This window comes from Bactrocera latifrons, unplaced genomic scaffold (genome assembly GCF_001853355.1).
Source record: "Bactrocera latifrons isolate USDA-ARS-PBARC rearing strain unplaced genomic scaffold, ASM185335v1 scaffold_257, whole genome shotgun sequence".
In the NCBI taxonomy this organism is placed as follows: Eukaryota; Metazoa; Arthropoda; class Insecta; order Diptera; family Tephritidae; genus Bactrocera; species Bactrocera latifrons.
This window is the reverse complement of record NW_017536152.1, coordinates 307,424-421,504: the sequence shown is the minus strand read 5'-3', so window position 1 is coordinate 421,504 and position 114,081 is coordinate 307,424. Positions and strand designations below refer to the sequence as shown.

The 114,081-nt window shown below is 37.3% G+C and overlaps 3 protein-coding genes and 2 long non-coding RNA genes across 12 annotated transcripts in view; 4 read left to right on the top strand and 1 right to left on the bottom strand.

Moving 5' to 3' along the window:
* Positions 1-3,079: 3,079 nt before the first annotated feature.
* Positions 3,080-8,109, top strand: LOC108969558. 3 transcript variants are annotated; one of them, XM_018934347.1, is made up of 17 exons: positions 3,080-3,130; positions 3,416-3,615; positions 3,680-3,729; positions 3,788-3,983; positions 4,037-4,216; positions 4,390-5,230; positions 5,287-5,421; positions 5,479-5,690; positions 5,761-5,832; positions 5,890-6,215; positions 6,275-6,455; positions 6,519-6,578; positions 6,640-6,819; positions 6,886-7,208; positions 7,287-7,434; positions 7,491-7,667; positions 7,730-8,109. In XM_018934347.1, the coding sequence occupies exons 2-17, from the start codon at positions 3,583-3,585 to the stop codon at positions 7,877-7,879; spliced, it is 3,264 nt and encodes a 1,087-aa protein (XP_018789892.1). In that variant the 5' UTR covers positions 3,080-3,130; positions 3,416-3,582; the 3' UTR covers positions 7,880-8,109. The 3 variants fall into 3 exon arrangements, with proteins under 3 accessions (XP_018789892.1, XP_018789893.1, XP_018789895.1); XM_018934348.1 differs by lacking the exon at positions 3,080-3,130 and having other exon boundaries at positions 3,214-3,461; positions 3,533-3,615; XM_018934350.1 differs by lacking the exons at positions 3,080-3,130; positions 3,416-3,615; positions 3,680-3,729; positions 3,788-3,983; positions 4,037-4,216 and adding an exon at positions 4,226-4,315.
* Positions 8,110-14,186: 6,077 nt separating this feature from the next.
* On the top strand, positions 14,187-60,851 carry LOC108969555. Of its 5 annotated transcripts, none has more exons than XM_018934342.1 (14): positions 14,187-14,387; positions 21,836-22,935; positions 45,080-45,654; positions 46,134-47,248; positions 51,242-51,338; positions 51,396-51,796; positions 51,857-52,371; positions 52,436-52,939; positions 53,396-53,500; positions 54,097-54,318; positions 54,379-54,528; positions 54,601-55,232; positions 55,287-56,046; positions 56,115-60,851. In XM_018934342.1, exons 4-14 carry the CDS (start codon positions 46,625-46,627, stop codon positions 56,173-56,175), a joined length of 4,071 nt encoding a protein of 1,356 aa, XP_018789887.1. In that variant the 5' UTR covers positions 14,187-14,387; positions 21,836-22,935; positions 45,080-45,654; positions 46,134-46,624; the 3' UTR covers positions 56,176-60,851. The 5 variants fall into 5 exon arrangements, with proteins under 5 accessions (XP_018789887.1, XP_018789888.1, XP_018789885.1 ...); XM_018934343.1 differs by having other exon boundaries at positions 45,769-47,248; positions 53,399-53,500; XM_018934340.1 differs by having other exon boundaries at positions 45,769-47,248.
* Positions 47,290-49,970, bottom strand: LOC108969557. 2 transcript variants are annotated; one of them, XM_018934345.1, is made up of 4 exons: positions 49,810-49,870; positions 49,510-49,761; positions 48,414-49,424; positions 47,290-47,866 (listed from the first exon to the last, which is right to left on the bottom strand). In XM_018934345.1, exons 1-4 carry the CDS (start codon positions 49,868-49,870, stop codon positions 47,406-47,408), a joined length of 1,785 nt encoding a protein of 594 aa, XP_018789890.1. In that variant the 3' UTR covers positions 47,290-47,405. The 2 variants fall into 2 exon arrangements, with proteins under 2 accessions (XP_018789890.1, XP_018789891.1); XM_018934346.1 differs by having other exon boundaries at positions 47,406-47,866; positions 49,510-49,743; positions 49,810-49,970.
* A 13,587-nt stretch (positions 60,852-74,438) lies between the features above and the next one.
* On the top strand, positions 74,439-75,226 carry LOC108969549. Its single transcript, XR_001993398.1, has 4 exons — positions 74,439-74,491; positions 74,611-74,668; positions 74,729-74,813; positions 75,043-75,226. It is a non-coding gene; the product is annotated as an uncharacterized LOC108969549 (long non-coding RNA).
* Positions 75,227-111,459: 36,233 nt separating this feature from the next.
* LOC108969551 overlaps positions 111,460-114,081 on the top strand; it is a 17,335-nt gene continuing 14,713 nt past the window's right edge. The window contains exon 1 of the long non-coding RNA XR_001993400.1: positions 111,460-111,502. This is a non-coding gene — a long non-coding RNA (uncharacterized LOC108969551). The remainder of the gene's footprint in view (positions 111,503-114,081) is intronic.

The window sequence follows — 114,081 nt, the reverse complement described above, 5'->3', positions numbered from 1 at the left end:
CGTGGTGGCTGCTGGTGTGTATTGTTGTGCTCTCAATAGCCTTTCGTACTTTAGTTTGAGGGCGTCAAATGCTGCTTTTGGTACGAATTCGGTGTATTGGTCCTCTGGTGCCATGTAGATGATTGAAGTAATTTGCAKTAGTGGGCTGATGAAATGTTGTTGCTGCAGGATTTGAAATTATGTCCTTCGTTGAATTGGACAGTTTGATGTGTGTTCCAGCAAATTTGGTTCATGACTGCAGTAATAAAATTTAATGAAAATAGGATCAGCAGACAGGATCAAAAGTATTTGGTCCGCTCCTGGCAGGATCGCCATGTGGAGGATTGGCCCTTTGCATTCATCAAGCGGCAGGTCTGCCGTGTCGTATGGAAACAGAGAAAGRGTTAATGCGAAACACCTAACACACGATCACATCGCTCAGCCTACTGATGTGAACGCGATAAATTATATTTTTAGACAGCCCCTTTGTGAGGGCTAATCGTTAAGCTTAGTCAGCCGGAACGATTTAGTAAAGATTCAAAACACAACAGGTTTGGTTCGTGTATGCTCTGAATCTAAGTCTTTATTGAAAATATAAGGGTATTTATACATTTTGGTTTAACTGACTCTTCCATGACTCCGCCCCGTGTATTTCCAGTCAAAACCCGGAAAAGTACAAAGGCAGCCAATCAAAGTGATTGCTGACCTTGCAGAATGCATTACAATGCGACTATAYTGTTTACTCATTAGGTTGCAACACTTGTTATTTTTAGAGTGCATTGACAGTGTTGTTTGCACATATTGATTGCAACATAGAAAATATTATTATTGAATGTATTGCTACATGTGTTCCGCARTTGTCAAATATTGGAACAGCGTGTGGCAATTCGTTTCGTTTGTAATGCGAAACTCTTTTGTGTATGTCGCTTTGCTTATGCATTCTTGTGTGGTCTTTACAAATGTGACTAATTCATGAATTTGCTTATTATAATTTATGAGTACTGGTAAGTGGCATTGAGGTAGGACCACTACAATAGTATTAAAACTGAACGTTACAAGTAGTATATTTAGAGCAAAAATGCACAACCGCACGCTGCCAAGTTCGAAAATCAACTGTCTCTTGTTAGCGTCTGTGGGTTGGCTATCTCGGTCGAGTCAGGGTTGTTAAATATCGTACTTGGTACGGTTGCTATATTTAGTACTAGACCTGGTTGATCGTACGGTCGAAGTTACTCGTCCCACATCTATGAACTCTGATAAAAACTCATCTGAGTTTTYTGGTTTAGAATAGCCTTCGTACACGCCTACTAAAAGCACTTCACGATATCCAGGGACATTACACAAAATAGGCCAAACTTGTTTATTTGAACTTTTGCACAATGGTAGTCCATCAATATTAAAATCTAGTTCAATAATCTCTGAAGGGTAATMATTTACTAATAAAAAGTCTGTGAGGGCGTCTTCTATGCCATAATGACTGTAGAAACCCTCTCCCATACTGCGAGGGGTAACCTCCTTTGGGGTTTTTTTTTTAACGTTCGGCAGTCTTTAGGGACACTCACATTATGTTCTCGTAATATTTGCAACAAGTCATTTAAAGCACTATTGCAAATATTTTTTTCAATCGCCCATTTTCGTAACTTTTCTGATATATTCATTTCCTCAGTTTTACTTATTTCTTCTCTAAAATCCTCAAACTCACTTGAGCTATCACTTGACAAAAAAACACTATCATTACATTTATTAACATTGCTCGAAACACTGGGTTCACAACTTTCTTTTGAACTTTCTTTACAATGACCTTCATCGACATTTATTTTTTTAACTTTATTACTGCCGCTATATGTGCTCTCATTAATATTGCTTATTAATTTAGATGCTTCTCTTTTATTTTTCAATTTAMTAGCCTTTGCTGACAATTCACTCATTTTAATTATATTTTCAATAATATTTCAAATTAAAACACCACGAAACAAATAATTTTACTAGTTCCAAAAACAATATCGCACTTTAGCACTGACCATAAACTGCAGAAGACACAAAACCAATGAACSAGATGTCAACAACTTCTTTTTCTATTCTGTTGTTTTCATCTAATTTCATTTTGCAGTCGCTGYGACTTCAACGTCGGTGATCGCGTTCATTGCATAACGGGACAACAATCTCTAATTTAACGTCTGGAAGTGACTTAAAAGTGACGCATTTGGCGTTTGACACGTGAACGCGACAACTATCTTTATTTTATCGTACGGAAGTGACTAAAGCGTGACGTATTTGGCGTTGGCGATAAAAGACACTTCCAAATGTTGGCAGGGACATTTCTTCAAAATACAATACATGCACATTTTATATTTTAACACAAAGTACGTACTCACCAATATTAAGGGTGGGCACAGCTACTGCCTTAAATTTTTTCACGCCTAATTTTTCACATTTAATTTTATGTTAGCGTAAGCTATCATTGTAAACATTTTGAGCTCGAATAAATAAAACAACTACACTAACAAATGAAAACCAAAAATAAAATAGATAATTTTCTAACAAACATCCTTGATTTACTTACTAAAATCTCGAGGTAACCTGAAGTAAAAATATGTCGAATGAAAGTTGAAAAAAATATATATATATTTAAAAAAAAAAATAAAATAAATGATAACAGGACAATATTCAAATTTATTTTAAGACTAGATTTCTTATCTTATTTATAACGGAGTTTTATTGTAAAAACAGACCAAACTAGTTCCTTTTAATTAATATTAAAAATTTTGTATAATAATACCTAAATAAGGCTGGCGTTTCTAGTATATGCACTTGAATTTGTAAATATGTAAAAAGAAGCAAAAAATTACAAAAAAAAAAATTATTAAATAAATAAAGCAGTTATAATATACACCTATATAAGGTATATACAATATAAATACTTGTTTTATTTCGATATATTATTGGATTATACGGCTTTTTAAGGGCCCGTCAAGACGTTCAGGCATTACCGTTCCCACGACAGTCGGGTCTACGAAAACCGGAACGTACCCGGATTTTTATCCGTCCAAGGACTGTCAACTCGGCCGAATTCTGCCGTTACAACAACAACAACAACGTTCAGGCATTAAATCGAACGGTGGTTTGCAAAATGAAATATCTGCGAAGAAAGGTACGCTCACAAATTAAAAGCCTTTGAACTATAGTTCTAACGATAATTGCGCTCCTATTTCAAGGCAGTTTATTTTCTGTAGTAAGAACTGGTAGAACCGTCAAATCACCCGTTGAGGATGATTACAGCAAACCTAACCATACAGAAAATAACTGTGAACGTGGCATAATGCGAATAACTCGTGGAAAGCAACCCTGGAGTTTCGCCTTAATAGAAAGCATCTCAGCATTTATTACGATTTAAAAAACATAAGGAATGTCAATTTTGTTATTTCTTTTTTGACAGTTGGCCTGAGGTCTAGCGAAACGTCAAAAATGCAAAGGAGTAATAGGTACACAAAAATTTTCGTTGAATCCGCAATAGTGAACAAATTGTAATAAGCCTTTTGTAAACCGTAAAAAGACGAATATAGATAAATACTTTAAGAGAATTAGCAGTGGTCAACCAGCGCCATGGCGGAGCATTCGTTCCTTGGCACTTGGGAGGTGAGTAAATCAGGAGAGAATTCTTAATTCCATGCGGAAATTTATATACAATATATTTTTTCAGATCGTTTCTTGCACATTTGAGCTTAAAAAGGAAATCTCTGGTTTGGAGGGGTAAACTGTGAATTTTAAATATTAAGTAATTATTAAACTACTTCTCCTTTGTTTTTAGGATTAAATTTCGCTTAGATGATACGAATGATATAACCTGGTATAATGATTTGGTTAATCCGCTTCCTGAATCAAAAGACTGTGCCACTTGCTGCGATTCGGCGAGTGTCTTATTTAGTTGTGAAACATTCGATGTGAACGAAACGAATCCACGTTTAGTATTCGGCGCGTTTGCGGGACATAGCATAGAATTTAGGGTAATATCGTGTTTCACATAACCAAGCTTCCTAGTAAGGTTTTTGTTATACAGACTAACACTTTAATACCGACTGATACGCTAATTTTGGATTGTGAGAACTGGTATGCATTAGAATGCAAGCGACTGAAAGAGTGTCATGCAGCTGGCCAAGAGCGAGAATACTCCTTTGCAGAGGCGTTGCAAGAGTCGTACTTCACGGATGTGATCATCAAAAGCTCGGATGGTTTTGATGTAGGCAAATTCCCTGCAGTCACATTTAAGCTGCGGGCCTTATTTCGTTTGGTTCTTATTTCGCTTGGTTGAATATTAAGTTTACATTTATGTTCAAAGGTCTCTTAATTTTTGTGAGATAGTTGACTTATGTTTAAACTAATAATGTTTATATCTAACCGATTTTTTTTTAGTTCCACGTACATTCATCTGTATTACGGCTAAGTGGTTTCGACTGCAGCATGTGTGTCCAGTACAACGGCCCTGCACTCTCTCAGCATGCAAATTCTTGCAAAGCCCATGATATATCGCACCAACAGCAATATCAAAAGGCGCAGAAATGCCAAACGAGTGATGGCGTCAGTGCTAGTTTGGGGACATCAAACCCAATTAAGATCTCAGTCACACTACCCATTTCTAATGTGCAAAACTATGATGATAACCAGATGTCTTTACCGCGACTAAATATCTCTCCAATTTACCTGCAGCCACCATCTGAAAATACGAATTCTATTTGTAATAGTGGTTTAATTGCCAACCGCGGCGCACATCTGTCAAATTCCTTTAATTGTCTTACGACCAGCAATATGGGAGTGGGTCATGACAAAAATGCAGTGGGCGGTATGCGCCGTTTTCCACCAACATCAAATTCAGATTCACATCTTGAAACGCAGACCCACTGCAAAAACATATTTAATTTTTGCCAAGACTTTCTACAGCAACCGGCAGAGACAACAACTGTGTGCAACACTCGTCGTCCGCCCTTATCACCATACCGTGTACGCAGTCCTTCGCCCTTTCCTAGTTCAATGGATACACCGCCTTCTTCACCACTAACACCAGTTGCAGTACTCTACAATTTGCCAAACTTTCTACTGATACCAGTGTTGCATTGGCTGTACGCGGAATCGTTGATGCCCGATATGGATGAAAATGTGTGTGAGAAATTAATAAATTTTGCGGAGACCCAGCCATCTCTTACGAAAATGGTAGAGCCCACGAGAAAGTATCTGAAGCTCATAAAGCTGAAGAAATGTAAGATTATGTTAAATAGTTGTACGTATACATAAGTAATTGCCACATATTTACAGTTGTGGTAAACACTCTGATGGATTCGCATGCCGTGCTCAACCATATAATACAAGCAATCAATCCTGTTACGATATTACACGAACCCGCCTCCCTCTATGCGACTTTTAAAGACTGCCTGAGAGAGTCTGCAATCGGTAGCCTATTGTTGTACCTTATTTTAACATATTTACATTTGGTTCCGCTTCCTGCAGGATGTGCCAAGGTGTTGCAGTTCTGTAATATTTTCATTCGAGACGCCTCGGATATATCGCGCTACCAGAAAAACGAAATCATCAAATACGTGCGCACACGTATTCCGATTTTTATGTCGCAAATTCATCAACTCCTGCGAAATATTTTGAATGTCTTCACGAGTCTAACGGCAGAAGAAAAGGCGGAATTAGTGAATTATTTAGTACCTGAAGTAAGTTTGCAAAACTGGTATGGAAATTATAAAGTGCACACATAATAAGTAAATTCCTGTATATTCTTAGATCGAATCTGCATTAGTAATATTAACCGATGTCGTTGAGGAAATTAAAAACTCTTTGGAAAAAATGTGTAAAGTGAGTAGGCGAAATTGTTTTTTAAATAAAAATTTAGTATGAAATTTTCACTCACAGGATATCAATTGTTCACACTTGGATTTAACGGCGCGACAGCACACAGATAGCGCACTTGCCATACAAACACAAAACAATACTTTCATCAGTGCCAATGTGGGCTTAGAAGACAACGGAGCACCGTTGTTTAGTCCGCCACCCATGTCACCAAGGCCACGACGTGGCCCACCCGTGGGACTGACACTTTACGATAATCCAACAGACAAGAAACGCCTAATGACGGCGGAGAATGATTTGAAATTTGTTTTGTATATGTATGAAGTACGAAAGATGCGTGATATTTATGGGCGGATCGCCACGGCACTCGAAATTATTAGGGACAAAAAGTTAGCTCTGGACCATAACAAACAAACACCATTTAATGAGAAATTTTCTATATTTCTAGGACCTCGTTCTGCGATATGGACTTTTTAAGTAAACGGAGCACGATAAATCAAAATTTGGAACAACTGATCATAGACATACCCGCATACATTTTGATTATGGAAAATCTTTCTGATCGAGTTGACGAAAAATTGGGTTGGAAAGAATTCAAATTCTGTTTCAAACTGGCGACAAGCCAAATCGTAAGCATGTTTAAACACAATGCGAAATTCTTAATAATGAAGAACTACTTTGGTATATTTCAGAACGGCGTGATTGTTAAGCTACTCGACCACAAGTCTGCGCTACGTGACTCCATTAGCAACGTAGGTGACATAGTAAAATTCTTGAATACCGTTTTACTTTACGCTTTTGCCCACATTGCAGGTATGCAAGCGAGTGCAAAAGCACGAATTCACGGAATCTTTAATTGAACTCGGACTTTTGGAAGCTTCCAACATACTTGAGCATGAATTAAAGCTACCAGAGTTGGACAGCAACATGGATGCTGCATCTGACGATTTCGCTTTGGAACGTCGACGCTCATATGACTACAAAAATGTTAAGGTAAACGTTTTCTGGAGTTATCTCTTTGAATATATTGCATTCGAAATGTTCTACTTACTCATGTAGCTGAATCTAACGAAACATCTGTGTGAGCCGCCCATTGCCGCCAATAGCAATTTATCGAAGAACGCTTTGCGTCTGCTGCACTCAGCCCAACTGGCGGACATGGAATTTGAGGTGCACACCTATGCCGAAAGTAGCGCTCAGTTGCCTGGCATATCGATTTTGAACAAGGACAGCTTTGAAGTGATCCAATCGCCACATCCGGTGCAACTACAGCGGCCACCAATTCAAGTGCACACGTTTCGCGCGCATAGAGTGATTGTTTCAGCGCGTTGCGAGTGGTTCAAAAAGGCGCTACTCTCCGGCATGCAGGAGAGCATCAAGAGGCAAGTATATCTAACGCATATAAATGCCCATGTTGTCTAGATGAGAGGGGCGCTAATGGATGGGGTTACTCATTGCAGAAAAATCATCATAACTGACACTTCGCCCGTGATCTTTCGCCGCTTGTTGCTCTACATCTATGGCGCACCTATTGATAAAACGGTAGGAGCCGAGCAAATTTGCGAATTAATGCTCCTTGCTGATCGTTATTCAATTTGCGACTTGAAGGTAATAAAAACCAATAGCAAAAACTCGTAAAACAAATAATATTTTTCAATTGCTAGGAGCTGTGCGAGAATACACTGAACTCGCTGGTTGACGAAGAATCGGTGCTTTGCTTGTTGGGCATTGCGGATCGCTACATGGCCACCGCTTTGAAGTCGAATTGCCTATCGTTCCTATCACAGCATGCGAATGTCACAAAGCAGGAAATGTTCAAGGAGTTACCACAGACTTTACAGGTAAAATCGGTGAATTTTGTTCGATTCGAAGTCTTTAATATTCATGCTATCCCCTTGCACAGTTGGAGGTCATGGATTTGGTGCATTGGTATGGACGTGTTTCTGAGCCCTGGAGTGATGGCTTCAAGTCGCGTAGCAGCTCGCGTCACAGCTTAAAGAGCCCTTCAAAGCCGCGTTCAAGATCTCGGAAATCCTCACCTTCTTATATATGACGCTGACCGCGCAGCTCTATGTCGTAAAAACAAAAACAATTTTTGCTGTTAAAGAGGTGTTTTAATTATGCATCCCAAGAGCAAACAAACAGAAATAATGATAAGTTGTGACTCGTTAAGTTAAAAAAATTATTTATCTGCATTTTATGGGCTACCTAGTAATGCTGCAAGTGCATGCAAAACAAACAATTTCTCAATGTAATCATACCTAAACATTGGATTGGACACAACTCCAATGCTACTTAATACGTGGTGTACTCTTCAAATTGCTGTTCGCATATTCTTGCTGATGTTAGCGGTACTTGTAGTTAGGTGTAATTCAAAAGGCTATTGTGTTGTGTTACAGATTTTCGAAATGTTAACGTATTTATAACTAGCATAGTCTACTTTTTAAACTATATAGTGAAGCTATGGTACTGATACATATCCTTGTTGCGTACTTGTACATTTGTTAAATATTATATTCTCTGAGTGAACTTTTATCTCTGTTGAAATTAAGTATTGTAAGCGGTTGGTTTAGACAAATTTACCATTTTGAAATGTTTAGATAACGTGTGGTAAGTGTAAAAGAAATTTATAGTGAATTTTGAGGGGAACAAACATATTTTTATTATGCATAAATAAACTCGTATTTACATGTATTTTCTAGTTGTAATCAAAATATGTATTAATTAAGTATGATTAGCGAATATTTTCGAAGAAAAGGCGGTAACTGGATCTCCAAGGAATTCCGAGAAAACTCTTAGCTGCAAATGATTTCCGGCAATTTCAATGTACAAGTAATTATCATGCAAGTGGATAATATTCACTTAATATGTTTATTGTTGTCTTTTAATCCTTTGAATAAACAAAATATACTGTTTATTTAAAATGTATCTTTGTTTTTTTTCTTGGATAACGACAAAAATCCCAATATTAAAAATATAACCTCACTCCTTTCACAGCTGATAAATTTGATGATCTAGGGTGGATAGTTCATGAAAAATGTTCTGCTTTCTCCAGAATGGAGAAGACAGCGAAGCAAATGGGTCTGGTGGTGAACGAGGGAAAGATGACATACCTCATGTGATCTAACAAACAATCGTCACACTCGCGACTAGGCTCCCACGTCACTGTTGACAGAGTCCGTTGTGATATACGTGACTGCGAAGGCCTAGCCTCACAGCGCTTTCTATTGCTAGAAGCACGTAGATCAATACAATGCGTTGATCAGTGCCCCAAAGCATAAATGCATGCAGCACTCATACCATGGAGAACCAAAGTATGAATGCATTCTGCCCCTATACCTTGTTTCCAATTGGTTTGTGTGAATAGGCACACCCTAGCCGCCTTGGTCGAGTTCGAGGCCGACCTAAAATCTCTGCCGTACTCTGGGTCCGGCACCCGGCCGCAATGCGACTCCACATTGGACAAATGCCCTGACTGCATTTAGATTTATACCACAGCCACCACGAATCTCCACAAACGGCCAAACCCAACGAGCAGATTGGAGTTACCTCCAAGGGCTAACTGCTCCCCGTGGTACCAGGTTATAGTCTTTGGTGTGACTTTGTCGCTTGAACGACAAATGCCTTATATTATGTGATATAATATGAAGCTTAGAATGTGACTTCAAGCTGAATATTATTGCACTATTCTGACTTAGACCATGCTGACATTTAAAAACAAGACCTGTAATGTTAGACACAGTATATGTGGATTTTAGTCGCCTCTTACGACAGGCACACCTTACCAAGGGTATATTCCTCCCCCGCCCCCTACCCGCAGGGGGGTCACTGTAGACAGTCATAACGTCGAAGTTGTGGATAATTTCGTCTAAGTTAGAACCAGCATCAACACCAACAACAATGTCAGCCTGGAAATCCAACGTATATCCACCAACTCTTGTCAACAGGTGCTACTTCGGACTGAGTAGGCAATTGAGCAGCAAAGTCCTCTCTCGACGAACAAAAACCAAACTCTATAAGTCACTCATAACTCCCGTCCTGCTATATGGTGCAGAGGCATGGACGATGTCAACAATTGATGAGTCGACGCTGAGAGTTTTCGTGAGAAAAGTCCTGCGAAAGATTTATATCCCTTTGCGCGATGGCCACGGCGAATATCGCATTCGATGGAACCATGTGCTGTATGAGATAAATGACGACATTGACATAGTTGAGCGAATTAAAAGACAGCGGTTACTGATGCGCACTGGTTTATTAAACCTGCGAGAATAAGTTTCGGTTTAACAAGCGTTAGTAGGATCTTCGGGTCGTACCGATCTTGGCCGGATTAAATCGGAATGTCGGATGATATCAATGACAGCTAACAACTTAACGCTTTTACACAAGCGGGATCTGAAAACTCTTTACAACAACAACAACTACAACATATTTGTGTCGTGTCAAACCCACCATTTTCAATAAACGAACGGATGTGCATATATACGAATACAGATGCATACACATGTCTTAGGTCCTGTCTCTTATACACATCTAACAACAACAACTACAACATATTTGTGTCGTGTCAAACCCACCATTTTCAATAAACGAACGGATGTGCATATATACGAATACAGATGCATACACATGTCTTAGGTCTGTCTACTTTGCTAAGTATACCACATTTTACCTAAATCTAAACCCAGTAGTAAAAGTTTGAAGTAACAGAAAATTAGCCATAATACCCTTCACATATACAAAAGATTTCTTACAAGAACTTTGATTGGCTAGTTTGTACTACAGCTATTTGCTATGGTGGTGCAATATTGGCCGTTCCGACAAATGACAAATGATATATATCTCAAAAACTGATAGACTAGTTCGTAATTTCACAGACGGACGTGCAGACATCAACTTAGCTCGGCGCGCTGATCTTTTATATTAAGGGGTTACATGTGTGTCGAAAAATAAATTTTTTTGTCTTATTAAATTCTAAAGCATCTCTAGAATATTGTTCTAAATTTTCAAGTTGTCCGAGTAATTGTTTCGGAGATACAGCCTTGAGAACTTGTGCGCTGAATGCGCCGTCTTTAAACGTGTTTTTTTCGAAACTGTGCTTTTGAAGTCGGTTGGCAAGATTTCTCGAAAAGTGCTCTCTTCATGAAAATTTACACAAGTCTTAGAGATACAATTCTTAAAGACTCGGACTTGGAAAAACTTAATATTGTATACCCTACTAAGCATACAAAAATATGGTGAGAATTTGTAACTCCTTTACTTAGGGAGCGGCAGTCAGTGCTCGCCTTCATAAAATACCCAATACATCCTTATGTAAATACCCTTTAAAATTTTCAAGTCATTTAAAAAAAACGCCAAAATCGGTCGAAAAGTGAATTGTGCGTCTTCAGCGCTGAAACATTTTTACTGCGGGGTTCGTCCTTGCCCATTGTACATACACATATGTTATAAGCCTGTGCCTATGCATGCAATCACCTGCTCGGGCTTTTGTGCTTAGCTCTTGGGACGGTGGTGGTCGGTTCCACTTCACTGTGTTGCCAGCATTTCCCGTGTGTTGCACCTTCAGTGTTCGTTTGTTCGTCCGTTTTGTTGTTGATTATCTCGCTTGATGATACTTATTGTTGTTTGAGGTGGCTGTTGTTGCATGAGTGTTTGTTGATGCTGTTATGTTGGCTTGTTGTTGAACGCAAACCTACATGCGACCCCAAAAGGGAGTTGACCGCGAAAGTGGATGATCGATTTCCAATATATTTTAAAGGATGGGAACCGACCATGGAAAGGAATTAAAAAATATAAATGCCTTAGTTTTTTGAATAAATGATTACTACTCGAAGAGCAAGGAGAAATAAGAAAATTTGTAACAATATTTAATTCCTACTGGGCATCTACATTCCCAGAGACATGCTCTTGTTTTCTCTGTTTTTTGTGAAAGTATTGTTTTCTTTCTGATGACTGATACTTATCCATTATTTCCACTTCATCGTGAATTGAGGGTAATACGTGCTTTCAGACAACTTTATTATTTCATACATATTTCGCTTTTCTGTTGTACTTGGCGCAGTATGCATTAAATTTTAGTCGCAGGGCTAGTGGTTGTTGCAGTTAAGTGTTAGCGCTTTCACAAAAGAATGGAGCGCATGCCATCAGAGTAAATTTAACACCTTGGGGAAAGCTTAACTGAGGGTTACCCCAAAAGTATCGGTCCCTCAAAGATTCTATAGAGGAAGTTCGACAAAGGCTACTTAAGTGGCTAATGACTTCCGTTAAAAGAAAAACTAATAGACGACGAAGGCTGTGTAATAATCCCTGGTAACCCAAAGGCATATTCTAATAAACTAAGTGTTTAAAATAAAGTGAGCCTCTTGCCTTGAAGCAATATATAAGTAGGCATTTTTTGTTATTCTTTTAACTCATAGGCATTTAAAATTATTGACATTTCCGTGATTTTTAATACAGTTTGTTTCTGCTCCGTAAAGGTCCGACCGATGGGAATGTAGACGCTACGTCAAACTGTGCCACTCCGAACCCTATCCAAAGGAATAACGCAATTGAATTCTTATCTTCTATCTATCCAACACCCTGTTCAATAAGTTTTACGAGTATTCACTTGTGTGCGTGCTAATTAAGGAACGTCAAATGTCGATATTCGTCACGAACTCTTGAGCTGAATATACCATTATAAAGTTAATATATATATTTTAACTCTGCAAGCCAATGCCATACGAGAGCGCTAAAGATTCAGTTGTAAGAGTTCATACAACAACGAATTGACAAAACTTGAAGAAACTTATTTATTGTGATCATCAACCCTTTCGGATCATATGATTAATGAGTGAAAATGCTTTCAATATATTAGCGTAGCGATGGATTGGTAATTCAAGATTTCGGATGAAACCATCTTCAACATCTCACTATGATAAAGCGTTATTATAGTCCCCTTCTGAGTTATAAACCTTTCGAACGTTACGTGACGAAACCAGGCATATACACATAATCCAGTATTGTAAAAAAATTATGAAACAAATTAAAGTCAAAAAGAAAAACGTTTTCCATACAAAAACTCAACTAGTTTGTATGATAGCTACACATTTATATTCTATAAAGGGCTGATCTGAAAATTTTGTTCGAAGTTTGTGCCGTTGCCTTGAATAATAATGCATACGAAGTTTCGTGAAGATATCACTCTAATAAAAAATTTTTCCTTACAAAAACTTGGTATTGGTCGCTCAGTTTGTATGACGGCTAAATGTTTTAATGAGCTGATATCCGAGGTTCCGACAAATGAGCAGCTTTCAAAAGCTAAGCGACAGCTCTTGTATATTCAGGCGGAGAGACGAACATGGCAATATCAATTCAATTCGTCATGCTGATCACTTAAATACATGCGTACATACTATATATTTTATGGGTTATCCGAAGGTTACTCCTGACAAACTTTCCTCAAACTACCCGTTCGAAATGCAAACATACTGCAATTTTTTTTTTTTTTAATTTTTAAGATATACGGTACGTATGTACTTACGATCGCATCTGTTGGTGAAATTTAATTGTTTATAAATTGTTTACGACACAGAGTTCATACCTTGCAAAGGTAAACAATATAAAAATAGCGGAAAACTCCGAATTGGGCAGGCCTGCATAATTTTGACATTCACCGCGACGGCGCGATGGAGGTGTAAACGGCAGAAGCAGAAGTAATAAAACACAAACGAGAAGATACTGAAAACGAGCGAAATTGCCGAATTGCGTTGATAAACAAACCGTGAAAGTGGGAACTCTCGTGATATGACACACACACACATAGGTGAAGAGACGCAGTACTCAAAAGTGCTTCTGCAGCCAACAACTTTGTAATGCAACTTTGTAGGGACGCTTGCGATTGTGGGTGCTCTACACACGCATATGCACACATCCACCCTGTTGGGCATGTGTAAGTGGACGCATAGTGTTTGTCGTCCGAAGGCCGCTGGCAGCGCTGGAAGCAAGAGCGGAGAGAAAGCTGAGCAACCGCCCTAAATGAAAGCGACGCCATAGCAATTCTCTAGCTGGATCTTACTCTCCAGTTTTCTTTTGCTAGCCTTCCAGTCACATTTAGCACTTTCGCGATAGATACAAAATACCTATGTGTGTATATGTATGTGCGGATAAATAAATAATATGTATGTGTGCAGCTGCATGTCATACAAATTTTCGCCACCAGAGCGGAAAAGCCCCAGAGAACACTGGAATGCGGTGTATACAAATTTACGAGAGAGCCACATCCGAACAGACCAGCGACGGTCGGGCGCTTTAGCGAAGTTGACGATAGCGCCAAAGAGGAAAATATAAATTTTCCAACTCAGCAGACAAGGCTCTGACTTTCGTTCGTGCGGCGGACGTCCTTGTCCTGCGTCGTGTGTGCCGTGAGTGGACGCCTTGATGTTGTACAAGGAAAAACTAGCCAAGCAGCAAATAAAAGTTGCAGTATTTTCTAAATAATAATTTCCAAAAATCGAATCGTAAAAAGAAGAATTCTAATATACAAAAAGTGCTAAAAGTACGATAAAATGAAAACTATGTGAAAGGTGAGAAAAGTGCTGGGCCAATGAAGTCGTGAAAAAACGTCGAATTTTGCAGCCCAGCGTTCAGCTTGTGGGTGAGGGCAACAGAGGCGGCGGCTGGCGYGGCAGCAGCGCGCTTACTGCAGAGAATCGACGAGTTTCTTTTGCCTCTGCTTCGCCGTTTCACTGTTTCGKGTTTGTTTGTATTATGGGATGTGTGAAAATACGTGCATTAATAAGAAATCGCGAAAATACACTGGGCAGGCAGACAAAGTGTGGCACAAAAAACAAAGTCTATAAATACGTAAACAAAACGTGAAATAAATGTTTTGAAGCATGAAGGTGAATTTTCTAACGCCTTTGAGGGATTTTCAGTGAGTTTTAGATTTTTGTGGAAATGTGCCTTAGACCTACATGGTGGACGGTGTCAAGGGCGAAGGCGAGGCGAAGTTAGCAAAGTAAATGGTCGACCGTTGTGACTGCAGACGCTACGTCGATCTGTGCCACTCCGAACTCTATCCAAATGTATAACGCAAATGAAATCGTATCTTGTTGAAATGATGTGGATATGCGAAATCTACCCAAAACTCTATTCAATACGTTTTATTCACTTGTGCGCGAGTGTATGCGTGCTAATTAAGTCACGGCTAATGCTTAAATGTTTTTGCTTCCCACATCAGCATAATTTCTCAAAAAATGTTAGTGCGAGCAAGCAAAACTCTCTACATCCATGATCTGCAAAGCTTTGTAGATGAAATGTGCATACATGCCGTGAAGTTATGTTGCTCACACTCTATTTGCTTACTTTGTGTAGTTGTCTGCGCCCGCTGCCGCGCGGACTGCCACAACCGAGGTTGAGGCATTCGGCAAGGTCGAATTCCTAATTTTTTCATTTGCTCAAAAGTTTGCGCATTTCATTCAGATGAAGTGCAAACACAGTCGTGGGAGCTTCCTTTACACTAAGGCCCGCGAGTGCTCTGGGACTTGTTGTTGTGTTTTAAAAGTCATCGAAAGTCTGTTAATATACTGGCCACTTCGGGTGTTTCTCAACACTGAAAACACATTGTTTTATCATCCCAGAGTCAAAGCCACCCAAGGCGCTTCTGGTTTCCAATACAACTTTTGCATTTGCTGTACTAACGCAGAATAGGATGCCGACATTTCCGTTTAATTTGGCCTAATCTTTAAGGGATTTATCTCCTTGCAAAGGGCCGCCATTATTGAACAAAAATCATCCGTATTCCGGTTATGAATTAAGTGGATTAATTTATCTTAATACTTTCCGACTTGGCTAATGACCAAAATTTGACAAGCTCATGTATTATCGGCTACCCTAATCAGCCACATTTCTCAATTTTTTTGCAATTACAGTTAACGCTCTCACGCACTTATTCACCAAAACGGTCTCTCTCACTTTTAACTTTCCAGGCAGCTTCGTAACTTTTGATGGTGAACGCTTTACGACAGCACAAAAATAAAAGTAGTTTCTCCTGCGGGGTCGCAGTCTTCCTCTACTCTACGTCAAGTATTTTCCTCTAATGTTTCAATATTTTTTTTTTTTTGCAATATCTGAAGTTACCAAGTGTATCTAGAAATGTTGAGATTTTATTTTGTAGTGAGTACGTAGGTATGCACATTAACGATACTTACTATGTGTGTGAGTGCGTTGGCGCTCTTCCAAGAAACCGGACACTTCGTTTGTCCCATATGCCGTCTGGAACCGTTTGTTGTTTGCTGCTCGTTGTGATTTCGAATTCGATTTCGGCTTCAGTGTCATTTTAATTCACTTCATTCATTCAATTGTTAGTCTGGCGATCGTTGTTGTTGTGCTCTCACCCCCGCTACAAGGCTGAGTGCTGGTCCGAGTGCCATTGCTTGGCAGCTGGTCGCCGGACGCAGTCGACAGTTCGCCAATGTACGTCCGTCCGTTCACAAATCGCGCAGAACTTGATTTCAGCAGCGGTGTAACGTGAACGCGTCCACGGTGCATTTAAATTGTGTTACCGTTATTTCTCAAGTGATTTTAAACAGTTCGTCCTGGTGGATCTTTTAAAAAAAAAAAGCTTTTTCTTCGTCGATATGTGTGTGTATCTTCTCATTAATCACCAGCATCCTTTCGTGGGTGACAATAAAAGCCCAAACCAAACTAGTGTGCCATGTGCATGTGTGTACGTATGTATAACGCGTTCGAAGAAGTTTCAATAAAAATAATAAGGTTTTGCTGAAATGGAGAGTTGCCTTTGTCGGCCGAATCCATCAATGAAAATCTCAGCGATTGTGTGACTAAAGGCAACAAAAATAAATAATTTTTGTGAAAAGTTTTCCGAAAGCATAGCAAAACAGATTCTTGAAAACAGATAAAAAAAGTGAGATAATCTGTAAATACAAGGCGTTCGGTACACAAGGCTTAGGGCTTATACCAAGAAAAAATACTCTAAAAATCTTAAAAGAAGTGTTAGAAAGCCAGCCTTCTTTTTGTGGTTTTTGATAATTCGTAATAAGATCTAGTAAAATGGAATAAAAAAAGTTGAAGTGTTTTATGTTATATTTATATATAGTACATATATTGCGCTTGATCGCTAAAGAAATCAAACGAAAATATTTAGTAGTATCGCTTTGAAGACAGGCAAAACAAAAGCAAATACCACTCTCATTACAGTTTGGGGGTTTGAAAAAATAGGGACCAAGTTTGAATTTTCATCAAAAAATGTTCACAGCATCAAGTCCCTTCAAGCACTTCAAATATTCACGTTTCATGTTTCTTACAATCTTTATATTTAACTTATATTATCAATCGGATATTTTCGGACAAGCTCTATAGGGGATACTCATACGACTTTTTTCCGAATATGTCTAAAACGAGATGTCTTTGCTTTTCTTTACTTTTGTTTACAACTTCGTTTATTCGTTAATTTTTTTCCTAACTTATATTAAAATTCTTTAATTGTAAAGACAAGTATTTTTAATTTCAAGGAAAAGTAGACTTCAACTACAATGTAATTTCATTTTCAATAATGCGAACATTTCAACCGCTCTGTTAATTTTGTTCTTGAATTAGAAATTATTAAGTGATTAACCATCGAAAGACTCTGGAAGAAGCTACTAACTTTTGAATACACTACGCTGACCAACGCATTCTACTAGAACTGAGAAGTAGTGGACTAGTGCAAAAATCAATTCGACGAAGAATAGTGTTGCGAATGAAGACTGCAGTCGTGTCGATTGGGAGAGCTACTTTTAGGTGAATTAATGTTGACTAGATACTCAAGCATAAACATAAACATTTTCGTCTAAATTACATTCTTGGAAGCCTAAGTTACATTCGACTAATAACGTTTGATTGATCGATGAAATAGTTTATTATCTACACACAGGGTTCGTCCGGAAAGTAATAGGGCTGAGTTAAAAACTTTCAAAATAGGCACCGCCAGCATTGATCAGCGCTGCCAGCGCGTTTTCTAAGCATTGAATTCGTCACAGAAGGCATTCTCCGGAATATTCTTGAGAGCGGAGGCGCATTGAGTTTAAAATTTTACGCAAACGAGTTACATTGTCGGTGTTCGTCGAAGTCGGAGATTTCCCAGCACGGTCGTCATCAGCGATCTCTCCCGGCCCTCCTCCCTGCTTAAGCAACATCTGGGTAAGCCTGCTTGATCATATCAAACGTCTCCGTTGCAGATTTGCCATGTTTCACACAGAATTTAATCGCGTACCTCTGGTCTAATGAACGCTGCATTTTCGGCTTGCACCACTCACAGAAACACGTCGCGCGAAAATGTTTGTCCTGACTTTTCAGTCGGTGCGCGCACACTTTGAAGTACAGTCGCGGCGAACGAAAATCAGTCCTATTACTTTCTGGATAAACCTTGTATATTCTGAAGCCAATCACTCTCGCTTAGCTCCAGTTTCCACACATTTTCGCGTTCATATAGTTCTTCCTGGTGCTAATCCCGAATTTTCGTTCAGCATTCGGTTACCACACTTGTCGATGTCAATGTCTGTATGTATGTTTGCATTGTTCGTAGTTTCGACTGAGCACCTGCAAAAGTTGCCCGTCGCGTCTTCTTTGTTGCTTTGGTTGGTACTAGCTGTACTTGTCTTGATTTATTCATGATTTGCCTTTCACTTTATTTTTGCCTTTGAATTATTTAAGATAATAAAGTTTTCAAGACAAATTATTTACATTAACGCCAACCGTCGGCCGTCCAATGGCTCTGCCGGATACATTTGTATCGCCAAGCCGCTCAGACCGATGGGACTCGCTGAACCCCGTAGGCAAAGCCAGCTGCCAGCATCAGACGTTTCCACGTTTCCTTCAGATGCGCACAGCTGAGTGTGTGTATGCCATGTGTGCTGCAAGAAGTAATAAGAAACAACAACGAATGTAGTCTATTTGAACAAATAGAAATGGAATATAAGTAGACACTGATCAAAGAAACTCGTGACTTCGTGTAAATGTTCGCAGCCGAAATCTCCACAAGACTTTTTCCATTTGTGGTTGCTCTGTGGTCCTTCGATGGAACATTGGTTTAATGCCAGGGTCTTTATCAATAACTGTATTATCTACCGAAATTATGCGCCTCAACGGTGTCAAAGCCAAATTGCCCTAACAATCATAACGCTTGGCAACCAATACACTCAAATGATGAATTAAAGTAAATAAACTTGGTGAAATTATGGCAAAAATTTCCTCAGTGACTGCTGTTAGCAACTTAGGAACGCAAAAGTTTCGTAATGTGTCCGTTGCACGCCTAGAACTGCTAAAATGGTCAAAGCGGTGGAATTGAAAATTCCCGCAGTTTCACATATAGATGGCGCCACTAGAGTTAAATCCCTAATAGTTTTAAAAAGCCGCGTGCATAAATCTGTCGCATTGTTTGTTTGTGAATTACTATATATTTTGAGTGAAGCAGTTTTTTTTTATTGTGAAAGTAATTTCAAAAGTTATTAAATTTTGCTTTTTGAAGGGAAAAAACACAGTTCAAGCAAACACTTGGCTTGACGAGAAGTTTTCGGACACTGCTCGAAGAAAATGGACTATCAAGGTTTGGTCCAGACGTCGAAGACAGTGAACGCAGTGAACGACTAAAAGAGGTTGTTTGCGATAAAAACATCCAAAAAGTCCACAAAATAATTTTGAATTACTGTAAAGTAAAGCTGATGATGGTAGCGGGTACTCTAAAAATATCTGTTGAAAGTCATCTTTGACGAATATTTGTGTAGAGTTGGTGAGAAAATTTTGTGAAAAGTGGGTGCCAAGCGAGCTCGCTTTTGACCAAAAACAACGGCTAGTTGATTATTCAGCGACAGTCATCGTTGCTCACTGCACACGATGAACCAGCTCCAATGCATGGAAAAAAGCAAAAGTCGGCTGGCAAGGCTATAGCGTCTGTATTTTGGTTGCGCATGGAATAATATTGATTACTACCTTGGAAAAAGAGGGCAATCAACAGCGACTAGTATATAGCATTATTGGACTGTTTAAAGGACGAAGGAAAAGAAGTTTCCAATTGCTTTCGCAGCTATAGTAATTTCCAACAAATATTTTCTTTTCTCAGATCTGAAAAAATGCTCGCTGCGAAGATGTTGTTTTTGAAAAGTTGACTGCCGAAACTGAGGTCTATTTTGAAGCGAAGAACAAATCGTACAACAAAAATGATATCAAAAAGTTAGCGGGTCATTATAATCGCTGTATCATCTTCGAAGTGAACTATGTTCAAGAATTGAAGAAATAGTTATGTACATCATTTGATTTTCTATAGTTGTTGGAAAATCGGCATACAGTTTTCATAAGTCAAAATGTAGCGCATCCAATGTCATTAAAGACACCGGCCTGCAAAGATATTTCTCTTCTTTTGAGAACTGACTTTCAGCATGGAATGCGTTGGCGACTGTGCTTTTTGGAAAGGTGTGCTCCCTTTTTATCAGAAAGCCCTAGTGTAATGACGACCTTTGATTTATCTATAATTATACACAAATTATGTTCCTAGAATCCGAAAAAAATTACATATAATTTCTGCACAACAAAATGAAATGAAATATGGAATATGGATTTCTTACAAGGCAAGTTGGCCCCGCAAAAACTTTGCACCTCCTCAAAGGTCTTTAGAATTCACTTCATTTTATACATGTACATTGCTGTAGTATACGGATATATAGATAGATAGATAAATAACTGAGGAATGCATTGCGACCTTAGGTCTATTGTGCCCTCTCCTAACTCACAGGGACTCGCTTAGCCCCAGCATATTGACGAAGTCCAGTATTCTGCTGGGTGCTAGCGAGGCGATGTGATCCCTATCCGGAAACTTTTAACACAATTATTTATAGTGAAAATTTTATTTACTAATAAAAGCGAAAACGTTTTTGTCGGTGTAAGAATCCAAGGGATTGTAATTCAGGTTTAATTTTCAACATGTTCATGCAAGTAAATTTCATAGGAAAAAATAATGAAAAGCTGCTTTCTAAATGTCTGGTTACCAGCCTTTCTGGTTAGTTAATAGAGTTGTCCGCTTAATAGATTGTACTTAATAAGCAGCAACAAATTGTGGGTCCGGCCAATGTGCATGGTTAATGGAGATGTCCGCTTAATAAAGCCTTCGCAGTACCCTTAATTTATGAATTGTTTTTATTATCCTATCTTCTAAGTTGTTTGAAACTGGACACAATATGCATAATTTTTCTAAAACCGGTTCAGTGGTTTAGGAGTCCATCGCGGACAAACAACATGACATGTAATTTTTATATACATATAATGATATGAGAAAGTTTGTGTGTTAGCTAGCAGCTTCAAAGCCCACTTCAGGGAATCAATTTAGTTGCTTTACATTTCATTGGTGAATATTTTGGTAGAAATATATTACCTACTTCCACTTACAAATTTATATATTTTGTACTTCCGAATTAAATTTGAGGCATCTTGATAAAACTTTGTACAAGTTCTTCTTGGCATGCAAAAAGTAAGTTATATGGGCGAAATAGGACCACAGGTACACCCAAGAACAACGTGTGGCATCATGGTTTTGAAACCTATTGGTCTCTTATAACTTATCCATGGACTAACTGGGCATTTTGTTTTGGAAAAAAGTATGTTTAATGTAAATATAAACTAAAATAAAACTATGTGGAAACTTTGCAGAAATGTTTAATTTAAATGAGTGGGATGCAGCGGTTATATACTCAGGCTTCTTCACCAGTTGAAATGATTTAGTGCGAATAATGAATAAAATCGCCTTGGGCTCTTTGGGTTTGTGTCATGTATCCAATGTAATGTAATATTTTTTTTCTTTCCGGTTAACTGTTTACTGCACACATACATAAATTTCGCGAGCAGAATTGAAGAAGCGACGAGGCGTATGAGTAACCTAATAAAAACAATCCAAATGAAAATAAACCATAAATTTTGTTTTAAGGTGATAAGTGAGTATTAACATTTTTTCATTTTAATAGTTTTTAAAATTTTTTTTGTAAAGGAGAAAGTACAAAGCATAAATAGCTCAGACATTAAAGGTGAATTGCTAATAAAGTGATAAAAAACGATGAAGTGATAAAAGGAGCAACACGCGGCCACAAATAAAAATCAAAATAAAACGGAAATATAAGTTCAAAAATAAGCGCTTGCGAGCGGTTCATTCGGGTATTTAGAGTTGAGCACGGCCCTTCGAGCAATTTGAAATCGCACAACTGTTAAGAGTTTGAGTTTGAGTTTGATACAACAATACACATAATCAACAACTAAAACAACAACCATAAAGTTTATATAAAAGAGCAGCAATAGTAGAGGTGTTGACTGTGTTAGTCCGAGGCACGGTACTGAAAGGCAACCGGGTAAGGCGCGGTAGAAGCATTAAAATTGTCGCACAATCAAACACAAGCAAATTAATTAAAAACGCAAAACGGGGCAGCAGTTGATGGTGTGAAAATTAAAGGCCTCGGAAATTCGTTTTGTTTCTTCGCACAAACTCGAACGAACTCGAACTTTGTAGACTAACAATTGGCGTGGACGCCAACCGGAGACGCTGTGTAGTTGACTGCATTGCGAAAAGTAAGGACACACGTGGAGCGTGTGGAGTAGGTTAGCGCTGGCCACTTGTGTGTGCTTGTGTATGTGTCTTAAGACGAGAATTCGGTGATAAATATTTCGGGAGCCATTGCGATACGCATACGAACCGTTGTCACGCAAGCGCTGCAGTCGGGTTTAGTCGGCAGCCGCGCTATTTTTAATTAAGCGAAGCAAATAGAGCTGCAGTGAAGCAGTAAACAAGCAACAATAACAACGTTACAGCCCTTTTAGCGCCGGCCACACGTCATCCTCACCTGAAACATAACTTTTGCCGCTCTTCAACATATTTGACTCTTGTGTGCGTGTGTGGGTTCGTGTTTATTGGCACTTACACTTGTGCCTTGCTGTGTACAATTCCTCACCAGTGTGCCAACGGTTGCGTTAAATATTCAGCACTTACTTGCTTGTTGAAAAAGTTCCAGCTCTAGGCAAACTAAGATCACCGAGAGAACCTGGCTTGGAAGTGGCCAGAAATACTGTGACTTCGTTGACACGTGCCGTGGGCCTAAGGTAAGTCCACTTACTGCCTTGTATATCATTTCTTTTGATTTTTAATTGAAGAAAGAGAAATTGTTCATTCTGGAAGCATTTGAAGACTTATTGATAATTCTTGAAAGCCTTTATATCATAACTGTGGTTGCGAACCAAAGGTGTAGCTTACTTATTTTTCTTCTTTTTCTTAAACACAGCGTCAATAACAATTTTCTGCCCATTAAATTGCTCTTATTCCCGAGAAAACATCTTTCCACGTGACCTTATTCAATAAGCAGCCATGGCCATAAATGTGAAATGCGAGAATGAAAATGGAAAATGTGAGATGTGAATGCCGCCCATCCAGATGAATAATCGCTGCATAGGTTGACAAAGAATTTCCTTCTGTAATTATTAAATACAAAGAATGTGAAATAACAGAATAACTGAAACGCAATAATAATACGAGCTTTCAGCGCACGCAGAAGACAAAGCAAAAACAAAAACAATGATGCAAAAAAGAGGAATAAAAAAGCATTCCAATCCAATACAATTCAATTGTTGCATACTGCGCGGCGCTGCTGCTCCTGATGTGATTGCTGCCTTCGTTCCCAATGACAAATGCATTTACTGCGCCATTTGGTATTCACAAGCGCCCTTAGCCGCCGCTCACTACCTGGTATTCGCATTTCATGCTATTGCATGCTCGCATGCACAATGGACTGGCCGCATACGTCTGGCTGTGCGCCCGTCCGTCCGTGTCAGACTGTCTTTCAGCGCTGGTCGATCGGTTAAGCCTGTGTGCGGCATGTTGCTGCCGGCCCATTGTGCCCGTTGTTGCAGCTGTTGTTGTTGTAGCACTGCGGGCAGGACCCGTCGCCGTGACCGCACCGCTGCGCACTTTTTTATTGCGGTCACATTGGCAACAGTTGTTGTTTGATTAGGCATTGCAATTGTTGCTGCAGTTATTGAATTACTCAAGCACTTAAGCGCATGCATGCATATATGCTCATGCCATGTGAAAGAGTGGAAAAAGTAGAGAGCAGGCAAGGATTTTCCATCTATTATTAGCTCAAAAGGAGGAAATCAATTCCACACAACAAAAGTCATATTAAGTATTAAGTTCAATTACAGAAAATTATGCTGATCTGTTGAGAAAATAGTCGAATTCAACATCTGTTTAAATTAATTTATAATTAATTGTCTGCAGAAGTTCTTCAAGAGAAACGTACAAAAAACAAAATAATTAAACATTCCAACAGCCCATGCATGCTTTAAATGCTCTATATGGAGCGAATCCCACAGTAGAGCGAGTTTTCATTCGAGCATTAGCGAGAAACGCTTGCAAGAGCACGAACATGCCGAATTGCTTGCACAGAAGACTCACTGAATGTCTACAACTTCTGCTTTTATACGTGAGAAAACTCTAAAATGTATTTCATGGGCCTTTAGTCGCGCCGTTGCTGCCAAATACCTTTCTTAAATTTTTTTTTTATTTACCATTCGCAAGCATTACTGAGTGTGAGTGTATGGGTGTATGGTCGATATACATATATACAATTGTGTGAGTATTTATTTCAATGCTTTTTCCGCTTGATAATAATTGCTCCGTGCTGAAGTACATATAATGGGTGATCCTTTTCGAGGAACTCTACTTTTCTAAAGAAAAACTAGAGAAACTTCAAATTTACTGCGGAATATTTATTATCATTCTAAAGATCGTTTTTTGGCATTTTTGCAGAAGATCTTTCAGCTGTTGGCTGCGGTTGCGTCTCAGAAGTTCCATTCGTTGAGTTTAATTTTCGATGACTCGCTCGAGCATTTCGACTGGTAACAGGCGAATGATATGCGTAATGTTTCGCTCTAAGGCCTGTATGGTAGCGAGATTGTCCGCATAGGCTTTAGACTTCACACATCCCCACAGGCTAACGGTTTGAGATCACACGATCAATAAATCCAAGATGCGAAGTGTGGGAAGTGGCGTCGTCTTGTTAACAGCAAACAGTTGCTGAGATCACAAGCTTCAATTTCAAGCATAAAATGGTTATGGTGACGCTATAACGGTCTTCATTGATGGTTACGTACTCAGCGGCATCATCTTTTGAAAAAATATGTATGATTCCGCACAAAAACCGTTGTTTTTCTGGATGAAATGACAGCTCTTGAATCTTTTCAGATTGCTTCTGGAACGAAGACAATTTTGCTTGTTTGTACACCCATTGAGCCAGAAATGCGCCTCATCGCTTAATAAAAGTTGGCTCGAAAATATCGTAACTTTTCAAGAGGCCATATAGCGAAGCGGCATTGCTTGGGAAGGTCGAGCAGCTTCAGTTCTTACATAAGCTGTATTTGGTATGCGCCAAGTCGTTCCATACGTCAGCCCGAGTTGCTGCGAACGGCGCCGAATCGACTTCCCACGGTCTCCATGTACACTCCGTCCGCTGTAGCTAAGGCTGTTATATTTTATTCACTGTGATCTATTATCCAATAATGAATGCTGGGTCTCAAGATGGGTCATGGTGTTGCGAATAGTACGCTCAGTAGGCGGAGTATGTTGAACATAAGTTGAGCGAAGCGCGCGAAACACATTCTTTACAGATCGTGAATTTTCGTAATAAAAGACAAACAATACTTGGATCACCCGTTATATTTACTTTGTTGTCTGGGCTTTTTCAATGGCGGCATCGGTTGAAGAAAATCTATAAAACGGTAGAATAAATATTGACAGCTAACGGAATTGACGAAACGGCGCTGTCGTTTCCTAAGATAAATGAAAAATATATTTTGATTCGCGCAGAAATCGTAGGGGCTGATTGTGCAGCAACTAAAACTTAAAATAAATCGCTGCTATTTTAAAGACATTATCAGGATGTTGGGAGAGGTTTACCACTCCACGATTTATGCAGAAAATGCGGAAAATTTCCATAAATCTGTCTGAAATTTTAATATGTTTCCTATCATACTATCACGGTCCATATTTTAAGCAGCGTTAGAGGGAGAAATATTATTCTAAAAGTTTATAACTCTGTACTCAATGAAATTCCTTCTCTATTCGATGATTAAAAAATTAATATTTTTGAGTGAAACTGAGATATTACTTCAATAGTAAGCAGAATTATTGCTCAGAATAGTGTAGAGGTTAGGACTAGAGAGTTTCAAAGTGTTTCTTTTCATTGAGAAGTAAACCTCGAGGAATGCAAGGTGTGTGAATGACTTAAGAAGCATAATTCAAACTTATAACTGTAAGTCTGTTTCCTAAATTTCGTAAAGGCTTTTAAGCTTTTAAGCAATACCACCTGTCACAAATGAAGACTTTATTTATTTCTTCTGTAGAAACCAAATTCTCTATAATGTCCTTGTCTTTGCCTTCAATAGTAATAGCTGATAGAGCAATTACACACAGAGCAATCAAATTGGGCAGAGAAAAGCTTTATTTATGCTGAACAGATTTCAATAAATTTCCACGAAATCACGCGCATGGTTGTGTGTAAATGTAGCCAATTGCCAAGGCAAAAGGAAGCCCACATGTTCTATCAAAAGCATAGATGAACATGTGCGAGTTTCACTTACGAGTTCGTAGGATTTTATGTGGGCATTTTTGCAAATTCACTTTACGATTTTGTTTATTTGCTTTAATTTAATTCACTACATAGCCAACTTGCTATTTGTTATTTTCTTAGACCATTTCGCACAGATGAACGTGTTCAGGCACTAATAGTGTGCTTGTGTGTTTGTAGGTATGTGCTCAGCCAACCACGAGTACATCACATATGCCCAAGCAAGTTGTTTATTTGTAGACGCCAGACGGTTCGGTGTCTCAACCGCTTGCCGTGCGTCACGCACTCGAACAACATTACAAGGAGCACATAAAACGAAATGAGGGAACGTGTATGCAATGAGTCATGTAGTCATCTAAATATCTACATTGGCATTAAAAGAGGCTTCCATTTGGTTATGCGCCAAGGAACGCAGACCTATCTTTCAAGCGCGAAAGAAGCGAAAAATTTTAAGCGAATATTAGTGCAGTAATCGGTAAAATTACGATAACTTCCAAAAGCGTTCCTTAACTGTAATGTAAGCATTTCAATGAAACTCTTTAAAAAATGGGAACATTATATGTAGCCGCTATTTTTGCTATGGATTCATTGCTTTGAGGCAGCACAATTTTTTAAAACGTAATTAAAACCAGCAAGGAAGTGCTAAGTTTGGGTGGAACTGAACATTTCATACTCTTGCAACTTGCAAGAATCAAAACCAGAGAAATACCTGAAGGCGCTAAACGTCAACCTGAGGATCAGACTCCGAGCAATTATACAAACTGTTGAACTTCCCTAACTATAATCACCATAAACCACAAAACAAACGTCGACGAAATTTGAATGAAATTTGACTTTTATTGCTAATTTAAGAGTTCGAGTTATGGAAGATCAACTATTACATATATATAAATATACAGTGGCGGAAATTGAAATCCGGACAGTTAAAAAGCCATAGGTTTTCTTATTTTCTTCAGCCAAGCATCTAAGATTTTGATGTTTAATATTGTGTGTGCTTATTATATTTCTAAATATAATAAATATATAAACTTTTTTCTTTTATTAAAACGAGATTTTCGTACTTTAGAAGGGAATAATAAATGTTTACATAAATTTAATGCTAATTCTTTTAAAAAATGTTGTTTTAATTGTCAGGTAGAGTGAATATTAGACACCCCAAAAATCTTAAAACTAATATTTTGTTGAGCCTCCTTTGCTTTTTATAACAGCTTTAACGGCATTGAATTTATCAAATTCCTCAATGTTTGTGCTGTGTTTTCATTTTACTAGACATCCGCATGAAAGAAAATTATATCTACTTTTTTAGCACGATGACATGGTGTAGAGTCATCCTGGAAGATGAGATTGTTTTTTTTAGCGAAAAGTGCTCTTTAGTTGAAGGTGTTATATATTCCTTCAGTATTTGCTGGTACTGAATTGCGTTTACTGTTCTATCTATTAGAATCAGTCTTCCTAGTCCATGGTAAGAAAAGTTTAACCAAATCATTCGCATGCTTTCCTGCTTAACCATTCTTCGGACGCTCTCTTCGCTATAGCATTCACCAGTTTTTCTCCTTACGTACGATATTACGCGCTACATAACATGTTGAACTTGGACTCGTCTGAAAAGTATATAATTTCATATATATATATTTATATTTAAATTATAATGAAATGAAAATCATTATACATATGTACTTTATAGGCGTTGGGGGTGGTATCGACCTAAGTTTATATATTTTTGCCAATACGTATACCGAGTATGGCATATAGTAATAAAATGTTGTCTGGGTTTCATTAAAGTACCTCACATAAAAGCACAAATCAAATGGCGTAAAGTAAGCCGGATGTTCGAAAATCCTGATATTAGTTATGTGCAAGGTTTCGTTCAAACTTACTTATTATAGGCGAAAAGATACACTGCTATCAGTAAAATACGCTCTTTCAATTTCATTGAAAGAACTCACATGTTGCCAGATATATACCGTATAAAGTCACCTGAAACATTGACCGATGTTTGTTATAAAAAGTCCACTACTGGGACTCAAATATTTGGTATCTTTTATCCATCCATCCAATTTCATTAATTTTTACACTGTCGGGAGTAGTTCTTATAAGAAGCGAATTTGGCTATGTTATTAGAGGGCGGGACCATGCCCAAAAATCATATTTTAGTGCTCCTTTAAGAGCGTTTTATGGGCGTGGCAGTAGTAGACTTGTAATTCTTTGTACACATACGAAGTTTCATCAAAATATTATGTAAATTTTTACTCAAGTTAAACGGATGGACGGAAGGACAGACAGACAATCAACCGGATGTTAACCTTTCTCGTCATCCTGATCATTTATATAACCCTATATCCATCTCGCTTAGTTTTAGGTGATGCATACAACCGTTAGGTGAAAGAGTATTATAAACTGGTTGCACAAGTATAATTAATTTGTGCTCTATTCATGCAATGTATGCAATCCATACATACTATACATTCATGCGCAAGATTATCGGTTTTATTCGTTCGGGTAATTCATGTGGTATGAGTTACATTTTTCACTCTAATATAATAGAGTTTTCAAATGCACAGTATCAAGCACCCTGTAACGAGTTGCATGTGTAATTAACAAATTTAAATTCATCGAACCATTATACTGACATAACTAAAATCAACCAATCCTTCGAAGTTAGTTTAAATCCAGGCGGATAATGTGCCGACACGTGCAACAAATTACCTTAAAACATAGACAAATAAAATATCTGGATATATCAATTTCATATATAGGTATATTGCAAAAACTGATGGACTAGTTTGCGAATATACTTACTGACGGAAAAGCTCGTCACGATTATGTGCGAGGTTTCTTCGATGTTTTGGGTTTTAAAAACTTCGATATATAATATATATATATTATAATTTGTAATAAATATAAAATTTTTGTTTCAGATGTTTGATTAATTATCAAGCTTCGACAAAATATTTCACCAATGTTCACTCCTCTAGAAGCGGTTTGACAAGTCTGAACACCGCGTTAGCGTTTCAGCTCAGCGTCAATTCTTAATAATTTTAGTGCATGTGCATAAAAAGTGTGATTTCTGTATTATTAAATTGAGCATTTCCATGTTTAAGCCCAGCAGAAGCATCTTAAAGCTTAATTCTGCCGCTAAGTAACAACAAAAATTAATTAAAATACGTGAAAAAGTTTTTACTTTCCCCTTCGCTATGCTTCATCATTCAACCAACCATCCAGCAAACCATTCAAGTGGTGCACTCTTTAACTGTTAGGCCTTGGTCGTGGGAGCTTGTATGTAATTGAAATAAAGCGTGGTGCTTGGTGCTTTTAACGTATTTAAAGGCAACAAACGCTAGTGGGCACATGTGTGTATGTTTATTTGCATAATGAATAACACTCTAATACATTATGCACTTTTAAAGCTTTTATGCGTGTCGTGAACATGTGAGCCCTGATGTAGGAAGCGGCGGCTGGTTGAGTTTTCAGGCATCTGGGTAAAAATATGTAATTATGTGCGTGCACTTAATGTAATTACAAGTTGTAAATGACATGAATAAACATAGAAATAACATTTGCATGCGTGAATAAGTGAGCGTGAGCGTAGAGCTGGGTAAACTAAGCGCACTCACTTACACCTACTCACACACACGCATACACAACGCCGAGCAGTGACAATGGCCAGGCATGGCATACGAGGCAAAGTGCTTTATAAGTGGCCTTTTCATTAACCGGCGCTTGGTGACATTCTTTGCTGCCCATGCGCCCCGCCTCCGCCTTCGCTTTCGCCCTCCAAAATGCCGACACACGCTCTTCCCGCAGCTGCTGGGTCCATTGCAATTACATGTGTCGCGTGAGCGTGTCATGGCTTCGGCACTGCAAGTGGCAGATGCTGCCACTGGGCTTGGCCGAGAGATGCTTTCGCTTGTGGGCCGTGCGATAACACAAAATGAAATGTAACTGCAAACGCCAAAGTCATACATTCATGCGAATACAAATGTCATTGCACACATTTGTATCTTTTCGTTGTTGCACACAGTCTCTGACTTGGGTGTACTTGGAGCCACACTAAATCTGGCTTCAATGAACACATTCACTCGTGCGCTGTGGTCGTTTGCAGTCATCGCTTTGGCACTTACAGACATACACTGCAACATTTTTATCGTTTTTTACATTTTAGCTTTCATGAGCATTTCGTCACCACTTTCATTCCCACACTGTGGCTCTGCTACATGCGACTGAGCCTCTGAGGTTGAGTGGCATTTTATATCTTGTCAACATTCTACAAATTTTAATAAAAATGTTTCAAGAGCGCACCTTTAGACTAACAAACTGAACACAGCATTCACAGCCCTACCACAATCTCCTTTCGCCCATCACTAATCCTACGTGCGGCAGAAGCGAGAAGCGGGTGCCTTGTTATCGTCACGCTGATGCTCTGCGTCCCAGCTTGTTGTGTGAATTTGTTTCTGTTTTTATGTAACCACGCGACACCATAGATATTTAGCATTGTGCCCTGTAAATGGGTATACCTGATAGTTTGCGGCAAAACCAACTAGTTATAGATTACTTTAAAACTAGTTAGTATAAACCAAAAGCTCAAGTAGTTAGCCGAATGGTTTCTAAAGCAAGCCGGTCAAAATTATATCAGTTCCACTCCAGTTCAAAACGGATATACAACCCAGGCTATTTTTAAATTAAGAAGCATATATAAAGCCCCCAGTAAGTCAAAGTCATTAATTTTTATGTATCCGATTCAATTTATATTCCCAGGAATAATTTTAATTTTGATTCTATTCAACCTTCGCTCCTTCTTCTCTGTATTGATCCTGGTTTAAATACCTGAAGGTCTGATAAGCTAGAATGTTCTCTTAATTATTGGCGTTAGATATTTCACTGTCCGCTAGGTTCTTACAATCTTATTATTCTCCGTCTTCACATGCTTCCAAAAATCTTAGCGTGGTATTTATCCAAGCCGAACTCGTTAGTTATGTGTAAGCCAAAGCCGATTGAAAAGTCTAGTCACGCCGCATCAGTCATAATTTCAAAGATAACTCGTGTGTTTGTATGTAGCTACTGTCTTCCGAGAACGAATGAAGTAATTATCTTCGCGCATATTCATGCAAATTCCGATTTATTTGTAATACCTGGAAATGGGTTATTTTTAGCTGCATCGCTCGGAGATCTGCGACCACATTCTCTCTTCATAAAAGTTGGTTGGCTTTGTTGTGGCTGGTTTGGTGGGCAGCGTTTGATGCTTAGAGCGGGACGGTGGCGGCAGCAGAAACAAAAATGTGCTCTGTTTGCAGAAAAGAAAAATTTAAAATTAGCTATGAAATTTCATTTCGATTTTATTATTGCTTAGTTCAACATGAGCTTTCCAAATTATCATTTGCTTTGTTGACAGAAAGTACAAGAGTTTAAAAGGCTAAAAAAACGTGATAACGGAAATAAATAATCAATGCCGTGATAGCATAACATTAATCTTTATGAAACATTTCTACTGATACTTTTGAATGGCAAAAGTGGTTATTTCCCACTTGTGAAATCGGTTAAGACTCGCTGAAGATAACGTTGGTTCAACATCATTAAACCATATATCAGCCGGAAGATGAAGATAGTTTATGACTTTTTATAATCAGATTTAGTTGGTATTTCAAGGGAAAATTGAAAAATTAGGTTATATCTTTCTTTAGATTCACCAGGAATATATTTTTTTAATAAAATGTGACCCATTATCTAAGTAAACTTAAAGCCAGTTAAGAGCTCATTCGGCTCACATTTTGCACAAATAGCTATTTATATTTTATATGAAAGAAGTTTTAATAAAGTTTTGCAAATATCTAAAAATGCTTCATTCATCGTGGGCGTCTTAGGTTTAGCAACACTCGAAGTCAGCATTTCCTCTCATCTTAAATATTGTCTTTGACATTTCCGTCAAAATTTTCATTTACGGACTGGCGAGTGACAATCAAGACGTCACAAAAGAATACTACGCACTGACAGACCTGGAGAACATGTAACTGGAATGACGTGGCGGGCCCAACAAAAAACAGCAGAACCGCAATCGCAGCCAAGATGACGCTGGTGATGCCGTTTTGGACAGAATCTGCCCACACACGCTGTATATACATATTTACATGCAAGCAAAAATAAATATATGTGCGCTTACAAATGTTAGTGCGCTCTGATGCACTCGCTCCAATCGGAAATTGCCAATTCACGAGTCAGCGACGTCTATATATTATATAAGTTCCCACTTGAAGCGCAAATTGCAAAGCACAGAGCACTTAAATTCCTTTCAGTTTTCAAGCACATCAAAATAAATATGTCGCTTGAATGTATATAGAAAGAGAGCCATCATGTATGCGTTTAGATAAATTTCACATGCCCAGCAGGAAGAGACCGTAGTTTCAACGGACTTGGTATCAGCGATTATCAGGTTTAGCCACGTAGCAAGATTTCAACTGACCGTAATTAAAATATATAATATCAATTTAGATGGATTGTAAATTATCATTGCATGCTTTAAAATCTATAACTCGATTTCGTCACTTTAAATCGTAAAAATTAGTAGACATTATACGAACTTCATAACTATAATGTCCTAATATTTAATTATAAATACTATAATCGATTATATAGACTAGTAGCTATACTAGGTACATTTCTACCCTTCAAGGGTCCAGATATTTATTTCTTAATTAAATAAATATTTTTTTAGCGATATTCTTCCATGTTATAAACAAAAAAACATTATCTTATATCATAAAACACAGTAATTAAAATGTTCTATCTAGTTATTTCTTTTTCCAAGCGGACGCTGACCTCTTAACAGGGCAAACATTTTTAGTTCAGCCCAGCCCATACATTTTTGCCCTTCTATCTCTACATTTTCGTCGTCTTACGAACGCACTTAAAGATTCTACTTAGAAAATTCCGATTTTGAAAGGTTATCGGACACTAGGTGCTCAGTCCGAGCTGATGCTACGAAGGCACTTTTATGTGGTTTTATCACTATTAAGCAATTATTGGAAGATATTTTCAAAAACGTGAATCAAAAAGCGGAGTGCCGTAATAAACCTTATGGACTACTTTGAAATATGAATAAGTTAGAAACGGGAATAATGACAATTACGTGGAAGGGACGATTAAGAACGCTTGCAAGGTGATCCACTTTTTCAGATACTGAGGCAAGAGCCAAAGATTTCAGCTACTGTGAGGAGTACCAGCAACAGATATCACGACGAATCAAGCGAAATACAAAGTACGACCATTTCAGCGCCTCAAGCGCCACTCGACGACTTTGTTGAAAGTCAATCATCTGGACAATGTTTCGAATTTTAGGTGTTTATTGTCATTATTCATAACGTACTGTATGCTTTAACTAAACGTATGAAATCATATCATAAAATGACTAGTGTTTTTAAAATATTTCGACAGCTAAAATCTCTTACATCAGAAGAGATTTTGGAAAAACCCTCTAGTATAGTCAGAAGCTCGAGCTACTTTCCATACAATCATCTAAGCAACATGAAAAATTTACTAGAGAATATATGTAAATAATTTCCATTTTATTCTTCCAAACACTTCTCTTCAACATTTACTAGTATTAGAGCCTATATTGCTAAATCACATTAATTTCTCTCATCGAAATTCGAAACTGCAGCCATGACAAATTAAATCGTAGTTTATTCCTCGAGATCGCACTCATTAAATGTAAACGTGTCGGTTTGTGTAGTTCCCTTCGTTATTTAAGATAGTGGCACTAAACGCTGAGGTCTTAAAATTCATTTTCCTGCAGGGTGTGTATGCAAGTTTTCATTGCTCGCCAAGTGATTCCAACTAACAGTCTCTTCGCAAAATGCAACACCCGCGTAATCCTTCGGCCAGCTGAACTGGCGAGTGCTGGTGGAATTTTGAGTGTCAAACATCAAAGTAAACTTTCGATGGTTGTTGCTGCTATTGTACTCTGAACGTTCCTTCTATTGGTTTGGGCTTGCCGGGGTGTAGCTGCGCAGCACCTCATTTGCAGCTGCTGTCGGGGCAATCCGACGGTCGTTAGCGAGAGTAGTTAGTTGGCAGCTGCACTTACATAAATACTCGTTAAACGCCTGAAATCCTCAGTGATCCTTATTGATTTTTCAGAACAAAATTTTCTTCTTGTTTTCACCAAATTATTTGGCTCACTGCATTACTTTTATGACGATATTTGGTTGTGTGTGGTAAGAATGGCTATGTATTTATATGAAGTGAAGCTTGGTGCATGCATAACATCAGTAAACTAGGAGATATATTTGTGTCAAGTACTACTGTTTGCTTTAAATGGCTCACCGAATTTAATACGGATAATATTCCACAAATTCCGAAGGCCCTGAAAAGATTGAGTTGTAGGATACCTAATACTAGCGTTACGGTGAGCAGGACTTCGAAATTTCATAAAAAATTGAATTCAATACTTTTAATCTATTTCCAGACTTATGTTCTAAAATCTTGAACACTATTTTTGTCACCTTTTATTCGGTGAGTTTTTTTTGTTTGGCGTCCTCCTTAAAAATCGTCGATCTATGAAAAGAGAGATAACTTGGAAAAGTACTAATCACGGTGATATTCGTCCTTTTGGTTAACTTTATAGTGTTATATAATACGTGAAGGAGTAAGAAGCTTCCTCTTACACTTAAAATAAATTTAGATCCTTCTCTACCCTAAATAATTATATTCACCCCGTGGCTGTCTTTTTCACGTGCTTCATTACTTTCCTTATATACTTTTTATATATCCGAGCACTCTTGCCAACGACTGCGTTCTTTATCATACTTGTCGCAATGTTATGGATTTAATGCTGTTTCAGTTCTGATGCTATGAAATACCCTGTTAGAAACATTCGATTTTTCAATTGGAAATTCTCGCTTCACTTGCAGCCGTCAGTGCATAATATATTAATGTACACCACTTACATCTATCGCCAGATATGTAGGCATGCTTATGCTCTCACAATTTGCTATTCGTATTGTCGACGTTCCGTTCGCATCAAGGCGATGTTCGCCGGCTGCAGTAAGCCATTCACGTTGAGGGCGGTACGCGCTAAGGGCTATCGATGTGGCAAGTGCTGGTGCATGCAACAAATCATACAAACGGACACGTCCTGGCACGGCAATCTCAAACAATCGACGAAGTTCATGCAATTTAGCTAATAGTGCCCACAGATGGTCATCGATGAATTTCAAAAATCCAGTAAGGAAGAGCTAAGTTCGGGTATAACCAAACTTTTCATACTTTTGCTACTTGCAAGGATTAAAGTTAGGGTACCTTCAGGCACATAAGACCTGAAGAAAATCTTTATATTAGGTAATTGGGTGCTAGTATTGACTCTCTTCAACCCATTTGTAGTCAGGAAAGGATTCACTCTGAATTTCGGTTGTAAATCTGACACACTGATCAATATTTTCGGTAAAAAGTCAACCATAAGCACTGGGTCCACATATACAGGACTTAGAAACTGGCACAGCTTTGGTTCGATCAGGGCAATTTTTAGTCAAAAGATGACACATCTCAAAAGGCATTATTCGAGCAAAGTTATATAATGATATATTGCACTGTATTAAAAAATGTCAGAAGGCTGGTGTAAATCCCAGCTCTGTTATATGGGGAGTGAGCGGGGTTATAATCCGGTTTGATGAAAACTATAATACTCGATAATAACATGTTGCTAGAGTATAAAAAAAATACTAAAATTCAATACAACATAAGCATGCTCTACTAAATGTACTTGGAGATATGGCAGGAGCCGACTAAAAGTGTGAAGAAATTGCTGAGGAAAATTTTGTATTTTTGCTGCAGAATTGAAAGCAGTTTTCACTCGAATGGCTCCAACACGAATGCGATGAATGCGTGTGTTTTCGGAACAATAGAGCTAACGAAAAGCAGCATTTGGCAGCCATGTGCGGTCACTTGTATGAATCTGTAAGAATCAATACTCACACCGACCGCCTTTGACTTGCCTATCGTGTTAACTTGAGTAGGAAATTTTATACGTTGAACGTGTCTCTGTCGATTTGCGCTCTCGCTCTATGGCGACATTTAGTCTATTCAACTTTTATGCCTTTCGTGGACAAATCTACTGAATAAATCACCCTATCCCACCAACAATTACAGCAATTCATATGGGAAGTTTTATTATTTAAATTTGAGGCTTTCAATTTAGATATTAAGCATCTTTAAGTGAGGGGTGTTGATGGTATATTTTGCTTATAATTAGTGCCAGTTCTTTCACGCTGGGAAGTCAAGAATGAAAAGTCAGTATTACATCGCCTCGGAACAAAATAAGTTCTTTGAACAATATTGGACGTCGTGTGTCTTCTTCAACCTACTTCTGGAGAAAATAATTCGAGCTGCAGAACTAAACCGAGAAGGTGAAATCTTCTATAAGAGCGTACAGCTGCTGGCGTATGCTAGATGATATTGATATCATTGGCGCCGTTAGTTCTGCTTTCTCCAGAATGGATGAGAAAGCGATGCGTATGAGTCTGGTGGTGAGCGATGGCAAGACGAAATATCTCCTGTTATCAAACAAACAGTCGGGCACTCGTTACTAGGCACCAACCTCACTGTTGACAGTCATAATATCGAAGTTGTAGATAAATTCGTCTATCTTGGAACCAGCGTAAACACCACCAACAATGTTAGCCTGGAAATCCAACGCAGAATATCTCCCGCCAACAGGTGCTACTTTGGACTAAGTAGGTAATTGAGAACTAAAGTCCTCTGTCGACGAACAAAAACAAAACGCTATAAGGCACTCATTATTCCTGTCCTGCTATATGAAGCAGAGGCATGGATAATGACTACATCTGATTTGTCGACGTTGCGAGATTCCGAGAGAAAAGTTCTGCGAAAGATTTATGGTATTTTGCGCAAAGCAGAGGAAGGGCAAGATCTCTACCCCTTTGGAGAGATCAGGTAGAGAAAGCTGCATTTGGTATCTCGAATTGGCGCCAAATTGCAAAAAGAAGAAACGACTAGCGCGCTGTATTTAACTCGGCTTTAACCGCGTAAACGGTTTGTACGGCCGTAAAGAAGAATAATGTTGGAACCAATATCAAACATAAATTCAAAGCGTTGTGATTCAATTGGCAAATTTATAAAATTTTCGTATTCGTTGTATCCCTAAATGGACCCAACTGATCTTAAATTTCTACCGAATGAAATGCCTTGTTACTCAATTTATGCCATAATCGATCTATTGCGCGCTAATTTTCAACATGCGGACACCGACTGGTTACCACTTTAATAGTTCATGCGGATTCTTTAAACGATGGTTGCTGCTTACGTTTTGTTACTGTTTTGCAACCAAGACGCCTATTGAAACCTTTTTCTCTGAAGATAACATAGGATTGTTCTCTTCAATAAAATCATAATGTACCTAGAAGTTTTCATTCTAACGGTTAACTAACTATATATTGGGTAGTCGAAAAAGTCTTTTCGTATTTTGTCAATAGATGTTGTTACAGTTGTATATATGTGGAATAATTATAGTATAAATATAAAAAAATTAGTTGAAGTGCTTGATTAGAAATACGAAAAACCTGTTTCGGCTACCATGGCGTTGAGGTGAATTTAAGATAGATTATTTGTATGAGTTATACAAACTAGTCCTTCAATTTTCCAAACAGCAAGATATCCATCTGAAATACGTGTGCAAGTACTTTTCTTCCAAAGGAACTGCTTATTGAAATACAACAACTGGCATATAAGTTTATCTATCAAAATCTTGCAAAAGTATAAATACTAAGTTTCGGAAAATTAAAATAGTTCTTCTAAATATGTGAAAATATTGGCATCGGTATAACCATACTCCAAAGCGGCTACAATATCGAAACTTTATTCTTATCTAACTTTAGGCATTTACTTTGAAATTGGGGTGAATGTGCTGATGAACAGCTGAAAACATATGATTGTGCCTGTGAAATCTGATACCTCCTCTAGAACTAGAAATTCAGCATCAAATTGGTTCGACGATTGCAGAGGATTTATTAATTTTCATATCGTAGACATTAATATATAGGTATGTTGTTTTGAAAATTATCCTAATTCGTGTGACGTGCAATTCATTAAAAATTAATGAACTTTGCCAACTTTTGTTAACTGCACACAGCATTTTCATACCCACACCTTCGGGCACATTGCAAAGTATCGACGTTATGTAATGATACAAAAAGAATATTCTGTAGACAAACAGAAATTTTGGAGACCACCAAAAGGGGAGCCGGAAAGCGGAAGTACGTGTGGCAAAACAACCTCAACGCTGGTATTCGCTTAAATATATGCATGTGTGGGTCCTTGATTTCTAAATAATTTAATTCCCTTCAACAGGCAAACTTTGTTGGAAATTGTTTTAGCTCGGAAGCTGGTTGCATAAATACCGTTGGGTATGACGGGATAAATGAAATATTTCAAAATTATATAAAATCATATTTGTTAAAGCAAATGTTCAAAGCGTAAGCCAAATCAATTAAGCGTAAATGAAAAAGCTTCAAATTTTGTTTCGATCTTTGCCAATGTCGACAAACAAATACTCTTCTGTAAATTTTTTTAATGTAAATTCGGAGATTGTTTTGTTTCTCTTTCTACAAAATCTACAAAACTAATAATTTATTCCGTTATTACTCATTATCGAATATATAAAATTTCCATGTCACGATGTTAGTTACCGTACTCCTCCGAAACGGCATTACCGATTTTTACCAAAATTTATATGCGTATTCAGTAGATTTGAGAATCGGCTAATATCTATTTTCCATACGATGTCAAACAACAGTTACGCTGTTTGATGGACTTTATCGTGTAGCAACGTTTGTGTGGTGCTGTTAAATGCTAGATGGACTCTGTTGATTGGCAAAAGAAAAGTTTCTTCTTTGGATAGTAGATGGTGGTTACACCAGATCAAATTGATGAAATTTCGGACACTACAATCGCACTTCATATCAATCAATGTTGACTATTGCTGTTTGGTGAAATCGAGACGTTTGCAAGTACGTCCCCAAAGAAAGCCCCATGGCGATTATTGACCTTGAACGAGATATTATCAAATGGGTCGATACAGGAACAGCAATGAAGCGCTTTGTAGGGTATTCACTTTTGCAATTCATAAACCTTTTCCAACTGTTTTGCATCTCCCAGTTCATTCGGAGAAGGCTAAAGTGTGTATTTCAACCCAGAGAATACAGTACAGCCAACGGAAACACCGCCAACAAGAAAATTGAGATTGAGGAGTATTTTCTCGGCTTGCATTACTGATCTGTTTGCGAGAAAATTGCTCTATTCGGAAATGCCTTGATATTATACATAGAATGCATTGTCGAAAAAATGTTTGCACAGAAAACAAGGCCAACCAGGAGATGGACATTCAGGTGTATTCTCAATTAATGCATTAGGTTGAATTTACACAACCCTCCCGAAAAACGATGACTGCTTCTACCTTCGGTTGCTATTGGTTATTGTACGCGGTTCAACTTCACTTGAGTCATTGCATACTGTGAATGGTACGGTGTGTTCAACTTTTTGAGCAGCATGCCAGTAACTACAATGATGGAAAGTGATAATCGCTGGAATTAAAGGATGGACGATGCGATAGCTACGGAAATGGGTAAATTCCGATCATCTTGACAATGAAGACGATGTCGGGAATTGTCCAGTGGAATTCCTAAATTCTTTGGAGAGGCTTGGTATGCCGCCGCATCATTTGTGTCTTAAAGTCGGATCTGTCATTATTTGCCATTTCAGTTCAAACTCATTCAGTTATTCAGCTTCCAGGGAAAGTTGCATTTGAAATGACAATCAACAGGACACAATGATAGTCGCCAGAAGCGTGTGGCATAAATCTGGAAATGCCATGTTTTTCACCCGGCCTGCTATACGTGTGTCGTGTTCATAAGTTCGAATTCTGAATTTTTGCTCACGTGCTTTAATGTTTTAAACTAGAGCGCCATGAAATTCGTCACATTCTTCACTTCTATTATGACCAGAAGCAGAAAAGCAAAACGACAAATTTCGAAGGACAGAAGTTTCTATTTCTCCACCCTTTAAGCGAACCATCATCTTGTTAATTGCCGCGCATTCGCCTTCTTTCACTGCATCCAAAACGTGCTGGACTAACTTAAACTTGTCTCTATGTATCTCAAATTGGAGGGGCAAGCTTCGTTTGTTGGTATGAAGTGCTAAAATTTCAGCATGCCATAAAACTTATCACGAAAACTTAGTGTGACAGCGCACAAAAAAGGAAAGTGCTGACAAAGGATGGGGAAGAGCGACACAAACTTTCACGCCATTAGGATTTTGTAATTCAAGAAAATAACGCTAAATTCTATAAAGTGGTGGCACTTTAATCTTGGTTACGTTGGACATTTGGAGAATACCATTTTATTTAAGGGATCAGTAGGGTAATATTTTAAAATTTTTTTGTTTTGCATTTTCTGCTCTCTTATGCCCTTAGAATTAATTTAGTAATCCACTTCACCATTGGAAAGTTTCAAAAATGGCGAAAAAATAATAATACCGTTCGACGTTCGGAGCACTCGGAGTGCACACCTCACACTTTAATCGCGTTTTTCTCAAAAACTCCTTTTTTAAATTGGCGGACATAATTCCGGGCCAACTACTCAACGATTTGTTTATTTTCTTTTAAATGTTCACAAAATGCCTGGCTATTGTCTCTACTATATTCATAATTTTTTATATTTTATTGACAATGCTATGACAAAATTTATGTAAAAGTACATGGGGAAAATTAAAAAAAAAAATGTTAATTACTTTTTATTTATCAAAAATTTTTCATGATTCTAGTAGAGACGATAACCATTCATGTACTTTTTAAGAATAAATAAGGTTTTTGTGTTTAAGATGATCCAAATATGAAAACTCGTGTCCGCCAGTGAAAAAACGCATCTCATTCACCCAGCCATTTTTCCGACAGATGTCTTCAAAAGATTCCGAAAAAATTTGTTCATATACTCCACGATATACCTCATGATATGTGAAAAAAGTTCTATTGTAGAATAAAAATTTCTACGAAAAAAAATCCCGGATTACCCTACCAACAAGTTAATATGATATATTGATTATTATTTTTTTCTGAAATATAAACCAACGTTTCTCTTACTTTTTTTTCAAAGCAAAGATTAGATTCTTTTGAGCACAAAGTAGAGTTTCCTAAACTCTTCGAAAGCTATTCAAATTCCTTAAATCTCGGTAATAGGGGCCATACACGACACACATGTGCGTTCGATCTGTGTGAACTCGTTTCGACCCTATTCGACACACAAATCCATTTTGCGTTCGTCCTTCACACAGTGAACATGTGCCACAGGCAAGCGGAACATTTTTTGGAATTGATTTCTAATGTAACACTTTTATCTATTTCTTTGTTCTTTCGTTAATAAGTTATTCCAACTTTTATTTTTCTCAATTTATTTTTATAAATATCACTTTTCGTTTGCCAAGTTGCTACTTAATTTTTTATAAGATCAATAAATTCTGATACGAAATCTTTATTAATGGGGTATCCTGCTTTAGAAGCTTCAAGCTCGATAGAAAATAGAAATTGCGACCTGCATCCTGCCCGCCGTCCAAAATTGCACATGCGAGATGCATCGGGCAATCGCTTTCCAAAGGCAGAATATCAAAGATTTCGTATCCAAAAAATTTGTGAAAAATGTTCAAATATATAACTATAAATCCTAGAAATTTCACTTGAATCAGTTATTCCTTTCCCTCCCAAAAAAAACTTCAAAAAAATCGATTTTTTGAAGCCTCTAAAGCAGGCTCCCCCCATCATTGTTCGTCCGCGATCTTCACTGTTCGGCGACACGAGAGAAATGTGATTTTGTGCACACACAACGCCATTCACGACACACATGTGCGCACAAGCCCATACACGAGTAAACCGCATGCGCACACATACCGATCGCACGCACTTGTGTGTCGTGTATGTTCACTTTAACTCAAAAGTAGTTTTCTTATTTCCAAAACTAAACTAATAGCACTTTCCTTCTGCTTCATCGTCTCGTGTAGCGCAGCTTTTTTGACATGTAACAAATAGTGCCCTTTGTTGCATGAAATGGCAGATTCCGAGCGCGCGTTAAAGCTTAACTTCTCTTTTATGTGCGTCAGTATGCTTGTAAGTGTAACCGCACGCACACATCCCACATACATGTGGACGCTCTCCTGACATGCTTGTCATTTCATCTTAAAGAACTTGAACCCGAATAATCTCGCAATTCACACGCTGGCGAGCAAATTATAAGTGAAACTTTTGTTTCAAAAAGATAGGGCAGAGAGAGAGAAAGTTAGAAAGGTCGCATGGGGAACATGAATGAGTGAAAACAGCAGAGATTGTCACTTCAGTTAAACTTATCAGGGACCTTATCCTTAATGCTAATAAGTAAATGTTCCGCGCTGACCGAAGTTGTTGCCACTCTATTACCCCTCGAGCACCTAGGCCCTTAAAGGTGTCTCAATTTATTGGCTCGCGAACAGCGCCGTTATGTTGTGAAAACTTTGTACAACAATCGATAGTTGTTTACAGCTATGTTGCCTTGTTTTTTGTGGCTGCTGCTGCTGCTGCTGATGTTATTGCTGTTGACCCAAGAGTACAGAGCTTTTCCTACACTTGGTATTGTTTTGGGTGCATTTGCTTGATTAGAAGGCAAATGTAGCTTGAAGTGATAGTTGCAAAACTATTACTTGCTACTTTTTACGAATTTATATAATACATATATTTGGAAAGCGCTTACTTCCTGAAAAGGTTACGTCAAAATAGTTTGGTATAAAAAATGATGACACTTTCCCAGAAAACTGATAGTCCGGCTAATAAATTAAAGCCTACTTTTAGGAGTAGGCACATTTTTAATACAATTTTGTGAAGATCGCAATAAATCAAAATTTTTATTCTGGCGAAAAAGGGTGCTTCGTTAATACTAAAAATTGCCAATATCCGGATTAACATAATGAGTTGCATTGCTATATGTGACTGTCCATGACCACTCTGGTTACTTAACGTTCACACTTCCATATGTGCGAACACTTACACACAGCACCCATTTCCTTAGCCCCTTGGTGTAGATACAAGTGTGCAGGTACAAATAACCGGAAATTACCATATTAACTGTGCTTCCTGCAGAATTAATTAGACTTCCGTTGAGTACCAAAGGAAAAGGCAACAACACCTATAACACATGGTTATTGAGCCAGTCGAATGTCGAGCCACTCAGCCGACAGTCGCGTGGGGGCAACTTAAGCATGAATGAGCCAAATGAAAGGCCTACAAAAGTGGGCAAAAAGCGTTGACCAGAATTGTGTGTTGTAAGCAGGTGAATGTGTTTAATTTTTGCTTTGGAAATGAAGAGCAGCCACTAATATGCCCTTTACCATTTCTCCAGGGGGGAAAATGTGCGAAGATTTCAGTAGGCAGCAGTAAGCGACAAACAATACTTGACCAGTTCGTATGTGTGCATATTTTTGTGTGCTCTGCTTTATGTGTCATGTGTTAGAAATGATGTGACTTTTTGCTGTCATCATTATTCATTGTGCACTGTGTGGAGCTATGAATACGAAAGAATCGGGGAATTAAACGCGAGTGATCCGGAAAGTCTGATTTTCTGGTGAACATGTGTGAGATGACCGTCGACATCGCTACTGTCTCCATGCTAATTCTTACAGTATATACAGGGTTTGTTCGGAAAGTAATAGGACTGATTTTCTGCCACCGCGACTGCAACGAATGAGCTGCTGGTCAGTTGTCTCCGAGCACCCGGAGAGTCAGGCCAAACATTTTCGGCCGACGTGTTTCTGTGAGTGGTGCAAGCTGAAAATGCAGTGTTCGTTAGAGCAGAGGTACGGGTTAAATCCTGTGTGAAACTCGGTAAATTTGCGACAGAGACGTTTGATGTGATCAAGCAGGATTACCCAGATGTTATTTTAGCAAGAAGTGGAGTATTTCAGTGGCACCAGGCCTTTCTGGAGGGCCGAGAAGAGGTCACTGATGAAGACTGATGAATTTGTTTCTCCTTGACAAACCGTCAACGCCTAGTTTTACATGCAGGTCCTCAAGAGACTCAAACGAGGGATCAATCGGGTCAATTGTAAAGATTGGTTAGATAAATAGTTTTAAATCACTCAGTCCTAATACTTTCCGTACGAGCCTGCTGGTGTTCGTCTGCACTGGAACTCTTTTTTTCTTTGCTTATTTGTGTACCTTTTTGTAAAAATAGAGGGTGTCTAAAATTCGTTGTTCTTTTATACGAACTTCATTAAAAGTTTTGATGTTAAGTCCTGAACATCGGACCATTCAAAATGTATCAAAAAAAATAAAAAAGTTTTCGATTTTTGTTTTGCCTAAAACTTTATCATTTTACATTTTTAAATAGACTCCGTAGTTTTGCAGCAAATTCAACCACTCCCGACCCCAGATCACCAGTAAATAGTTTTTATTTTCATTTTGTTACTTGATCTATCCTTTCCAATTAGCTTCAACTTATTACGAATTTGTTTCAATTTAAAGGACTTCTGCTCTAGTCTACATATATTGCGTGTAAAATTACATAACCTACAACTACTAATAATATGTATTTCTGTCCAATTCGTTGTAGGTTTGGCAATTGATGTCATTGTGATGACGCAATGGATTGCGGCCTTAAGTGGGCGCTCTTCAGTACCAAAACAACACTCGCACTCATTATTGAGGCTGCAGATAAAGCGGCAGCAGCTGCCGAAGCAGAAGCGCCAACGTCAGCAGCAACAGTGGCTTTTACGGCTGCAGCTTCAGAAAAATCACCAACAACTCCAAATAGAATACGAGAAAGACCAAACATTTCCAGAATCCGCCATTGGCCCATTTTTTATACCCGAAAAGTAGGCACATTTGACGCCGCCAAAGGCTACGCCGCAGTTCGTCTCTATAGCACCGTAGGTGGAGTCACAAGCGACGCTGTGGGGTCACGACGTTACAGCCGCGAATGTGCCATCAGATTCAACACTAGCTTGTTTCGCAGAAGCAGGCGAATATAACATAACCTCCCTGCTGCCAACAGCGACGGCATCAAGTCGCCCAAAGTAGAAGCAGGTGAAATAGAAACTAAGGAAAAACAATAACAGAAAACGGGTACAACGACAAATGCTGTTTTAGGAGAACAAACGGAATAAAAACCTAAGATAATGAAACATTGTAAGTACATAGCCGCTATTGTAGATGTGGGAGAGGGCGAACTCATTCAAGGGGAAGAATTGATGATTCTATTTTTTTCGTTCCTTTTCATGTTCTGATTACCAAATTTGTTAGTTTGTTGTGCAATTGTTCGCCTTGAGTAAGATGGAATGATGAAGGTGGTGCCAATGACATAACCTCTTATTTTGGTAGTTCATTGCTTATAAATTTAGTAAATAAGGAGATGCTTTTTGTTTTGCTTTTTGGAATTTGAGAAAGGTTTATCTAATCTCTATAAATATTACAGTTTTTGCATAAAATGAAATGAGGGCATCATTCAAAAAGGGACCAATCAAATTAAGCAAAATGATGGCAAGCAAAGATCTATTGATTGCAAATTAATTACTCCTTCATGGTTCTGGATAGAAACAGTTATTAACTGTTATTTTTTATTTCAACTTTGTGACTGATTATTAACTCTTGTGCTTTGTTAATTGCAGCAAATATTTTTATAAACAAAAATATGATGGAATACGGCTAAAGAGAATCCGATGGATTAAACGCCGAAATCAAAAGAAAAGTGAAGAAAATTCCACAAAAGTATAAAGAATAAAAAACAAATAAATATACATAAAACCATAAATATAAAAAAGTATAACTAACCGAACTATTCTTTTATCTTGCGCGAATTCAATTTAATTTCTGTCTCAAATTGATTCGCAACCTTACCGCGTCTCGTCTTGACTTAAATCAATCCGACTGTATCAATTTGACTCTACTTGAGCGCAAACCACTGAACTTAAATCATTAAATACCACGAACGTTGCTCGCACTTTGTCGACTAGTTCGGTCATAGTGTTGCTACAGCCATAGGGACGCCGCAAACCTGGCGTTTACGCATAAAATTGAACAAAATAAATTCCCCAACGCAGCTGACGTTTAGGTGCGAATTGTGTCAATCAGGGCACAATTGTTCATTTGTGCAGTGGCCATGGAGCCTCCTGGCGGGTTACCGCCGGACCGCGACAGACAACTAGTGCTGCGTCCCCAGCAGCAGGAGCAACAACTGGTACCGTTGGTACCGCAAGTCAAGCCGACCCTAGCACTGAATCTTTACTCCAAGGACCAGGCCGTGTCCTCAACTATTGCCACAACGCTGACTGCAGATGCCTCTACAGAGAATGCCGCTGCCTCATCTACCACATCGATCCGCACCACCAATGCACTTGTGCTTGCGTCCGCGAGTAACGTTGTTAGTGTAATCGCTGCAGGCAACAGTAGCACGGCGACGGCTACAAGTACCAGCCCCGCACTGGCGTTTGCAGCCATAGCGATATCGGGTACTACGCAGGCGGCCACCGCGTTCAGTGGAAGCGCGGTGGGTGTGCAGCACACGCCACATCATCAACACCCGCCTCATCATCATCCACCCCATCCTACGCATCAGATGCATCATCAGCCCCACCATCAGCCACAGGCGTACGGTGCGCATAACTCGTCGGCAACCTCGTCCCTGTTTGGCGGTATCTCGGCCAGCAGCAGCAGCAGCAGCACTTCGGTTGGTGGGCAGCAACAAACCATCGAGAAGTTGGCGCGACCCATGGCTTTCGATAAGGTGAGTGGAAAACATTATTGTAATGATAACTGTTTATGGCATTTTAAATATAAAGAACAAATATATGTATTTATTGCATCGAATTGAATGTTGAGGATCTGAACGAAAGCCTCATATAAAATATATTCACATCAGAAGTGCATTTATGTGAGCAGCGTTAGTTTTTGTTCTTTTTGAAGAAGCGACACGAACATACTTGGATAACGCCATCCTTGTCTTTTCCATCTACATTGCCATCGCTGGACTTCTTTTTCGGGTGATGTATGGGGCAAAATAATTCCATTTCATCATTTCCTTCCTCTTCGGCATTTAACAGTAGATCTAAAGCATTCTCGATAAAGTTGATAGGTTGGTTAGAACTCGCTAAGCTGTATGGGGGCAGCAAGTAGGGACGCGAGACTAAAGCCGTATTGGTAGAGCCTCCCATTAGGGTAGTTGGAGCGATGAACGATCCTGGGTTGCGTAAAAGGTTTAGTTGGGGTTCAAATGGGTTGTACAGGTAATCCATAGCACCTGCCTCTTCAGCACCATCCACAATTGGGCCAATGCTTATGACAGATGTTGTTGGATTGCCGCTTACAGCGAGTTGTGCACCCTGCGCATGCATTGGAATACCATCTGGAAAGAATTGATTCGAGATGGTTTTAATAAATGTAATATTAGTTGCAGGAGAACATAAATTAAGCATCCCTGAGGCTTTAGAGCAAAACCTACTGCTCATAAGAAGTTTCTGATAATGTTTCAGCTATAATTATATATGGGATATCAGAAACTAAGAGTTGATGTTACATAACTTTAAACACAGACTATTTCTATTTTGTATTTTCATGAGGAAATTACAAAAATAAAATCTCTTTCGTTTCCTCTTGATTATACGTGGATTAGAGCTTTAGGAGCGCCCTGACTTTAACTGATGCTTCTATCCCTTTGTTTATTGCAATTCCTTTTAGGTACTTATATATTGCCGATTAAAACTGGTCAATACTTAAGTTTATGAAAACTAATTTGATCTACGTATCTTCCGAATTATTTTTTGAGGAATGAAAATAAAAAGATTTCTCAAAATTGAGTCGGATTGGTATTGTTCTGCTAAATATTGTGTTACAGGGTGATACTGAATGGTCCATGAAAGGAACATGGAAATTGATTTAATTGATTTCCTCACCGACTCCCATTTTATAAAGCATCATATTTGCGAACTTGAGAAAGCTTTCCATCGGCAGCATTTTCCCGTTGGAATGTTTATCGAATTGCCCTTGCTGTTGGTGTGGTGTTGCCAATGCGGTCGCTTGCTGTACATTGTGTGTGTCTCCAACCGCCACTGATTTGTCGTTTTCGTGCTTCTTTCGTTGTTGTAGTCCCTCTGATTCCTCCTGCAATTTGTTCGGCGCTCCTATGCTTTCGACCGACTTCTGCGAATGCGACAATAACGAAGGAAATGAATTCCTGTTTTCCAACGGTTGTTCTTGTAGTTTTTGCGGCTGCAATTGTTGACTGTGTTGTTGTAGAGTATTGGTGGAATGACTTTTGCCGGCGATAAGCTCATCATTGTTACTTTTAATATGGTCGTTGTTGTTGTTAATGCTATTGTGCTCCCCAATTGTGAGCGTCACATGGTCATTGTTCCGCCTGTGGTTGTCGACCGTTTTGTACTCGCCTCTGCTGTCATTATCATTGTTATCACTGCGCTTTTTGTTCTTGGCCACATCAACTCCTTTGTTTCCATTCAACTCACTAATCCCGTTATTGTTGCTGTGCTTAATAGCCAGAACGTCGGCACCTATGTCGGAGGTGTAAGAAGTTAGTTTTGGACCATGCTGATTGTTTAACTTGGACTCCTTGCTAATCTCGGCCAAGTGCTTGAGGTTACTGCCGACGTTTCGTAAGTTTGGTTGATGCAATGCATAAGAGTTGATGCCGTGCTGCATGCCCATTATCGGTTGGAAGCCATTGTCAATGATGAGTACTTCTGCGGGGCCTTCGCCGGAAGCGAATTCAGCCTCGCGCTGCATGTCTTCGAAAATGCGTGAGCCGATGCCTCGTTTAGCTAGCAGATGCGATAGAGCAGTCATGTGCACATCGTGGCTGGCGATGCTGCCATCTTTGGGCTTGCTGGTATTGTGAGCGGTCCTCTTCGTCTTTTCGGCGTCGGACTTGTGGCTGAGTGAAGCAAAGGCTAAATAAAATTTAGGAAATACAAAACGTGTTCGCATTTTAATAAAAAGCAGTTGACACCAAGAATTCCCAGAGCGAGTGAGTACCTTGATCGATGGCGTGCTCAACAGCGGCCACAGCTTTCTTGGCCCAGGTGTGCTCATTGTGGCTTTTTATGCCTTCTCGATTGTCTAGGGTAGTCGTGGAATGTCCGCTAAAATGCACGTCGGTTGAAGTGTTGTGTATATCCGACAGAAGGTCACTGGAGAGCTTGGTTTTGTTTTGGGAGACGCTAGAGCCGCGCTTGATGCGGCGCAGCGCCTCCGTTTGCTGAAATGTAACTGCGACCAGGGTCAGACCTGTAAATCTTCTGGGGTTAATTACAAAGGCAACCACGAAATACTTACCAAAGCACACGCTGAAGATGAGCAATAAACTGGTGTTGCGCATTTTGCGTTGAATATACATATGCAGTTCCGTTGGTTTGTTGTAAGCTGACGGATTATAGTTTCTAAAAATATGCCTTATTGGCTTGAAAAATATATGTATGTAATATTTGAAATTGATGAGGAATTTTTAGCTTTGCTTTTTAAAGCAAGGAACACAAATTTAAAAGTAGAAAAACAAGTGCTTAAACAGTAGAGTATGTCAGAGGCTACAACGTTTCATGTGTACACCGGTCTTTCGGAAGATAACGGTTCGTGAACATTGACAGGATCTAAGTACAACGATGATAGAGCCGGGGTAATCAGAGAAATCACTGAGTTCCATATACGAATGACCAACTTGGTATATCCTGATGAATGAGGACGATGCATCTTTAGATTTCAAATTGGGAGAAGTCTATTTCTGTTGTTATTCTGTAGTTAAAGTTTAATTTTAGCCTACGGCACATGGATTAGGAGCTTCCATATTACACACCGGACTGTTTACATATAACATAGGATACAAATGTAGCTCTAAGTAATTTTTTCTTGTCCGCATGCCGTTAGGTAGTTTCTGCTAACGTTTCGGAGTATTAGAAACCCATTAGAGCTCATCAATTTTCATACAGTTTTCTTCGCCCTTTAACTTGCGTCCCATTATCGCATAATTTGCAGACTGTGTTTGGCATACACACGAACAACTTCAAGAAAGAGCGCGTGTGCGTATTCGAGAACTCGCTTGAGTAGCGTTCATTCACTCTGCGTTGACCTTGCACTCATACGACACCCCAAGTGGTACAAATATAATTTATATAAACTGGATTTCGCAGCTGACATTGATGCCGTTGACGTTGACAGCTGATTGAAAAAAATTTAGTTGAGCCTTCAAACCTTACCATAAAGAGAAAACAACTACACCGATAATGAAATAAAGCAATTACAACTAAACAAAGCCAAATTGGTGCAGCAAAAGCCCGCAGCCATCATTGTAGGGCTTGCATAATTCTCGCCCCTGCGGCACTGCCTGTGGCCTGCTGTGTCCTTCAAACTTAATTAATTTGATTTTAAGCACCGTTATGCACCGAGAAATGCATCAACATTTTTGCCGCAATCTGAAATGTTTTCTAAACACACACGACCACGCATGGCGGCGTGCATCATTGTGTGCCACTTGAATCCATCGAAAAGTTCTCAAGGATTCGAGTGGATTCATTCAAATTGACTGATTTAGGCGCATAATTTCATGACAGTCGCCCATAACCAAGTGTCATAGGGGCCAGAGTCTCAACTATTGCTGGTGAATGAGTAATCTGTTAGAGAAGACAGATGTCACATTATCGTTTCCAGCTCAACTTTTATTAGTGTTTGCATAAACACATATGCCCATAATAACCACTTTTCTTTAACATTATAGATGGAGGCACTGGTGCGCACTATGCAGAATGATGAAAAACCCGTGCCAGTGCGAGTGCAGAAGACCTTTCTCAGCAATATTCCATCGGCGTTCATGGGTAGGTTTGCCACTTTCAACATTTGCCCGTGAGATTCATGACAGGTTTTTGCTTTAGGCTATGATTTGATAGAGTGGATGATGGACCGCTTGATGATTGAGGAGTCCGAGGCATTGAGCATCGCCAACCAACTTTGTTTGCATGGCTATTTTTTTCCCGTCAATGACACCAAAACACTAGCCGTGAAGGATGATTCCTCGCTGTATCGCTTTCAGACGCCATACTACTGGCCATGGCAGCACAAACCTCCCGACAATGTGGAGTACGCCATTTACCTGGCGAAGCGTTCGTTGCGCAATAAGCAACGTCATGCCTTGGAAGAGTATGAGACTGAAGCATTGGCATCGCTACATAAGAGCTTGAAAGGTAAGTGGGATTTCATCACTATGCAAGCCGAGGAGCAGGTACGGTTGGCGAAGGAACGTAAGAAGGGTGATAAGATCGTCGTTGACTCACAAGTAAGAATCTAAATTTATATGAAATTATTAGCTTTGTTTAACTGAAATTTGGTCAAGCAGGAGCGCGCCTATTGGCGTGTACACCGTCCACCGCCCGGCCAGTTCACACCTCTGGAGCCATGCCCCATACCTTCGCGTGATCGTCAAGGCTTCAAGCCTAATAAGAAGAAAACGGTTGATGATGTGCAACGCGAGGTGGAATATCTACGCAAGTCGTTGAATCGCACACGCATGAAGATGTCACAAGCTTGCGAATCACTTGTGGCATATTCAGAGACGTTTGCCGAGTATGACTTCTTCTTGCAGCCGGTACTGCCCTCAAATCCTTGGGTGACCGAAGATGTCACATTTTGGCAGCTGAACAATAGTTTTGTGGATACACCCACAGAGAAGCGAGTTAAGCGTTGGGCTATCTCAGTAGAAGAGTTGGTTTCCGATCCAACAGGCCTGCAGGAGTTCACAAGCTTTTTGGAGAAAGAGTACTCTCACGAAAACATCCGTTTCTGGATCGCAGTGAATCGATTACGGCGCTCGGCTCACTCTCAGGTGCCGCGTAAAGTTAAAGAAATTTATGAGTAAGATCGGCTATTCCATATTTATAATTTGACATTAAAATTTGGTCTCGTTTCTTACGTATAGAGAGTTTCTGAAACCAGGCGCGCCATGCGAAATCAATATTGATGGTAAAACTATGGAGAGTGTGCTGAAGGGTCTAAAAAATCCATCACGTTTCACATTTGATTCCGCCTCGGAACATATTTACACGCTGCTATTAAAGAAGGACTGCTACCCACGTTTCATACGATCCGATCACTACAAGCGTCTACTGGAGGCAGGCGTACCCCCATCACACAAGAAACGCTTCTTTAACTTCGGTGGTGTGGGAGGTGCCAAGAAAAAGATGACAGCCGCACTCTCCAGTCAACCCAATCTTGGTGACGGCACAACTGCGAAGAATATCGGCGGTGCGAGCGGCTCGATGATGACAGCACCACCTCCAGGGAACTTGGCGCGACGACGGGGCAGCGACCGCAGCCTTACCGGCTCCGCTCACGAGCTGGCTGTGATTGGCGTAAATAAGGACATAACCTCAAAAGTGCCACACTCGCACTCACAAAGTAATTTGAGTGAGATGCCATACAGGTGAGTTGGCTGGGAGATCTCAAGGCTCACGAAATCTTTTGCTAGTTCCACGCAAAAGCTTCAGTTGACATGACTCTTGAGACAAATATGCAATATTCATAGATGTAGCTTTTTCTGCAATTTTAAGTACATACGTTTATAATTATAATTTCCATTAAAATTTTTATGAATTGTTTTGCTAGATTATGTAACTAAAATTTAACGCTAAATAATTATCTAATAAAGCATAAACATAATAAATCTTTAAGTAGCTTAAAACACTATTTAATTGGTTAAACATTTAAATTCAAATTCTCAATCTAATTATCTTTTTCGCATATTTTCATACACAAATTTTTGTTCGAAACACAAATCAAATGCAATCGCCATATGCGCACTCAAAAAAAAAAATATTACTTAAAATACTGGGCAATCCACATTACAATGTTAATGTCAAATATGAATTGGATCTCGAAGCAGTGAGTCCATATATAGAGGAGATATGCCACAACTCCAGGTCACAGATGTCGCTGTTCAAAATTCATCACTCGGATATCGCGAGAGCAGCTCACGTTCGCTTCAGTAAGCCGTTATTTGCTCTTTAACCCAACCAGCATCTCTGATCAACTCTCAACTATCTATCCACTGCTTCAAAACTGATGTTGCTGTTGCTCTACAATTTACCAAACTACAATTGTTGTCAAACTTGGCGTGTTGTATTAACCATATACCTGATAGGGGGTCTACTTTGGACCCTCCATCGCCACTCATCACCTCTATATCGCACATACTTTCTACTAACTTCATTTTTAGTTGCTCGTTTTAATGAATATCTTGCTCCGATCCATTACTCATACACTTCAGTGTTGTGTTTTTGTTCAATTATACTTTATTGATTATTATATAACGTCTCCCCAAGCCGTCGAATCCGTACTAATTTTCTTACTTGATGAAATCACCCATATTTTTCATCTTTGAAATATATAATTGATTTATTTTTTATTAAATTTGTTGTAATTTGGTTGCTATGCTAAATTTTTGAATACTACTTCCGCACTGTTGTAAATATGTGTGTTTGTTTGCTATGGAAATGATAAAACTTGTAAAGACCTAATAAAGCCATTGTGTGCAAGCATTTTCAAGTAACTTTTCGTTAAATGATTACTAAAATTGTATAGGGAGACGACCAAGTCGAAGCCTGCTCGCTTGGAGACCACGGTGGAGTCTTCCAGTAGCGCAGTGTGCCCATGGGATGTGCCTGATGAGCCTCCTGACACACAGGCACCCACGCCACACCAAAAGTCTCAAATTAAATTGTCCATATGTCCCTGGGAGCAGGAAAGCGACCCAGCGCCAAACGCAGCTAATATTGCAAAGTCAGCCACACACCGTCTCACCAGGTATAAAATTCAATAAATAGTTATCCAAACCAGAACATTAATTATCTGATTTTTTTCTAGCACATCTTCGGACAACACTGATGTAACGGATCGCATCCAACGCAATTTGGGTATAAGACATCAGAACACCGTAGACAGCGGCGAGGCAAGTAAACGCCTTGTTCCAAACTTCACCGAACAACGCAGAGCTTCAATGTCCTTCACACAGTCGTAAGTGCCATTTTCGTAATATTTTCGGCACTATTTATATATGTATAGCATATAATTTTATACATCTTGCAGGCGTCTTTCGGAATATCAATTCGGTCAGACATCTGCTTCAGCGAAAACTTCTTCTAGCCCATCGCCAACAGTGGGTAGCCAAAGTGTTGTGGACACTACGCTTTCCACACCTCCGCCACCGCTCTTCACTCAAAGTATTGCGACCATGGCCGCAGTAACGGCAATTAATAGCTCATCGACGATTGTGACGAAGGATCCTCCATCCTCTTCGGATGCAGAGATAGAGGAGGAGCTGAATAAGCTAACTGTATCGCAGAGGAACAGTGAATCTTCAGCATCCGAAATGTGTGCGCTGCCACCACCTACTCCGACACCACCGCCCATTACTAAAGTGACACCCCCTCCTCCGGACGAAAATATTTGCTCCTACTATCATCCAGTTGAGGTAATATCTTGTGAGAGTTCTCAAAGCGATCATTTGTGCGGCGCAGATAGAAGTGGTGGAAGCGGCAATAGCGATAATGGTAGCATTGTTATATCCGAGACAGATGTAGAGGTAGCTGTGCAAGAAGTACAAATAGAGCTAATTGAAAGCTATGACTTTCAGGAAGGAAAAAGTCCGCAGCTCAGCACACCCTCCATACAGATTGAAGAGGACTTAGAAGTTTTGCCAATTGAGGATCCAGTTGCAGGTGAGTTAATTATGTAAAACTTTCAATAAAAAGCCACAATCGTAATGTTTACAGAGCCGACGCCGGCTGAAGGTGATGTTATCGAGGCTGTAGCTCAAAGAACGCCCACAACCAGCCGAGGTAATTCGCGGCCGGAAACGCCAGAAATGGAACAGAAGCTGCTACCAGCTGCCACCATGCCGGACATTTTGCATTCGAAGCAACTGCATGAGTCCACATCTTCGGGCGCGTTATTAGTTACCGCTTCAGCGATACCGCCACCACCGCCACCCATCGGCCCAATGGAAGAGGAAGAGCAGCTACGCGTTGAGGAAGAAATAGCAGCAGCACAAGAGACGCAGGATGAACTTTCACCGACTACAGACGAGTATCAAGAGGGTCTACAATTCGATACCGATGACAAGGAAGACTACGAATATGACATCATCGACACTGACACCCAAGCCGGTTATATACCTCCAGCACCGACGCCGGCGCCATCCATGGCACCACTTGCCGAAATGGATATTGACACCGTAGACGATGAGCCATGCGACGAAATGTGCTCTATGCAGGAGGTGGCGGAAATACCAACAACACCAACGCCAACTGTCAACATGTACGAAGTGTCGCCGACCATCATTGAGAGTGTAATACCAATAGTCACTGAAGAGGTGAAAAAGCGACGAAAGAAGCGCAGTGCCGAAGGCAAAAAGATACTATCCGTGGATGAAAAGGAGCAAAAGGCGAGTACATCGGCCGGTGGAGCTACAGATGTTGTCAGCGGAGCGAAGTCGGAGACTGACCGCAATGCGGTGTGCCCCTGGGAGGATGAGTAAGTGTAGTCGATGAGACATCTTTATAATGGCTTACTAACCATTATTTCGCTATTTCATATTTCAGAAATGTTACAACCAGTGACGGCACTTTCGTGAAGACATACGCCACGCTCGGGTATTTATGAATAAAGCAGAACCTTTTCAAGTCTGTGGTCAACAAAATACTGAAGAAAAAGAAAAATCAAAAGAAATGACAGTTTTGCAATGCAACCCTAAACACATACACAGAAACTTACACGTAATCGTTCATAGACAGCAAACATACACACTTCTGCGCTAGAATGAGCACTGATGGGATTGATCTCTCCTTTGAAGTGCTTTGTTTATGCAAAACACTGAATTTGTTAACATGATTTAGTTTCCAATTTACACAGCAGTAGAGTTGCTCTCAGCCTGCCGAATTATAGCACAAACAAACACGGGCCACATTCACTAAGCCGTCACTAAAGAATAGAATAATTAAATTTATCTGCTATTAGCAATTACTAATAAGACATATATACATATACACCAATTACCTATACATTTACAACTTACACACACATACACACTTATACACTATTCAGGACTATTCCAGAAGAAGAAGAAGGGCTGGGAAGATGATGATATGATGAATTGATTGCTTAAATGTTTAAGAAACTTCAAGAGAATTGTCTATTGCTGAAATAAGAATTATTTAAGTAATTCTCGAAGCCAACCAAGTGCAGAGAAGAGGAAATGTCAAAATTATTAGGAATTTGCGTTACGTAACTATTATTAGTACTTGGAAACTTAGCAATCGGTGCTTGGTAGAATGAGATCATATATTGGATTTTTCTTTGCTTTTGGCGCGGACTTCAAAAGTGATGTGCGGTGGTAGATAGCTACTGAATGTCACCACAACTAGTTCGTATAGACATTTAACAGGCAGAGATGATAAAAATAATTTAAGAAAAAGTAATGCAATAAAGTTCTAAGGAAACGAGGGGGCGAGATTTAGGTGGAAAAGTTGAGTGCTACAGCCGAACAGCGCACGGAGCCGAAGTGTGATGAATTAACTTCAACAAAGAGAAATTTCCAACCGAAAAACTATATTATTTTGAAAGAAGTATCAGGAAGAGAGAGATGCAAAGCGAGTTTAAGATTTGTCACATTGGCGCTTTGCTCCAACACTCTCCCACTTTAGGTAAATGTGAAGGAAAACAGTGCGACAATAAGCAAAATATAAGCGAAACACTACATACTAACAACTATGCAAATTCTAGTTGTAAGCATAATAATTCATTTTTTAATTATAATTTGACTTATTTTTAGCGAATTAAAACATATGAACTTATTTATGATCCTTAAATTAAATACCAAACGTTTATTTACTGTATAATATGCATATGTTAGGTAACATAACCTATAAAAAAATACTTTTAAGATAAATCTCTTTTTTTTTTTTTACAAATACAACTGTAGTCTTGAATTACGTTTATCATTTCCATTACTGAGCCAAAAGTTTGCTATTTAAACGAGAGTATGAGGTCGGCTGACCACAAATTTTCAATCCATGTAATTCTCAATTTCCTGACTAGTACACAAATATTTTTGAAAACTTTTGTAAGAACGCACACCTTTTGTAAAATGATGCTTTATGCGCTTATACCTCGCCTACACATTTATATGCACCCTCCGCATGCATGTGTGTGGGTGGGACAGCTCCAGCTGCAATATCTCGGCGTTCGTGCACACACAACTTTCGAGCCCCAAAATGTATGCAACGAAAGCGAGATACCAACAATGCGAGGCAACTACGGCAACACGGTGGAAGGCCACATAGGAGGCCAGTGCCTTCTTATGACAGACCGGAGCCAAGGCAATTAAAACGATCATTTTACGAGACGACAACCGCTTGGAAAATCAACAGCTGTTAGGGTCATTGAATATACTATTATTAATAAATATAATAAAAATATTGCATGAATATACTACTACGTTACTTAAAATGCACTAACTAAGCAAATGTATCGTTGTTCGATTGTTGGGAAAAACTACATATACATATTGGCAAATTTGGTGTTGCATTTATTCACAATATTCACTAATCAATCCTTACTAGTTGGCTCTTGCAGCCATTTACTTAGGTGTCTGACTTAATGTCATGAATGTTACACAAAATAATGTAAAATAAAACGAAAAAAAATCTATAAAAAAACAAAAACAAAGTAAAAAAAATATAAAATTTTTGAAAATTAGAAAAAAAAATTTTTGGTATAGCATTTAACCTACATACATATATATTTCCAGTATAAAATTTAACCACTTATAATGAAGGAGTTACTAACTGAATGTTGTGTGTTTAACTAAAAAAAAAATACAGAAAATATATGCTTACAAGCATTCTTAGAAATAAGTTTTACTAGTTAACGATAGAGGCAAGTTTTAAAAATATTTGTGTACGAAAGGCGAAAACACTGCGTAGATACCAAAAACCATTCAAGAGCTACTCGCAAACTTTCTAACACCAACAAAAAAAAATATTTTTTTTCTTGGACAGCTAATTTAAAGAGACGTATAAACATTTTTAATTATTAATTTGTTAAATTATGCAAACAAGCTGCCAAAAATTGTTGCAAGCTTTTCTAAGTTATTTAGTTTCATTTTCATTTAGCTTAAGTTTATCTGCTTCACGCATACAAATACAGTCAGTCACAAGTTTGTAGATCACTCCACACAACACACTCCGAAACTCACCTCACTCTCTCACGCACACTGAACTTCAGACTCTCAGAACTACTACCGATTCTCAATCAAAAAACGAGCTAAAGGAAACAAGTAACAATTGGTTGTTGGCTAGACAATTATCTCCCATTAAGCTCACTCGAGTATGTATTTTATTTACAATTACAATGTACTTAACTATATAAAAAGCTAATTATAAAAAAAATCAAAATTAGAAAAGAGTTGGCTAAATTTAAAGGCGATAACTTACTCACACACCTAAAGTGGCAAAATGCAAATATAAATGAAAAAAATCCACAACAAAAAATTATTTATAAAATAAGCAAGTTTTAACTGGAAAAAGAACTTAGAAAAAATTAACCACAACAAAGTAAATGTTGAACATTTCTAAAAATACAGAAAATAAATGAAACCACCGTTCAAAACCACTCACCAAATGAAGCGAAGCAAGAAACCTAAAGCAAAAACAAAACCAAAAATAAAATATATAAATAATAACTCAAGGGTAAAGTAAGAAAAAAAGGTCGCATGGATCCAGCAGAAAGGCAGAAGAGCAGAAATAGAATAAATTAGAAGAATTAGCTGTAGAAATAGGGATGAATGTAGGAAGTGTGGTTGGTTTAGATGCTCGTTAAGAACTCAACCCATTAAAATGCCAAATTATACATTTACAAAAACAAAACAAAAATGGAGATTGTTGAAAAAAGCAGAAAGAGCGAAGAGAGTAGAGCCCGGAGCAAAAAACGAGCGGAAAATATGGATCTATATACTTTACTAAAATATAAGCTAAATTAAATAATTGAAGGAGTAGGTGAATAAACAATACAACTAGATGCAGAGCACTTAAAAAAAATATGATTTTTGTTGTTCGAAATTATTGAAACAGCTGAAGAGTACCAGTACAGTTAGCATACTGCTACGTGATAAACAGAAAGTTATGTGCAAATGCATATATGCCCGAGTGCTAGGAAGTAAGATGGAAGGATAGAAAGAGAGATAAGGAACTATTAGTGAAGAAAGCAAAGGAGAGCCAAGCGAAGAAAACTGCTACGGTTAAGTTGCACTACGGTGTGCTTGGTGGCGCTTGGGAACTCGGAGCAAAATTAAAAATATTTAAATGAAATATTTTCGTTAGTGATAAGCATAAAGAATACAACTAATATTTATGATAGTACTAGTAATTGTTGTTATTGCGTATAATTAATAATTAGCCTTACAAACATGGTTATAAACATATATATTATTAAAGGTGTGGCAAAGCCCATGTAGCATTTAAAGCAGTAATACACAAATAAACAAAGTGAAAGTGAAAAAATTGACAGCAGCGAATAATTGAGTACTAACCACCCAACACAATGCGAAGGAAATATATGCAGCAGGAACAGAGATTAAAACGAACGTAAATTGAAATACAAATAGAAACAGAAAATAAAACAAAAACAGAATACAGCAACTGAATACAGAAATGATAAGCAAAAGAAATTGAAAGAAGACTCAAAACTCTAAATCTAAAAGCCAACAAAATCTCTTTTGAATTGTATTGGAATGTTTTTGCTTACATGAACACACACTATTTTAGCTTACCCACATATTTACACAAACAAATAATACTTTTTAAATCCTACAACTAAAAACTATCTATCTACTTAGTAAGCCAAATTTATGAAACAGAATTACGCATCAAACTCAATAGCAGAAGGACACTAAAAGAGAAACTTTGTCTATTTCCTAAGTCAAATGCGAAAGCAAAAACCGGACAAATAATGTACTCAATATTAAAAAAAACCAAAAACCTAAAGTTGAAAATTGACAAATATAATAGATACGTATAACTTCATAGGTAAAGGCAAATGCATACCCACACAATATGTACATATGTATATGTGCTGTGTGTAAAAACAGAAAATTAGAAAAACTTGCAAAGTAAATGCTTTGAGTAACAAACCAGCAGTAGCGTAATTAAAAATAATAATTTATATACATTTAGATTAGTTGGATCACCATGAAACTAGCTCATATTTACACGAACAAAACGCACATATACATATACATGTACACACACAAACAATAATTGAGACAACTTGAATGGGTCAAAGCAAAACGTATTAACTTAGCGCTATGAAGAAAACACAAAGCAGAACAAAAAATAACAATTGATTGATTAGAAAATATTAGTATTTAATTTATATAAATGTTGATTGATTGAAATAAGGCAAAATAATGCATAAAAATATATAAAACTGCAGCAAAAATACGGAAAACAAAAAAAGCAAGAAGAAATTATTACAAATTATTATTATTATTAAATAAATTATTACGGTAAACAAATATATTAATTATATTGATGATATATACATACATACATATAATGTGACAAAGCATAATGATTGAAAGGAATAAATAAATTGAAGTACAATAAAGAATTTCAAATAAAAATCGGTCGGCAACGCTTCTTTCTTACGGTCGGGCTATTTAAAACTTCTATATACCGAGCTTTTTGTAACTGGTTCATTGTGCAACTGTATTTAGCTGGTTGAAGGTCAAAGATGAATTTTGAATAGTTCAATTTTATGCTTGAAGGAAACTTTCAAAGCTGTTCGATTTGTAAATGGGACTATAAAAGCTTCCCTAAAGGCTGCCAAGCTGCAAGTATACTAACTACTATAGAAACATTAAAGCTTAGTAAGTTTGTCACCTGAAATTCAGTTGGTGTATGTCCTTGCTACTAAGCTTAAAATACATGTCCCTATACATGTTTGCTATGGTTTAAAGATAAGATTATATTGTCTCAGAAAAATTAGTTTTCTTTTATAGTAGCGCTATTTTGTAGAGCTGTTTTATTTATGGTATTTAATTAAGTTATCTAGAAATTTTGAAAAGCTTGTCGAATCTTTATACAGTTGGAATAAAAACGGTAAATTGCATCGTTAATATTTATAATCTCAGTATATCTGAAGTAATATGAACTTGAGTACATAACTACTATAGCTACATTTATATCTACAACTCTCTTAGTTCGCAAATTGAACGTAAAGCCATTAATTAAAACCTTAATAGCATTTCAAAAGCTTCTTCACCTTACTTTTATTATTTATTTTATGCTTCGGTTTTACGAAATGAATCGTAAATATAACAACAGTAAATTTTTTTTTATCAACAATTACTCGGCCCAGCAAACAATTCTGTGGCTTATAAATGCCGATCGTTGCAAGAATGTATCGCAGTCCATCTAAGCTTACATGAGAGCTCTAAATGCCTTATTCTGCAGTATAAAAATGAAATCAAAATACAAAATAGAACAGTTGTGCAAAAAATGTTGAAGCCGTAAACTGCTGGTAGTTTCCGCCAGCCACCGTTTCCTAGTGAAACGCGCGGGTCAGCAAAATCAGCAGGTGCACAAATTCCATTAAAAGCACTGTGCCATGCATGCATTCCGTCGAGAGTACAAAAGGCGAGCTCACATGCTGGAAAAACCGAAACAAGAAAAAAAAACAATTTTGATTGCAAAAATATAAGCAGCACCTTGGGTGTGTTTTCTGGCGCTGTCACAGCACTGTTGAGTCATTTTGTTTTCGGCGAAATCATGCATTTTATCTGTTTGGGCATAAAATAGTTTTATGAACATGAGCAACATAGCACTCAAACATACCCGCATATAGGGGTACATTCTAATTTAATAGTATTATTGATTGCGACTAAAAATGTCATTGCAACGAAACGAATGAAACTGCAACTGTAATGAATGCCACCACTAATGTCATGTAATGACGAGCTGCTCCCTGCTCGTACTTGACAAACAATCCGCCAGTGATTTCATTTCCACTCATTTGATGGTCGTCAGCGAAACACAAGCAGCATTGATGAAATTCTTATTTCCAGCACAGGAGGCTAGAGCAATAAACTGTTAAGCGGATGAACCAGCATAAACCAAAACAAAACAAAATTTAAATGCATTTCGCCTCAAAAGCCACATCTGTCATTTCCACACAAAATGCCAAATTATTTGTCTTCTTCTATCCCTTCAGTGCAGTTAAGTAATTCCAGCAAAAGGTCCAGTTAGCTGCCTTGTATTACATGAGCTACATTTCTTTGATGGCGAGTTCGCTAAACTTCGAATGTAGGAAAATTAAAAATATTAGAAATTATGTATAAATTTTGGCTTTTGAATTTCTGAAGGTGAAACCTTTCATTAGCAAATTACTTCTACTTTCATTCCATGTACTCATACTCCACTCTGGAGCTGCTCTACGGATGACCAACAGTGAATGCTCGTTTACACAACTCGGAACTTTGTATAAAAAAGGACGGGTGCTGTTCATACCTATTTAGTATTTCCGCATTGTCGCTTCATGTGCCACATTCCACTTGATTTGTGTCTTGTTTGGATATGGCAAGTTACAAGCGGCTGGCGAAGCAAAATGATGAATTGACCTATGAATGTTGAGAGTAACGGTATGTGTGTTCTAACTTTGTAGCGCTAGCTAGAGTTGCAACTTTATTAAGCAAATTGTCCATGTAGGATGTGGCGTAATGAATTGCACTAGTGTGTTTGCTTCGTTTTGCTTTTTTCTTTGGCTGAAAGAGGAACGAGGTCAGGATCAGTAGATATGAAAATGATTAACTTTGAAAGAAAAGCTAAGAAGAAATGTAACCCACATGCGGAGATATGCATATTGTAGATGATGTCTTCCGCACTTTATGAAATATGAAGTCAAGAATAAATATAATGTATTGTATGAGTTAATTGTCAAAGAACTCGGACCAAGTGTAACTTTAAAACTAAATTTATTTGCTTCATCAGATCATTATAAATGTAATTTTTTCAGCAACATAATTGGCATTCACTCTACATTACAGATTTTATCCCTATACTACATAAAAATATAATATATTTAGAGCGTTCGGGCTAAAAGCAATAGCAGTTATTAGTTTTATAACTCGTCTTTGAGATTCAAGACGATTTTTCATCTTTCGATGAAAAATTTACTGCGGATGTTAGTCTACTAATTTTAACAGGCTCTCCTCTTTTTCTCCTTTTGTGTCCCCTTTTAACCATCTTAAGGCATTTTTGAGAAAATTTGAACGTTGACACTATAGCCGTAAGCATCGTGTCATGTGTTGAATACAATGCTCACGACAGACTGCAAACGACTTCTGTCAAATATTAAAATACACACGTTCTTATGGACGGACCTATTTTGATAGCTGGACGACTACACGACTGCAGGCCGACAGTTGTCGTCCCCGCTAACTTCAATTTTATCCTATATTTGCCAACGACAGTAGGACGACAGTAGAGTAGACAGTAGAATGGAAGATAGAGAGATGAGGTAGAGTGGTGATGCCACTAATATGTAAAATGTAAAATTACTCAAAGCTCTAACAAACATAACGTTATTTTACAAATAAAAGCATAAAATAGCTCTGTTACATCATTTATAACAACAATTGATAATTTAAAACAAACAAATTTACCTATTTACTTATTTTTTGCTTAAAAATTTCACTTTGAAAAAAATATTAAAATTTCATTGAAGTGCAAGGTATTAGTATGGCCACAACAAAATTGTGTACATGCAGAATGGACAACTGCGTTGTTTTGTGTACATGCCGGCCATTGTTATGTTGCTGCCCCCTCACAAACGTTCTTGTAGTAGGATTCACAACGCCATTTTCAGTTCACTGTCGTGCTGCTGCAGTCTGTAGCTAGCATTGTGTTCCACACATCAGTTGTGCATTACTTGCATGGTGTTTTCGTTTTCGGTTGTTCTGCATACTAAAATTAGCAAAATTATGGCAGCTCATGTGATTAAACGTACATGTTGAGAGCATCTGCCGGCACCCAACTGGCTTTAGCTATAATTATGTGGCTAAGTGAGGAGGCGAAAGCTTTTTTCAAGTTGAAAATATTACAATTTGGTGGAATGGATAGATATTTAAGTAAAAATTGTCTAAATTTTTAATTAATTAATTTTGTTAAAGAACAAAGCCAGATTAGCGTTGCAGAAATTGCATTTCAATTAATACCTTTTTTTGCTAAACATTGCAAGGGTACACCTTGGCGTATGAATAACTTAAAATGCGGACGAAATAAGTACTGAGAAAACATCTGCACTTAGTCAGTGTGGCGCAAAACAAGTTGAAATTGCATTAATTGTGACATCAACAATACTTTTGTATGTAATCGCTGGTATTAGAATACAATCTGAGCCCTTGACTTGGTGTATACCCAAACTTCTATGCTTAATATTAAACACACATATAATTATTTATATATTTGAGTATGTCTACATCTCTATGACCATAGCCTCATTAAAGTGCAACGTGGTTTCTTAAGTCAAGTAAAGTGACATTGCTGTTGTTCTGTTAAATATATTGAAGGTAATTTAAAGCAGGAGAGTAATAGATGTTAATAGTTAAATGAATCTTATTGCTCAGATATTATAAGAAAATTTACAGTACTAGAAAATATGTGAAAACCCGATCAAAAACCTTCACATCATATCAAATGTATTATTGGAAAAGCTTTTCTAAAACTTCCAGTGAAAACAGAAGGTGCCTAAATTTTACCACCAGTTTATGATCCATTGGGATGTGAGTGCTGGGCAATCTATTCAACCGGGGCAATAAATAATTTTCCAATAAGTTTGTTGTTGCTAATTTAATTGCATTCCATTTGTCTAAATGTAATCCCCTGGTATTTTTTATGAAAGTGCATTGTTTTTACCAAGTCCCTCATTCAATAAATTTGTTACTTATATACACGCTGTGTACAAATATTTTCGATACTGAAATGAAATGCAGAACGAATAAATCCTCTAGTTGAAAGGTTAAGTTTGTATTATGATTGTTCTGCCAGAAATCAAAAGATGGGATTAACAAAAGATATTAATAATCATTTATATATTTGAAAAGTTAGTCTTATAGTCTTTGGACCGATTCGAATTTGCATTGTTCAAAAACTTTTCTGTTCCCATATGCCTTTCTCGATGTTCAAATATATACTGAAGTTTATCCTTGGAAAACAAATTTTAACTCGAATTTGCAGATATCAGTGTTTAGTACTTACGATTCGCCGAAGATGGTGAAAGCTGCACAGCTATCACTCAGAAGTGCAAATTGTAATAGATATATATTGATATTAATATATATATATATACTAAAGTGCATAGCAAAAGTTAATCACGGCAGCAAAGCATACGTTGACTCCCCTAATCGCTGCATACAGGTATGCAGAGTGTGTGCATGCTCCGCCGAGTCGGACTGTATCTGAGTCGGACTGTGACTGAATGCCCTATAGTGGGTAATAGGATGTTATGGCAGTGGGCGGGAAAAAAGTCTGTGACAAGGCTCGAGTATTTTGCATAATTTGTTCTGTGGTATTTTTTTTCATTTTCTCGTCACTCTCTGTTGCCAACTCTTTTTGTGCCTCTTGTGTGTGTCTAAATGTGTTATCACTGTCACTCATCACTTTGTAAACAGTAAGTTAGCCACAGCTCTGCTTCCATATACGAGTGCAACGTTATTCATAAACCGTTTTATAGGAATTGGCGTGCAATAAAACACATCGACTGATGAAGCTCTTTTAAAAAATTCACGAGAAATAAGAGATGTTTTGCAATTCTACCATTCATAGCTCATGAAACCATTGCTAAACTTCTACTAACCATCCAAGACTTCGATTGCAGTTTTCAGTTCGTTTTGCATACGTCAGCCTGTTCAAATAGTCGATTGAGAACTTTCGTTGTTAAATTGCACATTGTTGAAAATTTCGCTTCAATTTATTTGCCTTTTCTGCCTTTGCCGCCTCTGACGTATGACTTATGAAATACCAACTTCGAATCGATTGAATGCACGTCAATTCAAAAGTCATTGCAATACGGTTGAGGACAGAGGCAGTGTGTGAGCGCTGGGACAGTTGGTAAGGCTGGTGCAACGATCCCTAAAGGACAAATATGAATTCGGACCATTGCTCACACAATAAGGCAGGCATCATGGCATCACAACATCGAGCTATCAGAACACCAGGCTCCACTGGTCGCAGATGAATGAATGCATATGGGAATTGCAGCGAAACTCGTCTTTTTCATTGGAGTAAATTGCAATATTGTAAGAAAGTCAATTTAAGCTGTGTAAAGTTTGCAATTATTTTTGTAGTTGCTCAAAACACAACACAACTCCGAAGTGAACTGATCGCTTGACAAACGAATTTTCCAGCAATGTCTCTCAAGCAAAAAGTTGTTCATACGCCCAGTAGTGCTGCACATGAACTCTATTAGACTGTGATAGGTAACGCTTTCTTTCTCCTTCATTGCAGTTACGCCTACTTCTGCTGTTGCTGAAGCTCTCTGCGTTCGACTGAGCTTGAAAAGTTTCTTTGTACAAATGTCCAAGTGAAGAAAGTTTGAAGAATCTTCTGACTTTCGGCCATTGTAATTGAAATTGCTGTGAACCTGAGCGGTAATTAAAAGCTGAAGTTCTTACACGAGTGTTCAATTACTAGAAGTTAATTGGACGGCAATGTGATGGAGACGAAATAACAGATAAATGCGGTGAAAGTAAATACAAATTCAAATAACATTAAACGTTGCTTTGGTGAGTTCTAAGTTGACGAGTCAAAGAACAAAATACTTAATTATGAAGCAAATATTACGGAAAACTAAAAGGAAGTAAAACCAATAAAACTATCGGGTTCTCCAATTGATATGATATCATTTCTAAGTGTCGTTTCGGCCATTATTACAGTTTCATCGTGAAAAGAGATAGGCAAGAACAATTTTCATAAATTATTCAATTTTATTATCAAAATAATTACAAAGTATTAAGAAAATTGAGTGGTGCGGTAAATAAACAAATCTATAGATTTTGGTGCGAAGAAAATCCACAAAATTATTCTACACAAACAACCATCACATTCACCTGAATTAACAATTTGGTGTGGCTTTTGGTTTGGTGGAACCCGCGTCTGTCAATGTAGAGCAGTAGAGATCAATGATAACCAACTTTGGTTATATTTATGGTCGCAATTGGGTGAAGTTGATTAAAAATACTTGAAAATTGTGTTCATCGAATTCGTTCCCGGAAAAGAAGTCGTAGAGACCACTTGAATGATGTTATATTCCGAAAATTTGAATTTCCTTAAAAAATTGGGAGTTTTCTTTTAACGAATTATATATCTTTTATTGGAAACCCTTTTATAACCACAACAATAAAATCTGTTGTCATTGCTCTCTTGCTTTGCAAAAATTTTTCTAAAAATTTTGTCCGACTTTTTAACTTTTTTCAAAAATTACCTATTAATACAAGTAAATCCTGTTGCAACTAAATAAACCGACTTGCAGTTGGGCTACCAAGCAATAAAAATAATCTTTTGGTTTGTGATGACAAATGAACTTAATGTGTTCCAAAGTCCTGAGGATTATTTTGCCCACGGCTGTTGATTGCGTTCACGAGCTATAAGCTAAATGCTTTCTGACTCGGTGCTAGAACGCTCATTTTTTATCTTACTGCAAAGCTGCATATAAACATTTTAACTCCGTTACGGTTTCCTCGGTCTTAGTTGTTGGTCAATTGTGGAAGTACCCGCCGCCACCAAATCACCAATCTAATCTGCCGTTTTTCTCGTACTGGATTTATGTCACTGATGATGACCGCTTTAATGGCTCTGTTTTATGGGTTCATAGCAATATTTCACAATATTTCCACCTTACATATGCTACAGAGTCTGAAAAATAAAACAATCTTTAGTAAAAAAGTCAAAGCGAGAAGCTAAAAGAAAAGCAAATTATAAATGAAAGTTTATTTAAATAAAGAAGATAGCTTCACCAACTTACTTCTTTGTAAGAGAACATGATAGTTAGTTTTATATTTAAAAAGCACAGAAGCCAGTAAAATCTTCTGAAATGTTCAGATTTTGATTTTTATAAAGCAGTAAGAAGAAGTTGAAATAAATCTCTGGACTCTGAGTAATTTCCATTGCTTCAAAGGTTCTTTGTTGCACCGTTCAACTCCCGCCGCTCAGCGCAATGCACAGATTTCGCAGAGGTTCAGGAAAAGATTTCAACGGTTATTCCAGCAAAACTTTCGCAATGACAAGCCCTTCGACGATTAACTTTGCTGTCTCACTGCTTACATTTTACGCAACGACCTTTCGTGCGCCCTCGCTCATAGTTTCTAAATATCGATCGTATATTTTCTCTTACCAGCACGCACACACACTTACATACTGAACGGCTTTGATTCTGCGAGAGACCTTGAACCTGACTAACACCATTGACCATGTTATGTGAGAGTTTATATGGATGCTTAGTGGCAGGAAAGTTAACTAAAAAATGTGAAAAGCCGAAGTGTCACTTTTAATGGAGTTTATGTTTGTGATTCAGCGCCAATAGAAGAAAGGAGGAAGTGAGTGAATAAAGGTGATCTTCGTTACCATTTAGATAGTGAAGTATGTGTAATTGTATTTTCAAGAGTTATGTTTTACACTAAATTAAATAAAAAGGAAGTAAGAAATCTATGAGCTCGATGCCATAACACGAAAGGTTGCACGTACCTTTGGTAAACAATAAAGTAAAATATTTGCAAATGTAAGCAAGAAGTATTTTAAGTTTGGGCGCATTGTTCCAAGAATTATTTCACGTCGGTTGTTGCATGCAAATTGCATTTGCTCTATGAAGCTCACATGTTCGCGCTTACGTAGATACCTCACGTTCACACACGCTTGTGCCGGCAGCTTGTGACGGCAGCTTGTGAAACATGTGAGCACGTGAGCACGTTTGTAGTTGGTTAAGCAATTTGTGTTGCGTATACGTCAATTTATCTGAATTTACATCAACAACAGCATGCTCTGCAATACACATAACTGTATTTCTCTTAGATGCACAAATGTTACTGTTACTCAATGGATTCGCAGGCTGTGTGTATGGCAACTTGTGTACCCTGATTCACCGCCTTAAATATTTTCCTATGCCTTGAAGGAGGAATCAAATATATGTCGCCACTTCATTTCAATAAGATGCTGAGTGTTAGCGTCATCTGTCTAAGCAAAACAAACCTTCTCAATACAGGAATCGAGGAAGCATTTTCAGCTATTTCATGAAAGTATGGATATTCTAGTCGAAATTGCTCGAGTGTCTAATAGTTCATAAAATTTGATTGAAATGGTGGAGGTCCAAAGATTGAGCATTCAAACAACACTTCTGTAAAGATATACTTCAGAGATGAACTAGCTCTACTAGTATTTTAACTATTTTTAGAAGGATATTCCTCGCCTAACTGGAAAAAATTGAAAAATAGTAAACCTAACTAACTTAAGTTTCAGGATCGCTTTTATTCTCAATATAAATATCTATTTTTGTGATGGCGTGTGCTAAGTTGGGAAAGACCCGAAAAGCTTTTCAGCGCCCCAAAGGATTTGCAGAAGGCAAAAGGTAGTTCGCATCCAAATCCCAGGGCTTCATTCATCCAAATCTACGTGCATATTCTAATTTTATGAATTTCGAATAATATCACTAATATTAGTTTGTGGGTTTATGATTTTATTTGGCTAAAGATACGCTGAGTTGCTTAACACCAAAAAGGAAAAGCGAAAACCCCATTCAATTGATAATTTCATAGGAAAATAATTACTACTCCATATACAAAGTATAGAAGTAAATTGGAGCTTAGCAGATTTGTCATTTCTCTTTTTGGTATTTCTTTTCCCATAATACTTTTATAAGCTCCTGAATTCAAACACTTATTTAGCAAGGGAATGCTGCCGACAGTAATCAAAATGTTTACAAAAATTGTTCAAATATGTTTATGATGAATAATACTTGTAGTCAGTTTATAGAAACGAACATTTATTTATTGTTCAGAACTTATAAATGATTCTACAAAGTTTTATGTATCGGCTTCTGACTTACTCTAACAAGAATATTTTAGGAAAATAAAATCAAAATTTGGAGCTCGCGACGCAAGGAAACGTGCAACAAAAAGTGCTTGTTGTTTACGTGCTCGCTTTTGAGACTTGAAGTCTGCTGACACACAACTGCCGCGCTAACTTTCAGCCTGACACAAGCACAAATCTCAAAGCGACACTCTCAATGATGATTTGCTGAAAATGTACTGCTGCTTTCAGAAGCGCAGTTGCCATAAAAATATGATGAATGTGGATTTGAATTCAATTTGGGAACCTTTTCTGTGCGTGGAGTTGTCCAAAATGTCGAGTGTAAGTGGCCGAATGCAGGAGAAATAGAGTGTAAAATAAAAAGATAATTGCAGCAAGGAAAGGGACAAGGATGATGAGAACGTGGAGAGGAGGCGATTGCTTATACAATTCAACGTCACAGACAATTTCAATTACAAATACATAGGTGTGTGAGTATCTTCATGAAACAATAAAAGTGCTGGAAATTCAATTGAGATAATGTTCTCTTAAATGCTCTAGAGATATATAATGTCGGAATGCGAACTTATTACAATCATTTCGAGTGATACAGAGGACATGTTTAAGCAGCTTCGATATTTATTTTAAAAATACGGTTTCACTACTATCGTAATAACATTTGAAATAAAAATAGTGAGAATGATGAAGAAGATAATACCAGTTGCAAGCTGGCATAAACATTTGCCATCATTGGACCGCCACCTTTGTTGACAAGGGATAAATGTATTCAGTTTCCAAAAATGTAGAAGACAATTTATCGAAATTTATGTCGATGCATAAACAAGATCAAAATGCTCGACAATATATCATATTGCAAACGGATTTCACCTGAAGTCATATTGCTTCCTTTGTTAAAAGGCATTTGATGCCCCAGCTTCTCTTTTCTCTTTTCACTTTCCACTTTTATACTTAGCATCATTCAGGCATTGATTTATCAGTTATGAGGTGCAATAGCAACTAAAATAGCAATGAAAAGCGAAAGTCAGCGCATGCGACCTAAAGTAATAACCCACAAAGAAATTGCATAACACCATCGTGGCAGTAATCGCTTCAGAGTATCCAAAACAGAAATGCCAACCATTCCACAGAACAGTCAAGCCGACAATTCGCAACTTAGACTTCACAATAAATGGCTTCCGATTGCGAAAGGAAACGGTAATTGCTTTCCTATTCCGCTTCACACACAGGCGTTGCTATGGTTTGCTTTGCTCTCGACAATGCCAGCAAATAAGGCGTTAAACCTCGCCGACGCTTAACCCTATCCTACGCGTGAGTACACTATTTCTGAAATTGGTCAAACGCCAGAGCCACCGTTTTTCGATTCTCCTCCTCAACCATGACCATTGACAGTAAAATGGATTCGTTTCATTGGCTTAACTGCCTTGATGCTGTTAGCAATGCGCAAAGTTCTCAATTTCTAAAACTAATTCCACTAACTCCTTTGGGTTCGCCTATAATTCTGGCATGCAATGTGGAAACCTTGGTTATCTCCTGCAGCATTTCTATAGATTAATATTCTCTCCCCTCACAAGAGGTATTTATGACAGCATTCTGAGCTCCGACTATTCAAATAGCTGTTCAAAAGTACAGCACTTGATTTATGTATTATCCTAGTTTAAAACTGTCTTAATATTTACGTAAATCAGGCTAAAACAACGGAGAAGAGCAAAAGCAAAACTTTATTAGAAAAATTCCTAATGGCAATTGCTTCCGTTGACAACATAATGCTCTTCTTTTTATAGTGCACAGAGTACAATAGCTTTGTTCACCTAACGGTTTTTATATTATAGAGTTATACATATTAAAATTATGTATTTATCTCTTTTAAAGCTCTCCCATATGATGGCAGTATTGGAGACATTGGGTTATGTTATATAAATTCCAAAACCAGTGTCCGTATGACGTCAGCTGACCACTTACCTTTAACGTATTCATAAAATCACACTTGATCGCAATATCCAAGTATGAAAGAAATAAAAGTTTTTTCGCAATTGCAGTTTTGAGGTTCAAAACTGATGTATCAGTCTCCATTTCAATTTGTCAGTTGAGGATTACTCAGCGTCGTTGATTCACTGTCATATAAGAATGTATATCGAAGCAATCGGAACGAACCTCGAATTTTATCCATTGGCATCATTCACCGTAATTACTTGACGAATGTTTTCTGCTGCTACAAAAGCAAAACAGTTAAATACTTCTACATCTCAAATTCTTCGAATTATGTTGCCTTAATAAAGATTCCTAACCACATTTTCCATTTGTGTGTGTTGAGTCTCTTAGTGGCCCTCCTTTATATTTATTGTTTGTGTGATTAACACAATTGATTTCTCTCCTCTAAACTGCCTGACCGTGATCCTCAAAGGGCAAATATTTGCAAACTTGATCACCCCATTAGATTGTTGCCCATTTCGGTTGTCTTCGTTACCGCTGGTCACACCAATTTGTTATCTGTATGACGTCCGTAGATATTTTGTTATTCAAGGCAGGTCGGAAAATCTAGTTTCGATGGATATGCATTTACTGTGAATTTAATTGTTTTGGCCTAAATGTGTGCATGCCCTGAAACTCAAGTACATACATATGGACATGAATGTGTGTGCGTATTAAATGGATTTATGAATTTGACTGAAAAATAGCAAAATTATACTTTGTTCTTGTATTATTTTGTTGATTGGATGTTGCTTTCGGATTTGTGTACATCTGGGATCTGAATTTTAGGAAATAAGCATTAAAGTCAGTTGGACAGTTTTTCACTTGATTCTCCATTTTACAGCACTGTACAAGTATTTAATTTGAATGTTTAAAGTAATTAATTAATTATAATTTCGGGTAATGGATGAAAACTTATTTTAGATTATTATTCGTGTAAATAAGTACGTACTAACTACACTGTAGAATAATTCAGAATATTCAGAAATATATATGTGTGTTTTATTACGTATCATACCGTTTATTTGTATCTCAACAACATATTTTGCTCTCTGTCAACAACTTCAAAGAAATCGAAAAATTCCTTATTTATCTTGCTTGTAATGCAAATTGTTTGCTGCCGTTGTTAAGGCGAATTTCCGATGCATTTGCTCAAGGCAAGTAAAATACATTGCCATGCGGTTTATCGCAATTTCAATGCGTCGAATGCGTTGCAATATAAATTAGCATAAAAGGCGCGTGTGAATGAGTTCTGCGTTGGCAACGTGATCATCGTTTCATCACATGTTGCAGCTACAAATTAAGTTGACAATGGATCTGTGTTGATGATTTATATAGACCTGCCAAAACGTGTCGCAATCGCACACAACTAAGATCTTCCAGATAATAATGGTGTCTTCTGAATGAGTCTATTCACAACATTTGTGTGCGAGTCACGTGCCACTACTGAGAGACTTAGAATGAGCAGCAGCTGGCGCGAAAATGAAAATCTGCGAATTTGCAACATTTTCATTCATTATTCATTTCACTCACAGGCACGTCTCACTTATGCTGGTTCAATTACCTTTCCTTTTAATTTTTGTACCTCTTTGGTTCTTCTTCTAGTGTCATTGTGCTATTTTTGTATGCTTGTTCACTTGCTGATCTTGGACTCCACAACTGGAAGAGCTTTAAACCCTTTTTAAATCAAATAATTTGTATGTCAACAATTTATTTACTACATTTTGAAATATTTTTCCTATTCTCTTTATTCTTTTCAGCAAAAGTAAAGTGAAAATGCGAAAACATAGAGGCAAATGTAAAACAAATAAAATTGAAAGTGTTTTTTGAATAACCATACCATAAACAGAATCTACGAAAACTATTGCGGTAAATAGGTAATTTTTGTATATTCTGTATAGATGTCTCTAGGACAAGTGTTAATGTTTATAAACATTTTTCTACTTGGTTTGGTTGGCTTAAATTATCCTCTTCTTATTTTCTATCTTTTGTTTAGATGCCGTTACGTCGGCGGCCTTTACAGTCTTACAATATATAAAGAAGGCATCAGTGAAGTAATTAAAATTGAAATCATTTTAAGCGCAATTTTGAATAAAAGACTTTTTACCATATAGATCATAAGGAAGACTAGTGTGAAAACATCACCATGAAAATCTAGTCCACTAACTGCAAATTTAATTAATTTTTGCAAATCAAAAGGTTATACAAACTTAAGTATCTTTTCTGCTAACAAATATTTATAAAATTGCCTTTCATTCTTTTATAATTTTTTATACATTATTGTTATTATTTTAAGAATTTCTAAAAAAGTCACCCTTTAAAAAGCTTTTTATGTTCTCAGCTTTGGGAAGAGACGTCATTGCATGTCCATTTTTATTTGTTTACATTTAGGCAGTTAACAGAAAAAAATTAACATTTAATTTAACAGCAACGCTAGCAGAGAACGACGAAATCAGCAGCACCGGTAAGTTTGACGGCAGCGGCGTCACTCACAGCGTCAGGAACCACGTGGACAAACGCAAAAACCAACACAATGTCAAACAGCAGCGCTGCTTCCAAGAGCAGCCTCCACATCTGCAACACCGTTCGTGTTTAGCTGTCTCTTCGGCTTTAATTTACTTTTACCTCGGTGTGTCAACTCAGTTCAGTTTCGAAAGCCGATTTGAGCGAGACGGTTTGCAGCTTGCTGGTGGCAATTTAGCAGCTGCGTAAACGCTATTTGAAAATAAATGACTACACTGGATATTCCGGCACAAACTAAGTAGAGAATAGCAGAGCTAATATAATATGTTAATGAAGGATGTGATGGTATTTTGTTACGAATATACCAAAAAATGTTCTTTGTAAGCATAATTTGATGACTACTGTCTTTTTGGGGGTGCAAATCTATGTGAGGAAATGGGCATATATTCACTTCTTTTTCTGCTTTAAGAACTACCGCAAAGTCCACATACAATTATAAAGCGAATGAAATTGAATAAAAAAATGGATTTTTTCTCTTTTCATGCAGACTGTTTTTGCCGGAGCTTCAAGCTGAATAACTGCAATATGCTGCAATGTGTTGCATTCATAATTAAAACCTTGTGAATGGCGATTAACGGCACATTCATGTAAACAATCATTTATTTATATTTATATGTGCGAGTTTACGTGTGTGTGTAGGTGCATGTGTGTATGCGTTCGTCTGTGAATATGTTTGCATAAAGGATTCTATTCCATTTCATTTTCGTTCAATGTGACATTCCTAATTGAGCCTGTAATATGGCGATAATCACCAGTAAATGCCATTCAAGCTTACAAACGAGTACACTGAGAATATATTTAAACACAAAAGCATAAAGGAGCGCATAAATCTGGACAAATTTAAAGCTAAAAGCACTAAATATATTCAAAAAGAAAGTGGTGGATGCCTAGATCGAGGAGCGTTACCTCTACACAGTAGCAGGGCTCGATTCCATAAAAGAGTTATCCACTTCTATATATTGTTTTCATTTAATTTATTTTGGTGTCTTCCAAACGCTCGTAAATACCACTTGATTGGGGGGGTAGAGCAGACAGTTCAAAAAGTACTAAACGCCAAACATTGAAAATGCTAAAAATGCTTGCCATCAGATGTATTTAGCGGAAATCGGAAATTCTTGATATGTCTAAACGTAACCGTCAGAGCGCAAAAGCACAACTTAAATGTTGTAGAGTGTAATAAATTTCCCAGATGTCTTTTTATACTCTATTGCCAAAATAATTTCTAATAAGTATGAGCATCAATAAGCTTATACTTATTAGAAATTATTTCATTTAGTCCCACCATAAGTTCTGTTACCAGTTCAGACCGCTTCAAAAATGAAATTATGATAAATTTTTCGATAAAGTTATTTTGATTGAAGTGATCTTCGAAATTTTATTCGAAATTATTACTTTGTGCTGACACACAAGTCACACTTTTGTAAGCTCACACAACATCATATTTGAATCCAGTCATTCTTTTGAACTTTAAATAATTTTCTTTCTCTTTTTTTGGTATTTTCATTCGTGCAAGTTATTTTGCTGACACTAGCTTCCTTGGCTTGTCATTGATCTTGATGTATCGGAATGATTTACCGTAAACTTTTCAGAAATTTTAGCTGTTTGTGGATGGTCGAATGGAATAATCTCACAAAACTGTTCGTAAGTCAATAAAGTAGTAAAACAAATATTGAAAAATACGTGAAAAGCGTGATCTATTTTATTTTGCTTAAGGGTAAGATTCTTGTGGTTAATTCAGCCTGTGCTAATTATCAGAACTTGTTAAACATGTATATTTGTATATTCGTACATACATAAGTAAACACATGAACATATATGTCACTTGGCATATATTGTAAAAGTTAAAAGTGATTTTTCTCTTAGCAGATAGGCTTTCTGAGGAATTTTATTTTTATACAAAGCCAAGTTGACAAGGGTAATCCATTGATTGATAGCTTGGTCTTACCAATACACACTTGCTAACATGTGTGCATATAAACAACAAAACACTGAGCACTTTATCTTGGTTGTATAACAAATGCTTAGCGCTTCTGAAGGTCCACATACATAATTTAGAAATATGTTGAGGTAAGAGCAAATCAACATTAACAAAAAAGACGAAAAGAAAATACAAAGAGTATGTCGTTGTAAATCAACGAGAAAAGAGTTCTCACAAATTGAAAACAAGACGGCTCATCTAACTTACCAAAACACAGTGCTTGCTATTAGGACAACGGAAAAGGGTATGAAAACGCCATTGATATGAAAACCTCTTTTGGCAGTGACTTAAAAATAAAAGCCCTCTTTCCTCATACACAACATACTCTTAAATATATACAGACGTAAGTACATATGTGACATCAGCAACCAAATTTTAAAATAAATCTCACCTTTCCCCACTTGGCCGAGGCAAGTCAAGCCTTGGAAAAAATTGACTATTTCACTCACTCTACGCGCTTGCATAAGGTGTCAGTAGAAGTCACTGTCATCTGTCATTTCAATGTTAATACAAATAATGTGCACTGGTGCAACTGCGTTGTTCGTCTCGTTGTTGACATTTTTAAAGAAGCTGTTTTTATAGGTACTTATTGAAGCGTTTGCTACACTAATGACACTGTTACTATAAATAATTTTTGTTATAAGCGAAATTTAAATTCCAACAAAATACAAATTTTCCTTACATCACCCCATTCAATTAATTGACAACTCATAACTACCGTTACTCAAGCTCTTCAAATCCGAAATCTGTTTAATGAATTCTAAAGGTGTCAGTTACTTGTTCAAAAGTAACGAAATGGCTTCCTTAGTTGTTATAATCGTTATTTAATCTACTAATCCTGGCATGAACTCCAAACTCTCCTTTTTGTCAGACATTAAATTGAAAAGTTTTTGCTAGCGCCAGGTGAGAATGTAGCAATAACATTTTAATACAACTATATTTTTTTGCGAAAAGCAAACGACTTTCCTAGTGAAAGCAACAAAAGAACAAAAAGAATTTCTGCATTGATTACACCCACACACATACACGTCAGAACTTGTATTGAATAGAAAAAGTGCAGACGCCAGCGATAAGCTCACGTGCCACACACGATTCCCAGCATTCACCTGCAAACGTAGAGTAGTGACAACAAACGAGTTAGATGTGATGACAGTGCCGCAGGTTACGGTAGCGGGAGCAGGTGGCGACAGATTGCACTCGAACATGCCACATGCCACCCATGTGAACACTTTCTCATGTACGTGAATACGGTGTGCAGCCAAACAATCTCAGACAGCAACTGAGGTTCGCTCAGCTAAATCCAGGTATTTGTTGTTGGTCGGTGGTTTTGCTAAGCCAGCACTTCGATAGCCATGGAATTGAATTTTTCTATGCATTTTCCTTTACCTTGCCTTTTACCCGCACTCTTCAATTATATATTGTTGCACACATTGTTGCTGTTGTTTTATTTTTATCACATCCATCGCCAGCAAATGGTTGTCTGTTGTTTGTTGCCTCAAAGTCGGAAAATAAATATAATTACAAACCTGCAAAGGATGCTGGTGTTCTGTTTCTCAGGTGTCGAAGGGGTCATAGAGCCAAGTGGCAGCAAACGGACATGAGGCGGGGTGAATCAGGTGGGTGTATTCTATATTTGTAATTGGGTTGCTTCTAAGTCTCGCCAAGTGAAATAGTGCATCAGGTTTGTTGTTATTGTTATTAAGTGGGAGACTTTGCTTTATCGTGATGGCTCACATGTTTTCTTGCCCATTTTAATTGAATTATTGAGTTTTGTTCTAGCAACGTCGGTAATTTTAAAGCTCATGGCTTGGAATTCAAAAAAATTCAATTGATGATTTCGTAATGATAGATTCGTATAATATAAATTAATATGGCGAATATGTTAATAAGTAAAACATTTGATTTCATGCGTTTTCTCAGTTATATACAAAAATTTGTATCTAAACACATCTTGATATTTTGCTGAGGATAACTTCGTAAGGGTGTTGGTTGATGATATAGTCCATTGGAGGAAATGTTCCTTTAATATACACCGAATATTCAAAATGCATACATGAGTACTTAATTGTGGTTTAAATAAAACATGGATACCTTCATGCTGGAAGAGAATCAAGCAAGAACCAGCATTGCATCTGCAGTCACCACAAATCACTTGGCTTTTGGTTTTACAGCAACGTTAATCTTTGCTCTGGCTCCGACTTGGCTGCAACGGTTGTGGCACAAAGAGCGATAGTAAAAAATTGGCAACTAATGTAAGAACAAGCAACAAGCAACAACTACAACAACCAAATACCCACATTAGTGGCATACACACTCCGCCTCGTAGCAAGCCACCGCTGAGTCTTCGAGTAATAGCTGAAGCCGAGTAAGGAGGAGCGGGATGTAGCATTTGAGCAGCGGTAATCCATAAATTGGCTTCATTCATGCATAAATCACCGCAAATCACATTTCGCACATATAACTCATACATGCAACATTCGCTGCAATTTCTGCTGTTTATCGTTTTTGCTCCTGCATTTAGTTTTTACTTGTTTGCATGATTTTAAGTGTGCACTTTGATCCTTGTTGCTGTCACTTTTGTACATTTAAATTCGACAAATGTCAGCAAATGACAAATATTTAATTTTCTTTAGAGCATGTCATGTTCTCACATATTAAATGAGGTCAAATCGCTGCAAAGCGTACTTTCACTTGAATTTAGGATAAAAACCACCAAAATTTCTTAATACGAATAATTCGGTAAAGTTAAATTTAATTTTAAAAGTATTGCAACTTTCTGTCAATTTCAGTGCCAACTACATCCACATTAGTTTATTATTATTGTTTTTCCACACCAACATCTGATCAAAACATATTTTGCTTTGCGGCGCTAAATTAGTGCATTCCATTTCCATTCAATGCATACCTGGTTCTAGACAGAAGTGCCACAGCCTCCTTTTTGTTCAGTAACTTGTTCTGCCAAGAGTAAACGAAATATCTTTAATATGTTAAGTTCTTCCTATTTTCTGCTAAAATAAATGAAATTAGTCGTCTTGATGTCGGCTACTAACTGCTTAAGCTTTCTTGCTTATGATATTTTGCTGTACTGAAGTGTCAAAGTAAAGATGATAAATCACATGCGGTTGAAGGCACTGGCTTATTTCAGTAATGTATAGCTTTATCATGCACAGTTAGTAACAACAACATATATGTATATAAATATTTTTTTTATTTTGAATGTTTACAGACCTCAAACGAATAAAAAAAATAATAATAAAACTTTGCTGAATTCAACTTAAAGATAAGAGATAAGCGTCTGCGATTGCTACTTATCGGCCAACTAACAAGGGAGTCTAATGAGCGACACTAATTTATGTGGTAAACGTAAGTATTCGGCGATATGAAATTCTAATTGTAATTCTGATAAATCACACGTAAAGAAAAAAATTTAGTGTTTATGCTTGGTTACCCCTCAGCTTCGGTTATTTGGAAATAATTATGAGAGTAACAGAGATAGCGGCAGAAGGAAAATTTTTAAGCAACTAATATGAAAAGTGGACTCACCAAGATTTATTCCCCTTTTCAGTTACACGCCACAAGAACTTCAGAAATCATACATGTCAGGATTCTTAAATAAGTGTAGCATATATATATCAGTTACGACTTAGATACAATACTATATATATATATGATATATATATATGTATTAATATGTCAAAAAAGTCTTGCGGTATTTTCGCTAGTTGGCGCTGAGAGCTCATAGTTCTATTTTTATTCTTCGCATCGGATCCTGATATACCTTTTTGGAAAGCTTATATCACGCGATAAAACGTGTTTGATTAATTGTCGTTTCTTTTAAGTTGTTCGTGAGTTATAGCGTAGCAAACATGGTTCAAAATAAAGAAAAAATTTGGCATATTTTACAGTACTACTACGATAAAGGCAAAAATGCATCTCAAGCCGACAATAAAATTTGTGCAGACCCGATACAGTTTCCATTTCCACCGCACAACGATGGTTTCATTTTGGTGTAGAGGTGGTCGAAGATGCGCCACGCTCCGGAAGGCCTGTCTTCGAAAATTGCGATAAAATCGCTGAATTGGTCGAAAGAGACCGGCATAGTAGCAGCCGTAGCATCGGTCAAGAGCTGGGCATGAGTCATCAAAAAAAATTTTATGAACAATTGAAAATTCAATAAAAATACCGCAAAAAATACCTCAAGACTTTTTTGACAGCCTATTATATCATTTATCGAAATAAACGTGGTAAGGATATGTAATTTGATTAAACTTTAAGTTAAAACATTTGGTTAGTATCCATCCTGAATATTATTGAATATTTTTCATTTGACAAACAAAGGAAGGAGGCACGCAAGCAGTCAAACGAAACATATGAGCTTGAGAAAATAGATTAAATTAAAAAGAAAATCAAAAATATTAATACTAACTATTTACTACTGAAAACTTGCATTTTTAAATGTGATGCTGTCCCTTAAGGAATACAAAATCGCACAAAGATATGATGTGATATGTGAGCTAGTCGCCAACGCTGAAACCAAAAAGCATCAAAAACCGTCAACAATACGAAGGTTGTTAGCTTAAACGAGAGAAAACCAGCAACGTAAATGGCAAGAAAAAGTGCGGTACTGAAGTGGTAAAAAGTTCCATAAGGAGGGAAGTAACAAAATGTAAAAATCCACAGGTAAATATAGTACATATACGAAAACTTCCAAAGAGACGTTTAAGTGCAATCGCGGCAACAAAAATAGCGGCAGCACTTCAGGAGCAAGCCTTAACAAACAATCACCAATGTCAACAACAATTGCGCAAATAAAATTTCAACTCAAGCACGCAGTGCGAAAAGTGCAACTGACCGATCAAAACAGGGGAAAAGTGAAAAACGGTAAGAGGAAACTCGAAATGCCAATTCGTAAATATTTTTCCACTTCTGGTCACACCTACAAATGTGAATAAACATATCTCTATGAAAAGCCTGTCATATTGGAAGATTGGACAGAAAGCTCCTGTGTTTTTGTGTCTGAGCAGAAGAGCAATACCATATAATCAGAATAACAAAGTAACAAAGAATATCGCAAAAAACATTTCGCAATGCTAATTTTTCTTGTTAACGAACTTAATTAAATAAGTAACATATCTTCACGTCAGCGCAACTTTTTAAAAGTGACCAGCAACTAGTAAATAGGCGTATACGAAACCTAATTCAAGGGTGTAGGGTGAATTCCAGCATATCTTACTACTCTCAAGGACTGGCAGTAATTTAAAATAAGCTGTTTTATAAAGTAAAGCGCTTGGATATTTGGGTTTTAGATTCGACTAACTATACTAGCTCCCAGAAAATATTAATTGTATACTGTTTAATGTTATATGTTTTATAATTTTGATTTGTGCTTTGTCTAGTTTATTTATACCCTGTCAAGAAATATCGAGAACTCTGCATTTCCTGCTTTTCTTACCGTGTTTACCGTTTATGTCAGTCGACCTTGGCTGTGTTTGTCGAACTTTACAAACATTATTAACGTATTTCTTTTAAATTTTGGCTAAAAACTCAAAAAATGTCATTGAAGGTACCGTATTGACCTGATTTCATGAAATTCTGGCCATTCTTCTAACTCAAAGAACCGCTCCCGTGAAACCGTTTTGAGTAAATTGAAGATATCAAAACATATTTAATTGAAGAATTTCCGATACTTTCTGAACAGGGTGTATTTTTGGGTGGTCCTGGTGTTGGTCAACTTGGTTAATAGAAATTCTATAATTTAGGCTGAAATCATAAGACGCAAGTAGCTCTCTTGGAATATTTTTAAACTCCATTGCTGTTAGAGCGCTCGGATTTTCCGATTTCCCTTCACTCCGCCTCGTCGGTGGCTGCGCTTTTGAGACGACGCCTTGCAAATATGAAAGCTCCAAATAAATGCCGGAAAATCTATATAAAAAGCTCTTTTGCGACGGCTATAGATGCACCAACAACCAGACATTTTACGGCATTTGTGCATTGGCACCATGCCAAGTGAATGCCATGAGATTTGTTATTTTCAGCAACTCATATCTTCGCAAGTTTATGCAAAATCGAATTTGAGCTCGTGATTAAAAAAAGAGGAAAAAAAAATATAAAGCAGAGGAAGCAATTAAAAGCGAGCTCAGTGAAAGCTGGTTAAAGTTGACAATTACTGTGAAGAATGCTGGAGAAGCGGAAATTAGTTTTTCAATGTGAATTTGATTATTTCACAGAAAAATTTTAACCCAGTAAATAATAGCGCAGCAGTTTCTGCAACTCTTAAGTAGCATGAAAAATGAGCTTTTAATTGCACTGTCGTATTTAGCTGAGTTTAAGCCACCCAGACGCTTCATTGTTTCCAATTGCGCGACTAAAAGCTCAAAATTCGCTTAATCCCTTAAATTTGATAATTGCTTTGCGGCGGCTAACTGTGCTTGACAACACTGGGCGCACTGTTTATAAACTTTTAAAGCGACACTGCTTCCACCAAGCCTTACAAAAACACCAACGCACAAATTACTGCGTAGCGGAACTGCGGCAAAGCATCTCTCTTCATTAAATTTCAAAGCGACAAAATGTTTCTGCAGCACAGCCTCAATCCTCTACTCTGTGACCAAAATAAAGGCCTGCAGAGCCCACGGCCCAAAGCGACGGCGTATAATAAACGCGTAAAATGAAAAAAAAGTAAAAAACAGCTAAAGCGAGACAGTAACGTTGGCAGTTATTATTAATGTGATTATGCAGGACCAACAATTTGTGTATGGCAGCTCACAAACGCAGATATGAGCTCGACATAGAGTCGCCTGCTAAGCCACGCACGCGAGCATATATGAATATGACAAAAAATGATAAAGCAATGAACATGGTTGAGGCCGTTGGTAGTGAAAAGAGTTGCTTCACCAGCGCACCTAGACTCTGAGAGATGGCAAAGGCATTAGTTGCATGTACGAAAATCTGGCAGCGGGTTAAAAGTGAATAGAAGTTGGATGTTTTGCACTTGATGAAATGTCTACTCTATTCTGATAAGTGGGTTGAAAACTCTGCTATTAATGGCAGTCAGACAGACTCACACAGAATTACTAACAAATAACCCCAAAGTAATTGTTTCATGATGTTGAAAAATTTGCGATATTTTCGCAGTCACATCTGCTTACCTGTCATTTTATATATTACTCTCCTAGTCTCTTAATGCATGAAAATATATTTCTTTTTGATATGGTCGCTAAATCTGACTTAGACTTTGTCAGCCTAACATTGTTGGTGGTGTTTATGCTGCTTCCAAGAAAGACGAAATTATCTACGACTTCAAAATTATGACTGTTAACAGTGACGTGAGACCAAAATCGCTAGTGCCTTCGTTCACTGCCAGACCCATTTGTTTTACTTCCTTATCCAGTTGAGGTCGATGATATCAATATCATACTCGCCGACGGAGTCTCTCTCTCACCACGAATCCCACACCAAACTTGCGCTCCTTAATATGGCCACTGTAGTAAATGCCACAAGGACCTACTCATCTCTGTCCTTGTCTCGTCCATCGCATTTCTTGGGCGGCGGTGATGTCGGCCTTTAAATTTACGAGAACATTAACCAGCGGCACCTTCCCAATTATAGGACCGAAAATTTCAGGTGCCTGCCCTCAATGCGTAGTCGTTATTTCGTTTTCCATGGTCGTCATCAAAAGGGGAGTCTCTTATCCGAGGCTGATTGCTAATTTTCATTGGGGGTGTTTTTTTAAGTGGCGGGTCCCAAGCCCAGCGCACAACCCTATGCAGGGGATGTTTCGCCTTCTCATTTTAGCTCGTCTTCAAACGGATGCTCTTAGGCTACCAAGAGGAAACTTGGTCAAAGACCGGAAGTCCTAAGCTGCTTGAGCCATATGTAAAAGAATCGTTTCTGGCCACTCCCAAGTGAATGGCGGTCAGACAACTTTCCTCACTTGCGTGAACTTCTACACATGACTCCATCCTCCGTAAACATACATCTATTACATATTTCAATATTCAGTTATCAGCAATGTTCAATGAGAAGAATATATTTATTGACTTTATGACTGGTGATACCGTTGTGTCAATAGAGTGCGTTATAGATTGATGACGACCAACTTTTTATGACCATATCTGTTTAATATATATTTTATTTTAATGCGAATAGGCGCAATTGTGAATTTAAAGATATTTAAGGCCTAGGAGTTTGGGTTCTTGTATGCATTTAAAAAAGGTGAACATTTTGTAACATATACATTTAATTATGTTCATGTAGTATTTTATCGTTAAAATTATAATATTTCCTGCATTAAAAGTATGTGAATGACTCTTTGTCCGCTGTTATCAGCACGCCAAAAATAGGGCTCGGGATCGAGTGGGCTTTTCTGACCAGATGTTTTAATATTATTCGTAGTAAACAATGTTGCAACAAAATCTCAACAAATTTTAACTCTTATGCTTTTTTCTTAAAGAAATTTATTTGATACGAAAACGCTGACCAACAAATATAAAAATTTAAAATCCTAAACACTAAAAGATTGCAGGACTTTTAATGTGCGATACTATACCTTTGCATGATTTAGTACCCGCCAAGAATTTTTATATTGCCTTTATTGGTTTTGTGGCAAATGCTGCAAAATGAACCGCAGAAAGTTGAGTGTAAGCGTGCTGGGTTCAACCAAAGTCAGCACCGCCAGCGTATGCGCAAAGATGTAAGAACATATTGCGACGCACACGGCGTATGAGTAACATACTTCGACCAAAACGCGAAACTTTGGCTGAAATAATATTGAAAGAACGTGCGTGTGTCAAAATTGAGGTATGCTGTTGCGGCTCGTAATGGACTTGGTAATGTTTATATTGAAAGCAGTGAAGTATAACTTTTGCATGACAAGTACTGACAGCCTTTTATTAAATTTAAATTTAATTGACGAATGTACAAAGCATTCGTTTGAACATTACAGCTATCATTCATCATCAAGTATGCAAAAAGTAAGCTAAAAAATTTGCAACCGAAATAAATGCTAAATATAAGGTGGCGGTGCAGTCTGTGGACTTAAGTGCCTCCGCGTCACCTATACTCCATTCGTTGGCACTTGCTCGAAATTATAATGGCAGTCTAGCTGAAAGTGCATGTCGTTGATCTCTTTTGGCAGGCGAGAAAAACAGACGAGCACAAACACTTATTACTAATGAAAACACTAGATATTCGGGGGGAACACTGCACTGCCTTTGAAGCAGACAGCAAAGTTCCTGCCGTAACTGTTGGCCACATCCGAAATTTCACGCCCTACAATGTCCTCATGCTGCCATCAAAATCACAGCCGCCGCCACTCGACCTGTAGGTTGCCTGGCCAGCTGCCATCGTCACGTGTGAAGACACTGTAATGGTTGGCTGACGCTAATATCATACTTTTCCCAACCACTTCAGACTCTACCACCGTCTCCGTTTTTGTTGTTAGTAGAAACTGACGCCATAAGTGACAGCTGACTAATTGGCAACTTTGTCACTCAACCGATTACATTTCAAGAAAAAAGCCGCAATCCAACAAGAGCAAAATCACCGTGAATCAACCAGTGGCTAGAAACAAGCGAATAAAAGTTTTACCTTACAATGTGGTGAAGGCTACTCGCCTCTCTGACGACGACTCTGCTGACGATGAATGAACTCAGCAGTGAAAAATATTTTTTATGTAAACAAACGCAATAATCTCTTGCTTTATTTTGGAAATGAAAAGAAAAATAACTATTATTGTGTAAAAGAAAAGAGAGAAAAATATTTAGTTAAAGTGCTTTAACGATTTTGATAAGCACGAATACTAACTTGTTTCGTCTCAGTTTATCTTTATAGTTTTTTTCCTCCAACTTCCTGATGTTATAAATGTGATGTTTTCAACTCTCTCATCCATCCCGCATTTGCTCACCACTCCCAAACCTACTTCCCTACTTTTGATAATTTCTTCAATTGTTTTATAGGAACGATGCGATAGTGCGACAGGAGATCGAAAACAATGCAGCCCAAATATGGTAAAAAGGAAATTATCAACGGATGGGAGGGAAAATTAATGCGAGTTAGCAGTTAGCCAAAAAGGGTTGCTCAAGGTGTTGGCTCGCCTGCGGATCTGTTTGTGGCTGCTGAAATTTTCGAAGAGACATCCGTAGTACCTGCAGCACAGATATTCTTGTCTGGGACTGGAAACTACCAATTTATTGATGGAGGAAAATAAATACGGAATGGCAAACGAGCATAAAATACTGCTAACATCTGCTACAGCAGGCGGTGATGATGGCTTTTGCTTGAGCTTGAGTTAGTGGCCAACCACGACAGACGAACCGAGGTGTTGTCGCAATAAGCTGCAGAACCACGCAATGCGAAGTGAAAAGCGTGAATGCAAAGTGTCACTTAGCACGCAATTTATGCCTGTAATTTACTGCTAGTCCAAGTAGTTAAAGTACATCTACAGCAGGAAGCTTCTAACGATGAGTGTATGCATTTATATCCGAGTGCCCTCGCCATCACTGAGTTAGCAGCCGCTACGCTTACGGAAACTTAATTTTGCGTGTATGTTTGCTTCTCCATCTGTGAGTGTGATAAGTTTAAGTGCAAGGCAAATAGTATTGCGTCGGTGCTACCATTATATACTTTTTCAGTGGAGAATTGGAAAATAGCTTCGTAAATCTGCAAGTTGTTATATCTGTTTGTTTGTGAACGCAGGTCTGTGAGTAGCTTGGTAATTATGATGTGGAAGATACTAATAAGGAAGATACCAGATTCATGTTTATTGGTATGGAAACTTTTATGAGTGAAAGTACTTCACACAGGTTATTCCAAGTTTATTTTGATTCCCTCTCTTTAACTCAAAATGCGTATTTTGATGTTCATGTTCCAGGAGAGTTGCTGAGTAAAACCGGAAATGGAAAAATATTATAAAAACTAAATGTAAAAGCAATCGCTGTAATGATAGTGAAGGCTTACACTATTCAAACCACGTTTGTTTATTCTCATTCATTTGTACATATGCACTTAGCACCGTATACTAGCGTAAATCACGTAACTACCACTTGAGTTCAGTAGCTGGCGAGTCACTGCAATATTTCGAACAAACTTAACATATTACATATTATATTAACTGGGAACGATGTTGCTACAATTTTCATAGCACACTCATCTAATACGTATTGCTTATGAAGACAACCGCTATCTAATGCATAGCATACCGACAGACTCTTGCCTGACAAAGTGAAGCTCGAGTTATTATTTTATAGCTTGTCGGAGGCCTTATTTCTATGTACATTCTTGCCTCCAAAAGCACACGCATATGCGTATCTTGTCTTTGGTTTTCATTTTATATCTGCAGTTTACTTCACGTTGTCGACGTAAACAGCATCCTTTCTCGCATACTTAATTACCTTTAATAAACTCTTACTGACATTGATACACTATTAAGTATTTGTGTTTGTAAATTTCAACGGCACCCTACCATCGTCTGTCTAAGCATGAGAAATCTGAACTGATCTTCCTGCATGTTAGTCCCTACATGTTAGTGATTTCATGACTTTCATTGATTTTCATTATTACCGCATTTTACTTTCAGCATTCAAACATCCCTCGTAATTTTCCGTAGTTGTTTAGCTTACAAACCCAAAATTGTTTTCTTTCGCTAATCACCAAAGCGTAACTTTCTGGCGCTTGTTTGTTTCCTCTTTATAAAAGAGATGAAAGTGATTAACTTATCATTAAATTTTACGTCACCTTTTATTCGCTCCACTTTGATATTGTATTTCACGTCGGCGTCTATTTTTCCAACGGGCAAAATATTTTCTTTTCGTTTTCGCTGAAATACTTCCTTTGTCACATTTATCAGATGCCAGATCCATTTTAGCGGTTGAAAATTCAATTTACCGAATATTGTTGTTTATTTGCAATAATCCAGTGGCTGCGACTTTTTTAGTTTAGTAAAAATCCGGCTTGATAAATATTAATGAGCTCATGAATGGTGATGTCTTGTGAAAATTCGTCTTTGTGTCGGTAGCCAGCAAGATTATACAGACAGAGTTGGTTAGACTTCATTTTCTTTCGTATTTTGTATAATTAATTAAATATTTTGAGAGAATTTAGTTCGTGTTCAYGGTTTTAGAAACATTGCGGAGAGATTGGAGTGATAGTGAAAATCTAGTTCAGAGGAGCTCTAAACAGCATAATATGAAAAGTGGCGCTGACACTCGTTGTGATGAGATAAAGCATAAGCTAAAAATTCCTCTATATGTTGCGATCATGGCGTTGATCAAATAAATATTAAAATTAAAATTTTTATATTTTGTGACAAAAAAGCACCCAGAAATTGTAATTAAATTCCCCGGGTTAATGATATTGAAAAAAAGTGCTTTTGCTAAGTTGTTAGCACTGTCCTTAATTACTATGCCAAATATGGGCGCGATCTATCAAACTCGTTTGTTTAGAGCAGCTGCTTAAGTCGGTACACATCAGAAGTGCGTTACAATTTTTACAACAGATAATAATATCGGACAAAAAATGTGTCCCAAATTGTTTATATATAACCAAATTTTGTGAGCGGACTCGTTGCGAATGTTGGAGGAGGCTTACGGTGGTTCAGTTTTATCAAAAACACAAGCCTATGAGTGGTACAAAGCCTTCAAAGACGGTCCAGAGATCACTGAAGACATGCGTCGTTCTGGACGATCTTCGACCGCTTCAACTGATGAAAATATTACTAAAGTGAAGGATGGTAAGGTTAGCAAGTGTTGGAGTAAATGATTCGTTTCTACTGCATACAAAAGTTATTGTTCCATTACCTTCCTTTACACGGTATACTACACCTGTCTCTTATACACATCTAGATGTGTATAAGAGACAGATCTTCGACCGCTTCAACTGATGAAAATATTACTAAAGTGAAGGATGGTAAGGTTAGCAAGTGTTGGAGTAAATGATTCGTTTCTACTGCATACAAAAGTTATTGTTCCATTACCTTCCTTTACACGGTATACTACACTGGACATCTGTGTGAACCTCAGATCGAAATCACAATCTGTATACGCAACTCTCTAGCTCACATTCATCTGTAAGCGTTCACAAAAATCAGTTGGAAAATCAAAATATGCAAATTGTGAGTTGTTTACATAAACCCACTTTACTGATGAATAAACCGGGCAAAGAAAATATGACAGTGTGACAAAGCGTTGGTCGCTGCAGAGCCTTGTCGGTGTAAAATTATATAAAACACTTGGCGTTGGTGATGACATCAGCGGTCATAAGCCTGCAAACATAAGAATTATGTGCAAAAATTGACTATATTCGTAAATAAAACGGTTACGATGGGATTGTTATTTACATTTCCGAGCTGTCTACGGAAGTTTCTCAGACACCACCTAAGGTGCATTTTTATTGTTCTTGAAATGTGGAAATTAATTTAAAAAATTTATTTACCCATACTTTTAATGATATACAAGATGAATATATCTTGGGCTGAGGCTTTCAATAAGCAGCGTAAAAACACGTTGACTGAACTGAAATAACATCATGTGGAGAGCAGATTAAAGTGCAGTGAAATGTTTGAAAAGACATTTGCAGGAAATGGCAATAATTGATTTGGAGATCAGCACGTGACATTCTTAAAAATAGTTTAAGGTATTGAATTATCGTACTGTTTGCATCACAGCCTTTAATTACTATCATTAAAATAAATGTGGTTTTACGAGACAGAAAAAACTGTGCTGACATAATGATCATGCAACATAGTAACTGTAATACCGTCATGTGGCATATTTGTTTTGATTTTGACACATAATATGTCAACAGCTGTCAACTGAAACAAATTTTATTGCGTGTCACACACTTATGCCAGCAAAATAATACCAACCCAAACGCTGGCACGAATTCATAGGGATATGCTTGTTTGTGATTATTCGAGCATTCATTTTCTGATTTGTGTGAAAAGCAGACTTTGCCGGTGTCTTTACATATGTTATGAATGAATCACCTTCAAATACTTAAATACATTATCAGTACATGCACAAACACAAAGGAGGTATAAGTATTATTCCACTTTTCTTGTTTGCCTGTTGGAAACATTCCTGTTGGCCTCTTTGTTTCAAATTCTACATTGTTAAAGGAGGTTTTGAATTTGTTACGCAATTGTCTGGACCCTCATTGGATTACTGAGTCCAGCGTGCAGGTATTTGCATATGCGTATCAGCTATAAAACCAAAAAATAACGGGTTTTCAGCAAACTCTGTAAAGGCTGACTAAAACTAATGCCTATTATAGCGAGCTGCTCTTGGAGTCTTTTCGCTCTCGTTTCGTTTTATTTTTGGTTTTTATACTCTCGCAACAAAGTTGCTAAAGAGAGTATTATAGTTTTGTTCTCATAACGGTTGTTTGCAAGTCCTAAAACTAAAAGAGTCAGATATAGGGTTATATATACCAAAGTGATCAGGGTGACGAGTAGAGTTGAAATCCGGATGTATGTCTGTCCGTCCATCTGTCCGTCTGCCCATCTGTCCGTACGTCCGTGCAAGCTGTAACTTGAGTAAAAATTGAGATATCATGATGAAACTTGGTACACGTATTTCTTGGAAACCTTCATAAGAACGTTAAGTTCGAAGATGGGCAAAATCGGCCCACTGCCACGCCCACAAATGACGGAAACCGAAAACCTATAAAGTGTCATAACTTAACCATAAATAGAGATATTGAAATGAAATTTGGCACAAAGGATCGCATTAGAGAGGGGCATATTTGGACGTAATTTTTTGGAAATGTGGGAGTGGCCCCGGCCCCTACTAACTTTTTTGTACATATCTCGAAAGCTGCTATAGCTATGTCAACCAAACTGTATAGAGTCGTTTCTTTTAGGCATTTCCATATACAGTTAAAAAATGGAAGAAATCGGATAATAACCACGCCTACCTCCCATACAAAGGTTATGTTGAAAATCACTAAAAGTGCGTTAACCGACTAACATAAAACGTCAGAAACACTAAATTTTACGGAAGAAATGTCAGAAGGAAGCTGCATCCAGGCTTTTTTTTTTAAATTGAAAATGGGCGTGGCGTCGCCCACTTATGGACCAAAAACCATACCTCGGAAGTACTCCACCGATTTCAATGAAATTCGGTATATAATATTTTCTTAACACCCTGATGACATGAACCAAATATGGGTGAAATCGGTTCACAACCACGCCTGAAATCTCGATTATTACTTTATCATGCGAGAGTGTAAAATGTTCGGTGACACCCGAACTTAGCCCTTCCTTACTTGTTTTTCTTCAATTTTTGGGAGTTTTAAATACTTTCATATTATACTTTCAGGCACGTGCGCAGAATAGACCGTAAAACTATTTTGTTTTTAGAGCGCAACAAAGCACTTGTGTTTTGAAAGGATTTGAAACATGAAATTTAACTGAAACCTCAGCAGTGAAAACTCATCCTTGCGCATTTCTGCAAATTTGTTATTTCAACTCACTTCAAAAACATTCATAGTTAATATACACTGGCTACATTTTATCTGCTTTTCGAAGTTACGTATCCGCTACGTTGAACACCAGTGCTCTTTAAAAGTTTTTTGGTTTTTCGTTGTTGATGATGGCGAAGAGGAAGTTGATCAAGTGAGGTGCTGAGTTTTCTTTCAGTGTTTTACTTAATGAAAATGTCACGAAAGCTGTGGTGGCTCAGACTTGGAATCAAATGAAACGCTATTTTCGCATATCGATAGCCCTTTCCTTTTCTTATATTTTGTACCAGCTATTTTTGTTGTCATTTCGCGGTTTCTTTCTGCATATAGCAGAGCATCCTTAATGAGTTGAGTTGCATAACAAATGTACAGAGTGAGTCGATGGTGAAAAACAAATTAAGTCTTTAACCACTTTTTCTAATATATTTTAAGAGAGTCATGCTATAATAACATCAATTTAATCTTGTGGAAGATCTAAAGTTAGAAGATTTTGCTAAACTTTTACATTCGAAATTGTTATGTGTAAAAGAAATCTAAAAACAAAGCAAGGTCAATAATGTCAAAACGAAGAAAAAATTGAAAAACAAAAACTATGAAATAATAAAACTTTTTTCGCTAAAGAATATTCACTAGCTCGTTAAATTTATGCTGCCGCAACAGGCCTTTTATCTAGCCAGAAGAACAAAATTTAAGTCAACTAACAAAAGTGCATTTAATACAGATACATACATACAGAATGATTCCTTTCATACTCAGATTTTGTGTCACAGTCTGCCCTCAGCGCATATTTTGGCAAATTGAATTGCAAATGCGACAGATATTCGCCATTGCGTCGAGGCAGCTCAAGTATTTTGTGCAAGCAATTATAACTTTTACGAAACGAATTATCCGCTTGCTTCGGTCCCCTCTTCCCATTCATATTGCATTCAAATCTTCGCGTGGACTTGGCTATCGTCTTGTTCATCAAGTGCATTTTTATATTTTCTGAAAAAAAAAAAACAATTTAAAAAAATTCTGTATATACGTCGAAAAGATATTTACGATATTTCGCCGTATCTCTGTTTTCTTCACAGGGTCGGTAATGGATAAAAATGGGAAGAATTACTTTGAATTCCAATCTCGACTTTCATTCAAAGTTCCAATGTTGATATATTTATAAAATAGGGCTTCCGAAGTATTCTCTCTTTTTCGAAATACAAGCTAACAATTATATGAAAATAGCAATGCTCTTTGCTCGTTAGTCATGCAAATATTTAGTCTATTTAGACAGTTTTTAAACTATTTACATATAAATATTCTCGGAAGGAATAGAAAATCGAAACCAGATGATGCAGAAAATGACAAACGAACACATTCCTTTTAAGGAAAGTAATTTTATATGAAGTTAAAAGGATCATTTAAATCGGAGCTTGGACAATCTGTTTACTTACCGCTCACGATTATGAAAAATCCAATCTATATTTATTTCTGTTTCAATCATTAACTATACCTTTTGTCTGGATGCAGGGAATAAATGTAGATTTCTCTAATAACAATCCAAGAGATTAACAATTAAATTTAATATAGGCTTTGCATCTAAAATCAGATAGATTTCTAGACTAAAATGAAACAAAGGGATTTTTGAAAAAATTTCCAAATTTTGTTCTGCTAAAAGGCGTAAGTTCGAACTGAAACTCAAAAAATTAACAAGGAAAGAACAGCTGCAACAATTCGAATATATGCTGTTGTTGTAATACGCATTCATTTATTCAACGTCACGTCAGCAAACGTCTGGGACTGTGGGGCATCTGAGTCGTGTGGTTCGTGACGTCCCGTAAGTGATGTTTAACGATAATAGCAAAAATAAACAAGAGCTGACAGAAGGTTAAAAATCAGGCAAACATTTTGAGCAGGAAATTGTCTAAAAAACCTTGTGGCAGCTTCAATTAGTCAAAATTTTCGACAATGGTATGCAATGCCATATACATATGTATATGAAAGAGAAAGCAAGAAATCCAAAATTTGATCTTCTTTTGCAGTGGTCTGGACATGTTATGGTGTGAGCATTGCTTGCTATCCTATGGAGTTTTATTTTATTTAACTTGCAACACATATGCCAATGAGTCTACTCTTCTATACATGCTTTTATTTTGCCAAACGATTGAGCAAGCGTCTAAGCTTGTTTTCAGTTTAAAAATATAGTTTTGTCGCATTGTTGCTGTTAGTTATCACGAGTTATCAATTTAACAGCTATCAAATGGAAATTCGCTCTGCAAATCGCTGCCACAACTATTTGCAATTGCCCTTGTTCAAAGGAATCCATTTTTTATTGCCAGAAAATCTAATTTGTTTTCAAATAAATGCCAACATAACAAAACAAACACACCAACATTTGAAAAAGAAAAAAGTCAATTAGTGTTATATTTAAGTACAAAGTTTGAGCAATTCTGGCAATGAGCCAATCGAAATGCTGCATGAGCTTTCGAGCAGTGAAATCAAATAACTGAACAGTGGTAAAATGTGCAAAGCTTTTAAAACAATATATGTTGTTTTATATTTCGAATATGTTAGTGTGCGCATTTAGTGGATAAACAAGCATTTTTTAAGAGTACTTTAGAAAGCAATTAATGTGGACAGTTTTAGTTAATTGCCAGTTATACATAATGACAAAGCTCAGTTTTTTAACTTTTAATCGCATAATAATTAACACACTGGAAGAAGATTTATGTGTCACTAAGCATCACTAAGTTGATTACTTTAGTGTACTCGATAGGTGCATCCGCATTGGATATACTATAAAAAATCACCTGAAATACTTCTACAAAAAATATCATCTCTTAAGCGAATTGTTAGTACACTTACTTTTATTAATGTTACCTCATCAATGAACTGAATCGATAACTATTAGCTCTATGTGTATTCTCGAGAAATAAAAAAATTGTAGAATTAGCACTGACACCTCTGGTTTTTTATACTCTTGCAACCTTTTGCTATAGAGTATTATAGTTTTCTTCGCGGCCAGCTTTTGGCGAAAAATTGTCCAAATCCAACCAAAAGTATTCAAGACCCTAGGTACGGAATACGTCGACCCCAGTATCTATAATTAGCTTTTGATAGAAAATATCATTCAATGTGTGAGATATACAGTACAATTTAAATTCAGACAGAACCCTTTCCTGACATTACTTCTCTGAGGTCCACATACATAGTAATATATACAGATTTTCGAACTTCCAGGGGACTTTTTGCGGGATATATCGGATAATAATTGAGATATCTGAATGGAAATTTCAGAATTTTACTCATAACACTTTATCTTCGTATCTAAAATAGATACAGTTAGGCGAAAACCCGACCCAGCCCTCACATAACTTTTACGAGGATTTAAGCACTTTTTGTTTTTTTTTTAATGTTTTTTCAATGTGCGTAAAAATCAATAACTGAATTCAGATTATTGTGAAGTATCTAACGTATAATTTTTGCATTCCAAGTACTAATGAATTAATTACGTAAAACACTGGTATTTACCTTAATCGCCTGCTCATATCAATTTACACATGAACAGAGGTGGTCGGAACATAATATAATTATATTATACTCACATGTGCACCCACAAACATTAAGCTTACTTAATTCACACCAGGCGACAGCACCTGAGCAACTCATCGCGGGATGATGCAGGATTGCCGCAAATGCTTTTATCGTTATGAATGTGCAATTAGTGAAATTGATGTATTTCTAAGACAAACTGTGTGATTACGGTTGATAGATATAATGAAACCGCATATATGTATCGGAGTGTGGGAAATATGAAGCATTTCGCTACTGAACCCGAGATTTATGACATCACTAATAATACATGAACACATGGCCATCCAGTGAATTTTGTTTTTAGAATAATATCTGAGTTCTAAATGCTTCCAGAACATTATTTTATACCGAAAAGCCATTAGATTGGAAATCGAACCACCTGCGTTAATTCAAATATTTGGGATATAAGGAAGCACATTGTACAAGATTTGGCGTTAAACTGGAATGAACCTACAAAATTGTGGCTGAAATGTAAGGAATGATCTACTTACTCATAAAATAAGCCATCTCTAATCACAGATTAAAATTGTTAGAGAATGAGATAAATGCTTTGCTTACTTAATTCTCGCCCGTGGGTAAGTTGATAATCAAAATACAGCAAACCCAATAATTTTTTTACACTCACATTCCAACTTACAATAAAAAATTACCTGCCTGAACAGAAAGTACAAGAACATACATACTGTCCACAGAAATGTTAAATCGAAGTGAGGGAAAGCCAAAAATATCAAATAAATGTCGAATCTGAATGTAACTGAAACACAACAAAATTGAGAAGAAAATTTCTCTGCAGAAAAGGGAGTGTCTATTAAGCGCTCGGTTGGTGTGGCCGTTGGTCGGTATACAAATTGCATTTAAATCTAAACATGCCCGAGTGGCAGATAAGTCGTGTTTAAGTATTTTAGAGTTTTGAAGATTCAATTTTGAACAATTGATTATGGCTAGGAGTAGGCACGTTACTTAACTATATGGTTAAAGCTTTCATATAATATCAGATATTGGCCATTTTATGCATTTTTTCACAAATGTTTTTCATAATCAAAATATTACTTGTTTTGTCTTTAACATTCTTTTTTTTTTTGCCGTAAGCAGCAAAACTACATGTTAGCAGCTTAGGTGCTATGTAATGCCTGCAAAATACTCCGTAAGATTTAAGCATGTTGGATCCAATCCGAAATAATAATTAAAATCAAATGAAACTAGAAAAAGAGTCCGAATGAATCAAGATCAACAAAAGAAAAAGACGTGGATTTGATGGAAATTTCACTTCGACAACAAATGTGCAATTCACTCAGATAACTAAACGTCTTATACCGAAATGTTGTGGTGAAGGCGGATTTAAGGCTCATAAAAAATCAAAAGAGCTCGAACTGACATTGCGTAAGTGCGAATTGAGAGTTTTTCTAATGCAATGGATGACGGTTGAAGTCGAAGTTGCTCCCGTTGAAATTGTGACTGTTGTTGTTGTTGTAACGGCAGAATTCTGCCGAGTTGACAGTCCTTGGCCGGATAAAAATCCGGGTCCGTTCCGGTTTTCGTAGACCCGACTGTCGTGGGAACGGTTGAAATTGTGACTCTTCGTACTCGCCATACATTGCCGGGCTACTTGCCTTATATATTAAATTATTGTACATTTTCGGCGTTGGCATTTTATCCCAGGAAAATCAATCCATTGAAATATTTTAAACTCTTTCGAGTTATATTTACTTATGTGATAAAAAATGCAAATCCTAAATATTTACGTTATTGTTTTTATTCTATTTGCTTGACTTGCTTTTTGCAAGGAGAACAAAATCAAGTTGTTTGCTTATGTTGTTGCACTGCATGGGAATTGCATTTGTCGCCCACGCCAGTGTAATATTTTAGCTTGACCACACGCTTCTGCTGGAAATTCTCGCAATTTACTAAGGTTTAACTTTTTGAATTAAATGAAATAATTTGATGTTTTTTGTTATTTGTGTACGCCAAGGAACATTCTGGAAAGTTCTCTTGAAGGACCTTGCGCATTTGCAAAGGAAATTCGAATTGTGGCTTGGCAAAGTTTGAGGTAGAAATTATGTTTCCAGTGATTTAGCTTTGGAATATAGCCAGAAGGAAATGGTGACATTGTCATTTAGTGGGTTTCTCGTTTTCTCCAACTTGAAAAACTCCAAAAGGTATTGAAGATCCCGGAGTCGAAACAGAAATACCAACATATGCTCTGGGATAGCCCTCCATTAATGGATAATGTGTAAAACTGTTGGCATCCAGCAGCCTCAGAGTGAGAGGAAAATAAAGATGGCAGTGTTACCTTTGCAGTGAGCAATAAATTGCATATTTAAGAGTTCTTACACCTACTCTAGATTAAATATTGTTTGCAAAAAGGCGTAAGGGGTTGGCCTGGCACCTACGAATGTAAGGTTACCGCTCATAATTAATAACATGCATGCGGAGAAAAGTTTGCAAAAACACCCTCGCATAAAAATATTGTAGTGTTCGCTATAATTGAAATGATTTTATATTCAACTGGCAAAACAGCATGGAGACCCACCTCTTGGCGCAGTTTGCGGTATGCAGGCGATTATCGTTAAGCTCAGATTGAAGAGAGAATAATCTTAAAGCCTTAGGTTGAGCATTATCTTTAAATCAAGGAATATTTTTGGATATTGGAAATGTGAATTTAAGCGCAGCATTGATATTCTAGAGGACGATCACCACGTCTTCTTCTCAAAAGTCCAGCGCTACCGTTTCAATTATAAGGAATAATATAACCCAATATAAGTAATGCCAAACTTTCACTTTTATGTACATATATTTACATAAAACATAAAATGTTAAATAAAAAGAAAAAATTACTGATATTCATGGAGAATCCTCACATTTCTTGGTTCTTTAGGTTCTTAAAGCTTCATCATGCTCAGCATTTTTTTGAAAATAATAACGAGACAAGTTCTATTTTTTGCCATTAAACACGCACAGCAACGTCTACTGCGTCTAAGTTAAGAAGAGTAAATTAAATAAACCAAGTTGAAAAACTTGTAAAGAAGGAATAATTGAAACGATACAACCGTACTTACGTAGACATGGAGTACAGAGTGGAAGAATCAGTTTTTTCCACCTCAAAAGTCAATAAATGACACATGAAAAACTGATGAGGAGAGTTTATGGTGGCACCCAGACTTCGCAGCCAAAGCTAAGCGATAAGAAACGCAACAGCAGGTGTCAAGTACACGGGCATTACCACGAATTTTGCAATAGGTTGCACGTGTGGCAGCGTATATTTGCATTTAGTTATAGAGATAAAACAGGATAGTACTACAGGTATCGAACTTTTTTTCATAACAACCTCAAGTTGCGAAATTGGTAACTTCAGAGTACCTAAAAAGGAATACAAGAAAAAGCGAAACTTTGCTACTCCGCTCGCCTTAGAGACAAAAGTACTCTGTAGGACATATATTAGAATGTTACTAGTATAACATAAAGTATAGTAGATTAGTATATCTGCTTATAACCAGCCTGGAAGCGGAAATGCTTTCGATTTGTTCTGAATGTATTTCAATGGCTCTTTGAACCTTTCCTATTAATTTCAAAGTTGGTACCTGCAGGATTGGATTGCAGGATTATTGCCCAGCGGGATATGGTAGACAATCGTAAGCGAGCAAGGTAAACGATGCAGCGTAATTGTATCGCTTACTCCGACCGATGAAAATTAACACGGCGATGTCCTACGAAAAGTAACAGATCACCCCTTTCGCTTACCATAGGAACGGAGAATTCTTCTATGCCAAGGTCATAGTACAATTGAAAAATTTGCATATTAATTTTGTTTTATTTATGAAAATACATGTATGAAATTCGTTATGAAAATAAGTATTTGTGTATAAAAAGGAATGGTTTTCTTTTAATTTTGTGGCTGAGCCTCTTTTCTTTTCTTCCAAGCAACGAGACTTAAAGAAAGGGAATTCGGCGAGGCTGATGCCTTCTTTGGAGTTCAGTGAACAATCCGATTCGGTAAAACCTTCTACTTTTACACAATGCATTATTTCCATCAATAATAAAAACATGAAAAACTTACCAAATAGTAACGAATTAAAGTGCTTCATTTTTAAGTAGTCTTCTCATATGCCTTTTCGAGAATGTTAATATTATTTCTTTATTCAAAGTTTAAACACACAATTAAATAAAATTTTTAATTAAAATAGCAGCTCACCTAAGCACAACCAGCTTTTTTCAAATGCTTGACGATTTGACGAAATAATAAAAATATTTACTAATAAAATTTATCTCATAAACTTGTATTTGTTGTTTTCGTATTGTATTGTAACATTTTTTATGTAACTTCTTGATTGTAAATATGAACGCAGTAGAATTTAGCTTACCTTTATGCATTAGCTGGTATCGAAGAATGTAAGCGGTGAACCATTATACCGCTGGGTGTGAATGTTAAATGAGAGGGAGAACAATGGGGGAGAGAATAAAGTGTAAGTAAGCTTTTGTAATGTTAGGAGTACTTTTTTTTTAGAAAGTTTCGAGATGGAGTTCGATCACCCACCAATTTTATAACCTTCTTATTTGACTAAAATTGTATATCGCCACCTGAAATAAAATAATCATCAAAAAATTCGAAACGTGAGTGTCTTACTGATTACGCTTCACTACTTCAAATTACATACATAATATTACGTATGTTCAACATTTTTAGGTTCTGCGGTCAGATATAAACCAGTTTAACCGAAAATGTTGTTACTTTATTTTACATTTCAGGTGACGATATGTAAAAGTTAAAATACAGACGGATGTACTCGTATAAAGTGTAAGACAAAGAGGGTTCGCGGATAAGGATATAATAGTTAAGGGATAATTATATAAAATTATAATCCCATTTCACTCAGTTGTTATGGAATTTTTACGATATTTGTTGTTTAGATTTATTCGACTGTAAAAGAATGTACAGAAAAATCGTCAATGATTTCAGGAAAACATTAATAGCACTTTTAATAACACCGTCTCTGTCGCAACAGCGGTGCTTAAATTACACTCGGACTCACTGTGAGTCCGTACATCTTTTGCCAGCAAAAAACGCGGAGCTCATCAAACTGCAGTATTTCATATTCCACCAAATTCAGGGTCCATTGAAGCAAGTGCTGAAATATCAAATATCAGCGGAAAATAGTTTACAATTTGACTGAAGCAAAACAGTAAAAATGCAAGGTCCTTCGCAAAGAGTTTTTAGTTGTTGTGATGGACATTTTTTTTCATCATTGCTTTTCAAATTATTCCTCGGCTACTGAGAAAATTATTTAAGCAAAATTTACGAACTTACCTTCACTTACCTTTTTAGGTTTTTTAGGCTTCCATATTCTGACAATTTCGTTAGAAACATGTCATTTATTCCTTTAGTGGTGAGTGAATGATGCAAATGCAATACACTTCAAATTAAAAATAAAGTGGGTAAATTCGTTTCCTCACTGAAGCAGATAGAAAAATGTTCCCTCCTGAAACCTATGTAGAGCTTCACATAAAATGCATTGCAATCAGAATTGTATATAAGTCCGAATCATACCCATAGGGCGGGATTACGAACATTTCATTAAAAATTGTGCTGAAAATTCAAAATTTCAAATACTTAGGACAAAAAGACATTTTCTGCTTCGAGGATGGCTTAAGATCGATTATTTGAAATTTTCGAATAACTAATGCTTTGAAATAAACTGAAGGGAAATTTAGTTGCAAATAAAGCCTTGTGCTAAAAAAAAAACCGAATAATCTGTCAATAAGTTAAAAGCCAACCAATCAACTTATCATATACAAGTACAAGAGAACACGAGATATTAGGTTGTCAAATATCTCAATTCCGCCTTTTTGATCTTTATTCAAAGCTTTATAAAAAGTGTTACAGTAATCGGTTTCATTTCGAATATGCGTCGTTTCGTTCGTTAATCTGTTTCCATCTAGGCGGCAACTTCATAATAAATTTGAGTTCAACTTTACACCAACAAGGGTGTTCGCCATGAACAGGAACAGGCGCTATATCCGGGCTATAGGGTAGGATATGCGATAAAACCTTCCATCAGAGCTCCCGTGCGGGTCATCAACGAAGTGTGTGGTCTGGCGTTATCCTGGTGGAACACTACTGCCTTCCTGTTGGCCAATTCTGGACGCTTCTTATCGGTCGTCTGCTTCAAGCGTTGCAGTTGTTCGCAGTATATGGTAGAATTAAGCCTCTGCCCATATGGGAGAAGCTCATAGTGGATGTTTCCCTTCCAATCCCACTAAACACACAGCAAAACCTTCCTGGCCGTCAATCCCGGCTTGGCCATTGTTTGGAACGAATCACCAGCCTCCGACCAAGACCGTTTTAACTTGATATTGTCGTATGTGATCCTCTTATTATCGCCATTCACCATACGCCTCAAAAATGGGTCAAGTTCGTTCCGTTTCAGCAGCATATCGCAGATGTTGATTCGGTCCAGAAGATTTTTTTGCGCCGAATCATGCGGCACCCAAACATCAAATTTTTTTGTGTATCCTTCTGCTGATGGTTCAAAATGGTTTGATGACTAACTATTATCTTCTGGGCGATGTCACAAGATGCCACATGCCGCTCTAACCCGATGTTTTCCATCATTTGATCGGTATTCGTCGTCACAGGTCTTCCGCCGGCTGGCTTATCCATGGTGTCGTTTCACCCGCTCTAATTCGTTGAAACCACTCCTCCGCAGTTTGAAGTGATACAGTACCATCCCCCAAAACACCATGAATCTCACGGAAAGTTTCTCTAGCGGATTTGCCATCAACGAAGGAAAACTTTAAAATAGGGCGAATTTCGGCGTTAGTGAACTACATGTTTACACGTCTATAACTGTTGAACGCAATATCCAAACTAATCAGGCATAGCGTCGTTTTATAGGTTATGTCAAGACCTTTCAAAGATGCATAGTATTGCCAAATACGAGCTCTGTAGCGCTTTATACATAACCGCGAAAAGGCGGACGGGAAAAATTTGGCAACCAAATATTATCACAACAAAAGTGATTAACTTTTATTTCATTAAAAGGAATTTAAAAGAGATAAGGAACAGTCCTGGTTCATCATTGCGTAAAGCATACAAATTATATTTCGCTACTTTTGAGACGCGCCGAGTGCAAACGCAAAGCCGGTCGCAATTCCGTTTCAACGCTTTGGAGCTATCGTTTCGTTTGCCACAACTGACTCTGATTCATGTTTTGTTCGCATGTGGAAACCAGAGCTGCAGGAAGATAAATGAAAAAGTGAAAGCTTAGAGTTACTGTGAAAAGGTGGTAACTACAAGTACATTTACAGATGAGTGTGTGTCCCATCAGTTTGCACGTTGATATATGGGAGAAAGCTGGAGCTCAGTTGCAGCTTGAGTTATAAAATCAGAATGTATCTTTAGGAAGATGTGAATAACTTAGGTCAGTGAAAGTTCTGTGTGAAAGTGTTTCATTTCTTAAATATCTAAGCTTTTGTGTGGGTGAGTTGAATGTATAACCGTATGGCCGTAAATTAATTGCTTGGCTAAAATAATAAAGTTCAGTGTTACGCGTATGCCATTAGCTAAAATGCAAACGCTTTAATGTTGTACGCTATCATATTCTGCCAACATAAGACGGTGGCCGTTTCACATTTCTCTTTCGCGATACCACTCTAGCTGATTGTAGCTAGTTTCTATAAAATTTCCAGGTTATATTTGGCATATCCAGAGGCTGCAGTCAAATTTATCACGGCGTAGCACTTTGCAAAGCAAATGATTCATGCTACACCTTTGAAAATTTTGCTGAGTTCTGACAAATCCTCCAATCTTAAGCAAATATTCTTTTATGCAAAAGCTTTGAAAAGCTCATTTAGACTGCATTATGAAAGACTGACTGTAAAAAAAAAAACTCTTCTCTGACTATTGTGCAGTAAGCACACAAAGGGGAAGTGGAAGTAGAATAAACGAGAGATCGAGGACAATAGTCTTGTCTAAGACGCTACGAAGAAATCAATTGAAGTAAAAGCTTTGATAAAATAGTATGAGTTAAATGTGACTTTTGAAAGGATTATTTTCATTTCATCTCTGGTAAGTAATAAATGGTTTTTACCTACCTATAGGTTTATGTGTAATTTTTTTGAAATTTGTTTTGATTTGAAAGCAGTGAAGGTGACACATATTTTTAGAAATTTCGGCGGCTGCAGTTGAAACCTATCTCATACTGTTGATTGCTGGTGCTTGTATTATGTGTTTCCAGATACAAGTATTTTAATTTGGAACTTCATTTACGTCTTTTGCAGGGACTACGTTTAAATACTTAGGCTTTAATGTAATTTAAAATTTATTTACAACAAAAATATTCTTTTTTTCAGAAATTTCTTCTGGTTGTGGGTTTAATTTACTAACTCTTTTAAATCGAGTATATTGGTTGATCAATCTTTTTATAAAAAAAGCGGTTAAGACTTGTTATGAAAGTGCTTTAATGAAGATATTTGAAACTGGGTTTGGTATATTCTTTGGTTTCTTTCTTGCTCAACACTTCATTCTCTTTTCTATTCACTGCCTTACACTGTCGGAATATCCGATTATAATTCAGTTTGCATGACTTTGAGAAGCCTCCTGTCGCTGATTACCGGATTAGACTCTGATTTGGATCAAAGTGTGTTTTAAGCTGTGTGTTGCTAACAACCGAACTTCACGCACATCCAACTGTAGTCGCTTGTTGCAAGGCCAAAACCATGTTAGTTAACTGAAAGCTCATTACCCGCTGTATCAGTCGGTCTTGGAACGTGTTGTTTCCGCACCTGCTATAAACAATGATATGTGGTGTGTACGCCACTGCGTGAAAGCACATACTGCATTTGCAAGCAATTTCGCATTTCCATGTGAGTTCCAGCAGTAAACACATTTATTTTCAATTTGTCTCTTGTTTGCTTGGGGATAATAAAGCTTTATGGTTGCATAAATCAAAGATTACTTTTAATTAAATTGCCTTGTTCTGCCAAAGAATGCAAAAGTGCGGTTAGCGGAAGCTTAAGCAGAGACGAGCAAGGAGGCAGTAACATTGGACTGAAAACAGTAAATTACTTTATTATCCACAGTAATTTTACTGAAATTATGAACCATTTTCGCAAATATTTATAAATTTACGTTTTGTGCAGACAAACAATGTTGAGAGAAGCAAGAAGAAAATTATATGAAAATATGTTTTAGTTCTTTGGCTTTCCTGTCAGCGTTTGGCCGCTGGCTGTTTGGGTATGCTAGTGGTTTTCTTACTTATACTTAAGTTAACTTATACGCGACAGTAAAAAGTAATCAGAGCCCCCGAGTTGTGGTTTCTCTTCTCTCAGAGTACGTCTTTACATTCAACCCTCTTACTCGCAATAATTTTGAAAGGAAGTCAACTTAGTCAGCATAAAGCTTGAATTTTGCAATCATTTGCTTCAATGTGCAAAATATCAGAGGTCTGGAGCTAGTTTGGCTGTGTTTGAATCAAAACTGTTACTCATACGTACTGTTCAATTACTTACTATTTTATGAATTGCAGAAATTGCTAAATGCACATCAACTCACACTGAAAGATATACTACTCAAAGTTACTAATTTTGGACTTAGCAAAAGTTTTCATGTTTAAATCATAAAGTGACAAAAGCATGTCGGAACTCATGGCGCGCATTAGGCGCAATTATGGCGACGGATAGGTGACTTTTAATGTCATATTAAAAACAGTTATATGAGAGTTCAGTTAAGACGAAGAGATATATAGTTGCATGTGGTGAGCTGATACCATCACTATGTTCTATATTATTTAAAAAAAACTTCATGTAACTATTATTTTTGAACAAATAGATTATGGTATTAAATTATATAGAGAGAAAAAAATCTAATTTAAACGATTTAGGCCACAAAACCTTCTTAATCTATCCTAAATCACTCTGAATGTATGAAAAAATATTCTGAAAAAGCCGAAGTAGCAAATAGAAATTTTGGTGTTAGTGATCTTATTTAAAAATCTTTATCTCCTTTCTATGTTGGCAATAAATGTAGTGAGAAGCGTAGAAAATCAGAAACCGAACGAGGGCAAAATCATTACAATGGCAATAACTACTGCTATTATTTTGCAGAGAGGTTCTGCCCTCATATATGTAAACACAGAGGGGAAATCCGCAATGCTGTTGAATGGTTTGAGTGAAAATAGTAGAAGGGATGCTGCTACATTTCTCATTACCCTCGCTTTTGTTTTACTTTTACTGGTTATTCGACCAAGGAAATAACAAATATTAATGAAAATTTCCTTTACCTCCTGTGGAAACTATTTTAATGATGATATTTACTAGTAACATACACATGTATTCATAGTTCATAGGTTGCATGAGGCAGTTGGGTGAAAAGTGTGGCAATTTTCGGAAGCCGTTAACAACGGTTTTGTATGTGAGTATCAATGGATCAAAATGGGGTCGAGTCGGAACTGATATAATAAAAGTTGACAAACTTTATGAAAATATAGGCGGTTCTTATAAAGAAAACCAGGTGTTTAATCAAAAACACACGAAACCGACGTTAGACGATAAGCGATATTTTAGGTAGGAACCGCGGCAACTGAGAAAAGGTAAATTAATCATTGTAGACTTAAGTAAGGTACCTATTTTACGATGTCAAATTGAGTAGATAACTGTCTCTAGTATTGTTAATACTTGTCAGAAATTTTTCGTTGAAACAACTAATAAACAAGTTAGAGCAAGTTTTTTTCATGCATGAGACGGTGGTAAAACTGCTGATTATAGAATACAAGCAGCCATCACTTCAGGTCGAGAGATTGCAATGACTATTGAACATTTACAGTGATGGAGGATATTGCTTCTGGGTTCGTTATTTTCTTTGAAGTATAGCAGGAAAGCTTAAGGCTCTAGGTTCTCCCTCATCTGACTTTATTTCGCTCCCTTCCATTTTTATACTCTCGCAACAAAGTTGCTAAAGAGAGTATTATAGTTTTGTTCACATAACAGTTGTTTGTAAGTCCTAAAACTAAAAGAGTCAGATATAATAATAATACCCAACGATTACCCTCCTCAACCGACGCGAGGGGCGCAATCCGCGAACGAGCGGAATTAGCCGAGTCTTAAAAGGCAAGGGAGTTTTAAGCGTTGCGATCTTAAGCTGCTCAGCTAGGGTTATATATACCAAAGTGATCAGGGTGACGAGTAGAGTTGAAATCCGGATGTCTGTCTGTCCGTCCGTCCGTCCGTACAAGCTGTAACTTGAGTAAGATTAATAAAATTGAGATATCATGCTGAAACTTGGTACATGTGTTTCTTGGCTGCATAAGAAGGTTAAGTTCGAAGATGGGCAAAATCGGCCCACTGCCACGCCCACAAAATGGCGAAAACCGAAAACCTATAAAGTGTCATAACTAAGCCATAAATAAAGATATTAAAGTGAAATTTGGCACAAAGGATCGCATTAGGGAGGGGCATATTTTGACGTAATTTTTTTGGAAAAGTGGGCGTGGCTCCGCCCTCTACTAAGTTTTTTGTACATATCTCGGAAACTACTATAGCTATGTAAACCAGATTCTATACAGTCGTTTCCTTCCAGCATTTATATATACAGTTCAAAAACGGAAGAAATCGGATAATAACCACGCCCACCTCCCATACAAAGGTTATGTTGAAAATCACTAAAATTGCGTTAACCGACTAATAAAAAACGTCAGAAACACTAAATTTTACGGAAGAAATGGCGGAAGGAAGCTGCACGTAGGCTTTTTTTAAAAATTGAAAATGGGCGTGGAGTTTCAATGAAGTTCGGTACATAATATTTTCTTAACACCCTGATGACATGTACGAAATATGGGTTAAATCTGTTCACAACCACGCCTTCTTCCAATATAACGCTATTTTGAATTCCATCTGATGCCTTCTCTGTATAATATATCTATTAGGAACCAATGATGATAGCGGAATAAAACTTTACACAAATACGGTATTTGATGCGAGAGTATAAAATGTTCGGTGACACCCGAACTTAGCGCTTCCTTACTTGTTATATTTCATTTGCTGCCCTTTACAAGGTGTTCTGTGGTAGGCAATTCAAAAGGAGAAAAAATGAAAAGTAGTAAGCGATGAAAGTGAAAATAACCATAACACGGGAAGTATTCGTTTCCAGTAGTTTCCGTTGATTACCTTTGGCCAATGAGCCGAAGAGTGGAAATATGTATGTATATGTAAAAGCTTAAACACATATGTATATATTGTATATGAGCACAAGAATTATATGTATTACTGAAAATTACATGAATTGTATGCTTTTGTATGGAAAAATTTATTTGAAAATTGAAGATATCATTTGAATATATACGATATAGTAAAGAAGGCACTTGGAAATAATATTAATGCCTTTGTATATATAATTATTGGCTCAACTAACATTAGCCATAACCAATTTATAGTCAACATGAAAGTATTATTTGTTTTAAATATCCGGTGTGGCAATGCTCTGAATATTAAATAGTCCAAGTAAGTGAATCCGTAAATATCGTGCTTATTATGGTTTGTCGTCGGCCTGTTATGTTGTATTTCGAGTAGATGCCATTCCAGCCATTCATAAAATGCTCACAGGAAAGGACTTTTTGTCGGGTAAATTTTTGCAAGTATATTCTTTTATAGACATGTGTTCTATCATATGTTGAGCCTGTATTTAGAAAAAAGCATACATCTAGATACGTGTTAAAAAGAAATGAATATATTCGCAGATTTTTTATGCTAGTCACGTGCCTGTTTTATGATGCATAGAGTGTCTGGAGCTGAGAATCCATCAACACGAGCCGACAAAAGCTTTGATTGACCTTCTTAAAGACTTTTGTATCCCAACTAAGCCCCTAAAAATCTGTACACACATGCAGTCTCCTTCTTATTCCTTTTTCCACCGTCATTATTGACAATAAAAACTTTTTTACAACTGCTCAGTGCTTGTCACCTTGTCGCTTGTTTCCTGTCAGTAGTTGAATTATATAACTTTTTGCCACTGTACAGTTACATGCTGCTATAGCTCTTTGTTTTCGAATTCATGTAGTTGAGATTCCTTCTTCTTGCTTCTTTCGCATTAGGCTACATTGAGCATTAGGTCTGTCGAAGTTTTGTGGATTAAGGTAAATGACCGGTTAAAAGGAGGATACTCTCAATATGCGAAAGTTTCACATACCAGAATTAGATTCCTGACATTCAGTTTGCATGTTCATATACATATGTTTTATTTGAAAGGAAACTAGTTCCAGCTCAAATTCTCTAACACAAAGGACACAAGCGAATAATGAATGTACAAATGTTTTCAAGATTATTTTGATAATATTTGTATACATATGTAAATGTGCATACATACAAACGTTTTTGGCATTTGTTTTCAGCTGTTTTGATTCTTACTGTCATTTCCTATTTCCATGACAAAGTCTTTGCTTTGGCTGCAAACACCGAGATATTAAATGAAAGTGAAATTACTTCCATGTTGATGTTTTTTTTTATTGCATATGAACGTATGTGAGTGACATTGGTGCATTTTTAATTTCTGCAATATTCATTTATTTATTTCACTTTTGACTTTTGCCACAAATTTCTGTTAAAAAATAAAGTTAGCTTTGGCGATTTAATTAAATTTTCTTATTTGAAAAAATCTGTTGAAAAAGTAAGACACTATAAGAGGCACTTAAAATTTTAAGGAGCGAGGAGTTAAAAAGTATACCTATGTCAGTCGCTCGTCCATGCATTTATTTCAGAAAACTGGAAGTAATGTTGAGGTTTACACAGAGGCATTGAGCTATCTAAATTTTAAAGACCACATTATTGTTCTGCGCAAGATTTTGGGCACATTTTCGAGATTAACAGATTGTCTTTATAACACATTGATGAATCTGATTCAGTTTGTTCAGCATAAAATCGCAATTTCTGTCGGAAAGAAAATATTCAAAGAGATTCATATTTTATAATAATTTATCCTCTGGTTCAACTAAAAAAATTCCCAAACAAATTGTAAAAATTTAAAATTTCTTTTATAAATTGAAAAAAAGTGGTTTTTGACCAAAAAAAAAAAAAAAATAGGTTTTATGTTGTTTAAAAATATGTGTGACTTGACTTTTCTCTTTTTTTTAGTTTAAATAGAAGATAATTTAATGCCAAAGATAATTTAGCGTTTAGGTTTTTTCTATCCTGTCCACCATTTAAGAAAATTTGTATAAATGAAAACCCGAGAAATCGCTAGTCAAAGTTTTCGCTTTCTGCCCAAGCGCTTATATATCTGCTCGACGCTTGGCCACTATTTCCCTTCTAGTTTCGAAAATATTTCCAATTCCCATCTATAACTTTGAGGACATATTCTTGGATTATTTTAAAGAGATTTAAGCAAAAAAAAAAAAATTTTTTTTTTGAAGCTTCTAAAGGGGGCTACCCCTTAAGCTTTTTATTTATTTATATTATTATAGTTTAGTTTATCATCTCCTTTGATCCGATAATTTCAAATATTATTTCGACGATTTTAGAACATCTCAGTTTAAGTGTTATTTCTGCGTTCATTTTACAATCGTGAAAATCCGTTTACTACTACCTCATTGCATCCTTGAACTATTTTCTCAAAAAAGACAGCCTCGCCTACCCCAATATAAATCGCTTTACTCGAGTTCAAAGAAAACTGCCTACCTCCATTATATACTCTGAGTTTTTCTAGGAACACGTGACCTCGTATGTAACTCACGGTTCTTTGTTTACATTTGAAGTGTTTGTTACTGCGCTCGTAACCGATGCGTTTGCCTACCACGTGTTTGAGCTGATAATAAGAGAACGAGAAAACGAGAGATGAGAGCATGGTCATAAAATTTAGTACAACTTTATAATTGGGTAGAAAGTAGTCCATTATGAGAACTCATTCGCTTCTCTTCTCTTTAATGTATCACTTCATTCAATACTGGCTTAAAGCATAAACACTGGGTCGCCTGAAAGCAAGCAATGTCACCGTCGCCTAAACAGCATAGCAAACTTCCTGTAAATACTTCTGATAATTTTAACAGCAACGACTTTAACAGTACGACAAAGCGCAGACAGAGAACGCTGAAACCAGAAACCCGGTAAATGCTGCGCTTGCTGCATCGCTTACCGCGAGAGAGAGCACGTGGCCATCATTGCTGTGTTCAAGGATGCAGCAAAAGCAGCAACAGCACCAACACAAGCGCATAAACCAGCATTTTGAGCAGCGCTGCCTTTGCATACACCTTATGCATCTGCGATGGTCGCGTCTGCCCTTCCGCTTCCGGTTAGTCGGCTGGCACTTGGCTTTTACCTCAGTACATTTTTAAGCGTGGACCTGAACGAGCCAGTATGTTATAATTTGGCAGCAATTAGCAAGGTAAAATTAAAAGAAGATATTAAAGAATTTAAGCAAAAGCCCAGAAAAGGCAGAAAAAATCTCACAAGACAGATTGTGCGCGGCTGAGGAATACTATTGACTTATTCATAAATAATCTATTTGTAGTCAAAAGACGTATTAAAGTGCGCTTGTGATGGGAAAGTGTTGAGTAAGTGCAAATAAGTGGTTGAGATAAGAAGGGAAGGGGAAGTAGTGCTACTTCACTGAGTGCAGTTATTAAGCAGGCGGTGGTCGATTGCTCTTCTTCTAGAAAAAATTTAAAATTTTGGAAATATCCGTTGTGATAGTGAAAAATAAAACAAGGATCCGCAACGTGCCTTTCGGAGAACAGCGACATTAGCGTCATCAGAAATTTTAAACGTACGAAGCAAAAGTCGTTGGTTCTAAATTATTTGGCGCTTTTAGAAATTAAAATTATTTGGTATAACTAATTTGTGGCACTTAAAGAATACGCTTCAGGATTGTTAGTCTCAGTTTTTTCTGAGATGATGTTTGTGTTTAATTTTGGCGTTTTTTCTTTTTAATATTTGCTTTGGCTGTGACTGTATTTCCATCGACACCGTCACATTGGGTCTTATGAGAAATAAGCTTTTGAGGCTGTTATTTATTTTTTCCGCATAATTTCGTGTGGCTGATGATAACAATTGGCCCTGTGAACGTGAAAGTAAGGTGCACTATTCTGAATGTTCTCTTTTCCGCTTCTGTCTCAAAGCATCTACCTTTCTACCGGGACATTCATTACGCTGTGTTGCCTTTTCTGCTAAGGTTTTATATCAATTTCTGAAAAAGCTTTTGGCTAAATGCTTCATGTGTTTATAGATTTGATCAAGCGATGATAGCGTAACTGATTAATAAAAGTAAATTACGAGAATATTTCATTCAATCCAAAAGACGTGCTTAGACCAATGTGACTAAACAAACAAAATTTGCCAAATGCCTAACAAGTGCAAGACCAAAAAACGATTTTTGAATTTCTAATTCGGTAAATATATATTTTATGCAGACAAAGCGCGACAAACACATCTTCATAGATGTGCTGTGAAGCATGTTTCAATTCTAAATGTGAATAATATTGTAATATGGAAAGTCCTGTCTGGGTTGGCCCCGATATCAAACGACAATTTCCTTCATGTGATATTGACAGTTATTTGCACATTGATTGTGCCTGGGCATCCGTGAGAAGCTTCTCGATTGCTCATTTCATAAAATTTAAAACTATATTATTACTTTGTTAAGCTCGTAATTTGTTTCTTTAAAAGTAAGGTAATTTAAAGCCTTTAAGGTATGACAATATCGGTGAGAAGAGTTTACTTAAAACCTTTAAACAGTTTTAAGCAAAAGCAGAGCAAAAATAATAAAAAACAGGAAGTCATGCAACAACAATGCGAATGCCATGCTACTGGAGCAGAAATTAAAAAAATGCTCACAACGGCTCACTGAGTTTACCGTTGCTTTACACACACGCACTCACTTGAAGTCCTTGTAAAGTTTTTGAATTGTTTCCGCACTCTGCCTATCCTGCGATTTATAATAACTTTGCTTTCTACGGGCTTGTTAATTTCATAACTCTTGAAGGGCGGGCAAGGATTTAGAAAAGTGGAAAAGTGACAATAATTAAAAGTAAAAGAGGAACTTTGAGTGACTTTGAATCTGAAGGCATGTGACTTAAGGATGTGTAATTAAAAGGGCAACAGGTGTGCTTAGAGTAAAGGGATGTATACTTTTGAGCAATGCCACAAGGTTGATACACAAGTTGTATTTGAGGAAGTAATTAAAACGCTTGTAGTCTTTCTTTTATAATATGTACAACCTGGCCACGCTGTTCGTGTCTTAAATGAGAGTTTTACTGTTTTTTTTTTCACTTTAAGGCATTTTACATAAGTTTTGGCAAAACTATAATTTGATAACGGAATGTTTTACGTTGTTTTTGCCTTTCGACACAAAAACATTAACCGATAGAATATAAAAAAAAAAAACTATGAATTCAAGACGACGCACTCACCTTGAACCATACGGCAAATATTAAACAAAACAACACGTTCACGAAGTTAAATAATCTTCACAAATACAATGGAACTTATAAGAACTTGATGCCGGTCTTTCAGTTTGTGTGGCAGCTATATGTTATAGTAGACTGACCGGCGGTTCTGACAAATGAGCATTTCCTTTGGGAGGAAAGGACGTGTGCAAAATTTTAGATCGATATATCAAAAACAGACTGACGAACGGAAAGACAGACTGAAGGTTATTGACATATACATACATGTATATATACGAGGTGTGTTCAAAAAGTATCGCGAATTTTGTGTTTTTTCAAAAATTATTTATTTATTCATGAATATCTAATATGTCCCCTTAAAAGTAATTCCCATGAGATATTATACACTTAACGGTTTTTCCAATCTTCGAAGCATTTCAAAAAATCATTTTTATACTCTCGCAACAAAGTTGCTAAAGAGAATATTATAGTTTTGTTCACATAACGGTTGTTTGTAAGTCCTAAAACTAAAAGAGTCAGATATAGGGTTATATATACCAAAGTGATCAGGGTGACGAGT

Bases quoted from the DNA above. Each gene is read 5' to 3' on its own strand.
- LOC108969558 (XM_018934347.1), top strand. From the start codon at position 3,583: ATGGCGGAGCATTCGTTCCTTGGCACTTGGGAG. The intron at 4,217-4,389 runs GTAGGCAAATTC...ATTTTTTTTTAG, and splicing joins AAAGCTCGGATGGTTTTGAT to TTCCACGTACATTCATCTGT. The intron at 7,668-7,729 runs GTAAAATCGGTG...CCCCTTGCACAG, and splicing joins AGTTACCACAGACTTTACAG to TTGGAGGTCATGGATTTGGT.
- LOC108969555 (XM_018934342.1), top strand. From the start codon at position 46,625: ATGGAGCCTCCTGGCGGGTTACCGCCGGACCGCGACAGACAACTAGTG. The intron at 51,339-51,395 runs GTAGGTTTGCCA...TTTTTGCTTTAG, and splicing joins TATTCCATCGGCGTTCATGG to GCTATGATTTGATAGAGTGG. The intron at 52,940-53,395 runs GTGAGTTGGCTG...TGGATCTCGAAG, and splicing joins TTGAGTGAGATGCCATACAG to CAGTGAGTCCATATATAGAG.
- LOC108969557 (XM_018934345.1), bottom strand. From the start codon at position 49,870: ATGTATATTCAACGCAAAATGCGCAACACCAGTTTATTGCTCATCTTC. The intron at 49,762-49,809 runs GTAAGTATTTCG...GAAGATTTACAG, and splicing joins CATCTTCAGCGTGTGCTTTG to GTCTGACCCTGGTCGCAGTT. The intron at 47,867-48,413 runs GTGAGGAAATCA...AATTCTTTCCAG, and splicing joins GCTTTATAAAATGGGAGTCG to ATGGTATTCCAATGCATGCG.